The sequence below is a fragment of the Antennarius striatus genome, chromosome 2, assembly GCF_040054535.1.
Source record: "Antennarius striatus isolate MH-2024 chromosome 2, ASM4005453v1, whole genome shotgun sequence".
NCBI classification, from domain to species: domain Eukaryota; kingdom Metazoa; phylum Chordata; class Actinopteri; order Lophiiformes; family Antennariidae; genus Antennarius; species Antennarius striatus.
This window is the reverse complement of record NC_090777.1, coordinates 15835326-15976320: the sequence shown is the minus strand read 5'-3', so window position 1 is coordinate 15976320 and position 140995 is coordinate 15835326. Positions and strand designations below refer to the sequence as shown.

The following is a 140995-nucleotide window of genomic DNA, read 5'->3' as shown; positions in this document are numbered from 1 at the left end:
TGAATATGATACCCATCTTTAACTGTCATAAGAACAAAAACATAACTGTGTAACCTAATAAAGCTTTACAGGCTTTACTGTGAAGTTTAGTCCGATAATACAGGGTCAGACTTCAGGGTAATCATGTCATTTAATAAATGTTCTCATTGGAAAAACACTAAGATTCTTCAGGGCATGTTTTAAATCAAGTTTTAAACAATTATGTGTGTCTGGTATGTTTTATTTCCCCAAAGTCTAGAGATCAAAACTATTTTCAGTAGATCTTATTTCTCCTCAAAAACTGCTGGACAAAATACCCCTCCAATGAAAGAGTGTGAGAAAATCTTTAAAGGGTTCAAGGAAGTACAAGGAAAAGCTGAAGCATCTAAGCTGAGGATGCATGAGAATGATCCCCTGTAGTGAATGATCATGCTTTCACTCGGGAAGCATCGCTGCAGCAAACAGCAAATGAAAGTACTTATGTGAATGTGGACTGGTAATACTGAAACAAATGAAAAGTTGTGGGAAGAATGGCTGCCCCAACAGCAAACTGTTTAAAACTATTCGGCCACAATAGAGGATGTGATAGGAGTCAATGAACAACTGGAACACATCTCCGACCCATCAGATGAGACAACAGGCAGTGAGTTCAATCAGACAAGACAGCTTTGGACATTTATTAATTCATATGGTAGAATGGCATTTGTGACGTAGGATTATCTTGAAACGCACACACACACACACACACACACACACACACACACACACACACACACACACACACACACACACACACACACACACACACACACACAAATCCCACCAGAGAGACTCACAAATAAGATTCCAAGAGCCCTTACACCAGTCCAGTAAAATAACTCTGATCTCACAATGTCAAATCCATACAGTATCTTAATCCAACCCTGACATAAAATGTAAACATTTCAAAGACCACAGTTTTCATCACATGTAAACCGTAGAGAATTCCATTGACAAAATCCCAGGTCTGTGTTTAGAATTCAAAAATGTGGCTTTTTGCACTCTCTAGTGACCACGTGTGGGAACATCATTGTGTAAAATCCATTTTACAGTTGTGCTAAAACGTCAAAGCAATCTGTCCTTTACGACTATTAAGTGCTGCAAAAATAATGCATTTAAGTTACTTTGCATATAGATAAAAAACCCCAAAACACTGCATTGATTCTCTTCTCTCTGAAGAATTGACAGTTAAAATTACAGCTTCCGTGTGTAAGAAACAGCGCAGGGAGTAAATAATGTGGAGAATTTTGAGGCAGAAAATAAAAACTTACTGGAGAATATTTGAGAATAAACTTCAGCTTGTTGAAAGGCTCACCATTGCATTAGTCATGATCCTGAACCTTACTCAGAACAAGGTAGCTTATCATTTCATCTACATTTTAACCTGGTAAAAGATAAAGGAGCTGTAATATTACTGTGTACAGGACTCCTGTCTCCACTCTTTCATTGCACAAAACCTGAAGCTTGTAGGATCCTCACGATCCAGCCTCGTCTCTTGCATCTGTCTCCTCTCTGCTACCTTTAGCCTGTGTTTCCTCTCTGCCTCCCGTCCTCCCCCACCACCTAGTATAGTTAATGCTTGCATTTCTTTCAATTCCTACTAGTTGATGTAGTATTACAGTTCTGGTCGACCACTCTGCCATGACAGGAGACTTGAATTGCTATTCTTTATATTATCATTATTTTGATCTGAACATAGGTACGGTACATTTTGGCAAACATCAAATCCTCAAGTTTACAGGTATGAATTTAGCTGATCTGTGTTAAGGCTCATGTTAACAGGAACGATTCACTTCAGGAAGCCGATGCTGCGTTGAAACAGCAAAACGACATCTGATCTGATACTAACCCTTTAACATCTCAGCTCATTGTAGAAATGTGATCCCAGCCCATCCAGTCCACCTTTTCTCCACAATTATGATTTTTATTACAGTTTTAACCAAACAAACCATCTGTAAGAGGTGTAAAGTACAGTACTGCCATTCTGTGTCATGTACCGAAACCTCACCAGCCTCCCTCCCTCCATCCATCCTCCACATCCATCATCTCTTAGCTGTGTTTCCTCGTCTCTCATTCTGCCATCGCCTCTCTAATTTGTCCCTAACGCCTGATTGGCTGTCACCACCCCTCCCCCCTCCCTCTCTCTGATGGGTACAGGACACCAAACACATGAAAAAAGGGTTCAGGGTCTTTTTCCCTGCAACAGAATGAATTTGGCGCATGATGATCGGCAGCGCAGCGGCCCCGGGTGAGAGGTGAACATCACTTCAGTCCCTCGTCTGTGCTCTTGAACATGAGGATGGCGTTGGAGATTTTGAGGGCGGGTCCCAGCTTGATGCTCATGATCTTCACAATGTCGGACTGGGTCAGCAGCAAGAAGGCCTCCCCGTCAATCATCTGGGGAGGTTTAGATAGCGTTAATGTGACTGGACGTGGAGGCTGATGGTATAACCAAACACCGTGTGTATTTCACTCACTGGTCATTTCTCACACTGAAATGTGTCTTCCACTCAAAATTAAATGAATCTCTCGCAGATGGGAGACACCAGGTGTCTAAACTACAAGCTTTAGTGTAGGACTCCTTTCATCCACTCAGTTCAAGCCTCTGTTAAATTCAGTTCAACAGATGCTGATTAAACTTGGACAAATGTGTCAGTATTCATGAATATACCAGACTAATTCATCTCTGTTCAACTGGTTGAAATGCATTTTAATATTGTCCACACCTGTGGTGATTCAAGAGGTGAATACTGTTTTGGAAAATATTTTATGGCGAAGACAACTAACTATCAGTCTCCTCTTAAACTATATTAATCCATAGAAATTACTCAAAATTCAATTCAGTATGAAATTGGAAACACCAAAAGCAACTACAATTTATGTTTGATCTGCATCTCAAGTTTGTTTGGTGAACCTAGAACAATTTGAGCTCCCATCAGACTCACCATACAAACAATGTTTGTATGGAACGACAAAAAATAAATGAAAAAAAAAAGACAAATAATGGAAAAATCTAAAGAAAATTGAATACATCAAAAGACGCATACATGATGCCCTGCCTGAGACAACCCTCTGTATTTATTCGGGCTTGGGATGGGCACAATAGGACACTGGCTTGTGCCCTCTTGTAGCTACATTAAAAGATGTAAATACACAATATGACCAATATAAACTATCTATAAATTAGTTAGCGGCCCCACAATGCACTGGCTAGACAGCCGGGGTGTACCCCGCCCTTTGCCTTTAGCTAGCTGGGATAGACTCCAGCATAACCCCTGACCCACAAGGCAAGAAAGGGACTGAAGACAGTCGTCTCGTCATCAAGAAATTAGTTGATTGATTAGTTGATATATTTGATTGTTTTGTTATATCTTTGGTATAAGGCGTCCACAATTGAATGCGTTAATATCCAATGTAAGAATAAATTTAATATTTATTTATAGAGGTCTCACCTCTTCTTTGAAGATGCGCGCCTGTTCTTCACAGCCAATCAGATTCTGGACGAACCTGAAGACCTGCATCACAAACACATCAGAGTTTCACCTGCACAAAACCAGGAAAGAGGATACGGTTGTTGAGACCTGCTCACCTCTTCAACGCTCCATGCGGCCACTTGGGTGGCGTGAATGCCCTGAACGCCAGGCAGCAGCTTGCAGTGCTGCTCCCAGCAGAGAGACAGGGTCCTGTCTGACTGACTGCTCAGGGCTGACATGAACAGTGATGGATAAACCCCCTCTGAGGACATGTCTGAGGACAACAATGTGTTTGCAGTCAAACAGGAATGAACATTAAAGGTTGAAACTTCCATCCAAAATTTTTCAACAGATTTTTTGTCCAATCCTGACAAAACAGTTGGAACACTCACTCTGATAGTCTCTTTGCTGGTTTTTCCTGTATTTTGGAGGACGTCCAATCCTAGGGACCAAGAAAAAGTTTAATGTGAGGCACACACACACACACACACACACACACACACACACACACACACACACACACACACACACACACACACACACACACACACACACACACACACACACACACACACACCTGCCACGATAATGGGTCTTCTTATTCCTTTGGCCGAAGAAGAGGTTCCTCTTGCACTCTGAATCTGACAGATCGGCCTTGAGCCTGCCCTGATTACGCTCGGCCAATGGGCAGCCAGATATGCAGTGATGTGCAGTGAATCGACCAGTTACGTGGCCTGAACCGTCACAACCAGGAGTTGGACACTTCCTGTTTGTTTGTAGACAGAACCCCCATTTGTCGAACATGTAATGCAGCAATTTATTTTCAAAATATTGTTTTGGTATAAAACCCTGTTGGGTATTGATCTTAATATTGACCTGTTGTGAAAGCTGTACTTGCTGGTTCTGGGGTGGCTGATGGGTTTGCAGGGAACAGAGGATGGGTAGGTGGACTGGCCTGTGGCAGGAGGCTCCCTAACACCTGTGTGAATGCAAATAAAGGCTTCCTCTTACTGCTACCAATCAAGAGTAGCTTTTGACAGCAGTGCAAACGGAGTGTTGGTTGCTACCGTGTGGCTGCTGTGTTTTGGTATCCTGTGGTGGAACTTTGAGCGGATGACCAGTTGCCTCACACCAGCCTGCTGGGTGAATGTCAGGGTGATCGGAATCCATCCACTCATCATAGACGTGACTCCATCCATCATAATGGACCTGGAGGAGAGAAGGAGATGGAGCAAAAACACAAAACCTAATTGTGTGTGACGGCTTCATCAGCAGCTCTTAATGTCACATGTGGCTGGTAGTGATGAACCTGATGGAGTTTACACGTTTCAAACATCACACATAATAAGAACCTCTAGGTTTGTGTTTAAATGGTCAAGAATGCAAGCACACACACCCGCCCTTTGCGTGCACATGCACACACACACACACACACACACACACACACACACACTTACCTTAATGCGATGCGTGTCGACCTCCTCCACTGTAGCGACTCTGATCAGACCTGGACTTCTCTTGTCCACAGCCTCCAGCTTCATCTGAGGCTGGAAGCTGTGAGCTGCACGCTTCAGACATACAATGAGAGAAAAACATGCAATGTTCATCTAAAGGTAGAAACTTTATAATAATTGTCCACTTTACCTGCGGGAAATTTTATTTCTGGTATTTAATTGTGAGGTATTGTTTTTATTGCACTTTGTAATTTTGAGTCTTTTATTGGAGGTCTGAAGATCAAAATTTATTCACAACAAAGATCCTAATCTGCCGCAAAACTGTTCACGCTGGTTGACATACCAACGCCTTTCCTGTATATCACTTTAAAGATGTCTTTTTCTTATAATTTTGAATAAATTTTGCCACTCAGAACTTAGGATCACACTACATCTTTGCTCTTACAAATATGAATTAAAAAAATAAAAAGAGTGGAACAAAAACAATTCAGAACAAAAGACACAAAACAGCAATAGATAAACCATAGAAAATAATACATGTGAATAATAAAAACAATGAGTAGTTGTGTAAGAAACAGGGAATGAATGTATATACAAAATGATATATATGAATGCATGCCGTGAAGAATAAACAACCCATGAAAATAACAATATAAACAGGTGATAATAGTACTATAGCTCCAGGAGGACTGGAACAGATCCACCGGCTGTGATAATATTCATGACACACACTAGATCAGCCTAGGTCAGACCTAGATCACTAAGTCTGCTTACATACGTACTAAAGATAGAAAACATCTGTATGTTGAGAGCTAACAAAAATTACTCAAAATGAAGAAACCAGTTCACGAATTTAATTGAATGTGTTCATTGCTTTTACTGAGGTGTGGATGATATGAGCATCATCACACTGATCAAGGTGCATCACATCACGTCACAACGTTCCTGGAATGCAGTCAGACAAAATGGATAACGGTAAAAGCTCCAAAGTGTGATGTCAGGAAGTTTGAACGTAAATGCATTTAACTGAGCGAGCAGCAATGCTGAGCCCAACGCGTAGTGTGTGGTGAGGTCATGTGACCACCAAAGGGTTGTGTTTCCAACTGTCTCTTCATTATTGCTTTGGTTTTCCCAGTACACAAACGCAAAAGAACAAAATTCCACAAAACGGAGTGGAATGCAGCCGATAAGCTAAATAGATACGTCTGGGGATCTTCAACCATGACTGAGGTGTGGAAATCCACAAGAATCATTACAGTAGTCCTGAATGACTGTAAAGGTTGTTCTTTGAAATGATTAACAATCAGAGGTTTGTTTAAAGAACACCTACTCAACATTATTAATAGAACCGAGACTCAAGCAAACCCAGATCTTCTTCTTTACTCTGATATACTCGGTATCGTGACTCTGCCTTTGTCACACCATCACTGTTGTGTTCTGCTAGTCCACACCACAGAATATAAATACCACTCCTCAGTTACAAAAGAGCCCATGTGCAATATTTTCTTATCAAACTGTGACTTGAATCCAGAATAGAACATCTATTTTCATTCTTACCACTTTAAAAGCATCAGCGGGCACCGCCTTGGAACCGGTCTCCTCCAGGTACAGAGACCAGGAGAATCGGCCCTGGTCTGGGTAATCTAATGCAGGGGAAACGTCAAGCCACATCAGCTGTGATCTCTGCATGCACTTTTTTGTTTGCATACCACACACGTGGCCTGATATCCCCCTAATTTCAATATGTATATTCCAACTGTCTCTTGGATGAGGGCCGAAACATCTTCAAGAACTTTCTTAACGTCCAGTGGATTGACTTAAAGAGCTTTGGATAACCATGACCTGGATGACTGAGAACCTACACAGATTTCTATATGTATAATTTAAAATTGCATTTATAATTAAAGCTTAAGTACCTCATCATCAGGTCTACAACCAAAACATTACAAATAACCATGATGCTACAAGTGTGCAGGAGTTCTTTTTGCTAATTGTTCTCTAACCCCCAGCCTACACACCTGGCGTAAAGAATTCCCACCAATGTTGTGCAATGTACTGTACATGTTTTATATATACAGACTATATATAATCAGTTTGATCAGAGCGAGAAGCAAAATGACAAGAGGTGTAATCGGTAGAGTGGATTTCAAACCTCATGACCTAAGACTATGAACATGAGAAAGTACATAAATGAATGATTAACACTGAACATAATGGTCACCTTGGGGCGGCGTCAGAGGAAGGTTCCTCTCTTGGCACCATCCAATAGGATGAATGTATGGACTGCTGGAATCACACCTGAACAGTTTCCATGGAAAACAGAAACAACTACATGACACACAGTAAACAGCAGAAGCATAAACAACATGAGAGGTAATAAACAAGTGAGATATCAATGTAAAAAAGGTTTGTCAGTGAAGTTATCCATCTGTGTTTACTGTGGATTTACAAGATGGCCATTTAAAGCTTTATAGTTATTCTGAATCCAGTATCTACATGTATTTATCTATTCATTGTTATGGGTTCATAGCCCCTTTTCTGTCAGGGTTACTATCTGTTTACCCTATTTTTTAAAAGCAGCGAGCATCAGCTCATGTAACACAGTGATGAAAAAAACAAATATTAACAGCAAAATATTATATAAGTATCCTCTCAAATGTCCTCTGTGCCAGGGTTCACACCAGACAATATACCCAACCAGCACTGGCATACATCACCTGTGTTTCTGACACTCACCAGTAGTCATATGTGTCATCCCAGTTGTCAAAATGAACCAGGAAGCGGTTGTCCACCATGTCAGTAACGGTTGCGACACAAATGAGGGAGGGGTTCATACGGTCAACAGCCTCCAGCTTCATTCCTATCTCAAAGCAACACTTCACATCGATCTAAGCAGAAGCAGAAATATTGGAAAGGAGATGACATTCGCACGTCGGGAAGAAGAGACAGAGTTAGCTAATAGATTATGTTCTAGTTACTTCAGAATGAATCCCTGAAGAAAAACAAGTGAGTAGTTTACTGGTGAATTTCAATGTTAATTCTCCACTAAAAAGTGAAAGAATGTTACAGTTTGACTTGAGGAAGTTTAAATCCTCCCACAAAACTCAATCCTTACGATGTCTGCTAAATATTCACATTAAAACAAATGTAGGGCCTGATAGTGGCCAAGTCATGCAGGTTTCATCTATAAATACTTATGACTATAGTCAAAATTTCTCTGTGGCATTTACTGTTTTAAATGTCAATTTATTCTTTATAATGAGTCCTACCCTCCCAGGACTGGCGAAAAGTTCCTTGGAAGCCACTTGTGCTTTAGTCATTCTCAGGTAGTTGGTCCAGGTGAACTCTTCCTCTTTACAGCCTGCAAAGACAGAAACACCCATAGACAACAAAAAGAGTTGAAAGTTTAGGAAAACAGCCTAAAATTGAAGAATTTCTAAAACTGAACTGTTTCTTTTTGCTAAAGTTAGATGAGAATGATGATGTTTCTCGTATTCAATGAAACTACAGCCTGGACATGGTTAGTCTAGCTTAGCATCAAGAATAGAAATAGAGAAACAGATCGGAAAGTAACACATCCTTCCTACCACCTAGCTTGAGCCAGATGAGTTGTTTCCAGTCTTTATAATAAACTAAACTACGTGTTTTCTCACTTTTCCATGAAATTTAAGGTACCGACATGACGGTGGCCTCGTCAGGTTTTCCTCAGCAAGAAATAGGATGAGCAAATGTAAATGTGTGTATTTTTTGTTAATGCCATTTAATTCCCCTTGGACTCTACTTGCCCTTTTGTCTTTCATCGTCTCACCACTGACCTTTGGGAGTGTGCAATTTGTGTCCTGTGCTTTCACACCAGCCTGGAGGGTGGATGTCGGGTGAGTTGGCATTCACCCAGAAATCATGGCAATCAGAGTAACCATCAAAATGGAGCCGCAGTCGGTAACCGCAGACCTGGACGATGATATGATGCATGAGAGAAACAAAAACAGAAGGGAAAAAGCTGAATCCTCCCCCTTGTAAAGTATTTTGTGATTCTACAGAGATCCTTAATCCTAAATTACGAGCAGCGCTATTATGATCCATCAATCGTGTTAACGGGCGTCTGGCTCACCTCAGCCACAGTGAGGACAAAGTACATGGAGGGATGTTGTGGGTCGATGCCCTCAAGCTTCATCCCCTGTTTAAAGCCGTTCTTCACTGATGGAACTCTCTGTGACTGGACACATGATATAAAACATCAAATAATTCAGTGCAGACCACAGAGACTAAAATAAAATGAAGCACAAATGAATGATCCTATTGGGAAATTGGATCAGCACAGCAGAGCAAAATGGCTATTAGAGATAACAGTGTTTTTTATTATCACTCTCATAACACATGTAATGCTGTTTGCTCTATTTCTGCTGGAATAGAATGCCTTTCAAGACAAAGCTGACGCTGCAAATAGGTTTAGACTGTTGGAAAAAAAAAATCCTTGAATTCCACCACCATCATATGCTGGAGTTGAACAGAAATATTAATATCTGCCTGTGGCTCCATGCATCCTTTTCTGCCTGGTAAATTTGCATTTCTCATTTCCTCTCTTGACAATGCAACAATAAGGGGACAGATTATTCCCTGAGCTACTGGCAGAGCTGCAGTGGCGGTAAAAAGAAGTAGTAAAAAAAAAAAAAGGAAATATTGTGTATAATTCTGAAGCTGCGGCCTGAAAATTAAAGTCATGCATACCTCTTGGAAAAGCTTATTGGGTGCAGAGACAGCTTTGCATTCCTCCAGATACTGAGCCCATGTCCATTGCTCTGTCTTGTTGTCTCCAGCTTAACCCAAAAATACAAATGAAGCGTTAGGCTGGTTCACTAAGGTACTATAAACTACAAACAAAAACACAAGCTGAGACTGAAACAGCAGGGAGAGGAGAGGAATTTCTTAGAAGACAGAAAATAAGTTAAAGAAACTAGTGAGACCAAATCCTTCAGCACCTAATATGTAAAAATAACTGCTCCTGTGATTTTAAACCCAAAGTCTGAGTGAGTGAAATGTATTTTAAGCTCAATCAGCATCTATATCTGCCCTTCATGTACAGGTCCTGTCTAGAGAGTAGAATGGAAGTGAAGATGGAAGTGAAGTACTGAGAGGGTGGATCACTCTACCCTGTGATACAGTATGTTATCATAACTGAACCCCACCGTGTGTTTGCATGTCTACATGAGGTGTAAGAAAGAAGAAAATTATGTAGAACACAGCAAACAAATAGGATGAGAAAATAAAAATTGGGACAATTAAAATACCAACAAGAAAAGAAAATGCCACAAAATTTTGGGTCCCACCTCCTCTGATGTGTCTGCCCTCCCCCTTGGAGTCATCCATCTTCTCATCCTAAGACATTTAACACAAATTAAAAACCTCAGATTTCCGTTAAGCAAACACACTTTTTATATATTTTGAAAGGACAGATTCATGTACGTCTTTGAATTAACGAACGCCGCCCCACCGTGCCTTCCATGTCAGAGTCTTCCTCAGAGGGGCTCAGGTATTCCTTCCTCTTCCTCTTCCTCATGGGTTTCAGGTGTTCCGGGCTCAGGGACGAGACTCTTCCTCCTGCTGGCACCTTCTCCACCCCGGCACTCCTCCTGAGGATGAAGCAAGCAGGAACAGTGGTCCTTTTTCTTTTGTGTTTTGCTGACACATGTGTGACTGTAGCAGAGAGGGAGTCTGAGCTGTCACCACCGTACTTGTCAGTGATGGGTTCTCTACGGAGCTCCTCTGTGTAGGTCCTCTGAGCTCGGGGATCATGGTTCTGTTGTCCCGGTCCAACCTGGACTTCAGGTTTGACCGATACAAACCTCTCTGGCTCCAGAGCTGCAGCTCTCACTGAGACGACAGGAGTGGACGCAGCTGAGGAACAGATAGAGTTATCAAAGGAGAGGTGATTATCCTAAATGCTAAAATGTCAACTCTGACAGAGAAATTCCGCTTGACTCAGTGCCTGTGATTGTTCTCTATTTCATTACTTGAATCACTTAGGTTGCTTTTAGTTTATAACAATCGTATTTCTGTTCTATGATGATTATTTTTATTACTATTTCTTTTCATTTTTTTTTGTAGATTATGATTTCTCCAAAGTGACTGCAGTACATAAAATACATATGCTCTGCTATGTCTGATGTCATTATTGCTCATCTCTTCCAACGGGATATTATTAGTAACCATTTTATATGTGGCTCTGAAACACATATGCAGGTTAAACGCTGCATGCGTGCTATAAAACAGTCATTTTTCACATTTTCACACTGTCATACAAAAGTTCCATTGGTGAGATGCATTCATTAATAGTGGAGATGCAAATGTGGCAAACTAAACTGGTGAGATCCTTATTATTTCAGTGTATTGGCCTTGCCTTATCTTGCCTTACAGAAATGGTTTCACAAACAGTGACATTGTGTCTTCCTGTTGTTTGTAACCGTGCCTCTACCTGGCTTGTCTGCTGGAACCCTTTCTGTGTCAGCAGGTCTCTCAGAAGTCCCAGCTGCTGGTTCAGCGGTGCTGCTCGTGGTCCCGGGGGTGATCAGCGTACTCAGAGTTCCCATGTCACTCACACAAAACTAGAACACACACGCACACACGCACACACACACACACACACACACACACACACGCACACACGCACACACACACACACACACACACACGCAGAATCATCTGAGAAGATATGTCTTCGAAATATATCTGTTAATAGATTTTTTTCATGTCTGACAATTATAAATTATGTGGTATTTCTTGTTGTTTCCCGCTCCTCAACTCAACTCATACAATTCAGATTCTTTCAGAGTCTGGAGAAAAACTGAGGACCAGGCAGTTTATTCAGACACTCTTCGGGTTAGTCGGCTCTTTTTTTTAACATGACAAAATATGCATCACCTCTTGTATGTGTTTATGGTCCAGCTTCAGGTTGTTCATTGCTCTTGTATCAAAACACTTTGCTGGTTGAAGTGTGTGATTGAATAAAAAATGTAACTTAATAGTGTCTCTGGTGCTTTCAGTTGTGCAGTTTAAATGCTGATCAATCAGCATACAAGCCCTAAATGCATGGTGTGAGTGTTACCACTGAGAATAAATGATTACTAAAGAGCAACAAAGTTCTTATTGTTCATTTATTAGAGGAAAAGATGAGAAAACAGGTTGCTATTACTGCTGTGTGAATATCAAATCATACTTTACCAATTCAGTTCTACATGGACAAAACAGTATAAATAAATATAAATATAAATAAAAAGACCTTGTGGAAGATGCTAACAAAAATACTGTGTGTTTTACAACACACACATCAGCTCACCTTGAGGTTGCTGCTGGGCAGGATGGCCATCCCCTCTTTCCACTCTAGTACGTGAACGATGCTACAAGCTCCGCCCACCTGTGCGGTCAGAGTGGGCGTGACCGTCTCATTGGCCCTGCCTCCTTTACCCGTGTCTCCAATAGTCACAGCCGGCGCCACCTCGATTGTCTGATGACCTGTGGGAGGAGCCAGAGAGAGAGAGAAGGGTGCATTCAAGGTCATTACCTACGGCCTGAGTGCACGAGTACATTTGAAGTGATTTTTATTTCATTATGTGATGTTATCATCTGTCAGAAAATCAAATATTCCATAAGGTACAAAATGGAACGATGTTGTGTTACCTTCACAGGTCTCTATTTTTAGTCGGTTGGAGTTGGAATCAGAATGCATCAGCTATTACAGATTTCCGACAGAAATGTATTCTAATCAAAGTTCTACCTCTTTAACAGCAGGACTCCAAAATTCAATTATTTAGTTGGGATAATTTCCACTGTTTTATGTAGTTACATAGAAATTCTTCAGAATTTTACAAATAATTGAAAAAAACTCATAGCTATCATGTGTGGTCAAAAAAGAAAGAAAAGAGTGAAAAATGTAATAAACCCATACCTATCTTAATCCACTCAACAATTTAATGGATTTTTCTGTAATACATACTCAATTATTTTGTCAAGTTTAATAAAATTCCATCAAGGAGTTTTTGAGAAATCCAGCTGATGGAAAGATAAACACTAATGCTTTTTACAATCTTAATCAAGTAAAGTCTTCATATCAGGATTTTGTTTTTATTTTAGTAGATTAAGACAAGTAATGAGATTATATTAAATCCAAATATTGACTTAAAATCAAAAGAATGATCTGAAAAGGTGCTGGTGCTTTTCTTCTTCTTCTCCTTTCGGCCCCCTTCAGGGGTCGCCACAGTGAATCAGTTGCCTCCATCTAACCCTGTCTTCTGCATCCTCTTCTCTCACCAACTACCTTCATGTCCTCTTTCACTACATCCATAAACCTCCTCTTTGGTCTTCCTCTAGGCCTCCTGCCTGGCAGTTCAAAACTCAGCATCTTTCTACCAATATATTCACTATCTCTCCTCTGGACATGTCCAAACCATCTCAGTCTGGCCTCTCTGACTTTATCTCCAAAACCTCTAACATGTGCTGTCCCTCTGATGTACTCATTCCTGATCCTATCCTTCCTGGTCACTCCCAGAGAGAACCTCAGCATCTTCATCTCTGCTACCTCCAGCTCTGTCTCCTGTCTTTTCCTCAGGGACACTGTCTCTAGACCAAACAACATCGCTGGTCTCACCACAGTTTTGTACACCTTTCCTTTCATTTTAGCTGAAACTCTTCTATCACACATCACACCTGACACTTTCCTCCACCCGTTCCATCCTGCCTGTACACGCTTCTTCACCTCTTTTCCACACTCTCCATTGCTCTGGACTGCTCACCTTCTTGATCTCTTCTCCCTGTAACCTCACTCTTCCACTTGGGTCCCTCTCATTCACACACATGTACTCTGTCTTACTGCGGCTAACCTTCATTCCTCTCCTTTCCAGGATAAACCTCCACCTCTCTAGCTTCTCCTCCACCTGTTCCCTGCTCTCACCGCAGATCACAATGTCATCTGCAAACATCATAGTCCATGGAGATTCCTGTCTGACCTCGTCTGTCAGCCTGTCCATCACCATAGCGAACAAGAAGGGGCTCAGAGCTGATCCCTGATGCAGTCCCACCTCCATCTTGAACTCCTCTGTCACACCTACAGCACATCTCACCACTAAAAGCCTCACCAAGGTGGAGGCTTTTAGCTCTGCTAAAAAAAATGCAGAGCTGGTTCAACACTCAAAACAGCATTTCATGGACAACATTTTCCAAACCAGCGGCATTAATAAAGATCTCCTTCAGACCATTAGAGACTGCATTGAGCAACAGGAAACAATGGGGGCAGAAGAACAGGACAGACACTCAATGCTCAAACCACAGCCCGTCTGGGGACACACAGGATTATTGAGCGGTGACAGGCTGGGCTGCAAGCTTACAGATAATTCTGACTTTTTTTTAAATTAATCACTAACCACATGTAAAACAACTTCTAAAAGCTAAAGGAGAGATTTACAATTGTGATGATTTATCTGATCAACTGTTCAAAATCTATAGATATTCAGGTTAGCATTTGATACGGAGACAGTGGCCTGAAACATGATTTTAATGAAAAATGATGACTAATTGTTGAAAGGAAATTTAATTTACCATTCCACCTACTGTAGGCTCACCTGGTAAGAGGAAAGCTGTGGTGGTGTGGGGCAGAGGCCGAGCCTTCTTGGTCACACCGTCACTCCCACAGATGAGGACATCCTCGCTGGGGGCCGAGGAAGACGGGTTCAAAGGGGTGCAATCAGATTCTTTGGGTGGAGCCTCCATGTTCACTTTGGCACTCATTAGTGATCCTCTAACTCCACAGTGCTGGAAAGGAAAGAACACGAGGAACAGCATGAAGCTCTCTGGTTAAAAGGACTGAAAACAAATGTTAGTATATGTTGTGGTCTAAAACCTGCCAGTTTGTCCTATCCAAATTTCGGCTGATATGTAAATTAACCTGAATTGACTCCAGTTAATTTACAATGGACGATTTTTGCCCAAATGTATTGAATTTTCCATTCAGCAAACAAACATTAAGCTTAAAGATAATTGAAAACACAACACCGTACAGCTCAGTGTGAAAACGCACTGGTTTTATGAGGCACATCTCTCAAATACTGATCTACTCGTTTTAGCTCAGTTATCAAACCGACCACCACCAATGTTGGACCTTAGCAGCTAATCTACATGAGGCTCACACTTTGAGAAGCAGGCAATGAATGCACCCTATGAAGTATCAGAGTTATGCTGCTCCGCTTCCGTTACAGAATGTTTTCTATTAGTCCTGATATCATTCAATTCAGTTGAAAGGAAAATTATCAAACCACCATTATGTATTATGCTTAATGGCAAAGATTATAATTAGTTATGTGCTGTTTTCTTCCTGTGGCTCTGGAAACGGGAAGCATGTTGAAGGTACGATGGATTTCAACCAGGAAGTCCTAGAAAAGGTGTTGCTCTGTGCATGGAAGCCAAACATTAGGTGTTATTGGACATTCCTAAAGGACAATAACTGCAAGCAGACCTTCAGGTCCATCGAGGTTTGGTTTCAGAAGAAGTCGTGGATCATTCAAGAGTAGCTGTTACAGTTGCCTGACTTTAATTCTATAAGAATTCTGTCCAGGAGGAATATTAGGATTGTTCAGGAATGCTGGGGGAGCAGCTATCTAGCAGCTCACAGCAGCTGAAGGCTCTACAAACGACTGGAGATGCTGTCCCAAAGAGTGGAGTCATTTTGAGACAGCGATAGTTATGTTTCCAAAAAACACTTTTACTGTCTGTTTAAACTGTCCTAGTGTTATTTAGTTATTAGAAACAACCAATAACTAATATATTTTGCCATAAACCAACAACGTACAAGTAAAAGGAAGTGCATCAAGCTGTAAATCCTTCTAATTTCTCTACATGGTGTTTCTTTTCAGGCCTGTCCCAGCTCCAAAAAACATTCCTGAAGATATAAGGCATTGATGAAAATTTACCCTACAGCACAGAATATCAGCTTTCCAAAATAACAGACACCAAAATGAGTTCATAAAGAAATTAGATTTCAGACAACTTACTTTGTAAAAGAAAGAAAATCGGATCTGGATGCATTACATTACAGTACGATCAGATTATTACTTAGACACCAAAAAAAGAATAGATATCCTTTAAGTTCCAGTGTTTAAAAAATTAATAACTGACAAGAGATATAAAATCAAGCCTAAAAGGGAGGACGAGAGTATTAAAAATGATTGTCTGAGCTTGAACTGTATTCCTTGATTCGTATTACTTCAACAATCTTTAAGGATTTAAAATGTTCTACAAACAACACTCAGAAAACGCTTCTGTCTTTTTATAAAGCGACACATGGCAGGCACTGAGCGCAATCTTTAATCGTGATATTATTAATACTACTGTACAGTATATTGTGCCTTACAGCCTCCACACAGGAGAAAATAACACACGATTCAGCAAAATCAAAGACCTTACAGACCTGAATTCACGGTTTATGAGGCTGCATTACCAATATACTAGGGTCACCATAGTAACATAAAAAGTCTTTTCTTTCATTCATGGTACGTTCCTTCCAATTTTCTAAGGACAAAAAAAACTCAGATATAAACGAATCTTGAGTAAAATGAGAAACTAACATCAAACTATTTTCATAGTTCAATGAATTTTCAAACTATGGAGATAAACCCAACTATAAATAAATAAGTTTTAAGAGAGACATTTTACAGAGGAATAAAGACACCTTCCTCCATCAACAACGGTGACCCCATCTGACTTTTTAGCAGCCATCCATTACCTACAATAATAAATGCTGTACATATTCATGCACAAGCTCCCAAATGTAGACATGTACAAACAATAAACATTTCAGGAAAAAAATGGCGGAGGATTGAAATCCATGAGGCCAAAAAAAAAAAAAAAAAAAAATGTGTAAAAGCGGAGTCAGAAATCCTGTGAAAATCTCATTTACTGAAAAATGAGCCCTGTCACCGATTCCGGCGACACCTCCAATGAATGATCAAAAACAGTCTTTGATATTACAGCAAACTCAGCGCGGCTGACTCTATTATTCAAACTAACTCCATTAGAATAATTAAACGCATGCCATTAAACATATATTAAGACGAAAGCTTTGTGGTTCACACAAAACTGTATCGCCAAAACGCTTTATCTGTACAGAAAAAAAAAATAAACACTTTACAGCGAACGTGATTTAAAGATGCTAATCCCTCCTACAGTCGAATCAAGGAGAAAGTGTAACGGACATTAATTCGTGGTTGCAGATCAATTCGGAACTGAAATTTGGCTTACCTACCCCTGATCTCCTGCGGCTCCGGGGCTCCAAGTGCGCATGCGCAGAGTTCCCAGTACAGTCACCGCTCGTGTTATAATGAAACCAGGCGGAACACACTCCACTTCAGTCATGGTCGATGTGGAAATAATGTAATGGACTATCGATTGGAATGAAGAGCGTTCAGCAGAAACTCCATCACTTTACACGTCCGATTTAAAAAAAAATGTCCACAAACCATCGAGGCAGCTCGTTTCCCTCTTAATCAACGAGCATTTATTATATAATTAGGAAGATGTAGGTCATGTCGTTACTGCAGTAAAGGTTTTGGCAATCCTCACACATTGAAACATCACAGGATATGTTAATTAATATCTTTAATGTAGCATATAATTAGAAAAAAAAGACATTTTCTGTTGGATTTCATTCATTTGGAGGGAAAAAGAACGTCACTTTCAAGAATGATGGGGTTGTGAACACATTCATCGTTCACAAAACCACAACCTGACCTTCAAGTAATTTGAAGATGCACTGTAAGAAAGACAAGTCTGAGCTGCAGAAAGGGACTCAGATGCTTGACAAAAACATTTTACCACCAAATTCAATTCGAGAATGAGGAAAAAAAAATCAACACGGAATTTGATGCTTCACAGCTCCGACCAAATTGAAATGCAAGAAAAACGCGTTCCACACATTCGTTACAAAAGATTATAGATCAGTTGCAAACTACAACTAATAAATCATATTGATCGAATGGTCTATGTACAACAGGTTAATATGGGATCATTGCAATGCAAGATGTTCAGACATGAATTATAATGCAAACTTGTGGGGTTTTTTGGGAAAAAAAAAAAATTCTGCAGTAGATGTTCTGTAATCCCTGTTGTGCACTTTGGAATTCTGCAAGGCAAAAATTGACTTTACAGAAGCAACTGAGACTGCAACATATAACAAGAGATCGCTCTAATGCTGTAACCAGGTGCTACTTTCCTCCCACAACCAAGCAGTTTGAGTATTAGACCTGGTAATACTGAACAATGTTTTAGATGGTGGCAGTTCAGAAAACTACAATGCTAATCACCAAATAAAAGCACAAGCTCTGCAGCAAAATGAGATGTTAAAAATAAAGCTCAGCTCTAAACTGATTTTAATGGAAATATAATTGTATCCACAATGAAACTTTTGGGAGTGAGTTCAACCTCCTCGGGTTGCAGATACAAATTAAAACGAGCACTTCTGGTTTCAGAAATAACCAGGGAAACTGGCGATATCTGGAGGACAATGATTTAGAGACCAAGGAAACTCCAGGGTTTTCATCTGTGAATAAAACCAAATCTAAACTTATTTTAAGACAATAGCTTACTTGAAGGAGAAAAGTAGACTAGTTAGGAAGCACAAGCCAGTATGACAACAGGTCAATATGTACAGCACAGTTTGAGCTCAACCAGAGAACCTCCCTCCTCTATCTTCACTAATCCTGAGAAGCTGATCTAGACCGTGAGCGAGACCTTGAACGAGACTTTGAGTGGGAGGCTGAACGTTTCTCCCCGGACTTGGATCTACGATCCTCTTCCTTTGGGGACGGTGAGCGGGAGGCAGATTTGGTAGCGCCCTCCTCATTCCCATTCTGCACTGGTGACGCCGAACGACTGCGGGACTTCTTGTCATCACACATCTCCTTGGATCTGCTTCGGGAATCTCGCTCCGACTTCACCTTAGAACGGCTCTTGGATCGAGACTTCCTGTCAGCCGAACGGGAGGCAGATTTGCGGGAGCGTGAACGAGACTTGGATTTTCGTGATCCAGAGCGAGATCTGCGATTGCGAGAACGTGATTTGCTTTCTCCAGACTTTCTTCCAGATCTGGAGCGGGAATGATCACGTCTCTTGTCGCTGCGGGAACGAGACCTGTAGGGAACATAAAAATGGCACATGCTTTACCCAATGACTTGCATGACAGAACAATTATACACCAGGCTTGATATGAAAATAATTTGGTAAATTAACTACAGCTTTAATTTGCAATAAATTTTAATATATTTTAAGAATTAGGTCTATTCTCACCTGGAGTGGGACCTGGAGTGACTCCTGGAGCTCCTGCGGCTCCTGCTGCGGGAGCGGCGGTGACTACGAGACCTTAGGATCAGAGCGCAAAATCAAAAAACAGGTCCAAGCAGGTCCGTGTCACGTTATTGGCCAGATTAAATTTAAATCTCTTTTTAAACAATAAAAATCTGAGTTATAACCACCTGGATCGACTGCCAGAGTAAGACCTTCTCCTGCGAGGTCGGTCCTCCACAAGACGAATCTTACGTCCATTGATGTCCGTGCCATCCAGCTTGTCTAGAGCCCTCTTCATGTCTGAGTGCGACCGAAATTCAATCACACCCTCATTTGTGCGTTCCTTATGGGCGTCAGCGTAAGTCACCTCTCCCGCCTGACGCATGAAGTCCTGGAAGACAGAAAATACACATAAAACGTGCAGAAAAATTACATTAAAACTATGAAGTATTTAATACGCCAGACATGACAATCTGACAAAAAAAAAGATTTAAAAATCTGGTTTTAACTTGTACCTTTAGGTCCTGCCAACTACAGCGGCTGGACAGGTTTTCCACGACGAGCCGGTACTCTGTGCGGACAGGAGGTCCATATTTATCCCTACCAGTGCGGCTCCGACTGCTGTAACCGCTACCTTTAAAAAGAACACCAAATCAAAAAGTTAGAAACAACTAAAATGGCCAAAACTAGGACCTATTGGCCTGCTCTGTAACATGATCAGAAGGCAAAGATTTGCGAGATAAATGTCCAAGGGGGTATAAATTTATACTTAAAAAGGAGTCCCGTTTGATGCCATTTTCAAAACACAAAGCTTCAGAGAAATGATCTACGAGCCATTGCAAAGGCTCCATTGTTCAGCAGTTTGAAGTCGTTCTCTGCTGCGAAGTACAGCACTGCATCTGTTTCCAGCAATACAATACTAGTCTTACTCCGGTATATCACACTGATGTTGTAGTTGCATAAACAAACAGTGATGTTCTTTCAAGACCTCTGAACCATTTAACATGTGTCAAACTCACAGCCCAGCCAAATCACCAATTTATTTTAAGAGAAAGTAGTTGTAATTTATCCAAATTGAACTTTTCGGGTAAAAATATTGCAGGTCCATGACAGTTTAAACAAATGTCAAATCTGTTTGGCCCACAACATTGTCTGTCTTGAATTTCGGTCCCTTGTGTGATCAAGATCGACACCCCTGCATAACCCAAACAGAAAGGAGGCATCCACACAGATTATGGTCAAGGACACTTTCCTCCCAATTTGAGACAGAACTGTGTAAAGAAACACACCAATCAACTGGTATTTGCTATTTGACCGAGTGACAGTTTGAAATATTGTTTTCCAGTTTTCTCACATTTCTTTTGATTGCAAGTTCTTTACTACAGCCGCTCCAGTCATGTTTGCTGTCAACATAAAAACCAATGGCAATCCTCACCATCACCCCTCGTCTATTGGCAAAAGGATGCTGTCATCATGGCTTCCGGTTAGGTCAGCCAAGGATCAAGGGGGGGGCAAAGGTCACACACACATTGTAAGGTGAAAGCCAAGGCCAAACGGGACAGGCAGTCATCTTAGCCAGTCATCTTTAGCCCCAATGGACTCTCAGCCTCAGCCCGCAACTGGACTCTTTCAAATTGAAACATCAAGGACTTTTGTTAATGTCGAATATAAAAATATACCAATGTTAAAAAGACATTTCACATGAATGAATGTTAGTCCAGCCCTAATGACTAATGTAAAATATAGGTTTAAAGTGATGACTTTCTATTGGATTTTTTTTCTATGGTGCAAATAAATCTGAAAATTCAGACCTTTACATGGTTTACCAAGATAGAAATTACAATCCAAGAGAATTTTGAAATCCATGGGGGAAAAAAACCTGCCTCCATGTATTCTAGCTAAAGCAACATAATAAAATACAGACTGCCATTTAAGGGCTCTGGCTTGCAGGTCGCTCTAACTTTCCAAAAATAAACCAAATCAAGGGTGGCCTATGATTACAATGGATAAGCAACAACCTGCAAGCCAATAACCTGACTGAAACTGAGCTTGACAACTCTTGAGTAAGAAGATATTGTACACACAACGCACTTACATAAAAAAAATATGAATTCCTACACGAGGATTTTGCAGGAACTTCTCCATGTGGCTATGCTACTAAATTAGAAACCTGGATCTATTAAAAAGAGCACTCTCTTATGGCAACTTGGGAGGTTTTAAATGGACTCTGAAGTAAGTGAAAGTGTGGCAACGTAACAAAACGTGGGATGAAAAATTTGTGATAATAAATCTCGTACGTGTGCCTGAACGTGAAATCTAAATTACAACTGTATTCATTAGCGCCAGCATAAAAAAAAAAGTTCTGTGCAGTCCACATCGACACCTCACCCCAGGGGACAGGGGAAGAGAGGGTATCTTGTAATAGACTGCACTTACTGCGCCCACCACCCCAGTAACCCCCACCGTAGCCATCTCGGTCTCGTCGGGGCCCACGGGCATGCTCCACGATCACACGCTCCCCGCACAACTCCTTCCCGTTCAGCTCATAAACGGCATCATCTGCATCACGATTATCCTCGAATTCCACGAATCCATAACTGGGGAAGAAGAAAGAAGCAGAACGTTACTTAAACAACTATTATAAAGTAAATTCATGCTAACTCCAACTATGCTGATCTGTCTTTTTTGAAGGAGCTAACGCCGTTAGCTTGGCCTGCTAGCTCGACGCTGTGGAAAACACAAAGGCGCCATATTGGCCATGCGACATTAGCTACACGAGATTGAGCAAAGTTAAGGGTTGGAAACAAATCTTCATTGCAGCACTATTCAAATGAAAGAGGGGTATCGCATTAACTTTACTGATTGATTTGATGGCAGACAAAACCGTTATTTAAACGTTTTAAACGTTACCCGTGTCAACGTTAACGCCTTTTGCTAACGGTTAGCCTTAAGCCGTCTATGGAACCCTTGCAAACATGCGTTTACATTTTCACAATTAAACTCACCCATTCTTCAAATCGATTTCCATTAACTTCCCATATCCGCTGAAAAATCTCTGAATGTCTTTTTCGCGGACATGATAACTCAGTCGTCCAATATAAACACGAGGCATGACTTCGGACCAACGAATTCTCCACTGTTCCCCACGGACGATAGTTCACCCGACTTCGCTGTACTAGAAGCTGCCTGGTTGTTTCTCAGCGCGAGCGTGACGACATCAAACCAGCCAATCAATGCGAACCTAGAGTAGGCGGGACTTCCGGTTGTGTGTTTCAATTTACAATACGGTATATGCTAGTAGCAAGTCGGCTAACCACTAGCTGACTAAACTTTTGCTGTCCTACATAAAAAAAAATATTCAACTTAAACCAATTTAAGGAGTATCAACACAGTAAATGCTTTTTAAAAATAATTCTGACCCACAGCAAATGGTATAACTGGACCAATTTAACAACAGTCAGTCCTTCTAAATTTAGAATTATGTTAACAGCTAAGTTTTGCTGTGTATTCATGTCTTTGTTCCTTTCATGTATGAGCTCATACTGAGGAGTGACAGGCTGCACAAAGGATGGGAATTCTGGGTTCTCCCTCTAAGGTGAAATTACACAAACAGGACAAATTATTAACTTTTTTGTTCAACAAAAAATTAAATTATTACAAATTATTTTACTTTTCTTTAAAATATATATTATATACAGTGGCTTGTAAAAGTATTCAGCCCCCAAGCCTTTTTGACATTTTGCCACATTTCAGGCTTCAAACTTAAAAGATAACAAACTGAAAATATTTTTCAAGAATCAACAACATGTGAGACACAATCGTGAAGTGGAACCAAATTTATTCACCATTTTATATTGTGTTTAGAATTAAAAAACTGAAAAGTACGATGTGCAAATGTGAGACCAAATGACACACAGATGCACTCTGTCATTGTTGTCATTAAGGTCAACATTGGATCATTCAGAAGTCATCAGGGAACTTCTGGAGTCGGTTAGCTGAGCTGAGAGAACAGGGGGCCAATATTTTTGCACATAGTACTTTTCAGTTTTTTATTTCTAAACACAATATAAAATGTTGAATAAATTTGGTTCCACTTCACGATTGTGTCTCACATGTTGTTGATTCTTGAAAAATATTTTGTTTGTTATCTTTAAGTTTGAAGCCTGAAATGTGGCAAAATGTCCAAAAAAAATTCTTGGGGGGGCTGATTACTTTTGCAAGCCACTATATATATTATATATATACAAACCCCAGTATGTCCGTATGGGGGACTGTTTGTCTTCTATGGTGACCAGCAGCACGGGGGCACCACAGGGGACCGTGCTCTCCCCCCTTCTCTTCACCCTCTACACATCTGACTACAGGGAGTACAGGGCATTGGTGGCTGACTTTGTGGAGTGGTGCCAACAGAACCAGCTCCAGCTCAGCGTCTCCAAGACAAAGGAGATGGGGAGTGAGGTGGAGGTGGCAGGAAACTACAAGTACCTGGGACTGCAGCTACAGCAAACTTGACTAGTCACTGAACTCAGACTGTGTGTACAAGAAGGGGCAGAGCAGGATGTACATCCTGAGGAGGCTGACCTCCTACAACATCTGTCCTGAGCTCCTTCTCATGTTCTATCAGTCCGTAGTTTCCAGTGTGCTGTCATACGCCATTGTGTGTTGGGGTGGCGGGGCCAAGAAAACAGATATGGACCATCTTAACAGACTCATCCGCCGAGCGGGCTCAATGGTGGGGCTGAGCCTGGACTCTGTGGAGACACTTCTTGAGAGCAGGACTGTGTCCAAAGTCAGGGCTATCATGAATAACACCAGCCACCCCCTGTACACCACTTTCTCCCAGCAGAGAAGCACCTTCAGCGGCAGATTGAATGACTACCTGTTAGAGAACAATCTGTTGGAGGATTTTCAGTCAGGTCTTAGAACAAACTACAGTACGGAGACTGCAATGCTAAAAGTCACAAGTGACCTTTTAACAGTGTCAGATAAGGGTCTTCTATCTGTTTTAGTCTTATTAGACCTGAGTGCAGCATTCAATACTGTTGACCATAGCATTCTTTTAAGGATATTGGAAGAGGAAGTTGGGATTAAAAAATCAGCACTTGATTGGTTTAGGTCAAATTTATCCGACCGATTTCAGTTTGTCAATGTCAATAATAAATCTTCAGATCAAGGGACTCTCACCTGTGGAGTACCTCAAGGATCTGTTCTGGGACCGATTCTGTTTAATCTGTGTATGTTACCATTGGGAAATATTATAGGGAAACATAACATTAATTTTCATTGTTATGCTGACAATACTCAATTATATTTATCAATTAAAACAAATCTGATCAGCTAATTAAATTGGAATCCTGCCTCAGGGATATTAAATCCTGGATGCTTCACAATTTCTTAATGTTGAACAGTAACAAAACTGAAGTCATTATTATTGGGCCGAAGCATCTTAGAGATGATTTCTCTAACATTGCAATTCACTTAGATGGCATTGCTCTATCCTCCACCAATGAAGTCAGGAACCTGGGAGTGATTTTTGATCAAGATTCTCATATCAAGTTTGTATCCCGGACAGCCTTCTTTCACTTGCAAAATATTGCTAAAGTTAGAAATTTCTTATCCTTTAAAGACGCAGAGAAAATCATTAATGCCTTTGTTACTTTTAGATTGGATTACCACAATTCCTTATTATCGGGCTGTACTAACTCCTCTATTAGGACTCTACAGTTAGTTCAGAATGCAGCTGCCCGCTTACTGACTCAAACTGGGAGGAGAGAGCACATCTCTCCTGTCCTAGCGTCACTTCATTGGCTCCCGATTAATCATAGAATACAATTCAAACTCCTTGTGATTACATATAAAGCTCTCCACTGTAAGGCTCCATTTTACATTGAAGATCTTATTGAAGTGAATCACCCCCCAGGGCCCTTCGATCAGAGGATGCAGGATTTCTGGTGACCCGTCGGGTTTTTAAGAGTAGAACAGGAGGCAGAAGCTTGAGCTATCTGGCCCCTTTACTCCGGAACGATCTCCCAACCTCGGTCTAAGGGGCAGACACTCTCAGCTTATTTAAGAGTAGACTAAAAACCCTCCTTTTTGATAGAGCCTACCATTGGAAATAACACTCACCCCACTAGATATGCTGCTATAGGCTTAGACTGCTGAGGGTATTTTTCTCCGTCTCTCCCATTAAAGGGAGATACTCTGAAGCTTCTGTCACTTCTCCTTCACTTTATCTTTCTATGGTCTTAGAATTTATTAATACTCCTAGAATTTATTACTACTACTGTCAAATCACACTCTGTCTGCACAATACTGCCGCTGCCTTTGTGCCTCTGTTCCACAGGTGGAGAACGCAGACGGAAGACAGGATACCCAAAGGCCTGGAAATCCTGGCCCCAATTCAGCAACAGCGCTCTATGGGCTGGAAACTCAAACTGGCCTATCTGCCACTCTCTCCGTCTCTTTTACTTGACCTATCTCTTTCCCCAATGTATTTCTATTTCCCAACCAACAGGTCAAGGTGGATGATTGTCCTCCAGAGCCTGGGTCCTGCTCGGAGTTTCTTCCTAAATGAGGGAGTTTTTCCCCGCCACCGTCGCTTAAGCTTGCTCTGGAGGGCATTGTTGGCTTTCTATCTGTAAAGAGCTTTGAAATGTCTTCTGTTATGATTCAGCGCTAAATAAAAGTTGATTGATTGATTGCTGCCACACAGCGCCTCCACAGAGAGGCTGAGGTCCTCCTTCGTGCCCCATGCCATCAGGGGGTACAATCACTCTCTCAGGAGGAGCGGGGGGGAAGTGGCGAGGTCAGCACGCGGTTGAATGAAGGGGAGAGATGGGAGGTCACCCTGTGCTGCAGTGTAGTGGGGCCAGTGTTGTCATGTTGTGATACTGTAATATTGGATAGTGACATGCCTTACGATGTAAACAGGGTGTACCTTACCCACCATGTGGGCCTCCTGCTATTTTGACTTTTGTTATTTAATTTTATACTCTTTATATTTTAGTTTTAATTTAGTCCTGTTAGCGCTGTGTCTGTTAGTGTAGTGTATGTCTTGTGGTATGTCCCGTGGTGTCAGTGTTTTTTCTCCTGGTGTTAATCCGGTATTAATTCATTATGTAGTGCCTGGGTAGTGGATATGTGCAATTTCCTCCGGGATTAATAATCTATCTAATGTAATGATTTAATGTGTAACACCTCTGAAATAGATTAATTTCAGGATATCAAGGGAACTAAAATGAAGAAAAAAAATCTTAGTTTTTGAGATTTACTTTCAAAACTATATGGAATGGATAAATTTGATCCTGGATATATATTTTTTAATGATGAATGCTAAGAAAAATTTGTTGTGCTTTCCAGAAAAATGATCAATTTGGGACCTACATCAGGACAAACAAGTGCTGAACATTGCTTTCATACAGGAAACAAACGTACTGCTGGACAGGAACTTCTGTACTTGACTTCAAACACCATTTTATAACACCATGGTTGGATTTCTATGGGAAATAGATTCATAAATTATTCAAACCAATTTTCTTTAAAAACCAAAATATGCCAACAATGTTGCTGAATGAAGCACAGCAAAGCAGAAATGGAGAGAGAATATTTTATTTTTGTAAAAACCAAGTTTTAAAATGATTTAAGCCAGACCTTCTAATCCACAACATACCCAATATCATGCATCCTTATTCTGGGGTAAATCTCTTGAACCACCCTTGAAAATGTCTTAAAACAGATTAAACAGGTAAAAACCTGCTGGATGAGACTGAACTGAGTAACTATCGAGCAGCTGGTTGCATCAGGATGTCCTTGTTAAACAAATGGCATTAGCTCAGGAAGTCTGCTCTTTTTCATGAAAATTATTTTATTCATTTTGACATCTTTCTCAACAAATTGGAAATGTCCAATAAAAGGCATTGATCATACTTCCAGATGCTTAAGTGAAAAGAAAAAAATACTTAAGAACAATGCAACAAAAGCATTCAAGAATATATACGATCATATCTATGTGTGTCAGAACCTCTGAGTGTCTCCACTGACGAGCTGCTCTCTCCTGAATTAACCTGAAGACGTGGTCGTCTGCTACAAATGAACAAAAAGGTGGTTTGTGTGAATTCTTTTATTAGCTAGAAAAGATAATGTCGGATCGGCAGTTGTGAAACTCATGACCAGAAAGGCCAAATGCACCACTGTCCTTTCAGAGCAGCAGTATGTTCTATTATTTAACAAGTGAATACATGAGCCACATTGCTGTCATCACAGAGGAACATATCTTAACAGGAATTTGGAGACTTGAGAAGAGACAAAATCCTTTCTTCACCACATAATCCTATCTGGTGATTGTTAATAGAGAGAAAAGAATGTGTAAAGATTCAAACCATATTAAATCAGGGTGGTTTTTTTTTTTTCAGTGTTAAAGATTTACAGCAAATTTAAAAAACAAAACAAACCTAGGATGTAGAGGGCTCATCAACCAGACAACAAATGAAATGCATCCAACAGTGTTTGTAGTACACTTCATCTGCTTACAGTGCCTGAACCCCATCTGTGATCGTTAGGTACTCTCTCAATACCTGTTTGGTCTGGCCACCACAACTAAACAACAGCCAAACCCTCAGGCAGTTCCATTCAGAGAGTTCTTTTAGCAAATCAAGGGAGCGTCCACCCCCAGCCTCGGCCCCTCTGAGTAAGGAAAGGGGTGGCCAAGAGAGGAGGGGAAGCTCCGTTTCGGTGGTCTTTAGTTGGCTTTGGCGCGGAGCTGCGCCCTCTTGCCTGTCACAGCCTGGAAGCCGGTCTTGATGCTAGCGACGGAGCAGCGGGAGTGGCACGTTTCACACTGCAGGAAATAGAGGCGAGTGTCCTTCTGCAGGATGGTCTCTGGGGAGCGGCAGGTGTGACACGTCACATATTCCTCTGCAGGGGAGAGAAGACGGTCATCAGTGTTCAGGGGTTCACTTCATACCAGCTTATGTACTTGTTACACAAAGTCTTTCCCATTTCACAGCGGCACAAAGCTTCAACACTGGTTACTATGTCGATCACACGCATCACAGTCAACTCCTGAAGTGACTTTTTTTTATCGGGATTACTTTCAGTTGTTGTCGCTGTCCAGACCTGAATGATGTCTTTTGGATTTAGTTGTGCTGAATGATTGGGGGCTTTATCATATAAAACTTCTGTATATACTAACAGCTCTTTCTTTTACAAATGCAGCTTTTATGAGCAAACTATTCTGCCCTGACTAAAAAATGTTCAGCATAATTTTTCTTGATTTGATCTTAGGAAACGATTTAAATCATTGTACTTAATATGACGTCCACTTCTATCAGAACACGTACATTACATGTAGAAGACCTTTCTGGGTGACGAAGAAGTGACTATCCACACCAGCAGGTGGCAGTAGTCTGTATATAACAGGAACCCTGCGGATCTATAGTATGTGACAAGTGTTTGCCTCCTGTTCTCACATCCCTCCTGCTCACACCGACCACGTCCACTGGTTTGTCAGGTTTCATGAAAATACGTAACTTGTTTCTACTGGATCTACCGCTTCCTCATTTCCATTTCTGTTCTTGTGCAAAGACTCAATATTTACTGAATGGATCATAGTAACATTTACTTTTCATGAAAGCTTCTGAGATAACTTCTTTCCCAATTGGTCTCTGCTGACTCAGCACCCAGTCGGATGTAAAGCTGCTGATTTTCCACTTTCTACAACCACCAGCAGGGCAACACATCCAACACAAACTGTGTCCATGTACATCAGGAAGCGGTCTGCCTGCAGCGTCAGGGCCTTTCACTGATCTGCTGGCTGAGGGCCAACTCAATGCTGGTTTTGACCTGTTAGTCCCCTTGATCAGAGAACACACACATCAAAAGGGGGAAACACACTCCTACAGTACACAGGATGAGGGGAAGAACAAACATGTTTCCTTTCCTCTGTAAATCAGCCTCAATCACAGTATTTTGGGACAACCCTGCCAAGAGGTTGCCATCATTTTTCAGTGGCCAGAAATTGTGAAATCTATATTTTGATAATGTCAGGATGAAGTGAAGCATTTTCTAAATAAAAACTAAGTGCACCGCATTATTATTATTTTTTTTATTAATCAAGGTATGTGTAGGCTCTCAGTTATCCAGGTCATGGTTATCTAAAGCTGTTTAAATCAATCCACTGGACTTAAAGTAGAAACTTTCTTTAAGTCCAGTGGATTGATTTAAACAGCTTCGGACAAGGTATATTTCCAACTTGCATACCCAGATTGCATTTTTTTAGATAGAATGATTGTTTAAATTACATCAAAATAATTACATTATTAAATTATAAGTATATTCATACTTACTGATATATCTTCTCAATACATTTTCTATTTGTTTCTGTTGGAATCTGCCTTTGATCACAAGCTGATTATTTCCGTCTATAGAACCACTGTTAAGAAAAATTAAAAAGCAAAAACACAAATTAAAGACACTAAACACTTTACAGTCATTCGTTTCATATAGTTCTGCAAATTCAAATCTACCTTGTCCCCAGCTCAGCCAACAGGAAAGCGAGGAGATGTTTAGGCTGGCGATGCAACCTGTGATGAAGAGAACAAAAGGTCAGTTTGCAGGTGACCCTGAGGGCGTCAACAGCAGCAGCATATGTGTGTGTGTGTGTGTGTGTGACTCACAGTTTGCAGATGTCTGTGAAGTTGACAAAGGAGGTTTTCTTGGTTCCCACTCGTACCACCTGAGGAGGCTTCATGATAAACTTCTTCTTCTCCCCTGCCACCATGTCTGGGTTCTTCTCTCTCATGATGGTGAAGACTCGGTTCAAGAGCTGAAGACAGAGACGTCACAGTTAAACCAGTTGACAATGTTTACATCAGAATTAGATCTCTGATCTGCACCTCCAATGATCATAAATGCATGACAAATATTTCAACATAAAGAGAGAATAAGGTGACAGAAAGCAATAATTTGTCAAAACAAACCCAAGATTGATCATGTTGATTTTAGTAAAAATCTTTATCCTATCATACAAATTTTAGGACATAACCACAGGAAAAATTCTAAAACCAGATTGTCTTGTCAGGAATGACAGTAATGTCATGAATGAATAATTATACTCCAGTACTGCTAAGACATAAAGAAAACCCCATCTTACCTATAGTTTACTTTTGTAGTTTCATTTAATCAGTCTTTATTCATTTTTTAAACATTTTTATACAATCAAATTCGATGTCTGAATAATATATGGCTGACTTCAAATCACTCATGTCAACCATCTGATGCACCTTTGTTGTGAGAGACCGGGTCCATCTTTGAGGACGGTTCAGCAGTGCAAAAGGTGTTTATTTATTTCCTGATAATTCACCACCCTGCCTGAGATCACACTGACGATAGGATTTGAATGATGTATTTGGTTATTTGCAGCTAAGTTTAACATACTTTGAAAACTGACAAAATAAAAATTAAAAATTGGGACATACTTCACTGATGTTTGAGTACATGTGATCGTATTGCAGCATTTTACAAACTTTAATTTTCCCTTAAGATAGAATAGCTGTGCTTTCTCAAGAAAAATGTGTTGCCTGTTTATATTTGTATGTCTGATAGTAAACAACTATCTTACCTCATCATAGGTATAATCCCTTTCAGAACCAGCCCAGGGTGGTCCCGTAGAGGAACTGAATGAGATTCCATCATTGCTCTTCCCCTCATCATCTTCCACCACTGGAAAAACATCAAACACTATAGTTTAGCACATGCCTTCCTCTAATTGTAACATGAAGAGTCTTCCTCTCACCATCATCCTTCTCCAGCAGCTCTCCTTCATCAAAGTCCACTTTCTTTGATTTTCTCTTTTTGGTCGGAAGCATCAGGTCCAAATTGTCTTCCTCCAGCAACTCTGTTTGCTCTCCTTCAATTTTTAACTCCTGATTTGATCCAATGAGAAGTCAAACAGTGAAGAGATGATGATCAATGAGCTTGTGAATGTGTGTACGTTTGTTGTAAAGCATAAAAAAAACACTACAAATGAGGAGAGCACGAAAGTTGTGAGGTGTGGTCGAGCAGCAACTGACCTTTAATCCCTCCTCAACGTCATTTTCAAAAACCTTCTTGGGCTTTTTCTTCTTTTTCTTTTGGTTGAAGAAGTTCAGGTCATTCAAATCATCAGAGGGTTCTAGAGATGTCAAAGGAAATTAATTTCAGTCTATTGGTTATCAACACATCCATCAATATAAGAAATACGCTTTCAACTCTGACCTTTTTTTCTGCCATCGTCGTCATCGAGTTCCAGCTCTTTCTCTTCTCCCGCCTCTGGTTCCGCCTCCTTCGCTTCAACCTCTTTTGTCTCTTCTCCTCCGACTCCTTCTCCTCCATCCTCATCCAGCATGAAGGGCTTCTTCTTTTTCTTCTTCTTTTTGGTCATGTTGGGATCAAAAATCATCTGAGGTGGGGAAAAAGAAGAGAAGAATAAGTTTTATGAAACTCTGGCTGTTGTAGATGATTAGCAGCTTTATCATCAGTCGTTGAGTTTGACTCCACAGGATGAAGCATGAATCATCGGACTCCCTCAACAGTTACTGCGTCAAAATGATCTAGAGCACAATTCAGTTAAAACAAATCAGAACATCAATCTACATTTAATAATGCTGAGGGCAACAATTCACATTTCTTTCGCATTACGACTTTGTCTAATTTTGAAAGTGAAAACAGAGATAATAACACTTATTTGAAAGCTTTCTGGATTTGGATCGAAAGAACGAGCGCTACTGCTTGGCCAGAAGTTAGCTACTGCTAGTTAGCCACCTAAAGCCCATCGTTTCCAAATAGCAGCTGTGACAGGGCGGATCGACGAGTCACAGAATTCACAGAAAATCTGTCTGATGTCAAACATCGGAGTAAAACGGCGGACAGGATGTTTCCTTCTCCTTCCAGCTAACATAGCCATTGTTAGCTAGGCTGCAGCCATGTGAGAGGCAGTGCGGACAAGGAGGGAAGCGGCAGAGCTCAGGCCCGAAGCCGTTCTCGACCCCGATGTGATCCCATAACTTTACTACTTTAGTCAAACAAGTCCTCACACCAACACAGGAAACACATGGGGTATCTCTACATGACCCACCTCGTCTCCTGACATATTTGCGAGCTGGAAGGGAACGAAAACCTGGATAATTTTTGTCCTTCGGTCAATCCCAGACTGCTGCGCTGATAATGTCTTGCATCAGCGTTGGAACAGCAGTGTGCATGCGTGGTTACGTCACATCACACGTCATTACCTGGCGACGGTGAATTACGAGCAGGGAGCATTCAAGAATAGAATTGTTCTGTTGAAACAGTTGCAAAATACGTAAATTTCAAGCAGTTGCAGATGTAGCCGCAAGAGGGCACCAGTCAGTGTCTTATTGTGACAGTCCCAAGGCCGGATAAATACAGAGGGTTGTGCAAGGAAGGGCATCCGACGTAAAACTTTTGCCAAATCAATATGCAAATCAAATATATGACTTCCATACCGGATCGGTCGAGGCCCTGGTTAACAACGACTGCCATCGGTGCTGTTCACCAACAAGGTGCCTGTGGAAATTGGACTACTGTTGGTTGAAAAAGGAGAGGAGGAAAGTGTGTTCCTGGGAAGAGAGAGAAGGGGAACGCCAAGAGTATAGGACTGAGAGTAGGGATGTTAAATGTTGGAACTATGACAGGAAAAGGTAGAGAGCTAGTTGACATGATGCAGAGAAGGAAGGTAGACATAGAATAGAATAAAATAGAATACAATAGAATAAAAAGCCTTTATTGTCACTATACATAGTAAAAAGAGATTTTGGGCAACTCCTTGCAACGCAATAATTTAACAAAGTAGAAAAAGAGTAAAAAAGAATAAAATACAAGTACAGGCAAAACTCAGTTTCTGACCACAATTCGTTCCAGAAGGCTGTTCGAAAAGTGATTTGTTCGAATTCCAAATACATTTTTCCCATTACAAATAATGTAAATGGTCTTAATCCGTTCCGAGACAATAGAAAACTACCTTTTTTCAACATAATATGTTATTTCATGATGTCATTTATATATCAAATTTTATAGTAATGAAACATATCAAAGACATGTAAAAGAAAGAAGCAAACATGAGAAAGAAAGAAAGAAAGAAAAAAAACATCAACGTAATCAGGTCAGCCTAAGGAATGAGTTACAGTCATCTTTTGGACAGAAGTTTACGGTACCATACCTCGTACCATAGGCAATGGAACGCAAATTAAGTGAAACATTATTGAATACAGTAAACTAAAATAAAAAGCACATTACCATTACGTTTTCTCTCGACTTTTCTCGCCTTTTGTTCTGCTTGTCTGCCAGAAAAAGGCGTTTGTTTCGCGTTCAACTTCCAAATTTTGTTTGACTTCTAAGACAAAAAAATTCTGAATTTTTGGTAGAATTCTGATTTGTTCGATGTCTAAAGCGTTCGAAAATCAAGGTTTGCGTGTACAAGCATATACAATAGTTATGCTTTCGATTATTTGCAAAAATGTATACACATTAAATAACAAGAAGCGCCATACCCAGCACAGCGTTTTGCATGTCCCCAATGAGAAATTGCACAGTTTGTGTGTGTGTGTGTGTGTGTGTGGGGGGTATCAGTGCGTGTTTGAGTTTAGGAATGTAATGGCTTTTGGGAAAAAGCTGTTATGGAATGAATCGTTTTGATGCACCTGTATCGTCTGCCTGAGGGCAGCAGGTCAAACAGGACTGAACTGGGGTGGGAATTGTCCTTGATTAAATTGTTCACTCTGCTGAGGCAGCAGGAGGAATAGATCTCCAACAGGGAGGGCACAGAGCAGCCAATGGTCTTCTCAGCTGCCTTCATGACTCTCTGGAGCCTCTTCCTGTCCGCCATGATGCAGCTGCCGTACCATACTGTGATGCAGTAGGTCAGCAGGCTTTGGACGGATGAGCGGTAGAAGGCCAGCAGCAGGGAGGGGTTCAGGTTGTACTTTTTAAGAAACCTCAGGAGGTGGAGCCGCTGCTGTGCCTTCTAGCAGTGGTGTTGTCAGACCAGGAGATGTCTGAGGAGATGAGGACGCTGAGGAACCGGAAGGTTTGGATCCTCTCCACACACTCACCATTGATGTAGAGTGGGGCTGGGTCACTGTTGAACCTCTTTAAGTCAACGATGATCTCTTTGGTTTTGCTGGTATTCAAAGCCAGGTTATGCTCTGATCACCAGGCTACCTACTTCCGGACCTCCTCTCTGTAGGCTGTCTCGTCACCTCCAGAAATGACACCGACCACTGTGGTGTCGTCAGCAAACTTGACTATCAAGTTAGTGTCGTGGGTCGGGTGGCAGCCGTGGGTGTACAGGCAGTACAAGAGGGTGCGCAGCACGCAGCCCTGTGGGGAGCCAGTGCTCAGTGTCGTCAAACAGCATTGGATGGTGGTGTGTAGGATGACTCTGGTGGTGAGGAAGATGAATAGGACAAAGACAAAGAGAGAGAACAAAATGGTCGAAGCTGAGAAAGGAAGAGTGTTGCATGCCTTTTAGGAAGGAGTTAAGACAGACTCTGGGTGGTCAGGAGGTGCTTCCAGATGACTGGACAACTACAGCTAATGTGATCAGCGAGACAGGTAGAAGAGTACTTGGTGTGTCATCCGGAAGGAAAGTAGATAAGGAGACTCGGTGGTGGAATGAGGAGGTACAGGAGTGTATACAGAGAAAGAGGTTAGCTAAGAAGAAGTGGGAGACTGAGAGGACTAAGGAGGTTTATGGATGTAGTGAAAGAGGACATGAAGGTAGTTGGTGTGAGAGAAGAGAATGCAGAAGACAGGGTTAGAGGCAACTGATTCGCTGTGGCGACCCCTGAAGGGGAAAACCAGAAGGAGAAGAAGAAGAAGAAAAGCACCAGCACCTTTTCAGATCATTCTTTTGATTTTAAGTCAATATTTGGATTTACTATAACCTCATTACTTGTCTTAATCTACTAAAATAAAAACAAAACTATGATTTGAAGACTTTACTTGATTAAGATTGTAAAAAGCATTAGTGTTTGTCTTTCCATCAGCTGGATTTCTCAAAAACTACTTGATGGAATTTTATTAAACTTGACAAAATAATTGAGTATGTATCACAGAAAAATCCATTAAATTGTTGAGTGGATTAAGATAGGTATGGGTTTATTACATTTTTCATTCTTTTCTTTCTTTTTATGACAGTCATCAGTAAGTGAGTCATCTTCAGATAACCACCGCTGTATCTGCCACAGCGGGTCATGGGAGCCTATCTCAGCGGCATAGGGCGTGAGGCGGGGGACACTCCGGGCACGATGCCAGTGCACTGCGGAGCCACACACAAAGACATACAACCATGGAAATTATCCCAACTACATAATTGAATTTTGGAGTCCTGCTGTTAAAGAGGTAGAACCTCGATTACAATACGTTTCTGTCGGAAATCTAAAATACAGGTAGCTGATGCATTCTGATTCCAACTCCAACCGACTAAAAATAGAGACCTGTGAAGGTAACACAACAAATTCTGATTTGTTTTCAGATTTAAATTCAGATTTTAAGTGTGTGGAGTTTCCTATGTTGCATGCTTTGTGCTGTTGTTGGGTCTGCTATCTCCATATTTGACTCACCATAGGGGCCTCCGTAGCAAAGGCCTCGTATCTGCTGAACTGGCCTTAGACTGAAGAGAATTCACCAGCTATTCACAACAGTATTTTAAAAGACTATTTTAACTATTTCTATAATTTTTTGTGGTAATAATAATAATAATAATAATAATAAATTGAAATACAGATATACTGTATATATACACTATATTACCAAAAGTTTTCGCTCACCTGCCTTGACCCATACTATGAACTGATGTGCCATCCCATTCCTAAGCCAGAGTTCTATATGATGTCGGTCCACCTTTTGCAGCTATTACAGCTTCAACTCTTCTGGGAAGACTGTCCGCAAGGTTGAGGAGAGTGTTTATAGGAATTTTTGATCATTCTTCCAAAAGCGCATTGGTGAGGTCACACACTGATGTTGGTCGAGAAGGCCTGGCTCTCAGTCTCTGCTCTAATTCATCCCAAAGGTGTTCTACCGGGTTCAGGTCAGGACTCTGTGCAGGTCAGTCAAGTTCATTCAAACCAGACTCTGTCATCCATGTCTTTATGGACCTTGCTTTGTGCACTGGTGCACAGTCATGTTGGAAGAGGAAGGGGCCTGCTCCAAACTGTTCCCACAAGGTTGGGAGCATGGAATTGTCTAAAATGTTTTGGTATCCTGAAGCATTCAAAGTTCCTTTCACTGGAACTAAGGGGCCAAGCCCAGCTCCTGACAAACAACCCCACACCATAATTCCTCCTCCACCAAATTTCACAGTCGGCACGATGCAGTCCGAAATGTACTGTTCTCCTGCAACCTCCAAACCCAGACTCGTCCATCAGATTGCCAGATGGAAAAGCAAAATTCATCACTTCAGAGAACGCGTCTCCACTGCTCTAGAGGCCAGTGGCGGCGTGCTTTACACCATTGCATCCGATGCTTTGCATTGCACTTGGTGATGTGTGGCTTGACTTGCAGCTGCTCTCTGCGTACTGTACTTGGGCTAATCTGAAGGTCACATGAAGTTTGTAGCTCTGTAGCAATTTACTGTGCAGAAAGTTGGCGACCTCTTTGAACTATGCGCTTCAGCATCCGCTGACCCCTCTCCGTCACTTTACGTGGCCCACCACTTCGTGGCTGAGTTGCTGTTGTTCTCAAACGCTTCCATTTTGTTATAATAGAGCTGACAGTTGACTTTGGAATATTTAAGAAAATTCACGGCTGGATTTGTTGCACAGGTGGCATTCTATGACAGTTCCACGCTGGAATTCACTGAGCTCCTGAGAGCAGCCCATTCTTTCACAAATGTCGTTTCACAGTCTGCATGCCTGAGTGCTTGATTTTACACACCTGTGGCCAGGCCAAGGGATTAGGACACCTGATTCTGATCATTTGAATGGGTGAGCGAATATTTTTGGTAATATAGTGTATATACCTGCCTCTGTTCAATTTTCCTTTAGCGGGGAAGATATAGAATCAGCCACATCACACTCAGAAGATTTGTTGGTCCTCCTGCCCATTCTCAGGAGGGGGCGTTGTCGGACTATAAGGGAGATAATTTCCTCCCCAGGAATCACATACTCTACATGCTGAGGACAGCTGATAGCGAAGGCCCACTCCTCTGTGGAGGGATGGCTGCTCCAGTTACATAGATGACTTCTCTAATCCCTCTCTCAAACCATCTGTCTTCCTGGGCCAAGATGTGTAGACTGTTATCTTCAGATGAATGGCCCTTGTCCTTCAGGTGCAGATGGACCGCCTGTCCTGTCCTGAGACAGTTGATTGCCTATGTTATGCTATCTTCTTGTGAGGTTGTTGTTTTGCCTCCCCAATTTACAAGTTTGGTCAGTTCTCATCACTCTGAACTGCATATTCTACACCACACAGCTTTGTGTCTAGGTGTCTTGTCCTTACAGTGACAAGACACCTAGAACAAGTGTATAATACAGATCTGTTTTTCAGTGATACCTCCAACACTACGGGATGTCAAAGTCTTTCCGTTCGCCTTTCATCTCTTTGTTTTGGGTATTTTGCTGACATCCAGGTGTTTGAAGTGTGTTCTTTTCATGTTATCAACCTATCAATAATTGTGACCTTTACTCAGATATGTTCTTTCTCAAACATGTAATCATTTACTATACAATATATCTGTGATTTAAAGGTTTGTTCGTTGTTAAACCAGTATAATGGAGTCTCACTCATTCAAGTTCTGGGTAATAAAATGTAAATCTCAGATATCAGAGTGGTCAGACCAAATAGCTGTGGTGCTGTTTGTCTTGTGTTGTTCCTGGAATAAACAAATACACTATCTGGGTATCTGACGACTGGAGAGTTGACCTGCTCAACTCTGATGGTAGTGAGACCCTTGACCTGTAGATATTGGTCTATATGGGTGGGTTTCACGCACGCTTCTAGACAGGGGGTCCAGTTCCTGCCAATCTGGCACAGTCCAAGGAAACAAACAAACCCAAAGCTGTTAAACTTGACATTCTCCTTGGTGAACTGGACTTTGCTGTTTGCTGAGGTGGTCTGTGAATATTTCTTCCTGGACTTTGATTTTAACACGGGTGTCATCCACATACCGGAAACAGTGGCTTGGTTCAGATTCCACAATGCACTCTATGCACACTATGCATCTTTCATGTAGAGGTTGACCACTATTGGTGACATTGGAGATTCCATGGCACATCCATGAGTCTGCCTGTAGAATTTCCAAATGTTTTGGAAATAGGTGTTGATAAGACAGAGATCCAGTCAGGTGCAAAAGGGGTCCTGGGCAAGGTTTGTTCTGAGGGATAAGGTGTGATCTTCCATGAGCCATTTCCTAGCTACTTATATGTCTGCGATGAAGGTAGGATCTGGCACCAGCCAAGTAGACTGATAGGTGAAAAAGATAAAAAAAGCCAAGCATATTTTTTAACTTTAATAAATTCCCTTTTTGTGTTCCATACCTATTCATTTCCATACATTTCATTCAGACAAAGTATTATGTTGAAAGCAAATTTAAAGAAGAGTCCATAGCTTCTCATCAGACTCATCACCCTCTTCTTCTCACAGTCCCATTTGGTCTGGTCTTCTGGTCCTGACAGAGTTCTAGTGCATCAACACCACAGCTTTTCTTGGATCATATTCCGATCTGTGAAGAAGCTCCGTCTGAGTCCGGAGCACCGACATGAAGGAGTTCTGACAATGTCTGTGCTCAAGGTCACCGATACACCGAGCATGACTCTGCATCAAACTGACACTGGTCTCTTGGGATTCCCTTATCACCAAACCTCCATAACTCGTAAAACTTCTTCCTTGAAGCAGTGCCTCCTCCTTCATTTTCTTTTTGGTTGCTTCATTTTAAGGTCTCCCCACTCCATTCAGAAACCATCACATACTCCTTAAAACTGTTGTTGACAGGAGCAGACCAGCATTAAGTGATGACAATTCTTCTCAGCCTCTGAGACAACGGCTATCACTCGATTCCAGACTGCTGCCACGTGTGTGTGTTTGTCTACGGGACACAAAGATCCCAAGACGAAGTTTTGTATAACATTGGTAGAAACATTTACCCGCAGTGTTGCAGGTAACCTCAGTGATTTACTCACCAGAGATAATTTTTGCCCATTTGCCCCATTTCAACTGTTTGTCCTTGGTGGGGATGTTACTGTCAGACCCTGGATGCAGGTAAAGCGTGATGTAACATGATCTTAGTGGCACCCAGTGTTGTCCCTCTAATCTTGGTGGTTCAGTCCTGTGAGTTTCTAATATGGTGTGTTGTGCAGCCAACTCATTAGACATTAACGACATGGACCACATCTACAAGGTTTAATATCTGGAACTTACCATCAAAAGATTTTTGGATATTTATATAAAACACTAAAGACCACTGATGAACCTGATACAAAATATTGACAGGAGGTGGAGGATAAAGGGACAACTCTGCACATCTCCCTTGCTCTTAAAAATGGGCACCAGCACACTTCTCCTCCATTCCTCAGGCATCTTCTCACTATCTAAGATCCTGTTGAACAACCCAGTCAGAAACTACTGCCACCTCTCCTAGACACTTCCATACCTCCACAGGTATATCATCAGGACCGAGGGCCTTTCCACTATTCATCCTCTTCAATGCCCTCCTGACTTCACCCCGACTAATCTTCTTGACTTGGGACCTGTGCAATAAGACTGGCTTTTGCCCTCTTGCGGCTACATTCTGACCAGAACATTAGATGTTTCATTGTTAATCTACATCATTCTGATCAGTGTGTGAGAAGTTCACCCAAGCTGCATGTTTTTGGTGGTGTGAGGAAGCCGGAGAACCTTGAGAGAACCCACGCAGAGGGCATATAAATTCCACACAGACAGGAATTGAAACTATAATGTTCTTGCTGTCTGGTAACAGCGCCACCCACTGTGCTAATTCATACAGTATTATTTGTGATCTTGTGATCAAATAACCAAAATACTCTACATGTGGAATTAATCTGAGCTTCTACTAAAACATTTGGCTAAATGTGAAAATTCTTTACTTTAAATTTCTTTTAATTCAATATACCGTAATTGGATTTTCAACATCTGGTTGCACAAATATTTTAACTGAATTTATCACCAGTTCTGCCACTTTAACTTATTTCATAACACAGCAGTTCTAGTTCTAGTTTGTTGGTGATAAAGTGTCACACAAGATTTGTGTTATCACATGACGTAAAAGTTTCTATTACAGTAAAACAATCAAAAACCTTTAATGATTTTGCAAATAATATTCTCATCTGGATAAATAAAACACTGAAATGCAAAAATGCATGTCTGTCTTTCCTTTACATAACTTGAAAAATTAAAAGAAATAACTAAACTCTGAAATGACATTGTTGAACAAAGTACAATCTATGTATTTTTTAACATAACCTCCCTCAACATTTGGTGACAATATGCCATAGCTATTTTTTGCGAGATATAATTTGAAACAAGGAGAAGGCCAGAGCAAGCGTGTTGCAGGTATATTTCTCTTTCTAGCCGTGACTTGTGATTTGTATTGACATTTGCTGTTGTTGCATGCTTCACACAACCTCAACAGAACCTGTTGTGATGACACAAACACAGCATACAAAAGGAGCAGATTTTTGGATATTTACATGAAATATCAAAGACCACTGATGAGCTTGATACAAAATATTGTCAGGAGGTGAGGTATAAAGGGACAAAGTACGCAGCCACAAAATAAGAGAACAGGTTCAGACTCTGGCAAACTTACAGCTTACAGATTCTTCATATAGCTCATGCTCAGCTGTATTTCTATTTGCAATTGCAGCTAACAAAAACAGAAGTCAAACAATTGTTATTTTATCAAGGAGAAAAAAAAATCCAGCAAGTATAGCACTACAAACACAGGAAAATGTGTGTCGAGAACAGATAGTTTTGGAACTAAATGAATCTTTCCTTGCCATCCAAATTAACATCTAATAGGTCATAATTCACACAACCCCATGGAGTGCAGCACGGAGCTCAGAGAACCCGATTCAACATTTATGCGCATACTGAATTAGCCCTGCCCATCACAGGGATTACAAGGGGCAAGTATTGGATTAAAAACATGGTTGAAATCTTAGGTTAAGGAACAGCGATAGAACAAAATGAAAATCCCTCTCACCATTTTTGCTTCCAAGCATTCAGGGATTTCTCGTGTGTGTGTGTGTGTGTGTGTGTGTGTGTGTGTGTCTGTGTCTGTGTGTGTGTGTGTGTGTGTGAAAGGGCCAGGAATTGTAGGCTTTTTGCTTTTTTTAGTGTTACATAAAGTTGACTCTCCCCAGACACACAAAAACACTCATACACAACATTCTAACAGTCCAATATTTGCCCCATTGTTTGATCCGTCTGTCACAGGATGCCTCATCTACATAGCTTCCATCGCCCAGCGCTGCAGGTCTTCCATATCATCATCATCCTCCTCTTTCTTGGCTTTTAGGGGTAAAGGGACAAAAGACAAAAATTTTGAATCTGACATCTCCAGAGTAATAACATTGCAACATCATTACAACTTGTGTCTAGGAAAATAATTATTTGTTATACAGATAAAACTATATATGATTTTGTTATGTTACCCCTTTGAAACAACTAAATTTCATTTAAGCCTCTCAAAGAAAGAAAATTACTAAAAATATCACCCCATCCTTTTAGCTTCAGAGCTCCTGCAGCATCTACTCACAGAATTAAGTCAAAAACTTACCAGGTCTCGCAGGTAATGAAGTTGAAGGCACGTTGGGGAGGGGGACGTTCTCTGATCCCCCAATCTCCAACATGCTTTTATCCAGTTCCTCCTGCTCCAGTTCCTCCAGTTCAGCCAACAGCTCATCCTGAGGAAGATGACCATTAACAATGATGATAGCTATAACCAAACTAAATCATCCATCATCATGTAGATGAGACAATCATAATTGTCTCTACTTTAAAGGAGGAATCATGGCTGACCGAGATGCTGAACATACAACAAACCACTGATTTTAAAAATGAAATACATAAAAAAGTGTCACACACCTCATCAAACTCCTCTCCAATACCAACAGGTCTAGAAATGGCTTCGGAGACTTCCATGGCCAGCTCCTGCTGCTCTGTGATGTCCTGCATGAGGTCGTCCACTTTATCAATGTCCCTGAAACAACAGGTGGCAAAGAAATAAAATACAGCATTATTTACCTGCATGCGCCGGTGAAATAGTAATAAGAGTCGTAAATAAGCCAATCCAGCAGGGTAAAACATACATGTGTTCATGGGCAGCCTTCATGGCCTTTGCAGCATAGCCCATGTTCTTGAGCACTTCAGTGTTGGTGTTGGCATTCTCCAGAGCCTCTCGCTGGTATTCAATGGTGGAAAGAGTTCCATCAATCTGGTCGAGCTGCTTCTCATACCGCTTCTTTCTTTTCAACGCCAGCAGAGCCCCTGAGGAGTAAAAAAGACAACACGAAAGAAATCTGGGTTAATTTAAAAAAGAAAAAATAGAAAGTAAAAATATAATTCAAGTACGGTGAACCAAGGAAAAATTTGTGTACATAAACAGGAAGAAGAGCCTGAATGAGTATGTGGTTTAACAGTTTCAGTGTTAACTGGTGGAATATATAAATAATAACAATAATAATAATAATAATAATAATAATTTACGTTAAATAATAATTTAACATATGTGACTAAGATCAACAAAAAGAACACTACTCTTATACAATTTCCTCTGGGATTAATAATCTATCTATCTATCTATCTATCTATCTATCTATCTATCTATCTATCTATCTATCTATCTATCTATCTGAGAAAATGAAAAACAGAAATGAATCAGCACTGATTATCATATGACCACAACCACTAAGTGGCACCGAAGCTGGGCTGACTCATTCCGAAAACATTTAAGAACTTCAACACTTCACTATCTCTTTTTGAATCTGTAGCAGTGTATGATGATGATTTCATGCTTGTTAAAAAGTTGATAAAACATTTTTTTAGTCTTAAATAGAGGTTAGATCATTCATAAGAACATTAAGATTGTTTTGAAGACATCGAAATGGTTTTGTCAATGTACATCTTTCAGCATTCATATCCTGATTTCTAGCCATTCTTTAATTTGGTATTTATTTGGAGACTACTTGGTGGAAGCTAATGGGAATCGACTAAAGTATATAATAATCTATCTGCCAACTTCACAACCTAGGGGTCTGAAACAGAATTCTGAGCCATTTCAAAATTCACTCAATCTTGTATATTGTCATACACATGAGGTTAGAAGGTCATCCACTGTTAAGACAGAACATCAGTACAATTCTATGAAATCATTTAAATTCACTACGCTGTGTTCTCGTGTGTATGCTCAAGGCTTTGATATCAGCCATTCTCCTTAGTGTAAGGAAGTAAAACATAAATGGCAGCTGGGACCACAGACAGCGCTGGCAGGCCGAGGGCCCATTATTTACCACAAATGCAGAGCAGAAGAGCCTCCCATAGTCTATAGATTTTGCATAAACATTTAGCATTGAGTTCCAGGTTTCTTAAATGATTTGACTTTCTCTTGTAAGATCTGGTTAACAGCGAAAGAGCCCTCAACAGAGTTTTTGATTCACTTCATTCCGTCTGTTCAATAAACCGTGTGGTAATCTGAAACCTGACTTTGTTTTATTCGCTGTCTGGGTGACGAGGTCCGGTGAGTTCTGGTCTTAAAGCCCTGACAGACCCATATCACGTCCTTTCAGCACTTGACCCGTCCAAAGATCAACCCTAGTCCTAACACTCTGAGCCATCTTTATTGCTATCCCTTTGTCGTTTGATATCTAATTTTGTCGCCTGCCACACCTCAACAGAGTTTTTAGTTCCTTTCAGCTAGGGCTCAGTCAGTCGAAAAATAACCACCAAACACGCTATAAATGTCCGTCAGTGACGAGACGGGTGTTATTCCAGTAAACAGAGCGGTAATAAAGACTCACACATGTACAGGACGGTAACATATGTCCCGTGACAGTTCTGGCTATTTCCAGGAAGCAGACACAGCGAGAAGGCCATCGTTCTGACAGCTCGGGAAAGTTAGCCAACTTAGCTAACATGCTAACAGTTAGCCCCGGGTTGTTGACCAGAAAATATGATTAAAAGTAGAAACTGTTTGAAAATAGTCCCTGACAACTTACCTCTTTTGTTTTTCGTGCCGTATTTCTTAGCTGTTTGCAGTTCCTGTTCGATTTTTTTCTCTAGAAAGTCCTGTTTCTTCTGGAGCATTTCCTCCGTCTCACGGAGTTTATGGATAGCCTCTTGTGGGCTTGGTCCTTTTCCTCCTTTCCCCCCTCCAAAAAGCCTGCCAAACACCGACATATCTGTGATTCTACTGCTCGCTAAGTTTGTAAATTATACAAATCTCTGAAAAGCCCAGGATAGTTGCGGTTAGCTACCAGCCCGTCTAAGCTATATCGACTCGTCTCTGACCTGAAACTGGAAGAATTGTTGACGTTTTTTTCTATTTCCTGTAAGGCCCGATGACGTCAGCAGTATGCAAGGAAAGTGGGCGGGGAAATGCCCTTGGTAGAAAGCAGAAACGGGTTCGGTTTTTTATCTTACTATAAAATTGTGGTAAAACATATTGGTACATTTCGACGCTGAACTCAAGGCAAGTGGATAAAATGTGAGAAATACAAAACAAAATGATAAATCATGTTGGTGATAAATCCTGTATATGTTCAGTTCAGTAAAAGCTGAATATATACAGGAATGATTTTTCTTGCATAAATCATCTAAATAATCCAAAAATGTTTCAGTTTTCTGAGTTTCCTAAAAAATGTGAAAGCATTATTTAGCGATTATTTTCAGAATGCGTTGATATGAAGCATTGACTCCAGGAATTTATTCGAAATTTTTTCTCTGGACACTCAGTAGAGACCAAGCAGCCAACCAGCAGCCAAGACATCTAAGCCAAAAGATGTTAATGCCACAACACATTGGTGTTTGTGTGTGTGTGTGTGTGTGTGTGTGTGTGTGTGTGTGTGTGTGTGTGTGTGTGTGTGTGTGTGTGTGTGTGTGTGTGTGTGTGTGTGTGTGTGTGTGTGTGTGTGTGTGTGTTTGTCTGTCCTTCATGTGACTATGCGGTGCACTGGAACCGTACCTGGAGTGTACCCTTGCCTCACGCCCTATGTCTGCTGGGATAGGCTCCAGCAACCCTACAACCTGCGACAGCAGGAGAAGCGCATATTGAAAATGTATGTATGTATGTAAAATTAAATAAAATACTGTGAAACTGTTTCTTCTTGAGAACCATCACCACCCCGAGCTCTCACAAGAACTCTAAATGTACAGCATAGTATTTAAATGCAATACCCTCAGATACGTGCATGTTCTTGCCAGGAACGGAAGACCTTCATTACTAACAATAATGCTATAATGATATATATTACCATTTATTATTAATTTTATTTATTCATTATATATTATTATTAATCATTATTTTTATTTATTTATTATATATTATTATTATTGATGTTATTATTATTATTATTAATAATAATAATATATTATTGATATATAATAATGCGATAATGCTATCATTATCCCATACCCACTTCTCTGACCACCGTAGGTTCCTCTGTGTGTTAGGACGAACATGTCCCTCCAGAATATAATGAAACTTTCCATCCAGCCTACAAGAGTCAACTCAAATCTATCAAAGTAGATTACTGATGGACCGATATATCTAGGAGGGATCAGCCATTTGTATAAAACCCTCATTAACTTAATAATAAAGGGATTTTGTGCACTTTCACTGTGCTCTGATTTCAAAAGACTGAACTGACCAGATTTTTGTTTGCCATCAGCCGTGAAAGCTTGGGAAATAACACACATAACTGAGCCCAGCACCACTATGTTCACAGATGACACACAGATGACCTTGTGATCTGCAGTCAAGTCAGGGAGCAGGTTGAGAAACATTTAGAAAGGTGGCGGCATGCATTGGAGAGGAATGAAGATTAGCTGAAGTAAACCAGAATATTTGTGCATAAATGAGAGGAGTGGAGAAGGAAGAGTGAGGCTACAGGGAGAAGAAAGGCTGACATGGAAAAGAATGAAATGCTGTAGTGGCCCCTACTGTGGCAAGATTTGAGGAAAAGGGAAGACTAAGCATGTGAGGACACTATTGTTCTATGAGGAATTAATACTGTATTATCCTCTGCAATCAATTGCTCTTTTTTATCATACTAGAAAAATAATGAAACTCTGAACAATATTCGGTTTTTTTTACATTGCATAAAAATTTATGTAAATCTAGGCACTATTTGCTTGATTCATTGGTGAAATCCTGATAAAAAGAATCTAATTGCAATTAGTGTGGAGAAAGTAATGATAAACCAAGGCAAATTAACTTTTTAAAGAAAAAGGAAAAGCTACTGGTCATAAAGATTGGGTTCAAAAGAAGCGTAAGTCCCATGGGAAGAGCCAGAAAGTAGCTTTCAAGCAGTGATGGAGAACAAATCAGGTACAAACCAGAACCTTGAAAAGACTTTAATTCTTGCCTCAACTAAAACACATGGAATTTTAATAATAGGACCAATTTAAATAACATAGTAAAATAGTATAGACTATGATGAATACCTATACTACAACAGCAAATTTTTTAAAAAATTAGTTAATTATATCCTAATTATGTTATGGGATGAGGTGAGTAGATCATGTGCCAGCAACAAGATCACTAAATTTTGAAGTTAGTGAAGTTGCCTTGGTTTATCATTATGTTTTGCTTTTTACTTGCTTTAAGAGAACCTGTATGTCTGAGGGTATTAGTGTTTTAAGCAGTTTAATAGGATTGGTGGGCCTTGGTGGAACGGTGGGATTTGTACATCCACTGAAGTTTGGATTAATGGACTTTGGATTATGGATGGGTTTAATTAAAAATCAGCCTCTCCCAGCTCACTTTGGGAGGGAGGTGGGATTCACTCTGAACAAGTCACCAGTCCATCTTAGGGTGAGATAGAGAGACAATAAAATACTGTACACTCACATCCATCCATCCATCCATCCATTTTCACATGGATGAAACAACCAAAATCGACTCGTCTCGTCTAAAGCCATTTCTTGTGCTTAGGTGGCTACGGGCGAAAGGCGAGGGACACTCTGGACAGGTTACCAGTGCATCGCAGAGCTACATGTAAGACAAGAAACTACTGTACTCACGCACACATTCACACCCACGGTCAGTTTAGTCAGCAATGTTTTTAGAAGTGTGAGGAAGCCAGAGAACTTCAAGGGGGTCCACATGCATGCAAAGTCCTCACAGAAGTCCATGTGCTGTCACACAACAGCATTACCAACTGCACCAACTACCTCTGGAGTTGTGAAACCAGTTTGTGAAAATGTGTAAGCCCAACTCAAACAGGTTCACAAACTAGACCTGGAATCTGGCCTAGTTGATTACAGAGAATTTTAAACCTTGAAATACTCAACCAATCCATCCATCCATGCATCCATCGGACATATCAATTCAGCTGGAGGAGGGGAGAACCCTTTACCTACGGCTCTAGCGCCCGCGCTAGGAGCTGGCAAGTGTGTGTATATACACACATATGGTTCATTACGGGAGTTGCAACCGTGTGTAAATGACGTTCAAGGCAAAACACCTGAAGTTTTGCATCGTCACACGGCTTCTCAATACCGTAACTCCTCAAAAGTTTGCTAAAATATTCCAGCACTGATAGGGAGCTGAAAACCTGTGCTCTCTGTCAGTGTTGGAATAATTTAGCATGCTATGATATAATGTAACGTAATATAAAATTGTGTAATGTCTGCTGGCTATGGATGAGAGGCTGGGTACACCCCAGATGAGGCACCAGTTCACTGTGGGGCCACACAAAAGACAAAAAACCATACACACACTGCCACACCATATTATATGTTATACTGTATATTATTTACTAAAAACAAACCAGGTGGTTTGCAGCTGGAATTTCGAGTCTGAGCCTCCTCTATACTTACTACTCAAACTAAGGCACAATACTCAAGATGAGTCAATATTTTTTTTAACATTTTCCTCAATTTCTCACTACAAAGTAAAATGTGTCACTGGCAGGACCTTTTCATAGTTCTGACATAATGAACAGGGGCTGTCAGGAAACTGTTTGAAAGGCTTTGGAAGGCAATCCTTTAGCAAGAGCTGAGCCCAGCAGCAGTCAGGCAGGACCACAGAGAAAATATTGTTTAGGATGAGGTGTCTTATGGAGTTGAATATACAGAGAAAAGTCAGCATTGAAAAAATGCTATTCCTGATGATTAAGGTGATCTTCATTGTAGTTTTGCTCATTAAAGACACAACCAATTCTAACTTGAGGTTTTCATCTCCATTATTTCAATTAACAAACCAATGTATCACCTGGACACTAACATTACAATCTTTGAAATACTGAAATCCAAATTAGAAAAAATCAAACTTTCCACAGAAGCATCAGTTGGGGGTTTATGTATTTTAATTCATTATGATGCTACATGATCCATGATGGTTGTCCAATTCTTTTCTTGCTTGACTATAGTATGTTAATAACTTTACATCTTTTTGTTATGTACATACAAAACAGTATCCAATTACTGTGTGGTACATTGTTACATGGTGTGACTGGATCTTTGCGTGTGTGGTCTGAAGCCCTGATGTCTGTTTCTCTTTAATGTAGTGTGTATTCACAGGTCAGTCCTCCACCCAGACACCCATATTCCCACTTCTCTGCTCCTCGGGTTCCCTCAGGCAACAACAAAAAACTGCCCTGATGATCATATGATAGTCGGGATAATACAGCTGTGTTGTCTGTTAGCTCACAACCACGAGCGCCTAACAGGAAACAAAAAGATAACCGAAGTGAAAGAAACACACAAACTAATAAATCAGGCTGAACGTGGTCCCTTTGGATTTTTTTTTTTTTGCCAATTTTAACTTCAACACACAAAATAATTATAATCAACCCAGATCATTTCATGCAAACTGTAGAGTGGACACTTATTATAGTGCATCTGAATATTATACACAACAGAAGCATCATGGCTACATAAGTAGAAAGAAGCAAACATTTGCTGTTATACACTCGAGGAAGCAAATACAATATTCTGTGGGCAAAATTAAAGGTGGCCAAAAGCACAATTACATATTGAATGTAATCCAGTGATGATGTTTGGGTCAGCTTTGCATAAGATCACTGCATGAAGGGGGAAGGGATTTAAAGCGGTATAACTGAACTACATCACTTAGCAGCTTAGATTCTTAATCTTAATAGATTTTTGCCAAGTTTTATTTTTACAAATGGCCAAAAATTTGATTTATAGTTTTCCTTTCTGCTTGTGTTCTGAACAGCAATTCAGCTGGTCAGAATGTTTAGTCTGATTCTCAACAAAAACTCAAGTTTTCTGTTGCATACAGGAAGTCTGTTCAGATCAGTTTTATTTCCAAACCACCCCTCTCAAACTGTAATTTTATTATTTATGGTGTCCTCCACATAAAAACATCCACACAATCAAATCAGGCCTCCTGCAGAAGACACACACACACACACACACACACGCACACACACACGGCTTCTACTGGCTCAAATTTTTAACTGCATACAATTACAAAGACAATACATGGAAATTTTTTTTAATAAAAGCCTTTCACTGATCAGTTCTGTTCACCTCTGTGAGCAGATTATCAGTAATAATTGGAAGATAGATTTATCAGAGCAGGAACGTTACATCCTTCTTACAGACAACGTGAACGAGGAAGGAAGCTAAGGAATTGATTGAGAATCAATGAAAGACTTTAGACATCTGACCAGCATGAAGACACTTTTACAAGTTGCAAGTTGTGGAAGATCATTTCGGAAGGGGGGATGGACGGAATGAACAGATCAGAAGTAGTGAGTATTTCACAAAAAAAAGTGACAACAATGCTTGCACTCATGGGATTACTTCCTTTTGTTTTCTTTTAACATTAAACTATTTTCCATCCAGACAAACATAATATTGCCAAAAGTGTAAAAAAAAAAAAGAAAAACAACATAAACCCAGAAGACATCACTGTTGCTGACGTTAACAGTGTCCTCCTGAGCACGCCGTCCGTCTGTCACTGTGCTCTGTCTGTCTGTGTCTCTACAGGGCCAGCTTTCCAAAGATGACTCCAATGACAAAGAAGAGAACACAGAGCGCCAGGACTCGGGTGCTCAGGCCTTCATCTCTCATGGACGAGGTCACCATGGTAGATGAGTGAGAAGCAGCCACTGAGGCGACCTTTCTCTTCCGCAGTCCGTCATCATCCTGGCATTAAAAAGAAGGTGGAGTCAGAGAAGCAGGCAGAAGAGCTCAGCACACGAACACTAATCTGCTGTATCTCATCACTGACCCACCATGACCTGTGAATGCACCTCCTATAGCGCCTCCTGGTTATTACACCTACCGGTTTCATTGTATCGTTTGTTCAGTGATATTTTTAGCAGTCTTACCTACAATGCACTTACGCCTGGGTATTTATGTGCCACTGAAATACATAACAAGGCTAATGTTAGCTACATAATTTATCTTTGTGCTGGGCAATGTGGGAAAATCAAGCTTTATGTGACATAAATACACACAGTGAACACATTATCTTACTGGATTTATATACAGTACGCCCTCGCGCATCAACGATTACGACTCCACCTCATCGCGGATTTTGGGTAGGCAGACACGTGATACTGTACGCGCATTCTATTGGCTGATGGCATCCAGAAGTGCGATCAGACACACAAAAGTGCTTTAAACAGTATCAGTGTGTGGGAAAAAGGTGAGACAGACAGAAGGTGGTTTAATATCAGTATGGGGGTCATAAACGTTTAAATTAACGTAAACAATAAGAAATAGATTGCGATCTCAATCGCAAATTCCTCAATCGCGTGTGGTTCCTGGAACGCATTGACGGCAAAGACCGACGGTGCACTGTGTGTGTGTGATAATATATGTATACACACACAAACAAATACACACATATTTGACATATGTGCATTTAGTGGGGAAGAACGACAGGATTGAAACAACACAACCTTTGTTAGTAATCAAACTGTGGGGCTTTTTACAAAGACATCATGCAACAAAACTTCAAGCAAAATTTGCCTCTACACCACCTTTGCATATAGAGAACAACTCAATGACTGATGCTTCAGTGTGTGTGATTTGAAATAGCATGCTGGAGTTCCATATGTGCAGGTGCCATATGAGCAGGGTGTCGGAGTCTAGTATGACGTTTCACATGCACATTGAGCAGTACTTTGTAAATAACAATAAAAATGGCAAAACATAATTTAATCTCCCACTCACACGGTGGAAGATCTCAAACTCTGTTAGGTAAGGCACTCCTGGACTGCGTACTTTCTCCACAATATGTGGACATTTTCAGTTGACTTTCTTGAGTTACCTGCTATCTGCTAAGCTTTGTTATACGACTTTCAGAAATTACAGGCACCGCACAACACAATGTCAAAATGTCACCGCCCTGTCCTGTCACCTCAATAGCTCGCTCCTTTTATGCCGACATCAGTTCTACCCCACGGCTACTAGAAACAACAACCGTCTATCAAACTTTTGTGACATTTATACAGAATTGTGGAGCACAATAACTGAACGGATGGGTCATGTCAAAACAGCTTGTTCAGTGAGTGAACAGGGCCAGCTAGAGCGGTTCTTTCGTGTTTTTTTACTGTCTGTGGATCTGAGAGGACTAATTTCATCTGTGCTGTATGTCATGCATATTTGGTACATTTGACAATAAAGTTGACTATGACTATGAATGTATTGTGCCTTTGCGAGTACACAGGGAGGTTTGGTCAGGGCCCCTGCTTGCAGGACAGTAATGAGAACTCATAAGGATACATTTTCTGCAGTTAGTCTTCCCTACAGTATTAATTCACACTTGAATTTAATGCGGGCTTTAAGAGAAATTTAGTGCTATTGATTACAAAATACAAGGTTGAAAGGAAGAGCAGACAGTTTGTCTTGTTATATTTGTTCCTCTCACCCTGATCTGTTTATTTTCTTCACGTAGTCTCTGCACCTCCATTTGCAGTCGCTTGCACTCTTCCATGATCTTCTTCACCTCTCCGTCATCCAGAGAGGCGCTGGACGACTTGGGCAGCATGGTATGCTCATTCTTAACAGAGGAGGCAGAGGAAGACACAGTTTTGATGCTTTCACTCTCATGCTGTGGAGAGAGTGAGGGCGGAGGAACAAAGTGGGGTGAGAGGAGAGAGGGAGGAAGAACGGGGTAAAGTGATATGGAGAGACGATGTGGAGTGAGATGGAAGTACAAACAAATCATAAGTGAATCAAACCATTTAATGAGTGTGTGATGTTATGCTGATGACTATGGAGACAAAAAATACTGAGGAAGGGGTAACTATGATGAAACATTCCATGTAGATGAATGTGATATGATTCTTTCCAAATGGGCCATTATCACCCTGTATTTATACAAATCTGTTTAATACATGTGCAGCATTTCAAAGTCTGTTCATCTGAAGGGATGTGATTTTTACATTTGCATGACAATCCAGATGAAAGGTAACTAAAGAACTTACGGTTTTGTCATTTTCTAGGGGCATCTCAAATGTACATCTCAACTTCGAATCCATCAGTTCCTCCGGCTTTGCTTCCTTCCACTGTTGATGAGGAAACAAGGGGAACACACACACACATACAATGTAAGCTTGCATTGGGATTCTTAACCATCACATGTTTTAGGCAGACAGATGTCTCCAGTGTTGGACAACAAGAAAAACAATGTGTAAGCCAGGGCTGCTCAATAGGTCAATCGTGATTAGTCGGTCAATCACAACTCCCACTGGGTGATTACCATTTGACAGTAGTTTTGTTAGATTGCATGACAGTAAAAGATGTGTGCTAGCATGACTGACATACAGATGACATCTGACTTTTTCTTGAACTTAGGTCACCGCACATGTGCAGACATTACTAGGCCAGCAACAACAACGTTAGCTGCCGAATTACCTACAATTTTTAGCCCTTCGTTTGAGCTAAAATACTCAATATGAAAATAATCATGGATGTGGCAATGAAGATCCCTTGTTCCATTGGTGCCAGATCTCTACACAGACGGCTGTTCCGTGAACATCTGGAGAAGGTTGACTGCGACCACTGAGTTGTTGCTACACATTGATGTGAGATGGCTCAGGCAAGGGAAGTTCCTGCCAAGATTTCAAGACCTCTGGAGATTAAGGCGTTTTTCCACGTAGCTGGACATGCAGAATACAAGCACCTAAATAATGGTCAGTAGCTGTTAAGTCCAAGTACCTTTCCACCATGACTGATCATTTGGAAGTGTGTTTGAGGCTGGCTGTCAGCAGCTACTGCCCGGACTATTTATCCCTAGCTAATGCCATTTAGTCCAAGTTATCAGAGTGAACCCAGGACATGACAAGAAATTTTCAGTTAACTGTGTTGTACGATATGGCTCACGTTTTTATGCAAGGTACATTAATGAACACTGTACATACTGCATGATCTCAATATATTTATGAATATATGTTTTGCATTTTTGGGCTAGGTGTGCATAAATACACACTACTGTGTGCACTATAACAGTAAAACACATATACAGATATATAACTCCAAACCACATCTGATGCTCTGGTACTCACAACTCCTTCCATGTCGGTCATGTCAAATGGAGCCAGCATGGACTGCACCATGAATTTGTGTTTACTCTTTTCATTGGGATCATATTCAAAAGGCTGCAGCATAACTGTAAACAAAAACAACAAAATGTAGAGTCAGGTATCCAACAGCCACTTTTACATAACAAACAAAAGATCATTAACAGTGGTTAGAATCACGATTAGACCATGACCTGCTTATTCCTAATGGTCACTAGTTGTTCAACATTTTTTTAGCCGGTGATTAATCACTTATCAGTCTCTTAGGGGTTAATATAATAGAGTTACATACTTAAGAGCAGTCACGTTCCTACTGAAGAAAATCCAGTTTGGTTGGTTTTATTTCTATCACAGTCAGGCAGAAACTGAGCTGATTTACTGAAGCAGAAAAAAAAATATCAAGGTATTATAACTGCCTTTCAGGGATTGTGGGTCTTGTTTCACAGATTAATGTGAGAAAATCAAGCACGTAAAAAACTGACACATCATCCTCAGGCCATGTAAGTCAGATCCCAGTCAAATTCTGATGAGCTGACTCAGGTAAATCATTTAGAAGACACAAGGCAGGTAGAGTGTCTGAGTTACACTGGGCAATTACCATGTGTGACACCCCCCCCCCACTGTCAACTGCATAATAAAGATAAAATAATTCCTCATTAGGACATGAGACTAAAACAGCTGTGCAGAATGATAGATAGATACTTTATTAATCCCGGAAATTGCATATATCAGCATATAGAACTTTATTTCAAAGATGCTTTAACATGAAAAAGCCACAGAAAACAATCCAGATAAAAAGGACTGTAGACTTGAAAAATTGCACCAGTCGGACTTTTCTGGCTCAAATTGAGTCACGTGACTTAAGTCTCCCACTTCTAGAGAAACGTGACCTGCCTGCAAAAATTTGAAAAGTGAGAAATCCAGTTGACTTTTACTTTTATGGCCCTATAAAGTATTCCAATTTAATCACATGCCCACTTTCAAGGATTTTCATCATTACTTATTATGGACTCCTCTTCTCATAAAAATTGAATAACAGCAAAATTGTGTACATTTCCAGTTTCATTTTAGTGGTTTTGTTTGATGAAGCTCACAATAAAAGCCTCATTTGCCATCATTATATCCAGAAATATTTATTTTGCTCAGATGGGTTGGTTTTAATTTAGACATACTGTTGAAAAGCAACTGATAAAATCGAATTAAAATACATCTGTGTCAACACCACTCAGCTCTTTTTGACAAGTGGAAAATCTCTGAGGTTTTCATGAATATTTACAGATAAGATAAACATCTTACAAACCAGAGACAACGACGGAGGTTCCAGCATCAATGACGCCACTGTTAGGGCGCACACAGTATCTCCGAGGTGCAGTTGTCTTGACTTTGAAGCACACATTTCTATCTGTGGGGTTGGTGAGCTTCAGAGTGGCAGTGACAACATCTGTAAATGGACCTGAGGACACAGAGAAACAGGGTGTATCTGTTTGTGCACATAGCTGAGACCCCCCTTCTGTTCAAACACAGACCTGAACTTATAAGTTTTGTGTCTGCAAGAATATGTGCAGTGTTTTCAAAGTACAGTCTGACACAACTACTTCACATTAAACATTAAAAGAGCAGAAAGAGCTGTTAAGTGTGCACTTTATTATTCATGACGTACTCCAAGCCAAAAATCTACGTGCTCTACAAAAGTTACTAGATGGGAATAAAAGCTCTAATTTTGTTTTGTTGAATGTGTGACATTTGGTGTTAGAAGCAAACTTATTCAACGCTCATCTTATTGCAATTAGGCTTACTTCAATAACCGAGTATGTTTTTAAGTCAAACACTTAATTGCACAAAGCTGAGCACCATTTGCAGCAATGATCACCTGCAAACATGCTGCATAACCAGACCAGGCCTCTGGCAGTTTTCATGTGGAATTTAAACACTCTCTTCTACAGAAGTTTTCCAATATGTCATGTTTTGGCCTTTATGTGTGGCCACCACCTTCTTAGACTGCCACCAGAGGTTTCTCTAAGACGCAATCAAGAGAATGTGATGGCCTCTCAGAGACGATCCAGGACTACTTCTGAGAGGCAGCCTTGGTGAACTTTGAGGTCTTAAGATCACTGTATTTGATGATTGTCCAATGAGGCCCACGTTTCAAGTTACATGTAGTTTGACAGATGACTTCTTCTAGGGTTTCTGACAGTTGCTGGAATCCATTTGACTACATGAAACAGGTTTACAGTTGCTAAGGATGCAAAGCAGACCAAGAACATCGCAAACCATCAGACATGTCTTACTGCAGTTCTCTTCATCATATTCTTCATTCTTTCTCCTTTAGACATGATGTTGATCCACAGTTCTTACAGTTCACAATTTTGTTGCACTGGTTCACAAAATAGACTCAAGCATACTGTAGCTGACTTCTTGTACTTTTGAGATGGCGGTGGAGTTCAAGTAGGGCCCTTGACAAAATACCACACCCAAACAACACATTTCAGTAACAGAACTGTACAAATGGTCCTTTTTGTGTTAATTACATTTTTATCTTGCTGTTTATTTTATCAATGTTTCTTCAGTTCTCTTGCACTGAAAAAGTAATATTCATGATTGTACATTTATATGAGGCCTATGAAGGTTGGAAAAACGGTCTTAAAACATTTTAGATATCTTGACAGATTGAAAATCTTGGAGACCATAGAGGTAGTAGCATTATGTGCTCCTAATGTTAAATCTGTTGTCATGAGCTATGTTTGACTTAGTTATTGGAAAAGCTGATAAAAATTGTATGTCGCAATAAACCTAATGTACAATGTTGGTTTTACTTGTACAACACCTTCACAAAAGGCACTGAAGAGACCATTTGGTCACATATAATGAATTCAAAATGGAACATTTGACTTTTTTAAACAAATAGGTTTTAGAAACGTGTTGAATCATAATCTCACTGTAATCTTGGGACTAATCGAACCAACTTCACACATTTTGCTGGGTTAGGGTTGCATCCACAACTCTGCAAAAATCAAACTCATTATTGAGTGATCCCATCATCTTGGACGATCATTTGATTCATTTCAGCAGAGATATCACACTCAATTCCAATTATCTCAGTATATATCCCTTATCCCAAAGTGCACATGCTCAGGCTGTATTTCCAGAGCCGTTCACCCTGAAAATAGAAAAGCTGTTCAGGAATTCAGGTCGCACAGTGAGCGCGCAAGATAAAGCTCTTGACTAAAGCCTACTAGCTTACAAAATTGTGAAATAAGAATTAATAAGGCAAACATTAAGCAATGACGACCCTGGTGGTAGAAAATGCTAGAATAGTCACTTTTTTTTGACAGATTGTTAGCAACAGCATCGTCAGGAAGATGGTATATCAATTAGTGTTATGAACCGTGTAACTGTCACAAATGCTATGAAAGAACAAAAGACGAAGCATTGGAAGCAAATTAGTGCATTAACGTGAGCGGACGGGATGGCGGCCTGCCCTGACGCTGCAAAGACAGCAGTTTGCTTCGCTAGAGTCATTAGCTGAGCGCGACCTAGCTAGCTAGTCGGTGCCGTCGCACACATTGTTTTACCTGTAATTTCCATCTGCCTTCAATTTAAATGGGGCGGCTACACTCGACCACATATTAGCAAATGTTGACTGGTGCAGATATCAATACGGCCGCCATGGTTCACTGATTCTTGGTCAGCTACCTAAACATCGGCCCTGCCCAGTGCCTCAGCGTTACCTCTGAATTTCAGTTCGTGTTGTGGCTCTAGCACCAGGACTTGTTCTGCTCTGGCCATGTCCTAGGGCTTCTTCCTGTCGTGACAGCGAGGGCAACAAGGTTTGACTGTAGGCAGCCCGCGGAGGTGAAGCAGTTGGCTCCCGAAGCAACAACCCGTCCACGGTTTCTAAGCGAGAAGCGGATAATGATTAGAAGAGCGGCAGCTCTCTGACCGACTGACTGACTGACTGCCACAGACAGCTGCTACAGGCTAACGTGCTACAGCTAATTCTGCTCACAGCCAAGACCGGAAACCGGAAGCCAAAGTTCGAGTCGCACTACGGTGAAGGCAAGTCTCACTGTACTCTGCCTCTGATTGGCTGGTTTGTAGTGATTGTGTTGGATTGGTTATCTCGAGCCTTAAAGGATGATAATTGGTTAGCCTTTGAGTAAGCATATCAAGGTGAGCCAATTAGAGGCAGAGTGACGCGGAATATGGTGTTATCATAGTAGGATTGGAACATTGGAGGATCAAGGGGAAGGAATGGCGTCATGAGATGGGCGGCGCTGGTGCGGGGTTTCAGACGTTTTCTTGACTGCTATAAAAATAAACGGGATCCAATTTGACGTACACAATTGGAAACTGTCAAAGACAAAAAAAAAATCGAACATAGGAGAAAACTTTCTAACATGACGTGGATAAAATATTTAGTCACCGAGACATTGAACAAGTGCCGATGAACGTTTCAGAGATGCTGACGTCACAGCATTTCCTAAAAAGGCATAACATAAAACTACAGTATCTACCAAGCAGTCACATTGAAACATGGGATTTTGAGCATATTTGAATCATGTATGAAAGTTTTTATCGCCAGTGGCTTGAGAGCTCATTATATATACTTATACAGAATAAGAATACATTGCTGTATGTTATTTTGAAATAGCTTTTAATTCTACTATGACAATCTGAGAAGTGTTAATATTTTTATTCACGGTATTTAAAAAAAAAAGATTATGCATTTCTATTCTACTCTCTTAAAGAGCGTAGATAAGTATTGATCACTTGTGGATGCTCTACTGATAAATCTGTTAACAACATTAAAAACATTTTAGATACTTTATTAATCCCGGAGGAAATTGCATATATCCACTGCTCAGGCATTACATGACTAATAATACTGGATAAACACCAGGAGAAAAAGAAACACTGACATCACAGGACATACCACAAGACATGCACTACACTAACAGACACATGCAGCACTAACAGGACTTATATACTAAACTATAACTAAAATATAAACAGTATAAAATTAAAAATATATATAACAGTATTAAATTAAAATATAAACAGTATAAAATTAAAATATAAACAGTATAAAATTAAAATATAACAGTATAAAATTAAATTAAATTAAATCCATTCAACCCCGTGCTGACCTTGCCACCTCCCCTCCGCTCCTCCTGAGAGTCATTGTACCCCCTGATGGCACGGGGCACGAAGGAGGACCTCAGCCTGTGGAAGCGATGTGTGACAGCAGTCTACCGCTGAAGGTGCTTCTCTGCTGGGAGAAGGTGGTGTGTAGGGGGTGGCTGGTGTTGTTCATGATGGCCTTAATTTTAGACATGGTCCTGCTCTCCAGAAGCGTCTCCACAGAGTCCAGGCTCAGCCCGACCACTGAGCCTGCTCTGCGGATGAGTCTGTTCAGACGGTCCATATCTCTTTTCCTGGCCCCCCCACCCCAACACACAATGGCGTATGACAGCACACTGGAGACTACGGACTGATCGAACATGAGAAGGAGCTTAGGACAGATGTTGAAGGAGGCCAGCCTCCTCAGGAAGTACATCCTGCTCTGCCCCTTCTTGTATACACAGTTCGAGTTGAGTGACCAGTCCAGTCTGCTGTCTAGCTGCAGTCCCAGGTACTTATAGTTTTCTACCACCTCCACCTCACTGCCCTCGATCACTGGCTGTGGAGAGGGAGGTGCCAGCCGGAAATCCAGCACCATCTCCTTTGTCTTGGAGACGTTGAGCTGGAGCTGTTTCTGTTGGCACCATTCTACGAAGTCAGCCACCAATGCCCTGTACCCCCCCTCATCACCCTCCCGGATACATGCCACTATCGCGGGATCATCGGAGTACTTCTGTATGTGGCATGTATCCGAGTTGTGCTTGAAGTCTACCTTTTTTTTTTTTACCTGAGTGATCAATCAGTATCACCACTCAGACTCATTGAACAGCTAAGATTTGATTAGAAACTGGAAAAAACTGGATGTGAATGGGAAAATGAGTGGAGGAGGCTGCGTGACCATGTCTGGTCCAGAATCAACGCAAATTACAGGTTGTAATTTTGGGGAAAAAATAATCCTTCAGTATTCTTTTTCGTGACTGTAATGATGACAGAACAAAAACATAACCAAAAGTGTCCTGATATTTCAAACTTCTCCAATTAACACAATTTAATTGAAGAGGCGGCAGGTGGGGGCGGTAGTGGCTCAGTGGCAAAGCGGGCGGTAGAGCGGGTCGTCCTATGATTTAAGATCGGCGGTTCGATTCCCGCTCCCGCCCCCCCAAAAATACCCGGAGGTGAGCTAACAGTGGGAGGTGTCAGCTCATCTCCGGAGCACTGCCGAGGCACCCTTGAGCAAGGTGCCGTCCCCTTTACAAATTGCTCATTTGAGGCGCACCAAGAAGGAGCTGCCTGCCACTCTACCTCCCCTGCATGCCTACAGGCCCCTTTGTGTGTGTGTGTGATACAGGGGCCTGTACTCACAAATATGTATGCATGCGTTTGTAATCAGTAGCTAGAGTGTGCTTTCTTAATTTCCCTTCGGGGATCAAACCAGTATATAAAATTAAATTAAAAAAAAAAAATTTTACTTCAAGGTATGAATTGAGAAGTGAAATGCAGGATAATGCCAAAGTGACTTTCAACCCAAATTTCAACATTGTTGAACTACAAAACCAGGAACTTGACAATCCGTGGTCGTCCCAATAGCCTGCAAAGAGGAAACGACCAGTAAACGAACAGAAAACTCCATTTCCTCTAATGTGGAAATGAGGGATAAGGTTGCAAAAATGCAGCTTAAATGAGACAGTGTTTACCGTTAGTGTGTTTGGGTGTAAGGACAGACTTATCTGCACCAAAGAAAAAAAACTTTATTTCTTAGAGCTTCTGTTCAGAAAGTAGAGACCCATAATTTGATGTACACATTAAATGAAGACTAGGGCAATGAAATGAGAGATGCTAATACTGTACAGGCCGCCTCTGCTGTGCAAGGCAATGAAGGAGGACCTCCCCTCCCCCCTCAGAGACTAAACTGGAAATCAATCTTTTTTTACATTTTTGACTTTTTAGCAAAAGAAGATTTGTGTAGAAACAAGCCATGTTTTGCATCTATCATCTCTTTAACCCTTGAAAAAATCCTTTGCAGATGGCAAAAAAGAAACCTGAACAAAACTTCAGTTGAAAGGATTTAAGTTATAGCAATATGTACACCAGCAAGTGTACAATTTGTCAAGGTTCATTTGATTCTAATAAAATACTTTCTTAAAACCCATATACATTTCATATATTTATCTTTTGGGGGTATATGGATTCAAAAAGACATTTAAATCAAAAGGAAAGAATGGGTGGACAGGTGAGAGAAATTAAACTACAAAGGCTACAAATGGCTGTCCACCATTCCCAAGAAGAGAGACCACAGAAAAAACAACGAGAGACAGAAGGATAAAGTCAAGAGAGAAGGAAGAATCAAGAGTGATTGAGTCAGGAAGGGATTGGCCAAGCTATACAGCGCAGTATGACACCCACTTTAGCTCATTACACACGTACAGTCGTGATCAAGGCACAGGGAGCTTCTAAAAGTATTTTTCTTCAATAATTGTACAAAATGATACATTTTACAGTTTGTACAAGAATAATAGCTCAGCAGTAAAGACAGACATACAAAGGAGCAAGAGGTCAGGAAAATATGGAGGAATGGCAGAGGTACGAGTAGGCTGTTTGTCTTACGTGAGTAAAAAAAATATTGTCCCATTTGTCGTCATCTTTTATTCAATGATATATTTCTCTTAAAGCAAAACAGTGCAGGTTAAAGTGCAGATGGGGAGGTTGTGAAAAGATGGAGAGGTGAAAAACAGGTGAAAAAAGAAAATGCAGATATAAAGAGCCAAGATGAAGAGCACACAGGGCAGAATGGCACAAAAGTCTACAGACAAAAACAGCTGTGGAGACAGAACAGGGTCAATCATGAGAAGAGTTCTCTTTAACTTATGATACTGTACTCTAGAAGGTTGTCTTTTGCCCTCCGTTTAAGTTCCATAAAAGTTGGCTTTTTTGTTTAAATTCTATATGTCCTCTTCAAGATTTTACTCTACTACCAAAAAGGCAAAGTCAGGTGGCAAACTGGAGAAGTTGAGGGACAGTCAACATCCCTGTCCAACAGTTCCAGACTCGATCAGAGAAACTCAAGTCAGTTCAAGTCAGCGCTGCCTTGTTTGTGGTCTCCAGCCTTCTGGTAGCCTGATCAATCTCAAAACAGCCCCAGAAAATGTAGTCTGTAGTAATGGTGCTCCTCAAAGCCCGACTGCACAATCATTATGTCCATTTAATCTCAAAGCACTATTCCAACGGCTGAACGAGCCTGTTGCTCGTCTGTGTTGGTACGTTTTCGGATTTAAGTTGGTTGTGCAATCCAGTAAAAAGCAGGTGATACGTTTCTGTACAAGCAGATCCCGCAGTTGATTCATGTGTCTGATAGGAAGGATTGGTGTACATGGTTTGAGACCTGAGCACAGTGATATTTGTTTGATACGGTTCAGCTGATCGAGATGTGTATATTCTCTATTTGCAGTAAGTCAACAGTTCTTTCTTTATAAGTTGCACTGAAGTAGAAACTCCCCCAGTTTTCATCTCAACCTTTAAAAACCCTTCTCACTGCAGGTGATGATGTCCAGTCTGGGTCACTTAGGGTTCCAGGAAAAGTGGAGATGATCTGTATGGGGATGATGTGTGATGTTAGAGGTGAGGGTATGACTGGGGATGGAGCTAGGAGTCCGTTTATTCATGAACCCCTCAAGGCCTTCCATCAAAACAGCTCTGCTTCCTGCACGTAGGGAGTTAATAGAGGAAGTTCTGTGTTCAGGGTCTGTCCGTTTTGGCTCCACAAAAAAAAGCTCACACGCTTCTGCAGAGGAAAGGAGTTCAGAGACTCAGGGCCCAGGGTTTTTCATAGTCTGGTATGTTTTTTGGCCTAACACTATTCGTGTTCCATCACAAGAGCTCGTACTGCCGCAGGTGCATTCGCTGGATGATGTCTCGACAGTCGTTGAAGACACTGCGGATGTTTTCTGTGTCGACTGCACAGGTGAAGTGGGGGTAGCAGTAGTGCCTCCCATCGCCGCTCGCTGTGCTGATCCTCTGTGGATGGACAAAGGAGGAAGTGGGAATCCAGTTAATCTTCAATATAAGGCCATTTGCGAAAAGTTGACAACTTTGTAGTTTATTGGTCCGACGATCTAGACACTTTTCGGTGTTTTCTTTTGCTTCCTAACCGATCACAAAATGCTTCTCTCAGAGCAACCCCAGCCCTCCCTGCTGAAAATCATACCCGTCTATAAATGTCATTAGCAACCAGTGAGTTAAATGACGATACATGATATAACATTTATCAATAAGAACAATTCATTGTTGGTTCTTGGTCTTACAGAAAAATTAAAATAATAACAATTTTCAGGCCTATTCATTATATGCTATGTGTCATGAAACACAAAAGTATTTATACGTCTAAACTCCTACCAGGAATTCATCTCTTATGAAGTACTTTGCCCTCGTGACACGTGGATCTTCTCCAAGCTCTGGTGTTGCTGGAAGAGGAGAGAGAGGCTCATGCTGATTTAAAAAAAAAACAATTAAAACACTCAAACATCAAACACATACTGACCAAGACGGACACTGGCTTTTTAATGGACGTATAGATTAGGAATGGAATAATCTTGAAGCAAATTTAACGTGGGGTCAATTAAATTTAAATCTACTGTTTGAGTTCATGTATTTGTCCAGCTCTTTTACAGAAGAAGTTCATTCTATAAAACACTAATGTAAGAGATGTTATGGTGTATCCTTATGAAAGCACAAGGATGTTTCTAAATGCTCTGTAAACCTTTACTGTGACAAGCAGAGCAGACATATTTGACATAGGTGTTGGGAAAACTGGGACATTCAGGAATTTGTCAGGGAGCAGTTTACAGCTGGGACTATTCGAGGCAGTTTGAGGTGTCTGCTCATCATACTTTACAGACAGTAATTAGTATTCTTCATTTCATGAAAACAAGACAAAGTTTTGAAAGGCGATATTTAAACCGATTGTTCATGTTTCTGTGCATGGATTGAGTTTAAAAGCTCACCATCATCAGGTGTAGTGTAGCGAGCAAATTCAGGAAAATACTCCTCAATTTTGGACTTCCCTGCCAGCACCTTCTCTGCCAGCAGGTCCTGTTTATTTAGGAACAAGATGACAGAAATGGTCCGCAGCCACCTGAAGAACAACAAGTGATCAGTGCTTGGAGTTAAACTGAGTAAAAACCTTCTGAACACAAAACATCTGTCCTCCCTGAAACATTTCCTTTGCTGAAACCAGTAATTTTACAGATGATGTCCATTTTGTCTGTGTCCCTTTAGACAATCCACAAACGCATTCTAATTGAGGCAGTGCTCACAATGACTGCTGTGATTTAGATATGCGGCTCAAGATCTTTTGATTTTCAACTATCCTGCAATTGTTATTTGCTCACACACCACAGGAACTTGTAAATAGAACATATGGTCTACATTTGCGTTGGTGCTACCCTGAGCATGTTGTTAGGAAACCCATAAACAAGAAAAATGTTTCCCAGCCTCAATGCTGGGATTTATTAAACACTTCTTACTGGAGCTTTTATTATAACTTAATTTCGATGGACTGACAAAAGACAACATGCCGACAGACACAATCTCTTTACCTGTTGTTCCAGATGTTCTTGAAAAGATTGAGGGCTTCCTGTAAACGGTTGGTCTGATTGTCCTCTCTAATCACCATGTTGTAACTGCTACTGGCTACCACGAAGATGATAGCTGTTACATCTGAGGATGACCGGAGAGTAATGAAAAAAAGCTCAAGTAGCTGAGAGACATAAGAAAGAGGAGCAACTTTTACCATTAAAGCACTGAATCCATTTCCGGCGCTCGTCTCTTTGACCGCCAACATCAAACATACTGAGTAAATCACAGGAGAGACAAGAGTTAACACGTGAAATGCTGCCATCACATGGACAAAGCGTACATCAGATTCCTTAACCTGTTCCACAGAAACATCTAATACTGAAGATATGTACATGTATTTTTGAAGAACTTGCTATACCTATTATTTTCACTGCACCCCCTCCCCCCAAGACACTTCTGTGCTTTAAACCCGTTTTACATCAGCAGAGACAGACAGGAAGCAGAGCGAATGAAGCAGTGATCTGAGGGCACCCTGCTGCCCTGTTCATGGTATTACTCACTGGAAATTAACTTTGTCCACCTGGAATGTCGTCTCAAAGATTCCCGATGTCAGCACTCTGCAACGCAGCAAATCCTGGAAAATGGTCACAGAAAGTTTTCTAAGAAGGTAAAAATGGGTGGCAGGTTTTGAACACTTACATTGTGAATTGAGACCAGGTTTTACATTGTGCACATTCATTTTCAGGCTTCCACAAGACAACATGGATAACACAATAAAGATCTATCTGAGATGATTTTATCAACCTTTCTACTACAGTGCAATTAATTGTAGGTAATATTATCTTTGTGGTGGCAGAGATTGACAAACCTGATCTGTTGGAGTATAGTCGCTTTGCTTTATAATGTCAATTTTGTCCAAAAAGCTGAAGAGAGAAAAAGAAAACTGATGAGAATAATGACTGATGGGATAGTGGTTTCTTCGTCACCATCACATCCTCTCTTTAAAAAACAAACAAACACAAAACACAAATCGGAAGGAAAACAGCTTTCACTCTGAACATGACGAAGCAATTTTTGGCAGCAAGCGTCCTCTTAAAGCACCTACAAAAAAGGTTTTATCAGAAACTTCAGCAGTGATAACACCTGTGAAATACAATTATTTCCTCCTCTTTGGTTCTACAAGGCAATAAAAATCTTTACATCAAAATAAGGTAATTAGAAACCATTTATAAGTTGATCATCATTAGGCTCCTACACTGCATGTATAGTTTCCCTGTATTCTGTCCAATGGTTTCTGAGGACATGTGGGCAGCAGATATCCCATGGTAAACCTGGTTCATGTCAAACAGAAAAATAAAAATAAAAACTAGAACCAATGCAGTCACACACTGCAACATCCCACGATACCCTTGAATTCAAAATTTTACCCTGACCTACTTGCATAGGTCAAAGATCAAAGCTAGTGCTCTGACCCATGGAGACAGAATGAAAGCAAAAGGGCATCTGTCTGATTACAAAGCAGATTTCAAAAATAACTTCCCAGCACCCTTGCCTCCAGCATGGTAACCATGGAGACCTAACCACAGGCACTATTAATAGTCTGTCCGCTCCAAATCCAATGTGGCAGAAGTCGCTCCAGACAGACAGATGGAGAAAAGGAAGACGAGTCAGAAAAGGGAAAGGCTATGTTTGTGCGAATGGGGAGGGACAGCAAAATGGGCCGTACCATTTCAACCACTTTGGAGAAAAGTAGGACGACCTCTATTCCTCACTTAAAAACACCCCACTACGTGTGACACACACACACACACACAGTGACAGAAATTTGAATGAAGTCATCACGTGTCTGGCTTTTCAGTGGTAATATTTAATGTGTTTGATTGGAATGGTGAAATTAAAAATTACATATACACCATACATAAAGGAAAGTACTTCAACCTAAACTGTGTAAATTGATGTATTTTTGATAGTTAATTATTAAAGTAGGAGCAGCCCTATGTTGGTGATGAACTTAGGTATATGTAATAGAAAGAAGTGAAAAAATAAAGTTTCCAATCTTTCAATTACTTATTTGGTCCAAGAAACAGTCTGAAACACAAAGAATATGAAGAAAACCAACAAAACCAACAGTGCTTCATAATTTGCTAAACCAAGGACTTATTAATTTATATTTGCTTAAGTAACCAATTGCTGCAGCTCTCCGTATTGACTGATCATGTAATAATCATTTAGTAGTTACTAAGGAGAGTAAAATTTCATAATGATGGCTCAACTGAAAATCTGAATATCTAACTTGGAAAAGTAGAGAAAAATAACGAGTGAGACTAAGTCGCTACTGAACTGCAAGTCACTAGGCTGAAGTTATTTAGATGTTCACCTCATTTCAACCCTGCTGAACCATGTCCTCAGGGAAACCCTCTGATTCTCCTTGTGTGTGTTTTTTTTTAAAAATCACAGGGTATAATCCAGATCACTTAGAGGAAATGACCCTAAAGTGCCTGATTTTATGGATCTGAAGACACATGTGAAAGCCAGACAATCCCCAAGAGTGGAAAACATCTGTGTCGTCAATAATTCAGCCTCTCACTTGGTCAATAGTCAGGCCACAAGTGGTCGAGTCTCCACACATGAAACTGAACTAGGGTGGCTAATCTGTTGCTTCCTGGCCTGCTAGTGCTCCAAAATCACAGAACCACTGTGATGCCCTGTGCCCATGTGATCTCGCCTGCCCTAGTTATCTCTGCGTGAAACAAACCAAACAAAAAATGTCAAGGGAAAAATAGTACAAAGTGTTGGTACGAGGATTTATCCCTTTTTTGAGAATATACCCACTCCCTGAACATCTACCTGCCAACTAGAACATAAAGTTTAGAAATTGTGGGAGCTCCTGGGCTCACTTTTTGTTTTAGTGTGGATGGAATGTGATGGAATTTAAATAACTGCACTGGCAGATGGTTACTTACTATTGTGCACAGTCGATTAGCTGGTACTCATTGGATCTCTCATAGCACGCTCTGACCCCTTCATCCTGCCACAGTGTCTTTGTATGCTCGTAAAATTCCTGAGAAGGAAGGACAACAGGAAAACATGAATGACACCAGTAGGAAACTGTAACAGAAGACTGGATTGGTCCACCAATAACCCGGACTTAAGCAAAAAGAAACTCCAGCTCATAGTGATGTTTCAACTAAAAACTTCTGCCACCTTTACCTGATTAAATACATGTTTAAAGACCTAGTTCCTACAAACCAGAGAACTTCTGTATTATTTGCTGAAAGGGTTTGGTGTCTGAGGGCACTGCTGCTTCTGTTGACACCACGTGCAATGAACGTTGTGTGTGGGCAACATCTGAGTCCATGTCTGCAAATGTAAATAGTGACAGAGAGAAAAGCTTGGGCAGAATAAGGGGACTTACTCTGATGCAGAGAGGCAGCACAGATTAACCACTTCAGTCTTTCATATTGGCTTGTAAGAACATTCAAACTGTACATTTTGGTTTCAACACGTTGGATCCAGGTGGACCACAGCCAGTTGCTGCCACATGTCAGCATAACCCAGCTCAAGACCACACAATTTATTACACTCATCTTAAGATATTGTGAAGTTAATTGTTTAAAAAAATAAAATTAGGAGTTGATGTTAAAATGCTTTACAATGTCAAATACAGAAATAAACGAAATCCAAATCAAATTTGAATGTTGGTTAATACACCAGTTAAGAAAGGGGGTTAAAAGACAGATGATTACTTCAATTGTTCATAGCAACTAACATAATGAGACCAAGTTCAAATTGAATCCATGGAAATCCAAGACATACAATAAAACGTGCTTGGTTTGAGTTACTCTGGTCAGTTTGCATAGACAGTAGTCACTACACTGAAATATTGTGTTTTAACATCTATAGTTACTACTACAGCAGGATTACTCAAAGTAATGAAATGTTTAGAAGCTAACACGACGTTGATCTTGAGTAACCATCACATTACTTAGGCATTACACATTCATCACATCATAAAGATCAGTTTCCTATCAGCAGTGGAAGAGACATTCGAATGAGCATCGTGTGATGTAGTTAAAGATGTTCGAAGCAAAGATATAAGCACTCCTTAAAAAAAACGTAAAAGTTATGATAGTAGAAATGTTCAGCCGCCTTGTCTCAAGCCTCCAATTTCTCCATAAACACAATAGTGTTCGAATCAATCCACATTTCTACCTGCAGTCTAACATATTTTAAGTTTGACAATGCACACAGTTCGGTGAGCGTGTGTCAAGCCTCAGCAAGCAGATTTACATCAAGTACATGTGTCTGCATGCATATAAAACTTATTTTTGCCAGCCAGAAGCTGCACCAGACTTTTTAATCTTTTCATCTATAAGTTGTAACGATGGTGAGTGGGACATCTGGAGATTTTAGTAACCTTATGCTGGCCATTAGCTGGATGTGGTTGGCTGGACTAGACTGGAGCTTTTACCGATGAACTGCATGCAAGATGGTCAAGCATCCTTTTTGGGACTAGCTTCTCAATGACGTTTTTCAAGGGGGAGGGCTGGGGGACAGTCTGGTGGAGTTTGTCAGTGAAAATCGGGCTTCTAATCATGGAATTTACAATCTTGACAACTGATCCAGTTACGGAACAGGATGGCGAATCAGAGGAAGGAGAAGTTGTGGCAGCTTATAATGCAACAAAGTTTGTGTATGTCAGCGTTCACCCGCAAGCTCTGAGTGAAGCATCCTGCAATCGGTTAAGAACAGAAAGAAAACACCGATAAATGTCCGGCGCTTCGGAGAAAGTCCACCAAAGGAGATCAATTACTGCAAAGTGCTGGCAGCCAATGAGTTAACCGCCTGAGCTTCAGGCGGCGTGTCCCGCTGGAGAACATTTAGTGTCATCAACTCAACAACAAAGAAATCCTTTCACGTTACGTTGGGAACAGCTCATTATTTATGAAAAGAAAGGCAGTGGTTCAAAAAAGTAGAGGCACTTCAAGCCGTTTTTGTAACTGTCAAATGACTGGCTTTAGTTTTTTAAATTTTGGCAAAGAAGAGGCACATAAAACTATTATGTAATGATTTTAAACCATTATGAATTTGATGTGTTTCGTCAGAGATAACCTGATGAATGATGTGACAGAACACAAGTATTTTTGAAGGACAGGAGCACACGCGTTGATGGAGCTGATCAACGTGAGCTTGATAACACATGTTGTAAACGTCAGTTGTAAATTACTTGTTGAATAAATTACTTATTAATTATAGTGTGTGTAGTCACCGTGTCCTCCCAGGTGGATGTCAATAAACTGAGACTTCAACTTCCATGTTCATTCTCTTGGCTCGGGCAATTAGTTCATGGGACTGCCCCACTGAGAGCATTTAGCTCACACTCGCATTCCCCCTGATATTATTACTAAACCTCAGTGCTGTCAAGGGATTATCACCTAGAATGCTGGGAGTTTTACCTGCCATCATCTAATGATAGCAGGTAATGAGATCCAAACAGCTGAGCCTACTGCCTGTGCATTATACCTGCCACAGTTCAACAAAGGTGTCAGAAAAGGGGAGCAACATGATTTTTTTTTTATCATAGCAGATGATAAAGATTTTAAATTTAAGTTTGCTTTTGAGCCCATGTGGAAACAAACCCACAAAGAAAACACCTAAATCTGCTACCTCTCTGCAAATGTGCACAGATGTCTACTCAAAAATGAAGCCCGTGGTAGTTCTACTTCACAATGAAATCAAGGGACTGATGGTGAAGCTACAGTAAGGTGAAGCTCCTGTTATGAAGGTCTGTGTTTGCCGTGTCAGATATTGAACTACTCACAGGTGGAAATTCGGAGTCCTTCTGGAGGACAAGGTTGAGGATGTATTCAATCCGGTACCGGTTCTCTGGGCGTGCCAGCTGCACTGGTGGTGTCAAGGTGCTCATTGCTGTTACTATGGTCTGTCACAAACACACAAAAGAAACAGATATAAAATGCAGATGATGGCGGAAAAAAAGAAAACAGCTAAGGCTGTTCTTGTGTTTTCATTTACTACAGATACAAATGTCATAGCCAGTCACCTCGATGGCCTCTTTAATGTTATTCTTGATATCCTGGATTTTCTGCTTCTTCTCTCTGAAACAGACACACAAGTTCAGTGGCAGAACGTCTTCAGACAACAGGAAACCAGCCACCATAAACGACGTGCTCTTCTTATGAACACAGAGGGTTTTAGTCAGCAGGTATTGTTCTAGCAAAGTTAAAACAAGTATTTGGGGGGGGGGGGTGTCACATGGTATATTTTCAATATAAAAAGGGGAAAAGACCTTCGCTGGCACAAGGAGAATAATTAAGTCTGTCTGCTATGAAGTATAAACGTAATGACATATGAACTCTGCCTGACAAATATTTCAGAAAGCCAGAAGCATCTCTCTCACCTTGAGCCGTTTATAACAGTATTGTGTTTACCCTAGTTCCATTTCAGAAACAAGGGAAAAGATGGGCCTGTTTCTGTGCCATATGATCCATACCAAAGTGACAAAACTTCATTTTCCTTAAATAAATGCCATTTACTGCTGACACTTCCTCAGCAGACTGACATGGAATGGGGATTGAAAAATCAAACATTTGAGGTGGAGCAATTACACTGTGTTTGAGAAATGCATGTAGACATAAATATAATTTGGGTAACACTGAGAAATGGCGAGGGGGCCAGAGGAGGAAGAGTAAGACAGTTCACTGGGTTAAGGGACAGCTTAAGAAGGCTGTTTTGACATTTTCAACGTCATTAAAATCACATGGCTTAGTGTGTGTGTGTGTGTTCACAGGGAGCAGACATGATGCAATATGTTACAGTGATGGCATCTAGACATATACTGCGGTTAATGCAAATATCTTGCAGAAATCACAATCACAATAGTTAGAGCTTTAACTGAGCTGCTAACCACCAATAACCTACAGGGATGAGGTAAAGACTGTTCAGACTAGCAGCAAAAATCAGATTTGTTGCCCATCCAGATTGAAAGCGGATGGCTCGTTTGTAGTGTAAATAGTCACACAACACGCAAGTCCCCTTTTTGCAAGACGGATTGAAACCCATTTCGGAAGGTAGTTTCACGTCTTATTTGGACAGAAGGGTCTCAGTCCGAACAGCTCCACACACACCAATCGGATTTGACTGTCAGCTGACGTGCATTACGGAGCGTGGACGGCACCTCTATGGCAACCTGTCAGATCGGTCAATAATGTGGCCCAGTCTGAACAAAGCAAGATCCTATTTGAACACGTGCTAAAAACAGTGTGGACAGTCGGCCCTAAAAACAGATATGAAAGGAAATATGATTGGAATTCGATTTACCTGCAGTCTGAACGCAGCCTAAGTATTGATTAAGAAAAACAGATGAATAATTCGTTCACATCAGCGATAACAGCCAAGGTCAGTCAGTCATCAGTCATCTTCAGATTACCACCGCTATATCTGCTGCAGCGGGTCACAGGGAGCCGGAGCCTATCTCGGCGGGATAGGGCGTGAGGCGGGGGACACTCCGGGCACGACGCCAGTGCAACGCGGAGCCACACAAAAAGACATACAACCATGCACACACACACTCATTCCTACGGGCAATTTGGAACGGCCTGAAGCGCATGCTTTTGGAGGTGGGAGGAAGCCGGAGAACCCGGAGAGAACCCACGCAGACACAGGGAGAGCATACGAACTCTGCACAGAGCGCTAACAAGTGCACCACCGTGCAGTGGAGACTGGGGGAGCTTACAGTCCGAAATTAGTACGTTTACGTCTTGTTTCAGGGTCCAGGATTATTAAACCATATTACTATACTTGGAATGTGGTGACCCACAGACACCGGTTATTTGTTTTGGTTTCACCCTGATGTTTAGAGGCAATCCATCCTTAGACAGTTTTTAGTGATAGCCAGAAGGTAACAATAAATTTCAATAAATGCATGGAAGCAAAGATGCATCCACACCCATCACAACCAACAGGCCAATACATGCAAAGTCCCACAGACTGAGGAACTTTAGAATAAGAATCAAAAAGAGCAGTAAAAATACACATACGAGACCCGACAAAAAAATGTCAAAAACGTTATCTAAAATCTAAATCCACTCCTGAAGAAGCAACTGGTGAGCCGACAGGTATCAGCACACATGTCAGTTTCATCCAGCAAACACTTAGTTTAGTGTTTACTCACAAACAACTAATCTGCTCACCTATATTATCTCTTATCTCCTCGCAGGAATATGTCTAATAAGGGAACGCACATGCAAACATCTCTTGCATCTATTCTGCTGGCATTATTCATGTTTTATAGTCATCAAAAGAAATGGAGATTGAATGTGGTACTGAATGAGCCCACAGCTGCTCTTGAACGGTGCCGTATTAACAAACTTATGGGGAAAACAATTGAACAACTTCACATGAATTTAACAAAAACCCCAAACCAAACAAACCTCAAGCTTCAAATACACAGGATATCTCCCTGTTAATTTAACGTTTTACAAAGTATGAAGTTAAATTTTTTATAAATAGTAAAAGATGGCCTCTCCAGTCCATGAGAGATGTGCACAAAAATTTGTTAAAACATCAGGGGCCCTTTTACTTTTGTTTAGAGCTAAAACATAGACTCTGGCAAGTCATTTTAAATAGAGAGCTGGTGTTCTGAGAGTTACAGGTGTATTATATGTACATTTATGACAGATCGATAAAAGACCTCAGTCGCCTTTTACGTCACCTGCCTTAGATTCATTCATGTTTTGATGTTTTTAGGGGCTCATCACCAAAAACGTTGGGCGCTTCAATCGATTCAAAGTATGACAAATGTGGACAAAACAAAGAGAAAACTGGATAAATCCCCATGTCCCCCACAGGTTCACAGATCCACACTGTGTTGCTTTCACTCTTCCAAGAGATGTATCACTAAGCCCCCTGATCGTAACCATATATGTTGAAGTTGAAACTTTACAAATGTAACAGCTCCAAAGCGGAACACGTGTGTTGACGGGGAAATCCGTTATGGATGGACACATCCATTTACATACACACAAAGAACATTCATGGACATTCACACAGCAGCTTTAGACACAGGCCTAATGTGATGTCCAATATATGGAATAGATCAACACAAGGATATCATAATGTAAAAAAAAAAGATTACCTTCTGTTAGATGATGGTTGATCTTGTCTGCTAATGTAACTTCTAAACTTCACAACCTTCTTATGTTTGAAAATTTTGTCTTCTTTTCTACTATCAAATTGGTCATGTTTCACCTCTGTTCTCTGGACTGATTAATAGACTCCCAAGCTCTGGTAGAGCAACCACACGAGCCTCAGCAAGTGGCAACTGTATTGTTCCCAGATGTAACAACTCATTCGGACAGTCTGCCTTCTCAGTAAAGGGAGCAAACCTGTGGAACTCTTTGCCCACAGTTCTAAAGCTAGAGACAGATGGTGGTGTGCTCTACAGTGGGCTCAAACTATGGTCAAAATCAAATCAACTGTGCTCACATGTATAGCCTCTGACTGGTTACTAAATTATGTTTACTTTTGTACTCAAACGCTGCTCTAAATATTAACAGAATGTATTTTATCATTTGTACGTGATTGGGTGTTTCTTATTAACTATAGTGGTACTGTTTTTCTATTTGTATTCTCTTTTTTAGAAAAGTCTCCAATGGACAAGTGGTAAAAATTAGCACTGGTGCTAACACACTGCAAACTGACGCATCTACAAGTCGTGCAACTGTGCAATGTGTTTGTTATGTCCATGTCAAATAAATAAACAAACATAATTGGTGCTATTGACCAAGCACTAATATGAAAACATTTCAGTTGAGCTTCTCCTTTGAGCTGCTACTGGCTGCTTTCTAAGCCCATCCTGCCTTTCACCTAACATCGACATAGACGCTCCATTACTGCATCCGTCATCAGAGCCAGTTTCTTCGGAAAAACACTACCAAAAATGAAATTACGCAATTCACACTCAAACTGGATTTATCAAAGGAACATGATAATTACATCCAATTCACAAGGTGTAAATAAGACGCTGAACATAAACTGGATTTGTGTCAGCAGTTTGCACATATTGGTGATGACATGTCTCTCAGATAAATACGGGCAGTAATGAACTGTGTTGCTAATGCACTGTACCAGCATCATGTGTTGCGGTGATATTTCACGGGTCATACTGTGAAGTGAGGTATCATGAAACCTGCTGAAGGCTACCAGACTGTTTGACATGTTCATCGATTTAAAGATCTCCCAGTCACATGAAAAATAAATCTCCTGTCTGTAAGGTCTGACAGGAGGCTGGGGTAGAGCACAGGAGATGCGACACAAGTATTTTGTACAGCTAACATCATACATACTCTGCGTTGAAGCCATTGACATGTAGGATCCTCATCTGCTTCACTATAGTACTCTTTCCTGACTCCCCGGCACCTGAAAGTCAAAAAAGCAAAAATTAGGCATCCGTCAATGTGTGAAACAAAACATGCATACACAGGGAGGAAACAGACTATAGACATTTGTATGAATGAAAGAGCTCCAAAATACTCTCAATTAGAACTTTCATCAAATGTTTTGGCTATACTTATTTGGATCAACTGCAGTGGTAATAAAGGACAGTCATCCATGGTCGTGGCTGCGGGAATAAACTAGATTATTCCACTAGATACTGTGATTCCAATCACAAGACGACATTTTTAGACGAGCTGACCCCTCCTTCAATAGAAAGTTAAAATACAAAGAGCATGCGTTACAGCATTGACATTTGACATGGTTGTGATTGTTTTGAAGGTTTTTAAGCATTTACAAAGTTATACTAGTTTGGTTCAACATGTTTGTATCCTCAATATCTGCTTTAATTCCATCATGACTGATTTTGTGTCGACTTGCCCAGCGCTTGCCCTCCGATCTTTGTAGCATCCCACACATCGCCTGATGGGATAGAAATGCCCCAACAGCTCACGAAATAAATGAAACTAAAGAGTGGAGTGCAATCTGAATACTTTTGAGCACAAGCTCATAGAGTAGCCATTAGAGAAAGCACCAAAAACTCAACAAATTGGCCCTTGAGCCTTTGACCAATTCTTAGTCTTTTTTAAAATACATTTTCAAGTTATGTTTCCTGATTTTTACATTATTGTGTCTGAATGAGTTTGTGATGAGTCTGCAAAAGAAAACAAACCTTTAAGACTCCTGGTGATCGGTGATCCATTCAATTGTGTAAATATTACCTATGTTTGTCAGTGTCCCACTGCAACTTTCAAAACTAGTGAACAGAGCTACAATTAAAAATGTATTGAGCAGAATACAAGTTGGGCGAGTTTGACAACAGACAACAGCAAAACATGAGATCTGAATGTAACATCAAATGAGTGGTCAAAAGAAGTGCAAATTGTAGACAAAGCTGTAAAAAATATTCTTGGAGCACATCGTGCTGTGTCATCCATGTATTCCCCTCACATTGACTTTCTTCAGCTGTCCCTCCCACACAACTAAAACAAAAACACCAAAATATTAAAAGCCAAATTATACTCAGTGTGGCTCCGTGGCGCACTGGCGTGCCCGGAGTGTCCCCCTCCTCACACCCTATGCCAGCTGGGATAGGCTCCAGCTCCCCGTGACCCGCTGCGGCGGATACAGCGGCAGAAAATTAATGATAGAATGTTGTTTCAATTGCTGGGTAAGTCAAAAAGTTAATGCACAAATAAGCTACATTCTACCATGGTTGCCGTTCTGAAACCAACCTATCCCCGATGACAAACTTTCTGAATAACCAAATATGACTAAATGAAACATGTATATGCCAGATCAAAGCTACTGAAGCTGCACTGACCTGTGCAGTAAGTCAATGAACAGTTGTCACTTATTTAAATATTAATTATATCTGTATTAAACATTTACTGAATCTGAAAAACAAAACTGCAGCAGTAACTTAGAGTTGTTGACACAGTACTGTACCTCCAATATAGAAGTTTCTATTGACACAGCAATAGAATTGTATTTTTGATCAAAATGTTCAATTCAGTTATGGGTCATCATTGTTGTGAAGCTAAGGTAAAGTTGAATAAATATTTGGTTAGATTACATCAGAATAAAATGGGCTAATAACTGTGGCAGCTAAATGCTATTCCAATTCAAGTCCTGCTAATTTTTGCGGGTTCTGAAGGTGTGATTTGAATATAATCATCAAATACAGGATAATGAAACATAAAATGGAAGAAGTTACAAGTCACAATTTAAATGACGTCTGCATCAGGTTCAGGTAGTTTATCTGTTAAATGTTAACTTGGAACTTAAAGGCTGATCACCAAGCTGACGTAACTTTTTTTTGGCTTAATGTGGCAGAAATTAGATGTTTTTAGATTAGATGTGTGAACACTGATCGTTTCAAATAACCAACTTTCATGTGGTTCTCTAAAGATTCGACCCATATCCACTCCATGCAGCGTGACTTATGCAATTATTTTGCATGTATGGATATGCTGAGAATTTGACTGGAAGCTCGATCAAACGCAACAACCAGGGAGGAGCGAGATCAGAAACGAATCTTCCTCAGCTGTTCCCACCCTGCTTGTGAACAGCTGACCAAGTGTTTGCTATCGTCCAGTGCAGCATGTCATGTATGCATTCACTGCTAGCATGTCCTTTTTGTTTGGATACAATGAGGTCTCACAAACATGTTTTTTGTTGTTGATCATGCAGATGAGTCATGCTAAAAACCCGCACCAATGTGATCATGCCTGCCACATTGGAGGCCAGACATTCACATTAGAGCTGGAGACTGGTCCCGTGCATTTATGAATGTGTGAAAGCAAATCTGATGAGAGGAAAACAAGGAATTGCACAAAGAGGCTTGTTGTCTGAATTTGGCCAAAATAGCTTCTGTGCCAACCGCATGTTTTGTGCCATCACTGCTTTTGAAAGTGTTAGCCTACAAAATAATTAAACTGCCAACATGCGCCACCAACTCAGTAATGCTTCAGTTCAGATATCTATTTAATCAAAAATTGTAGGTCTCATGACACCAGTGTAGGTCCCGTGGCACCAAAGTAGATCTCGTGGTGCTATTGTTTGTCTCTTTGCGCTAGTGTAGGCCTCTTGGCGCTGGGGCAGAGCCTGGTGGCACAGGTGCAGAAGTTGGTAGCACAGGTGCAGATCCCGCTGCATGGGTACAGAATTAAGCAGCTCACAATTTTAATGAGTAAAATAAACCCAATGATCAACACTTTCACTCTAAAAGTTTTGCTTGGTAAACAGGCCAGTGTGTCAGTTGCACTATCTGAAGAGAAATTAATAACATTCATGTTGAACAAATTCCCTCAAGTATGTAGAATCACAAATGAGTAAATTCAGTTCTGCAATAAAGTTAAACATGAGGAATATATAACAAAGGCAGCCATCTTTGCGGAAGATATATTTTGATTTTCATATGGGGCCTGCAATTGTGTTACTAGACATGACAAGATCATTTTTTACAAAAGATCATTTTTGAAGGAGAGGTAATTGCAAATGAGCATACAAGGAGGGCACAAAGAACCACATGGTGGGGAGAAGTTATACACTTATTTCTTATGTAATGTAGAGACCCAACCCACTTCCAGTTCATTCTGTTTAGTCTTATCCAGATTAATTTCTCCACTCACGATGCATTGTTTTGACAAGGTTTGTACTATACACCCTCAAAAAAGTATGTCAATATTGTTAATTCACCCAAATGTGGAAACCCACACTTCAGGTTAGCACAAGAACTCCATGTGGTTGCAAACTTCTCCACCAGAATAGGGATAACCTGCATTAAAGTCATGCATACATGAAATTTAACTAAAAAGAAACCAGGTTTGATGAACAAAGAGTAAGAACCCCGGCAACAGCTCAACTACTTTTACTCTGTTGATATGGACCTTGCTACAGCATGCTGTGGTTTTGGTAGACTGTACATTTGACAGTGTCACACAGAAAAGCCAGCACAGTGTTGCATTTTTAGCCTCATGCAAAAGGCAAAGTCACACTGTTGACAATGTTTCCCAAAACAACATACCAGAAGGTTATGCAGGGGAGGAAGCAGAGCCCCCACTGAGCACACTGAAGACGTCTGTGAAGTAGCATGAACACCATAAAAACAACTCACCTAAAAGTAGTAGTCTGTGTGTTGCTCTGTAAATCTGTTTGTCTTTCTGGAGCTGCTTCTCGATCTTTTTGTTTGCTTCTCTTTGAGCCTTCTCCTCATTTCTCTGGTCTTCGGATTTGCTGTTACCCAAACAACCCATCTTCCCGCAGGAAAAAAAAAAGGGGGGGATCCAGGGGAGGGACGAGGAGGTACAAGAGCAAGTGGAGGTGGCGTGGGTAGGAAAAAAATTGACTAAACAAGACTAGATCCCTCGTTTGACATGTGGATGTGGAGGCAGTGTCACCCACATTGAAACAGAAGTGGTCTCAGTGGAAACTATCCGTCCACAAGGCGAGAGGACAGGCAGGAACCAGCTGCTGACACCGAGGCCGCTCCGGCTTTTCCTCCTTCACATTCAGTCTCTTTTCTTTCTCTCCTCCAGTCAACTGCGTAACAAAACAAAACAAAAAAAACACCACTAATCCACAACGTCCGTTAAGACACCAAAAACTGGGGTTTCACCTCAAACGGAGGTAGAACAAACAGCCTACTTTGCATCTCCAAAAGCCCGGGACTCGCGTCTCACTGCTGCCCGTGACAAGTAGCCGAACTCGGCGTGTCCGAAAACCTCCTCCGTGCTGCGGCGCGGCTCTTTTCCACGTCTCCTTTCATGATAAACATTTCCATAGGTGCACACTTACACTCTAATTAGCGCTCTCCCAGACGGCTGTCTTTGAGGGACGGGCAATTAGGACCAGAGGAAGGGAATATTTACACCCGAACGAAGAGCATGTGTGATATTCTCATCGCTTCCGTCGTCATCCGGCTGCATCTAATCAGTCTGAAACAGCTCCAAACTCACTGCGGCTGTGCTTTCGGTTGGTTCTCCCTCCACCTCCAGCTGCAGCTCGACCCGATACCCCCCGGTTCGTCCTCCTGATTTGTGAAGGCTGTTTCTTGCGGTGTTTTATCCTCCAAAGGGGCCTTCTCTCTTTCTGCCCCTCGCTTTGGTTACTGAAATGTGTTATCAGCCCTCACATCACAGCCGAGCCACCAAAACTGCGCACCGATAGACTTTTATTTAATTCCTGGTTCGTTTCTGATGAATCCCTTCGAGACAAAACAGAAATAAATCACAAAAAAGAAAAAAAAAAATAATAAAAAGGAGAACGTGACCGAGATATGGAAATCCCTCGAAACGTATCCACGTTTCTTGCAGGTGAAAAAGCAACCCCTGCTGTCAGGCTCCGTTCTTATAGCCTACATAGGGCCTACATGACATGACACACTCGCACATAGAAACATACTTGTATTTAAATTCTTCTTGACGCCGTTGTGGGTAAATAGGCTACAGGCTTTAGACAACATGTGCAATTACATTCACAAAAAATAGGACGCGGGTAGTTGTGGTCGCATATTCCCACCGTGTAGGCCGCTCCCCTCCTGGCTGCTGCTCGTGGAAGGTGAAAGGCAGGAATAAAAACCGATTCCTGGACGCTTTTATTTTCTCCCTCGCGTTATTTGTCTCTCTGAAATTAGTAGCCTACATTGAGGAGATAGACAGCCCTAAAGAGAGACGGGGTGGGGCCACACGGCGCTCATTGAACCCTGGGAAGGAAGCGGCGAAAGAGGAGGAGAGGCCGCTTCGCCTGGTCACGTGGCACACGAGCGCTGCTACGTCATCGGCGCGACTCCGAGGAGAGAACGGCGCCGTCTTCAAAGACAGCCGTCACAGGTGGAGGGAGGGGAAGAGCCGCACATAAACCCTTACATAGGCGTGTGGATGTTAGTGTCCTCACGTCATGGTAACGTTTGTATCCGAAACACCATGACGTCACTAGATTAAGGTTTACGGGCTAAATAAATAACTGTAAATGATGAAATAAGTGGATTACTTTACCGATTAATGTCATTTGTTAAACGCTAGGTGGCAGCAGCTCTCTAACGCTGACCTAAAGGGTAAAAGACAGACCCAAGCAGTAGAAAGTAAAACATTTTCAACATTCTTAGGCATTCCAGGACATGGAAACGACAATATGTGATTCAAAATATTTTCTAGGTTAACTGAGGGAAAAACGTCAACTATAAAATTTGGGTCCAAGAGCACAGATTCTCAGAAAATTAACTTTTTGTACTAATGTTATATGATTTATTTATCATTATGAGAAAAAAAAAAGAAATTTGATTGAATTCTGTCCATAAGATATTTTAAATGTGTATAGACAATTCCCTCTATCACTGGTGAAATTCAAGAAACTGACACAAAAATTGCCAAAGTTGAAATAAACCTTAAATGTTGAAGTAAGCAAATTTTAAAAACCAAACATAAGATGCTCAACTTTGGGATTAAGATTGTAAAAATGCTCCCTCATAGATAATGAGACATTTCAAGCAGTTCCATTCTCAGATTCAAACAAGCATCTCTTCCTCCGGATCTCAGTAAGGACAGAGGCCTGTCCTTGAATTCATAATGACTAACGAAAACACAGCTATGATGCTATTGTACCTAATGGAGTTTCAAATTTTTTTCTACATCCTTTGCATTCTTAGGGTTTCATTTTTGTGTCTGCAGACTGATTGAATGGTTTCTCCATTTTTTACTGTAAATGTACATATGTTGTCAGCACAACATGAAGCTGCAGTAATGTATATAATCATATCCAAATGTTTAATAAATTATTCTGAAATGCTTACAGCAATAGATCAAGGTTGATTCAACACTCTTTAAAACAAAGGCGTTAACTATTTTTAAGAACTCAACTTTTATCATTGGGCTACTTAAAGTGTAAAAAAAAACACATTTAGTGAAACATGCATGTATTTCCTCTTTCACACAAGGTCAGCAGAAGTGATCATCTATTTGTCATTTATCTCACCCACACCTACGCCCGTTTCTGATCTTAAAAATAAACTGGTATGGTCCGTAGGAGTTCTCTTTATCTGTCGAGCACTTTTTAATTGCACTGTCATGAATTGTCAGCAGCTGACTCAGCACTCATCATCTTCCTCATCAGTTTAGATTGACTAAGTAATGAGTACTAATTGACTGATTGAAAAGTAATTGCTTTTGTTTTTTTCTCATTGAGTCAGAAGATTTAACCCACAAAGGACAATCATCTGTGATAAACTACAGACTGGCTTATGCAGTCCTTTGATTTGATTAAATGTAAAATAATAATTTGATATTACTGACGCTGAAGATTTTGTGAAATTGTTGTAAAAATAACAGGTGCTGCCGCTCTTCTCGGTTGTGACTTTCCTTATTATTTCAACCTGTATGCATTGCATTAACTGGTCTGCTATCATTAAATGCTGGGGTGATGAGTGCGGCTCCAAGGAATAACAGGTTTTAGTTATGTTTGCTTTATTATCTGTTTGCTTTATAAACTGTAAGAAAACTGTAAAAAACAAAACAAAAAAAACATGAAACTAAATAAATTTGATTTAAAAAGTAATAAATTCTCAAATGAAGATGAACTAAGTGGGTCAGTTTGTGCAATGAACAGATTTATTTTGGTCCAGGCTGATCTTGCTGTCAATTGATTAACAAATCACTGAACTAACTATTGATACTTGTTATTGTAAACATTTACACAGAATTATTGCTGTACTTTCTGTAAAAACCTTAGATTGTAGAAATTTATAACCACAACTGTCAACATTTACACAGCACATAATTAACTAAATAACACTCTAAAGTGTCAGAATGTTCCTTGATTAAAACTTAAGCAGCAGAAAAACATTAACTCTAGCAAGGATGCAGTACCCCGAAGGTTCATATGGTAACCTTTTCACGAGTGATTTATGCACTGACAAAACTTTTAAAAGCAGAAGCATTGAAGATTTCAGGCTACTGCTGAGAAATTTTACGAAACATTACATCTGATACACAGCATCCCCGCTTTAACTGGGTGTTAATTATCAGGACAGAGTGATGTTTAAATATCTGGATGTAAAACAGGTTTTAACTGATTTTTCTAACTCAATCCTGTGACAGGTCTGCCTCATACAGACCTACTGTCACTGTTTTGTTACTGCTGTTAGTTTGCAACTTCAAGGTTTTACTTTAGACTGTAAAGAAAAAAAGTGCTTTGGCAAAATCTTGATGACAGGAGAAAGGTGCTGTTTTTATTCTCTTATATTTTCGGAGTAGAGGTCAATGTTTTTGCTCGTCTTTGCATTGACCAGCCTCTGTAATCACACAAGCTCTTAATGGCCTCACAGCCATGAATATTAGATACACTTCCCTTCACCCCACAGGGCAAATGTGATGAGCCAGCCTGAAGCGGCTGTGCAGAGACAAATACAGTGCTGTGTGTACATCTGTCTGGGCTTGAGAAACAACAAAAGGTCAACATACAATATAAATAAATGCAACAATAGCAGCATGCACAGATATGTGTATTATGATGTCAAAGGACTTAAAGCTCAAACCCAGCCATAGCTGTCATCATTTTGAATAAAAAGTCAGTGTGTTTTTTGTTACCCTGGTTTAAAGTATAAATGGAAACGTGTTCTTCACTTATATAATGACAGCAGCAATATTGCTGAGTGAGGTTTGCCTCAATGCGAGCATAGTAAGAGAGATGCCTGGATTCAGCCCATTATGTCTGAGATTTAAAAGAGAGAGAGAAACAGAAGGAGGGTGTGACAGACACAAGCGAGCAGTGGAGGGAGTCATCGTCCTCACTCAATTTTAAAGGAAGATTCTGGAATCCTGCAAATTTTCGTCACAACACTACTCATCACTGGACTGGCAACATCTCTGTTTTTTTAAAGTCTGAGTGTGTTGTACTCAAAGACATTTTCCTGCTTTGCATTGCAGGATGCTTTGACCAAGGCTGCATGCGTTTTTCTGAGAAATGTATGAGCAGGTTGGGGTTTACCTTCAAGCTGCTAAGACATTTCATCATTCGTGTGGACGTCTCAAGGCTGGTTCGATCTGAGTGAGCAGTGTGGGTGTCTCTGACACAGAGAAGTTGACATGGCGGGGGACCTTATGGTTGGGATGCTCTATAACTTAATGCTGCCACTACTGCTGCTGACAGGTGAGCTGAAGTTTAATTATTTTGATATGCAGTTTTACTGATAATGTATGCTGATGGAGTCTCTGATGCAGTTTTAGATCTCAAGTCAGAGTTGAGATCAGATTAAGACTGATGGTATGGAGTAGATACAATGTACAGTAAATGGACAAGAATTGAAAAGAAAAAAGCAATTTGTATGTCACTTTTTGTTCACAGCAAGTTTTAATAAACAGCCAGAATATAAGGATAATGAAAATAAATCCAACATTCAAATTATGGAAGGAAACACAAACTGTGTTTTTGTGCATCATTTTTTCATCTTCAGACAGTCTTGTGTCGCATTAGACAGGAGCAACATCTGAAGGCCAGTCTGTAATCTATCTATCTATCTATCTATCTATCTATCTATCTATCTATCTATCTATCTATCTATCTATCTATCTATCTATCTATCTATCTATCTATCTATCTATCTATCTATCTATCTATCTATCTATCTATCTATCTATCTATCTATCTATCTATCTATCTATCTATCTATCTATCTATCTATCTATCTATCTATCTATCTATCTTGATCATAGATAGTAGAAGTTTTTTTTGTTTGAATGTTTTGGAGGAATTTATTGCAGTGTGGATGTTTCTATTGTTGCAGATTGCTCCTCTTCTGCTGTACAGTATTATGCTGTATGTGAATTTCCCAGTTTGGGATAATTAATGTACATCTAATCTAATCTGATCTGATCTGATCTGATCTAATCTAATCTAATCTAATCTAATCTAATCTAATCTAATCTAATCTAATCTAATCTAATCTAATCTAATCTAATCTAATCTAATCTAATCTAATCTAATCTAATCTACTGTATAAATGCACAACACAGTATACAGTATGTGATTAACGATGCATCCTCCTGAGGTGCATTCATATATTGTCATACTTGAGTTAATACTTTGTACAAAACAGTTTGTGCTGCTAGTTCACATCTGAGATGGTTCCTGCTGACAACGGTAACACTCTATCTGCTAGAATTAAAGTTGTGTGTTTACACCTACAGTATGTGTGTGTTAAGTGATGTAAAACTGAGGATTAATGTCACCAATTAAAAAGTTTGATAATTTGATATTACATTAAATAGCCCGGTGCAAAAAGAATATCAGACCATTAAGTTTTCTATTCCTGCTGTGATGTCGTTACAATACATGCAGCACCTTCCCCTCTCTTCCAGCATTTACTATAAGAACAGCAAACAGCTGCTGCAAAAGTTTCAAAATTCATTAAAGTTAGATTGAATTCCAGGATATGTTTAACTTATAAGGCATGTAGAATTTGGACTTTGATCCACTGGTGTAGTCATAGAATTACTGATGTCAAAACTCAGGACATTAAGCTCAATATAAAGAAGACACAGATTCAATAGGTCCTACTGAATGAATCAAGCTACGTCAGGTAAATAAACACTAAAAAATAGAGAGGATACAGTTAGTCCGTATTTCAAATATTCCTTGTCATTAAGTATAGAAGTTTGTTATAAATTGCTTTAATTCCATTAACCATTCATTTATATTTAATTATACATAATTTAAAATGAAGAATTCTGCACCTGCAGAGGGTAGCTGTTTTAGAGTTGATATTTTTATTTGACATGTTTATGATATATAGAATACATTTCAATAGGAAACATTTATTCATAACATTTATGACCAAATTAATTAAGACACTAAACATATAAACCATGTTTTTTGTTCTCTTATGTGTTTCAGCTTCTCTGATCCGCTTCAATGGGCTGTCAGTGGTGTATTTCTTGTTTCTGCTCGCCTTGCCGATGATGCCAAACCCCAGTCTGGTCACCTTGAAAGGTTAGATATCCAGTGACAAATTTTATTTTCCAGGTTTCTTCTATTGAGAATGTCGCCCAAAAAAGAGGAAAAAGCCTTGATATAATCTTCTGTACCTGCTAGGCTTGAAATTTATATTATACTTGAAGATTCAGCTAAATGAATCTGGAATTTAATATGTATAGAATAAAATATGATTAATCAATATAATTCTCAATGAATAATAATAATAATAGTTGAATGAATAGAGACAAATGGTTACTACTCGGGGAAAAAAAGCTTTAAATTTTAGTTGAATTTGTAAATCAAAAGCATGTCTTGTGTTTGACATTCAAGGTTGTGCATTTGTAGAAACTGAGAAAAAGTAAAGGTAAAAAATATTTGTTTCACTACCTAGAATTTTGGTAATGCCTTTTTTTTTGGTATGTAGATATGAAAATATGAGAATAAAAGAGGATACATACAATGCAATATAAAAACAGAATGAGAATGAGATTTTTAAGAAGACGGTTTAACTTCTTGTGGTTAAACAATTAAACAGACGATGTTCAATCATGTTAATTTAGGAAAAATCTATAAAATGACAATTTCTATTGATGAAAATAACTGTCAATTCATTATTGTCAGTCTAAATTTACTTTATTTACTTTGAAGTGACGGTTTTTATTTGCTATCCATTGTTGCCACTCACTTGACAGTTTTGATACATTGCTAGTAAGTTACCCACAACATTTGGTATGGTGAGAGTAAATTGAGATTTAAATTTTTTTGTCCAAGTGGGACATGAGAGAAAAAAGGCAGACGAGGGAAAAGCAAGAGATATTATCCTGAGTAGGCCAAAAGTGTGCGTGTGTATGTTTGTGCACTTTCCGTGCATTGATCACTGCTTTCTGTTGAATTAAAGTATCTGTACCCCTCCCTAAAAGTACTTTGTAAAGGGGATGTGGTTGGAATGGTTAGATCAATTATGTATAGCCTGGTAATTACAGTTAGGAATTAAAATGTGTCATCTCAGCATTTTGACAGCATTTTTCTCTTTCTTTCACTTTACAACTCACTAGCTAAAAACAGTTGGCCTTCCAGTCAAGCTCTGAAAGCCCCACATATCTCACAGTTTGCCTCTAATATGATCCTGCCCTCCTTGGGCTAAGTGGTCAAGTGTGTATGCACATCCTGTGTGCATTTGTTCAGGTTTTTGTCTGCCCACTTTCACTGGGGAGAGTGTGTTGGACTGCGAGCATGTGCCTCACTTATTAGGGAGCATAGATGTTTAAGTGAAACAAAGCTTTTAGTAAAAATCCTGAACATCACCAGTAAATTTCCTGGCTCAGCTAATATTGTACTATGTCAGCAGTTTATATCTGTGGATGTCCATCCTTTGGATTACAAACATCAAACTCTGGACTGAAATTATGAAGAAGTGTTTGTTTGTAGAGTTAACCGTTGAATTATTTTGAAAATGGTCACATGATTTGTTCTTGTGAACACACAGTGATTCTGGAGAAGGTGGTGGATTATTGTTTTTTCTAATTCCCAAATTGTCCACTAAACACCAACTCAAAGTTTTGGTGTTTCTCAATTAGATGATTTCATAAACCAAGCATAAGCTTGAATGTTATGTTACTGTGTTAAAAGCACAGTTTAAATGTGACAATCCTGGATTGTGTTGGAAAATCTTCCATGACCAAATGGGTGTTCTGATTATATCTTAGTATCTCAGAGCCAGCATCAGACTTACTGAATCAGCTTAAGGAATGTCTTAGCTTGTTCAGACTTTCATACTTTAATAACATGGAGCAATGTTCAGTAAGTTACAGTCAGATCTCAGCACAATTCATTCAGTTCAGTTCATTTTTTTTCTTTCCAGACATGTTATTACAACATATTTCACCTTCATCAGTGTTGAAACATCATCAGCAACATCCGAGAAAAAAAAAAGGGTTAACGGGAAGAAGCCATTGGCTTGTAAGATTCCTGTCCCCTAAATTATCAACAAAAAATCTCTCTCATTAGAATATGTAATCAACAAACTCAGACATTAAATGTCTTCAACCAGCTCATACATTGAATTTTGACAGATGTTCATACTCTTATCCACTTCCAGATATTAGCCTTTTACCCTAGAGTATAACCATGTTTACATTCTTTCTAGGAACACAAGGTTTGTTAACATCATGGATAGTCAAAACAAGAAGTTGACCTTGCCAGTGTTCTTCACAAGAATATAATGATCATATTAACCTCTTTCAGCAGATAGTGTTTATACAAGAATTAACCAGTTTGTTGCAGACACTTCAACAGTTTCACGTGGTATTATATTGTCAAAAGATATCAACATGCTGTTTAAAGTCTCAAGTTAATGTTATCCCATGTTATCAAAAATACATGTTTTTGATTTTTTGTTGGTTTGTTATTTTTGTTTTTTTGTTCATCAATCCATGTTTCTGACATCAATGATGTTGATTTTTTCGACTGTTCCATGAAATACTTGACGTGTCCAAAATTGTAGAGCTCCCAATATTGAAGTGACTCTGTTGTACTGATCTTTGGTGTAGTAACAATTCTTGTCCGTCTTTATTGCTCATATTTCACCAACTCCTCTACACTACTGATCACCATTGTTTTCATCTGGTCTGGAGAAAGCTCCTTTGTTCTGATGAAGATCCTGCAGGTGTTGGTCCAGGTGTTGTCGATCAGCCCATTCTTCTTCAGTTGTTGAGCTTTTTTAGCGATATTAGCATTCTTTTTAGTGAGATTCTCATTAATATAGACGTTTTTTCCTTTCAGTTTGAAGCCTTGTTTCAGAAGAGCTATCTTGTGTTTACGATTGTTGAATTTTATCAGCACTGCAGGTGGTCTCCTACCTCCAGATGGTAATGGGTAACATGTCTCAATCTGGTCTGGATCTATAGTTATCTCCAGGTCTCTCAGTTGAGAACTCACTTGTTGCTCTAGAGATTCAATGTCAGTGCTAGCCATAGCAATTCTGTAATTCCTTGGCTTGATTTTGATTCCAGTGATGATCACATCATTTATACCAATGCTTTGTTCCAAGTCATCCATTCTTTGTTGTCCCTGTTCCAAGACAACAATTTTTCGGTCTTTTTCATCCATGTCTTTCTGCATTTTCTTCATTTTGTCCTTCATTTCTTCCAAGGCATCTAGCACCGGTTTTAGCTTTTCTTCCAACTTTTAACAAAGTCACTCCCTAACTTATCAAAGTTGCTCTTTAACTCACTCTTTAATTATTTCATAGAGACCATCTGGTCTTTAGAATCCTCGGATTTTCCTTTTGGTTTCTTCTTTTTGCAGAGAATAAGTGAGAGTGTCTGTCTGGGTATGAGTTAGAGAGATAGCAACAACAGGATGTGAAGGATATGAATTCAGAGAATAAAGAGTTGCATCTCTGGCTATTTAAGACTTTGAGTATATCTAGTGTTATTCAGGCTAAAGGGAGATAAGACAAATGATTTGAATAGAGATCGAAACAGCTGTGAAAATGGGTAGATAAAATTTGTTACTTAGTTCAACTTTTTTAATTTTTATGTGCATTTAATTCTGATCTGAATGTATTGTCTTTTCACATAATCATTAAAATAAATACGTAAACTATGAGTAAACACCAGCTTCAGCTATTGTGAAGACATATTTTGCTCATGTTGAAGAGTTTGTTAACTTTTGTTTCTGTTTATTTCTTTTCCATTTTACTGCTGTATTAAGGCAAAACGGGTAAGTTCCTTCGAGGGATCATCTACACGAGCCTGACCCTCCTGACCCTGCAGTGCTTCATGCAGATCCCCTTTGCCTTTATCCCTGTTCACGGTAAGAAACAACCATGTGGCTCAGGATAGCACAGTGTTTTTGCCAAATGAAAAATTACAAATCTCCATGAATGTTAACAAAGGATGCTGACATTTCTCCCTTACCATGTAAAATATGTAAAAATGTACATGTTGTTATTTTAACAGTTAGCGGCCACTGGGACGTCGTCCTCTACCATCTGGGCATTGTAAGGTATGTGAGCACACGTCACATTTACTGAACTCGCGGTCTCATGGTCAAAACATGTAATGTCACATTTCTCGATTTTTTTTACAGCAGATCATAATTGTAGTTTAGCACACATAAGGGTAAAATAGAATAGCTGGTTATTTTAACATTTATTTACTGTAAAAAGATTTTAGGGTCCCGCTCTGTGCAGAGTTTGCACGTTCTTTCCGGGTTCTCTGGCTTCCTCCCACCTCCAAAAACATGCACTTCAGGTGAATTGATGATACCAAATTGCCTGTAGGTGTGAGTGTGTGCCTAAGTGTTAGTCTGTTGATGTGTGGCTCCACGATGCACTGGTATCGTGCCCAAAGTGTGCCCTGCCTCACACCCTCAGTGAGCTGGGACACCCAAACCGTGTTTGACTCCCTCTTCTATCTGGCCCTATCCAGACAGTTTCCTCCTGTTCCTTTCCCTCTTCTCTCTCTCTTGAAGAATTCCAAACCAAATTTAAATGAGTATAGATGCAGATGATATGAACTGATGATACGACTTTACATCCCTGATTTTTCCAATCATCCTGCAGACTAACTGAAACCTACTTGTCTACTACTATTTTTTGGAACAAACAGTGAACAAAGGAGATCAAATGTTTGGTCATGTTTGGTGTTTCCAGATTCTCCTCCGTTGACCTTGGAAACACTGTTCGTCTCCTGGTCCCAGACGTAGGCCTGCTTTTCTCTTCCATCTTTATAGTGAGGCTGTGCAAAAAGATACTGCGTGCTATGCCCCAAGTCAACCTACATGAAAATGGAATTCAGCCGCCTGTTTCTGAGGTAAGAGCAGCACTCATAACCTGCTGTCACATTCTGTGAAGAATCCGGTGTGATGGGATTATTTCATTGGTCCAGCAGGAAGTGGAAAGCTCTGAAACAGAGACTGAGGAGAGCGACACAGAGTGCTCGTCCTATGACAGCTCAGACGATACCACGCTACCGGCTCAGACGGGACCGCCCCAGTTTGTTCTGAAGCTGATCATGTTTGCAGCTGGACTGAAGCTGCTGCTGACAGCCATCATGAACACAGCAGCCAAAGTGGTGGTGACTCTACTACTGGGGTTGGCAGGTACGACAGTTTAGCTGCTACCAGCACACAGGTGTGTGTAGCTGTAGAACATTTGTGTAGTACTGAACACTTATTTATCTTTATATTATCTTGGCTGTGTGTCTTACAGGCATTATACTGCCCTCCCTCACCTCGGGTGTGTATTTTGGGATGTTCCTTGGCCTGGTTTGGTGGTGGGTATTCGGCCGCTCCATCAGCATGCTGCTCTTCAGCTCCTTATGTGTGATGATGGCCCTCTTCAGTGGTGGACACCTGCTGGCTCTCTACCTGTACCAGCTGCCTTTGTCCCAGCAACTGGTCCCACCAGACGACGTGTACGCCAGGTACAGAAATGGTCAACAAGACGCACACAGTAGATTCATGTAGAACTGTCACTCAACATGAACAATTTTCATGGTGGTTTCAGTGTCAAATCTCACCCAACACCCTCACCCAATAAAATGAGTGGCTTCTGTATTATTCACAGGATGTAAACAAAAACAATAAATTCCATTATTTCAAACTCAGTACGTATATTTTCACAGAATTAAGCATCAAGTTAATCAATGTCCACTCTACACTGGACTAAAAATGAACTGTACAAGGTTTTAGGTTGTTCAATAGTTCTTATTTTATTCAAATTTTCAATATGTATAAAGTAACTCACAGTAATAATACATGTTCAATTTGGTCACGTTGTGCTGCCAAGTCCTATTTATTCCTCTGGTTACTTGAACTACCTGTAAAACACCAGATGACAGAAGAAAATTGGCTTACCAGCTCGTTTTGCTCTGTTGTTTACTAGAATGCATTTTTGTCTTCACCTTTTTCTAATAACTTCATTAAAACACCTGGTTTCTTTCACACTCTTGAAAAAATTTCCTACAACAAAACCAGATTAATGCTCGTTCCTTTTGCTCCCACTGTGTCTCCTTTCATTCTACTCCTCCATCTTCATCCTGCATGTCTTCCTGTTTCCTGTGTTCCAGGTTGTTTGGTATGACAGGAGTGATCAGAACCAACAGTTCAGACATACACAGTCTTGGTCTGCACCCACATGTCAGCTGGCCCGATTTTATCAACCCTTTGGTTCTGCTGCTGCTCTATTACACACTGGTGGCTCTGCTGCACAAATGGGTCCTGATCACCGATGAGGTTTGTGTTCATTTGTGCATCAAAGGAATTGTGCTCTGAGTTGAATATTAAATATTTCTCGAATCTCCCACTGAATTCTGGAGACTTTGAAAGTCTTAAGACTAGCAGCTCCCCTGCTGCTGCCACTGGTACTCCGTGCTAATCTGTCACTGTGACTTCTACTGCTACTGCTGCTGAGGCTATTGCACAGTATTACTGCTGATCAACTGCTTCTACATTAGGTTCACGTGCATTCAGAGCGTATAAACCCTGATGACGGACTTTTAGTATTGTGTTCCTCAGGATGATGATCGACACAAGACTGAGAGTCAAGCAGAAACTCCAGAGTCTCCTCCAAGCTTCTCCAGGGTAATCTACATATCAGGGGATAAACAGGAGGTAACTGACAAACAAGGATATGTTCCTCCTTAACTTCATTCTCATAGTATATTGTTGATGCATTACGTCAATGATAACTATAATGGCTATCTAGAAAACAGACTTCATAGATTTAACAAACTTTCACCTCATGCAGGATTCTCAAATTGATTGGAATCAATCTGTTCTCTCTATTCTCAGCTGTTAAGCAGCAGGGATGATGAAATCTATTTACATGATGAGGTAAGTCATTTAGTGAATGTTAGGAACAGAAAGCTGTTTCCTGTATGGCAGTCAGGTGGTTACAGTCAGCATACTGTGAGTTTGAATCCTAATCTGCTCCCTTTTGTATGGATTTAATGTCTTTGTGTGGGTTCTCTCTGGACACTCCAACTTCCTCCCATAGTCAAAACACATTATATTCACTGTGGGTGAGCTGGTGGCTCTAAATTGGCCGTAGGTGTGAATGTGACGATAAATGGTTAATTGTGTTTGGATGTGTTGACTTTTGTTTAAAGATAGACCTATCTCGAGCATCCCCCACCGCTTCTCATGTTAGCATGGTCAGACTCCAGCTTCCTGCTATCCTCGGATGGGACATGTGCAAAACAGTTAAAAGTTACAGTATGATGTAATGTGCTCTTGTCCCTTAGCCGCCGATCTTAATGAGAGACAACTCATGGCACGAGCTGGGATCTCTGTTGGGAGGAGCGGGTTACACAAACTGCTACCCTCCACCGCTGTATGACGACAAAGACTCCCCATCATGTGGTAATCATGTTTCCTATATCTCTGTTAGACACCTCAGCAACAACCGCTTCCATTTCCATCATACAGATTGACTGTATGAGCAGTCGTCTGAAAACCTCAGCAACATGCTCATCGAGTCGTTATGTCAGACTTTACTGTAGTCTGATTGCTGCCCTCCTCCTTGACCTTGAGACAGAACGTGAGGAAGAAATTATGGAATGTGAAGAGAACACAAGGACTTCGACCGAGGCCTCGCCGTCACCCGAGCCGTCAGGCCCAAGCGGTCTGGTCGTCTTCGGCCGGATGGTGCAGAAACACAGTTATGTCAGCGCCCTCATCATCATGATGGTAAAGTGTTCTACTGCACAACTTCTACTACTACACTGAAGCATGAAAGTTTGGAGTTTGTACATCGAGCACTTCAATAATTATGAATGTCGGCAGAAAAGAACAATTATTTCAGTTCAATAATGTCACAGACACACCTCAGATAAAACAATATATGTGAAATAAAGAAGAATCAGATGTGAGCTGCAGCGATACAAGACATTTAAATGAAAGGTAAACACTTAGAAGTATTGAACAACAAACACAAGATGGATACTCGATATTTAAAAAAATCAGCAATCCAGTCCTTCACATGACTACAGACACGTTTATTCAGTACACATGTTACACTCATCCAATGATGACAACGTTTCCTGCAGGTGCCAGTGATTTTATTAACAGCCACAAAGTTTGTTATACATCCTCAGTGTTATGTCATTCCTTTGTATTTTCTCCCTATCAGAACTTCTCGTACGTATCCCTCGCTAGGTCCGACATTACAGTATTTTCCACATAAGGCACACTGGATTATAAGGTGCACCTTCAATGAGTGGCCTATTTCTTTAAAAAAAATTCATACATAAAGTGCAGTGGATTATAAAGCACACTGGATTATAAATCGCATCTGAGAAGTCATCTTCGATGAATGGTATATTTTAAAACTTTTTTCATATATAAGGCACATTGTATTATAAGAAATTGAGAAAACTAAAGGCTTTTAGATGCGCCTTATAGTGCAGAAAACACTAATTAACTCTTTCCCCGTCTCCGCGCGCTCACACTCGCAACTACTTCCTGACTCACCGGAAGTCAGCGCCGTCCGTCCCTCTCACTGCTAGTGCGACATCTGCTGACGAAAATGGGAAAATGTTAATTGATATACTTTTTATATCAATTAACAATTTTCAGTTAACTAATAAACTCTTTTGTGAACAATGCGAGGTGTCATTTTCAACGCAACTGAACATCCAGGAACATATTAACTGTTACTTTGTTTCTTATTTATTTGACTTCTAATTGAAATCCAGGAAAACAGCACAGGTTAAATATAATGATTAACAAATAATTCTACTTTCAATAAGCTGCATGGGCTCCACTGTGATGCTGTGTGATTAACACATGTATGCTTCAGGTGTGGAGCATCACCTACAACAACTGGCTGACCTTTGCCCTTCTGGTGTGGTCCTGCATAATCTGGATGATGAGGGACAGACGCCGCTACGCCATGTGGTCCGCCCTGTTCCTAGCGATCTATGGTACCGTCCTGGTGGTGCTAGGGTTCGTGAGCGGCCTCCGCCTCAGCCGGGCCGAGCTCTACCCCGGCCTCCCCCCGGCTGTCATCGTGGACTTTGACCTGAACAGCTACCACCCGGCGCCCTGCGTCCATCTGGGAGCAAAGGTAGGAGGCCGACACGACCTAATGTGATCCGTCTGTGGTGGTGTACTGCAGATCTGATTTCATAGTTGCCCCTTCTTGCCATGAGGAAACAAATTAACAAACAACATATGGCCTGCTGAGGAGCATGTACCAATATTTGTTTAAATTAATTATTGCGTACTATGTTTCATATGGTGCAGCATAGAACTTTGTGAGTCGACTATGTTTGCTCTCTTGTTATCTGTGTGTTGTAGGTCTTCTACAGCTTCAGCTTTTGGTTGATGTTTCGCCAACAAATAAAGGAGAGAAAAGAAGAGCAAGCTCTGAAGACGCAATCTTTAGACGATGTCAAAGTCGTGCAAGGTAATTTATTTTCAGGGTTTTTTTTTTAATGAAGAAGAATCTGCTGTGCTATGCAGTCATATTTATTTTGGATAAATGTGTGTATACTTGTGAACTCATGAAAGTAATCCTGACCAACATTTCATGAAAAGCTAAAAATGTCTCCCTGTTCTATTCCCTTATCCTTCTGTTCATGTTTTCCTCCAAATCAGAGGAGGAAAGTCAGCCATCGCCTCTTGTTGCCATGTCGATCTCAGGGGTGAAAGGAGTTTTGGTGAAATATTGGATCCTCTTCTGCTGCTCCATGTTTTTTGTCATCAGCTTCTCTGGAGAGGTAACACTACAACTTCTACAGAGTAAAGATTAGAGCATTTGTATTTTTGACCTTAATGGAAACTGAATGACTGGAATATTTTTGCTAGGAATTCAGAAAGAAATTCCATATAGATACCATGTAAATCTGTTAGTAGTTCTTTTTCCACAATCATAACTGAAATAAATGTGAATTATGCAATCAGTCATATTGTACACTTCACACAAAATGCTTAAGCCTACCAGAGAGTCCGCATTCCACGGTAGATTAGAACACCGATGAAATATCATACCTAATAAAACAGCTGCATTACTGAAAATGGATTACATGATTGTATAGAAAGTATATGAAACCATAACTGTGTCTGTTTCATTCTGGAATTTTGTGTGTCTTTTTGAGTACTAAAATGACTACACATGCACGTTTTGGAAACTACAAAAATGAGGTTTTAATTTAATCAGCATTATTTTTTATTCTAAAGAAAATAAAATTTAAACACCTATTTCACTTCGTTAGGTCGTCGTCTACAAGATCCTCTACATTGTCCTCTTCCTTTTCTGTGTTGTCCTCTACCAGGTTGGTGATTCCTACTGGAGGTCGTAAGCCTTGTTTTGACTGTTGTTATACGTGTATTTTCTGACTTTTTCCTACAAATTCCACATAGCAGAGTGAATGAGAAACTAAACATTCAGGTGGTACTGGTCAGTAAGTACAGAGGAAATCTGCATAAGTGGATAGGCTGTGCAGCACACAGGGCCACCGTAGCTGTAGGCCCATCTCTCACTGTAATGGGTTTTACTCCAAAATTATCATTAGTGAATCATTCAGCGGTTGTTTGTGCATTAAAACGTTCAATATGGATCCAGCTCGTCCATACAACTTTAGAGTTAAATGTATTGATCATGATTCATAAACACACACACACACACACACACACACACACACACACACACACACACACACACACACACACACACACACACACACACACACACACACACACACACACAGAGTCATTTTTTGCCACTATTTTCCTGTTATTCCGCCAGCTTGTGTTTCTGCTGACCTTTCAGAAGTCCGGTAGGCACTTACAGGAAGGCCTAATGGCTGTGGAGGTGATGTAAGACAAGACAGCAGCATCCACCTCTGTTCAGACAGCATCAGCAGCATCTTGGTGTCTTACAGACTGGAGTGTGTTGTGAAAGGAATATATTCAGACAGGGTTTCAGCCACACTGAGTGTAATACTATAATAAGTTTATAGCCAGAGGTGATCTTATATCTGCAGCTTCAGACAAATCCTGTTTCCTGTCCCCTAGACTCGTTACGACATGTGGCGTCGACTCTTGAAGACGTTCTGGGCGGTGGTGGTCGGTTACTCTATGGTGGTGCTGATCACCATTTACATGTACCAGTTCAGAAGTGTGTCAGGGCTCTTCAGACAAATTATGGGCATGTCGGAAGAAGAGTGAGTCTCTGTTCCATTTTCAGTTGTAGAGGGAATTTGTTTAAATTTGGCCCAAATGTCTATATTTCACTTTGGATCAGATGCTTCCAGGATAAGGATGTGTGGGACATCATTCATTCAGAATTGCAATATCAATATTAATTTTAGAGTTTAATGTGAGAGAGTATTACATTTTGCAAAAAATGCATGTAATGGATTTCATTAAATTTAAGTCTTAGTGTGAGCATATACATTATATTAAGTCTGGATGAACATCAATGTGAAGTGTAACTTTGTTGAGGCAACCAGGAAATACACTTAGCCTGTTTTCAAGAGACTAAGAGATTTCCTGAGAACTGCAAAGTAGACTTGAGGTGATTTTGTTGGTTCAACTTTACATGTGTATGACTTCTCAGTCTCCGTGACCTGGGTTTGGAACGGTACGACACCGTGGAGCTGTTTGCACGTATCCTGCTTCCCGCTGCATTCCTTTTGGCTTGTATCCTCCAGCTGCACTACTTCAACTCAGACTTCCTGACCCTCACTGACCTGGAAAACGTACCTGTCAGACAGACGTCCAGGTGAGACACAACAGTGTGTGTAGAGAAAGAATATCAGTTAACTAGTACTTCGGATGCTGTAGATAAATGGCTGTTTTGGTAGTTGTTTTTTCTTACTGCTGACTTTGCAGGGTTTTTTTTTTTAAATCTGTGTGTGTGTGTCTGTGTGTGTGTGTGTGTGTGTGTGTGTATATATGTGTGTGTGTGTGTGTGTGTGTGTGTGTATGTATGTATATATATTTAAGTGATACGTTAGGCTGGAGTTGCTTCGGTGCTATAAAAATTCTCTTTTACAAAAGGTACAAATCACTGCGTTTTTGTTGTCTCTTTGTACTTTTTATAAATAAACTTTCTGCCCAAAGGTCCGAGTGGGCTTGCCTCGCTCTCCTGTGTCGCATCCAACTCTGTTGTCAGTCGTCAGTCACTCTGCTTTTGACTAGTGGCAGAGATACGAAGTGACGTGCCGCTGCAGCCTACGTGTCCCTCAATGGGCCAAATTTAAAATGCTTGCGCATTGACTTGCCACTCATGATTATTTGCGTTTATTTTTATAGCGTGTTAATCCATCCATCCATCCATCTTCCACCGCTTATCCGGAATCGGGTCACGGGGGCAGCAGCTTCAACAGGGAGCCCCAAACTTCCCTTTCCCCGGCCAAATCCACCAGCTCTGACTGGGGGATCCCGAGGCGTTCCCAGGCCAGTGTTGAGATATAATCCCTCCACCTGGTCCTGGGTCTGCCCTGAGGTCTCCTCCCAGCCGGATGTGCCAGAAACACCTCCCTAGGGAGGCGCCCCGGAGGCATCCACACCAGATGCCCAAACCACCTCCACTGACTCCTTTCCACGCGAAGGAGCAGCGGCTCTACTCTGAGCCCCTCGTGAACAGCAGTGTTTCTCACCTTATCTCTAAGGGAGACTCCAGCTATCCGCCTGAGAAAGCCCATTTCAGCCGCTTGTATCCGCGATCTCATTCTTTCGGTCATGACCCATCGCTCATAACCATAGGTGAGGGTAGGAAGGAAGATTGAACGGTAGATGGAGAGCTTCGCCTCTCGGCTTAGCTCCCTCTTTGTGGCAACAATGCGGTAAAGCGACTGCAATACCGCTCCTGCTGCCCCAATTCTCACGCTCCATTGTTCCCTCACTCGTGAACAGGACCCCAAGATACTTAAACTCCTTCACTTGTGGAAGGACCTCATTCCCCACTTGGAGAAGGCAGTCCACCGGTTTCCTGCTGAGGACCATGGCCTCAGATTTGGAGGTGCTGATCCTCATCCCAGCCGCTTCACACTCGGCTGCAAACCGGACCAGTGAGTGCTGCAGTTCACAGGCCGATGACTCAAACAGGACCACATCATCTGCAAAAAGCAGCAATACAATCCTCAGGCCACCAGACTGTAACCCCTCCTCACCACGACTACGCCTCGATATCCTGTCCATGAAAATCACTAACAGAACTGGTGATAAAGCGCAGCCCTGGCGAAGGCCAACAGCTACTCGGAACAAGTCAGACTTACTGCTGAGAACCTGAACACAGCTATCGTTTGGCGTACAGGGATTGGATGGCCCTGCCATACTCATGCAGTATAGCATTAATTTGCAGCGTAATTAATTAATCTAATTAACGCTTTAAAGTGACAACCCCAATGTGTGTGTGTGTGTGTGTATGTATACAGTATATACAGTATATACAGTATATACAGTGTATATATATATATATTTATATACATGCCCTGGGGCAGACTGACGGAGGCGTCTACAGCGCAGAATCACTGCGTTTTTGTTGATGGTCCCGTCTTTGTTCTTTTTATAAATAAACTTTCCACCCAAAGGTCCGACTGGACTTGCCTCGCTCTCCTGTGTCGTGTCCAACTCTGTTGTCGTCACTCTGCTTTTGACTAGTGGCGGAGGTACGAAGTGACGTCACTGCAGCCTACGGGTCCCTCAATGGGCCAAATTTAAAATGCTTGCGCATTGACTTGCCACTCACGATTAATTGAGTTAATTTTTATAGTGACAGCACTAATAAATGTATATGTGTGTGTGTGTGTGTGTGTGTGTGTGTGTGTGTGTATATATATATATACAGAGAGAGAGAGAGAGAGAGAGAGAGAGAGAGAGAGAGAGAGAGAGAGATGGATTGATTGATATTCTGCTTTTCATATATTTTATATATTATATTTATATATTCTGAACAATCTGAATGTCTGTTTGCCTAATCTATCTTTTCCCACCTAGAGAGGAAGAGCTCAAGGGTTCAGTCACTTTGATATCTGACACGTAAGAGCTGCATTATTCCCTCATAAGTGCTTTGCCGCGCTCACATTTCAATACTTTGTGTATCAAATAGCTATAGTAACTCGTAGACACGTTCAGTGTTTGAATAAGAACAAAACAGCCGTATTTGTTTGAAATCAATGAGGTCTATAATTTTGTTCCCCTTCAAATTGGATATTTGAATCTCATAAGGAGAGTCATGACTCTTGTCAGTTAGAGTAATATAACTATCTGTAATACCTTAAAATAGATTGTAATTCTAAGATATTGCTCTGCTTCTCAGAATTAAAGAGAACATTGAAAAGTTCCAGAAAAGGTAAGGCTGCAGTTCATCTCTTGATTATTGTTTAGTCTAACAAAACAGAATTTTAAGGCCATTAAATAGAGATTATTTGCAATCAAAATTAAATTTGTATGTGTGTGTATTTTGGGTTGAGGTACGAAGAAAAATAATTCCATCATACTAACATGATGGATCTTTAACATGAACTCCCAGTCTATACACCCTATATTTTGTCTTTGTAAGTGTTGAAGTTGTTGTATAAACTTTTGATTTGTTTCCTGTTATCTGTCAGGCTTGTTAAGGAGCAAATGAGACATGGCAAAAGTCAGGAGACTTTGAGCAGCATTGGACTACAAAGCACCTCCGACAGAGGACTTGATGAGCAGGAGGAGAGGATAGGAGAAGGTGAGTGTAGTTTCAGACCAAAACTGGCTCCTCAGATTCCCTCTGTTATGTCAACAAGGATGGGACAATTTTTTGTTAAAGAATGACTGTTTATTAACAATTTTATTTTTCATAATTTGACACCCAACAGAGTAACTTCAGTCCTGGGTTTATGCACTGAGTTTCTGTTTTTCAACTTCACAGTATTTTTCCCTGGAAGTTTAAGCTGTCAGTTAATGGATGTATTTAATTTAAACAGCTCAAACTTAGTCGTTTAATTCAAACTTGATTTAAATTGTCAGTTGTTCTTAGTGAGTCACAAATACTGTACAGCTGTACAATTTAATCATTGATGATTGTCCTGTTACTAATCAGTTGACTTAGCCGTAATTTTATTCATTCCATCATGGATGGATGAATTGATGGATGAATTGATGGATGGATTGATGGATGGATGGATGGATTAACTAAACCTTTTATTTAACCAAGAAATCCCTTCAGATTAAACCTTGAGATTAAATCTCTCGGACATTTGAGGTCTCAGAAAAGAGTTCATCCATCCATCCATCCATCCATCCATCCATCCATCCATCCATCCATCCATCCATCCATCCATCCATCCATCCATCCATCCATCCATCCATCCATCCATCCATTCATTCATTCATTCATTCATTCATTCATTCATTCATTCATCCTCTTGAAGATTAGGTGATCATTTTGAGCTGCTTATCAGAATCTTTGTAATAGGTCACGTTTAAGTCCATCCCTGGTGACTATGGATGAGAGGCGGGGTACAGCCTGGAGAAAGATGTCAATTCATTGCACACCCACATAGAAAGAAAAAAAAAACTCAAGCTGACACTCATACCTACCAACAATTTTCTTCTCTCAGAGTCTGTCCACAGCAGCAGTGAGAACAAGTGGATTGTCATTGTGGACCGGGCGAGCCTGCTGCTCATTCAGGCTCTGTCAGGAGTTCATCAGATGCAGCAGCAGATCTGGAGGGTGCTGGAGATTCACAGCCTCAAGCTGGTGTCCTCTGGCATCATCTGGGTGTCACTGCAAGAGGTGGGATGGATCTATCCGTGTGTCTCTGTGTGTATGCACATAGTATATATATACAATTTCCTATAATTTCCTATACAATTTCCTCCGGGATTAATACATTATCTATCTATCTATCTATCTATCTATCTATCTATCTATCTATCTATCTATCTATCTATCTATCTATCTATCTATCTATCTATCTATCTATCTATCTATCTATCTATCTATCTATCTATCTATCTATCTATCTATCTATCTATCTATCTATCTATCTATCTATCTATCTATCTATCTATCTATCTATCTATCTATCTATCTATCTATCTATCTATCTATCTATCTATCTATCTATCTAGTATTCCATAAGTGTAGTAAAAACACATCTGCTTGTCTTTCTTTTTAATCCTCAGTTTCTCTCTGCAATTTGAATCATCTGATTTTTCAGGTGTCTCTGATGAACTTGCTCTTCCTGGTTCTATGGGTGTTTGCTCTCCCGTTCCCAAGGTTACGACCTTTGGCATCCAGCATCTCCGCCGTATGGGCCTGCGTCATGGTGGTGTTCAAGATGTTTTATCAGCTCACACTCATCAAACCACTTGAGTACTCTTCAAACTGCACAGCAGTGAGTTTTAAAACCAAGAACGTACAAACTAGTACAAACTAGTTCACCAGTCAGCAGGTTTTAACTCTCCTGTAGTTGCTGCATTGGAGGAAGCATATGGTAGACACATTGTTAGATACAAGCTTTGCTTTGCAGTGATGTATATTTATTGTCTGTATGTCAGGGCCTGGTGTCTTCCAACCGCTCAGCTCTGGATGAGGTTTTTAAGAGGTCTGTTCTCTACGTTGAGCCGGTAGACCCCGTGTTCTGGTGTGGAGCAGTCCGTAAATGTGAGGGGAGGATCCTCCCCTGTCTCAAGGTAAAGTCTGTTTACTGTACATTGTTCATCAATCACACCCATCTATCTATCTGTGTATAAAATAAGGCACTCTCAACCAGAGTCAGTGTAATTCACTCAGCTTTTCACATGCCGTAGTTTAAAGTGTAATCTTTTAGATTGATTATTATAACCAGAGTGAATAGCTTCATGTTATGAAGCTTAATGAGATGATAAATATCTGAAATAGAGACCAGATTGGTTTGATTTAACGGGTAAACATAAGGTTCATTCAGGAATGTGAATTCGTACTTGTCGTTGCTTGGTGTGTGTTTGGTCCTTAGAACCATCTGATGGTGCTGGGCCTGCTGGTGTTCGAGGCCACCGTCCATCGGCACCAGCACTACTTCCGTCTCCACAATGACTTGAAGGCCCCGCCTTTCAGCATCATTTTCCAGGGCATCACAAGACAGCACCTGGATAATGGCATCATTCCCTGCATGAAGTACTACATCAACTTCTTCTTCTACAAATTTGGACTGGAGGTACTGGGCCATTTGGGAGTGTGTATATTTGTTGAAGAGGGTTTTGAACTGTTCAACGTATCTGACATTAACTTTTTGGGATTCTTTCACTTTCTCTTAGGCCAGTTTAGTTGTGGCGGTCAATGTGATTGGTCAGAGGATGGATTTCTATGCCCTGCTTCACTCCTGTGCATTAATGGCCGTCCTCTCTCGGCGACGTCGGAAGGCTATTGGGGAGGTGTGGCCAAAATACTGCTGCTTCACTGCAGGCCTCATGGTGCTGCAGTACCTGCTCTGCATCGGCATCCCACCCGCCTTCTGTGTTGGTACAGAACTTCTAATCATTGGTGATATCAAATAAACTGCAGATAAATTTTTAGATATTTTTTTTGATCAATTTCCTTCGTGAGTTAACATTGAAATGAGAAAATCCATTTTAGAGGGACGGCTTGATAAATGACTTACCAAAATATAAATAACCAATAGAATGGCTGCCATCCAAAGTACTGTATTAATTTTTCAAATGATTATCTTCTTGATCAGTCATTTAATGTATATGTTACAATGTAGAATGTATAAATATGCAAATTGACAGAATAAAATCTTCTTTTCCTTTCAGCTTTCCCTTTCAGGGGTCACCACAGCGAATCAGTTGCCTCCAGAATAAAATGATAGTCGTAATTTGTGAAATTCAAATATATTTAGATTACTGCATGACATTCAGATAAATATAAAATTCTGATAACTGAGACGCTAAAGCTGGCAAAAGTTTATAAAGCTGGAACAATTGCATTAATTGATTTAAAAAAAATTCAGATAATCAAATTTCATAGGTCAGAAATGTCCCTCCTACAAATGCACAGCAGTATAAATCACTTAATTTTGTTTTTTCATCAGATTATCCCTGGAGAACTGCAGCTCGACCCTTGACCTCTAACGTCATTAAGTGGTTTTACATGCCTGATTTTGCCATGAAACCCAATCCTTTATTCATTTTCTGTGAGTTTGTCTTCACTCTCTACAGTTGTGACTGTTCTGTCTCGTGTCAGCTGTTGACGGTTCTCTCTCTCTCCTGCTCCCTGCAGACGATCACCTCCTGCTGCTCTGCTCCTCTCTGCAGTGGCAGGTGTTCGAGGAGGAGAACCGAGCAGCAGTGCGACTGCTGGCTGGTGACAATGTTGAAATCAGCCGCAGTCTGGATCCTTGTTCCTTCAACCAGTTCATACCTGTCAATAATTTCCTTCACTGCAGGTCAGAAATTCAAGGTCGTTTTGGTCTCAGTTTGGTGCATTTTACTTTTATGATCTCAAACAAATGAGATCTGCACAGTCGTCGATGGTCTTTGATTTATTATCTCCCCTCCTTTCACATGACTTATAGAATCTATGGATCTGAGATAAGGACAGGAAATAACCTGAACATAGTTCAGTTAGTTATTAGTTCACCACAAAAATAATAAATACAACACTAAATTTGAGAAGAAAATGTCTCAATACCAGTGAAATTATCTGTTCATGCTGAGATAATTTTACATCTTAAAAAACTTTGGTTCTAGTCTAGAAATAAGGAGGCAGAGAAAAAACAGTAAAAAACCTTTAAAATAAGTTGTTATAAATTTAGACTCTTGGAATTGGAAGAACAGTTTGTGGTGTTAACAACTTCCTGCTGTGTAGGATTAACTGCAGATGGAGGATTAGGAGTCCATCACACTGGTTTGTGGTCTTTTTAGGAGCATTAAAGGGTTGTTTTAGATCATTAATTCATGCGTGTTGTCAAACTCAGGAAAGCTGTTCTGGTAAAATGAAACTGCTGTCTAAGCACTAATGGGTATCTCTTAAGTCCATGAAAGACCGATGCCTCTGATTATTGGATTTATTTCGGGCCCGGCTGCCAAACACCCAGCTTTGTTATGCTGCTGTAATTTAAATATACAGTATTTTCTCTATGGGGAATTTGATATCAGTTATCATAGATGAACAGCAGCTTTATCAATGGCTGATCAAGTTGGAAGTTGAAACTGTGATTTTAACAAAACATTTGATAGGCTTTTTTTAAGAAATGGGATATTGCATCTTGAAATTCGCTTTCTGAAATCCATAAGCATGATACGACTTTTTAAGATGAAGCCACAGATGATGCCATGATGACGTGCATCTTAATGGATTCACGTCAAGACTTTGAAGAGGCCACTCCAAAGCCTTTGTGTTGTTTGTCTTCAGCTGCTCAGAGGTGGACTTGCTGGTCTGTTTTGGATCATTATCCTGCTACAGAACACAAGTCATTTCAGCTTTAGGTTCACAAACAGATGGCCAGACATTCTCCTTCAGGATTTTTTGGTAGACAGCAGAATTCACCGTTTATTTATCACAGCCAGCCTTCCAGGTCCTGAAGCAGCACAACGTTAGTCAGTATAGTTACGAAATACTTTATTTAAAATGACACAACATTTTCCCTTGGATCCAGTTTATATGAAAAGCAAAGTTAAGTTGACCACAAAAATGTTCAGTACAGTTCTGAATACTTCGCAGTTCCTCAGCAGGTGTGTGCTTGATCTTCTGGTCCTCAGGAGCTATCTGGACATGGTGAAGGTGTTTGTTTTCAGCTATTTCTTCTGGCTGGTTCTGTGCCTCATCTTCATCACCGGCACCACGCGAATCAGCATCTTCTGCATGGGATACCTTGTGGCCTGTTTCTACTTCATGTTGTTTGGAGGCAGCGTTTTGATGCAGCCGGTCAGATACATCCTGCGACTGTGGGACTGGCTCATTGGATATACCTGCTTTGTGATCACCATGAAAAACCTGCTGTCTGTGAGTTATTATGCAGGAAAATATCATTTAAAATAAATGAATTTAGTGAATTTATTAACCTTTGTTGGGCTTCATGCCTTTAATTCTGTTTTTTTCCTATTAATTCTGTGTGTTTTATGATCAGCTGGGCTCTTGTGCCCATCTGGACAGCCTGATAAAGAACAGCTGCTGGTTGATTCAGGCGTTCAGTATGTTCTGCACCATCAAAGGCTACGACATCCGTAAGTTTCTGGAACAGTTGAATGTGAATCTTCACCTCAGTTAACTCTTGTGTTTGTGAGGAACTTAGAAAGTTTTTCACTAAAATTAAAAAATATGGAAATAGTGTTTGAAATGTATATTGTTGTTTCTTTGTTTTGTTTTACACAAATGTTGTCACCAACGTTTGGAAGTTTGGGACCATTACCGTCTCTCTGTATTCATTCATTTATCTTCTTGAAAACAATACGGTCAAAATTGTTTCATCTTCACTCGCTTATCCACCTTGCGGTTCGTGGGTCTGGAGCCCATCCCAGCTGGCTACAGACGAGAGGTGGGGTACACCCCAATGGGACTCCACCTCATCACAGGGCTACACAAAGGACAAATAACCATTCACACTCACACCTAAGAACACTTTGTCGTGACCAGTTCACCTAAGCTGCATGTTTTCGGGTGTAGAGAACACAAGCAGAGGAGAATTATAAACTCTGCGCTCCCACTCTATAATTTGTTTGACAAAAAAAATTAGGATTCTACTTAACAATATAATACAATTTAATAAAGTCATTTGATTCACGTAATTCATAACTAATTTATTGTCAACATAATTTTCCTTTATTAATGTACATTAGTTTTTATGTTGCATGTAAAGTACAGAGTGCTTTTATTATGTATTTGTTTTTCTTTTGTAGTTATACGTTCTTTGAAAAGTTTAGTTGACTCAGGTTAAAGGAGATAATAAAGGACATAATAATCATAATATTCTGAAAATGTTGCTTGTGACTCCTTGTTGTTTACGTCTGATCTAGAGAAAGTCACATATTCATTTGGTATTGATATTAAAAAAAGACGCTCAGTGTTTCTGTGGACTAAAACATCTTTATACAACACAATACAAACATATTTGTGACTTAGCTGCTCCTGACGATGAGTGTGAGCTGCCGGCAAGCGAAGCCGGTATCGTCTGGGATGCCATCTGTTTCACTGTCCTCCTGGCGCAGAGGAGAGTCTTCCTCAGCTACTACTTCCTCTATGTGGTGTCTGACCTCAGGTCCTCGAAGATCTTGGCCTCCAGGTAATAGAAATATTTAAACCAGTTTGATTTTGTCATAGTCGTCCAATAATTTAACAAGAGATCCTAAACAAATAAAAGTACAAACAGCCATGATAAAATGTAAAAAAAAAAAAGCTACTGGTTAAAGTTATGTTGTCTCCGTATATCTATCTTCCTCTCAAAGGGGCGCTGAACTGTTTGAAGCCAAAGTGAAAAAGCTAATAGCAGCCAGGCTGGAGATGGAGCAGAAATCTGTGGAGACACTGAAGAAACAGTAAGCCGTAGATGTAGAGCCAGTTTATAAATATATCTGACTGCAGCTGAGTGGCTGAATTAATGAATCCAAATTCCAACAGGCTCGGACTAATGTTCACATTTATGTTTCCTGAGTAGTGAGTTCACTTGTATTCCCACCTTCTCTCTGTAGGATGGAGAAAATCAAGTCAAAACAAAGGAGTCGGCCTGCAGCAGCTAAACCGAATACACCTGACCAAGAGCAGATTATACCTGGTAACTCGAGTGAATCAGTGTTTTTGTTTTCTATTCTGCTTTTACTCTTTATAAATAACAAACAATTCAGGTCCAATTAGTTATTTAAAAGACAAATAACTAGTCTTTCTGCATGTAGTTTTTCTACTGTGAGATCTATTCTTGAAAATATGTTTTTAATCTATTGGGAGATCAGCAAATATAGAGAATAACCACAAAGACTGACATTTATTTTCCAGCTGATGAGAAGGCAAAGAAAGACGGAGGAAAATGGTGGAAGCCTTGGGCGTCTCAGCCTGGAGGTGAGCAGAAACAGCACACAACCAACATAATAAATGCTTGATCAGCATTCCACTTTTTTGCTCAATAGTTCATCAGAACAGATGGTGGTGTAGTTTTGCTCTCCTGCTCTGCAGTGGAAAACAACTGCGGCTACCACTTGTTTGAGAGCGACAGCGAGGAAGAAGAAGAAGAAGTTGTAGAGAAGAAGGAAGAGGAGGTACCCACGAAGAAGAAATCTGCTTTCCAGGTAAAACCTAATAAAAAAGAATTTTTGGAAGAAAAAAATGTAGGACAACTGAGAATGGAAGATGTAGGTTAATGCTTAACTTTCAAAGAACACACTCCCCCTTTAAAGTAACTCTGACTGAGCAATCCCCCCATATTATAGCATCAGTTGATGTGTATCTGATCTCAGTTAGCATACAACGCCTGGGTCACAAGCTCTAAGAGGGCTCTGAAGGATCTGAAGAAGGAGAAGAAAAAAATAAAGAAAGAGGAGACAAAGAGAGCAAAGAGAGAGCTTCAAAGACAGCAGGGTGAGTGGTTGTTCACTGGTCTGAATTATGTGTTGTTGTGTCTCTTTAAATCACTCTGGGAGCACGTAAATCAGCATTAATCGTAGCAGTCCTTACAGAGAAGTCATTCAATAGAATATTTGTTCCAGGCATTGACAGAACAGATTCTAGTGAGGATGAACTGAACGACAGCACCATCATGGAGGAGGGAGAAGAGGAAAAAGGTAAGTATGCCTCAGTCACTACATTACAAATACAAGTGAAGTTCTGAGAGACAGTGAGAGAATGATAGCTTCTGTTTGCTTTTGCTGTGTGAGCAGCAGTGACAACTGGACTCACTGTCACATACCAGACATCCTCACTTGTATGCTTGTCTTCCTCTGACAGAAAACATTCTGCAGCGCTTTCTCAACAGCTTGAAGTTCTTCGTCGTGTTTGTTCAAGCTCTGGTTGATGATGTGACCAAGGCTCTGAACAATTTCTGTAAAGACAACTTGGACATTTCTAAGGTTCTTCGATTTGAGCGAGCGTTACTCAGCCAGCAGCAGAAGAAGGTGAGAGGGAAGGGAGGTCCATCTGTTCTAGGTTGCAGCTCGTGTCAGCTAATATGTAGAACATCAGTAATCTCAGGCTTGTGTCCTCTTGCTTCAGTCTGACACCCGAGTTTATGTAATCAGTTTTTACATCCCGCTTCAAAGCGGTGATGTATTGTAATTGTCAGTGTTCGTCCGTTTGTTCGTCTGTCCGTTAGTACGTCCATCAAATATCTTCGCCTGAGTGACTATGTTATTTCCCCTTGCGGGGATTAATAAAGTATTCTTCTTGTTCTACTTCTTCTTGTTCTTCTTGTACTTCTTCAACTGTTGCAGATAGATAGATAGATAGATAGATAGATAGATAGATAGATAGATAGATAGATAGATAGATAGATAGATAGATAGATAGATAGATAGATAGATAGATAGATAGATAGATAGATAGATAGATAGATAGATAGACAGAGACAGACAGACAGACAGACAGACAGACAGACAGACAGACAGACAGACAGACAGACAGACAGACAGACAGACAGATGAGAAAACTAGATGAAGGTCAAATTTCAACTTACGTAGGCTCAGGAACTGGATAAGATAGAAAGACGAGGGAGAAAGCAAGTGTGACTAAGACCATAGATCAAAGCTAGGGCTTTCATCTACCTATCCACTAGCTCACTAGCTTTGATCTACGGTCAAAGCTAGTGCATAGCTTTGACCTACCCCAAAAGCTTTGACCCTGACCTACCCTTAATTAAAGTAGGTCAGGATAAGTCATGGAATGTTGCATTCTCTGACTGTCTTGTTTATATACGTGATCATATGTACAAACATAAACTTTTGGACAAGTAAATGCAGCGTTTATCATTCAGCAATAAGAGGTTGAGAGGAGCACTCAGTCTCACATCTCTCTTGTTTAAAAATAGAGATTACTTGATAATCTACTGGTATTTAATGTTGTAGATCATAGCAAGCAACTTTAAATCTGTGCTGCTGTGTCAATGTTTTCATCCCAATATTTGAAAAAAAAATTAAACAATCAAATTTCAGAGAACAAATTGAGCATATAAAACTTAGCATTTCTATTCCATCTGACTAAATATTTATTTGAAACATTTTGACCCTTTAATTTTTGATTTTATTACACAGCCTTAAAATTCTTCACAGAAGTGAGTTATGTAGAGCAAACACTTACTTATTTTTTTGTTTTTGTTTTAGCAAACTCAAAACTTAACATCACTTAACAGCCAGATGTGGGAAATGTTCTATTTTGCATCAACTCACTCTAACTAATGGACTTTCAGTAATTCAGTGAGGAAGTCAGTATTCCTGCTAGAATTGACTTTACAACTTTTACTGTACTATTAGTTTCATTTTGGATATATCTTGAGACATTTTGACTTGTTGAAAGATGAAGACAACCGGGAGAATTAATGACACTGATAATGGCCGCATTCCATTTAGATAATCTGATTCCAGGGTTTTCACGTGGTGGCATGACACCCATTCTTTTCTGGCTTTCCCATGATGAACAATGTGTTACTCTGAGACAAAAATCCAAGTTGTAATAATAATAATAAGCAAGGTGGTTCCGGGTTTGCCTCCCGCTCTGCTAAGTTTGCATGTTCTCCGTGTGAATGCGTGGGTTCTCTCCAGGTTCTCCGGCTTCCTCCCACCTCCAAAAACATGTCCTTCAGGTTAATTGGCCGGTCCAAATTGTCCGTAGGTGTGAGTGTTTGGCATGCGTGGTTGTCTGCATCCCTGTGTGGCTCCTCGGTGCACTGGCGTCGCTTTTCCCTTGCCTAACCCCCTAAGCCAGCTGGGATAGGTTCCAGCTCCCAGCGACCCACGACAGCGGATGATGCGGTAACGAAAAATGAATGAATGAATGAATGAATAAATAAAAATATATTTGATGCATTTAATGCATTTTTCATCTACAAAATTCAAAAGTGAAAGATGGAAGAAATAAACAACTTTACAAGAGTGAGCTAACAATCACAAGATGTGTCTCAGTTCAGGACATGCATGTGTGACATGCGTGAACAGTTTCATGACCGTGGATGTGGGGTTTCTCTCTGACCCTGCAGGGCAAAGAGGTGAGCCAGGAGAGCGTCAAGCACTTTTATGAAAACTGGATGTCCCGTCAGAACACGCTTTCATCGCAAGATAACTTGGACGAGGCTCTTCCTACACCCTCCTCTCCTCTCGCTGTACCATCCTCTCTCCATGCCTATGCCAGACTGAAGAGTCAAGCCTCCAAACTGTCCTGGGGCAGCAGTGTTTCTAGGTGGTTTACTTCATGTCTTCCTTCATGTTGGGACATGAATAGTTTGACATCTTAACTTATAGACCTTGTTTGCTCTCTCCTCCTTACTTCAGCTGCATGACAGACGAGACGTTGCTCATGTCCCGACAGCCGACCCAGGAGGAGCTGGAGGAGCCTCCTGTAGTGCTCCCTGCTGCCGGCCAGCTCAGACGGAGGCTTGTGAGATCAGTGAACATCGACCTGTCATCCGCAGAGCAAGAGGAACTTTCACCAAGGTGAGATAGATGCTTAGGACAAACTACAATAGAAAAAAATTCCCACAGAGATTTGCTTTTGAAAATTTTCAGACCTTTTTACATGTCATGTGGATTTTTAGGACTCTCGATGTAAAATCTTAAATTCTTCTTCTCTAAAAAGCTGTGAAGATGGTGAGACTCATCAGGAGGACCATGCACAGGAAGAGGGTGAGGAAGAGGAGGAGGAGGAGGATAGGGAGAGTGAGAGAGGAGAAGACGTGGAAGAGGAAAAGGAGCAACAAGAGAGTGATTATGAGGTGGAAAGAGAAGAGCTGAACGATAAATCAGAATGTGGTGATTACCCAGAATGCACTTCATTGAGCCTCAGGGAGAGTGATGGAAAGAAAAGCGTTGACCTCCCAGAAACTCCCAGACCTCTGAGTCAGGAGACGAGGAACCTCACCGCCAGTGAGCTGCTGCTGAACAAGTCAGTGGACACAACGACTCAGAACACTTTGTTTTAACATCTATGATTAATACTTTCATCTATGATTCTCTTCTTCCTCTTTCCTCTTCTTCCTCCTTCTTTCATTCTATAGCATGTTTGAAAATGAGGAGATCGAAGAGTCCGATAAGTTTTTCACGACATTGCCCAGGCCTCTGAAGCTGGTATTTGCCCTCTATCACACCATGGTGTCCAAGTCAGAGATGCTGTGCTACTTTGTCATCATACTGAACCACATCGTGTCAGCGTCGTTCCTGTCCCTCATCCTGCCCATCCTCATCTTCCTCTGGGCCATGCTGTCTGTACCTCGGCCAAGCAAACGGTTTTGGATGACCGCTATAATTTACACTGAGGTAAGTTATTACGTCCCTCTTCAAAGCGGTGATGTATTGTAATTGTCAGTGTTCATGTGTTTGTCCGTTCGTCGGTCCGTCTGTTCGTTTGTTCTTTAGTCCACCAAATACCTTTGCAACCGTTGCAGATAGAAGGATGAAACAAAAAGCACATTACTCAGGCGGCAAAGGGGATGAAAAAGAGATGTTGACCTCGACCTTGAGAAAACTAGGTGAAGGTCAAATTTCAACTTCTGCACACTCAGGGACCGGATAAGATAGAAAGATTAATTAGCAGGCCAGTGTGATTAAGACCATAGATCAAAGCTAGAGCTTTGATCTACCTATCCATTAGTTTTGATCTATGGTCAAAACCATTGCATAACTTTGACTTACCCTGAAGCTTTGACCCTGACCTACCCTTAAAGTGGGTCAGGGTAAGTCGAGGGATGTTGCAGTCTCTGTTTTAGCATTAACATGTTTAACACAACCTCTTGAGTAGAAAATTAATTTTGGAATAAAAAACAAGTTGTTGCGGAACCCTTGCTCAAGTGCACCTCGGCAGTGTTCAGGAAGTGAACTGGCAAAACTGGGTCTTGAACCGACCACCGTCCAGTCCCCAGCCCATGACCGGGTGGACGGAACTGCTGCTGCCCCCCCTAATATAATTTCCCCAGTAGGATAATAAAGTTTCTTTCTCTCTTCCTAATCCTAATCTCGTGTGTTTTTTACAGCTGAATGTAGTGGTGAAGTACTTCTTCCAGTTTGGTTTCTTCCCCTGGACCACCACTGCCTACAGAGGCATCAACGCTGATCGGCCCTTTGCTCTGCCCAACATTATCGGGGTAGAGAAGAAAGATGGCTACGTTTTGTTTGACCTCATTCAGCTGCTCGCTCTGTTCTTCCACCGGTCTATTCTCAAGGTACACATGAAAAAATTTACCTGCTCATTAGCACACCAGGAGCCACCAGCACGCTGCCGTGCAGCTAGGTTTGCATGTTAACATTCTGTTTGTGTCCATGGCTGCACAGTGTCACGGACTGTGGGACAGTAAGGAGGTCGAGATGCCTGACTTTTTCAAAAAGATGAAGCGGAAGGTGGAGAAGAAGAAGATGGCAGGAGGAGATAAAGTGAGCAGCAGAGAGAGGCTTCAGCGTCGGCTGAAGCTGCTTCCTCTTCATGCCTCCACCACCTCATTATTCCGTAGACGGAAGGCGGGCGAGTCGGCGGACTGTATTGGTTAGTATTCAGATGGAACTTGAAATGTGATTATATATAATATATGGAACTAATCTACTTTTCTTGTTTTTCTGATTGCAAGTTATTGCAAGTATATTAATCAGTATTTATGCCTGACGTTTTTTTTTGTTAAATCTTTTTACAGGAGAGTTGAAGCCCAAGAAGCAGCACCGCAAGAAGATGAAGCGACAACAAAACAAGGCTCCACTGACCAAGAGGCAGCGGCTCAGGCAGCAGATCAGAGAGAGGATGCTACAAATCAAAGCTGCCATCATAGAAGTGTAAGTTGTTGTGTTGTGCACAACAGCTATTGCCTTTACAAATATTTTGTTCTTAGCATTTTGACTGAGGGAAAGAGCCCTCATTTAAGAAACACTGTAAACAGGTATTTGTTTGGGAGAATGAAAGGATCATCCCTCCTCTGGTTTTTACATATCTAGCCTGGGGGGAGGGGGCTGTCAATAATTAAAAATAAGAATTAACAGGCAGGCTGTGGCAGAGTTTTCTTACAGAAATCCAATAGTTGATATATCTGGTTCTAACTTTCAGCCTGATCCAAATTGTCAGTAGTCTCGACGTTCACAAACATCCCCACGCACACAAGTACATTGTGTGTTCAATTCCTGTTCAGAATTTCACAGAGATTTGGATAGAAGGACAAAACGCTGCAGGTGACGGGCTAACAGGAAAAAAGAGAAAAACACATGAAGTCCAACTTCAGAGCAAACCATTCACTTAGTCTGATATTTACTGAGTTATTTTGACATGATATGAAATCTTAATCTAGGTTATTAGGATTAGGACTTAATTAGGATAAATCCTCTTACCATGTTTGCATGATCGACTTTTATCAATGGTCCTAAAGTCTATTTAGGCCATCTTCATCATCTTCATCTTCCACATAGAGGCCTAGACAGAAAATTTAATATTTCACGTCTTAAGTTTGTAAGTAATATGAATGTTCAGCTGGTTGGAATTTAGGCTCATATGACCGACTATTAACCGAAAAAACAATTAGGGGCGTTGATTGCTTATTTTTTCATGATAGAAAAAAGTAATCCCCCCTCCGTTTTGTGACGAATAGTACACTGTGTGTGTGTGTGTGTGTGTGTGTGTGTGTGTGTGTGTGTGTGTGTGTGTGTGTGTGTGTGTGTGTGTGTGTGTGTGTGTGTGTCTGTGTGTCTGTGTGTCTGTGTGTTTGTGTCTGTGTGTGTGTGTGTGTGTGTGTCTGTGTGTTCACATACTCTGTATTTAAAAGTAAAGATCTGACAGCTCAATCTCTTGACTGAGACTGAAAAGATTGAAACCATCTGGTTTTTATCCAGTCCAATGTCTTTATTGTGATTTCAAGAATAAAAGTCCTGTCATTTTTTTCAGTTCGCTGCTAAGTCACTAAGATTTAATTAAATTCTTTAAGATTTTCAACATATATGACATGTTTATGTATTTTGTTACAAAATCAAAAGTACAGACAGATGAGGTTAGACAGGAATCTCCATGGACTGTGATGTTTGCAGATGACATTGTGATCTGTAGTGAGAGCAGGGAACAGGTGGAGGAGAAGCTAGAGAGGTGGAGGTTTGTCCTGGAAAGGAGAGGAATGAAGGTTAGCCGCAGTAAGACGGAGTACATGTGTGTGAATGAGAGGGACCCAAGTGGAAGAGTGAGGTTACAGGGAGAAGAGCTCAAGAAGGTGGAGGATTTTAAGTACTTAGGGTCAACAGTCCAGAGCAATGAAGAGTGTGGAAAAGAGGTGAAGAAGCGTGTACAGGCAGGATGGAACGGGTGGAGGAAAGTGTCAGGTGTGATGTGTGATAGAAGAGTTTCAGCTAAAATGAAAGGAAAGGTGTACAAAACTGTGGTGAGACCAGCGATGTTGTTTGGTCTAGAGACAGTGTCACTGAGGAAAAGACAGGAGACAGAGCTGGAGGTAGCAGAGATGAAGATGCTGAGGTTCTCTCTGGGAGTGACCAGGAAGGATAGGATCAGGAATGAGTACATCAGAGGGACAGCGCATGTTAGAGGTTTTGGAGATAAAGTCAGAGAGGCCAGACTGAGATGGTTTGGACATGTCCAGAGGAGAGATAGTGAATATATTGGTAGAAGGATGCTGAGTTTTGAACTGCCAGGCAGGAGGCCTAGAGGAAGACCAAAGAGGAGTTTATGGATGTAGTGAAAGAGGACATGAAGGTAGTTGGTGTGAGACAACAGGATGCAGAAGACAGGGTTAGATGGAGGCAATTGATTCACTGTGGCGACCCCTGAAGGGAAAAGCCGAAAAGAAAAGAAGAAGTTACAAAATCAAAATGAGAGATATGACAGATTTTGGAAAGGGAGGTGGGGAACAACACCATACAAACATCACCATCACTGAATCATCTCATCGTCTTAAAATAGGTCACAAAACAATGAAAAAAAAATATTGTAACCCTACATTCAGCTGTGAATGTACATAAATTATAGGGGTTTAGTGGTGCGTCATATAACTATAAAGTTAACACCAGGACTCTGATAATTTGATTTAACACATCTTATAAGTCTCATTTTTGTTCATAGGTTCTACCAAACGAAGCTTCATCACAGTGGTGCAGACAACAGACAAACCTCATGGCATATTAATTGTTATAGATTTTTTGAAATGCTTAGAAAGTGTATTCTGACATGTTTTATTTTTTCTGCAGGGCCCTTCACATTTTCCTACCCATAAGGCAGTTTTTCTATGACATCATCCACCCAGAGTACAGTCCTGTTTGTGACGTCTATGCCCTCATGTTTCTCATTGATGTCGTCAACTTTATTGTCACTATCTACGGATACTGGGCTTTTGGGGTGAGACTACCTCTGATCAAACTGTTGCAGTGTGATGTGTTCTGTGAGACACGATCAGGCTGACTTCTGTCTCTCTGTAGAAATACTCTGCGGTGACTGATATCACAGAGTCCCTGTCAGAAGACCAGGTTCCAGAGGCCTTCCTGGTGATGCTACTCATTCAGTTTGGCACCATGATAGTGGACCGCGCTCTATACTTGAAGAAGTCCTTGCTGGGAAAGTGTGTCTTCCAGGTGGTGCTGGTGTTTGGCATACACTTCTGGATGTTCTTCATCCTCCCTGGGGTCACAGAAAGGTCATCAACTAACTAGACTTATTATGGTTCTGATTAACGTTTTTTTCCAAAAACATTATTTTAACAATCTCATCAAAACTCCATCTCTAAATCTAGTTTTTCCAATATCTCCACCCATCATTTTGTGGTCCACAGGAGATTCAACAGGAACCCTGTTGCTCAGCTCTGGTATTTTGTGAAGTGTGTCTACTTCGGCCTCTCTGCCTACCAGATAAAGTGTGGTTACCCAAACCGCATCCTGGGCAACTTCCTCACCAAGAACTTTAACTACCTGAACCTCTTCCTCTTTCAAGGGTAAGACATGGCATGGTTAATGAATTAAAGAATTCACAAATGTCCCGCATAAAGTTGTCGTAACTTAATTGAATGGGACTTTGTACACTAACAACACTGTGGAGTCCAAAAAACATAGTTATTACTTAATATTATTGATTATCAAAGATGTTAATAAAACACCAAACGTCAAACATGTTATGTTGGCTACATTTATGTAAAACATCAAGCATGTTATGTAAATAACAAACATGTTACAAAAATATACAACATGTTACGAAAACTACAAGCATGTTATGAAAACATGTTATCAATGAATAATAGTCATAATTGTAATGTTTTTCCTCATTTCTTCTTCTTCAGGTTTCGTTTAGTTCCGTTCTTAACGGAGTTGAGGGCAGTGATGGACTGGGTTTGGACCGACACCACTCTGTCCCTCTCCAATTGGATTTGTGTTGAAGACATCTATGCTAACATATTCATACTCAAGTGTTGGAGGGAGTCTGAGAAAGTAATTGAATGCATCTTTTTCATCATCCTGCACATATTAGTTAGTACACAGAATGAGAAAGCCACATTAAGAAAGCAATTATCTACTCAGACATTTTGCATTTGCATGGATGATTCTTAATTTTCATTTTCTTTCAAAACCTTCTTACATTATTCATCCAAGTTCTTGCTCACTCTCTTATCAACAGATAATTTATGAATTACTACTTTGATGTGAGGTTCATTATTTTATTCTTATTAACTGTGAATATATGAAAGTAAAATTTATTCTTGTAAATAGAATAAATTTGGGGCAGCAGTGGCTCAGTGGTAGAGCCCACGGTGGAGCGGGTTGTCCTATGATTCAAGATTGGCGGTTCGATTCCCCTCTCCTGCCCAAAAACTCCCGGAGTGTGAGCTGACAGTGGGAGGTGTCAGTTCACCTCCGGAGCACTACCGCGGCACCCTTGAGCAAGGCACCATCCCCCTTATAAGCTGCTCATTTGGGTGCTCCACAAAGGGGCTGCCCGCCACTTTACCTCCCTTTGCATGCTTACAGGCCCTATGTGTGTGTGTGCATGTGCTACAGGGGCCTGTTCTCACTAATATGTAGGCATGTGTTTGAACCACTAACTAGAGTGTGCATTCTTAATTTCCATTTGGGGATCAAATCAGTATATAAACTTTTTAAAAAAATTAAAGCTATTAAAATTGTCAACTTTTATTTAAGACTGATGGTCAGACAAGCAGCTGGGCTTTTTGTAAGCAAATAAATTAATGAGATCTGCCCAGTAGAGTGAATAATGATGAGAACTACATCAATACTGCTGTGATTTTTCAGAAATACCCCCATCCCCCGGGACAGAAGAAGAACAAGGTGGTGAAATATGGCATGGGAGGGTTCCTCATCTTCGCTCTCATCAGTATCATCTGGTTCCCACTCCTCTTCATGTCACTCATCCAGTCAGCAGCCGGAGTGATCAATCAGCCGCTGGATGTCTCCTTCCAGCTCAGCATTGCGGGATATGAGGTTAGGAGATAAATAATCAAACAATAAGGGATCATTAATGACTACTTCTTAAATAATATCACCTACTCCCAGCAGCAGGAATCATACTTACCTTATGTCGTCGTTGACCCATTCATGGACAGCGTGCAGAAGCTGAAACCTCTGTAACAACTTAAATCTGCTGACAAGCTGTCAGAATTTTATGTTATTCAATCCTCTGCTTTCCTGTACACATCCAAAAGTCCAGGTTCATACAGTGAAATTGTTTGGAGTAAAGACACATTCACCTAATAAAGCCTGAGGAATGCAGGTGTAAGAAAATGTTGAATTAGTGGCAGGTGTATGAAAATATGGATGATGTCAGAGCTTGATGTGACTTGAACATAGGAAGCATAGGTGTCATCCTCTGCAGACAATGAATGTCTGCACAAAATTTTTGTGGCAGTTCATAATGTGCTAGTTAATTTAATTTTTCAATCTGAACCAGATGTCGGATCTGTATGGTCAACACTTTATGTTTACTTCTAATTCTGCAACTCAGGTTTTAGATGAGGTTGTTTAATGTTCATTCCACTGCTGAGTGTGTGTGGTTGTGTTTCCATAGCCTCTGTTCACCATGAGTGCCCAGGAGCAGAATTTGTTTCTCTACACACAAAGTGGATTCAATCGACTCACCAAAATGTATGCGACCCATCTGGTAGGTAGATTTTAGTGGACATTTAGACATTTATTGGAGTCACACAGACAAAGTAAACCACCACTCCTCTTTCTCACTCTTTCCCAGGGTGCTATGCAGTTCCTAATGAACTATGAGGTAGACGACATTGTTGTTGCTAAGATAAAGAGTGATTCCAGTCTGCTGTGGAGCATCAGCCCAGCGAGTCGAGAGGCCATGATTCTGGAGCTCAGCAACTCTTCCCACATATACATGACGTTACGCTGGACGCTGCTTAGGTCCGTGTGTTTATCCGTTTATGTTTTGTGTTTGTGAGTGTGAGTCCTAAACGCTCCTCTCTTTCCTCTCCCAGAAATGCTTCCATATCATTAAATGCAAAGACTGTGGGAGAGCACACAGTCAAGTATGAGGACGAGGCCTTGAGGGAGGGGATAGTCCACATGCTCAAAGGCAACAGCAGCAAACCCATGTAAGTCAACACAACACAAGCAGCTGGTGTTCACTCCTTGATAGCACGTTAATGCTATAGAGCAACTGGATTAGCCCAACTAATTTAAAAGTAAAAATAAATACTGTAGTATCACATGACATGAGTTGACATAATGTCAACTCATGTTGACATTGTTTATTTCAGCAGAAAATGTGTTATTTTGTCCTGTAGAATCATTAATTCTCTGCTACCGAAGTACATCAGGGGTTCGAAAGGACCAGAGTCCAAAATGGCAACCAGGATGAAAGTAGGTCAGTTACTATTTATTATACATTGGCCATACTATGTTGCGTGTGTGTGTGTGTGTGTGTGTGTGTGTGTGTGTGTGTGTGTACATTCAAACAATGTCTAAAAGGCTGTTTTTGTTATGCATTAACCAATTGAACTGAACCAACTGATCAACACTGATCTTTTGTGAAAAAATATAACCCAAGCACATCTTTCTCAGACAACCCGGACCGCCCAAACCTGGCTTTCTTCAGACCAATGTCGATCAAACTTCAACAAGTCAAAGGGTCGCGGGAAGGACAGACTGGCCAGTGGTGGGTGGTGGAGGAGTGTCCCCCAGGTCCCTCCTCATCTGACCAAAACTGCAAGAGCATAGAAATAGTGGTGTTCAATGATAAAGTCAGCCCCTCCAGCCTAGGTTTCCTGGCTGGACATGGGTAGGTAGCAAGACGCCTCACCTGCACTTTGTTTTGTATAGTGAAGTGATGATTCATCCCCCCCCCCCTCTCTTTCCCACAGAATTGTGGGCCTGTACATGTCAGTCGTGCTGGTCATAGGAAAGTTCGTCAGAGAGTTCTTCAATGGGATTTCCAGGTCCATCATGTTTGAGGAGCTGCCTTGTGTGGACCGCGTCCTCAAGCTTTGCTCGGACATTTTTGTGGTCCGGGAGACGGGAGAGATGGAGCTGGAGGAGACACTGTTTGAAAAGCTGATCTTCCTCTACCGATCACCAGAGACCATGATCAAGATGACCAGAGAGAAGAAAAACAGCTAGGGTTTGGAGGAATGCTGTCTGTGTGCACAGGATGTTGCGAGTGAACCGCTGTCACCACAGCGAACTGTAACCACTTCAAATGGATGTGTCGGAGCAACTTAAATTTGATTTGGTAGACATTTAAATTGTATTTTAGTGGAATTGAAGTTGAGTTTTTGGTAGATAGAGCTGCAGAGAGAGAATGACTAATGCTTCAGGTGCAATCACAAAGCCTGCTTGAAGTGTTTTTGAGCAACATTTTGTATTTCTTCTACTCTCAGCCTTCTTGACAATTCAGAAATGTTTTACAATCTGAATTACCATTACATATGATCAAACTGAAAACACTTTTCCTGAGTAGATTATAGACTTTTCTGACATTTATTCTATGCAAAATTATTTGTTCCAAGGGCTAAATATAAGCAACAATAAATCTAGACATTTAGAATAAACTAAATCCAAACATCAACTTGTTTGAACTCCCTGACAGTAATTTGCCATTGTTTGATCTTTTTAGCCACTGGGCAGTGCATGTCTTTGTAATTAGTTTAGGTTCAAGTTTTTACTTGATATCGTACTCCTCTGATGTAGGGCGCAAATGGGAAATAAACTTCAAATTGTTTACATACTCATGGATCAACACACACATACCTCTGTCAGTACTAGGTTTATGTAGGACTATGTAGACTACTGCTCCAACTTATTTATAACAAAATAAAAATGGTTACAAACAATGCTGAAGCGTCTCATTCTGAATTGTTGTGAATCTGATTTTCACCCAAAATGCAAACATGCAAGGAAATACATTACATTTCAGAAAACCACCTTTAATATGATTTTAATTACAAAGAAAAGACAAAAAGCATTTCATCCATGTTCCCAGTCTCCTGCAAGTCGTCTTGGTGTCAATCATCTTTTTTTCTCCAGTGTGTAGGATGGCACCCCACCGCTTGAGGAAAAACAACTACATTTTCAATTCATATCCTAAAAGAAAAGACAGCAGAGGGACAGAAGCATTACTAGACTAGAAAAAAGAGGATAAGACATTTAAAATACAGGAGGAAATGAAAACATTTACAAAATAAAATGTTGACAATAAAAACCATAAAACACATGCTCCAAACTACTGGAATAAATCAACATTTAGAAAACCCAGACTGCCAGTTATGTAACTCTGTACTGAGGATTGAGTGACCTTAACAGAATGCTCATTCATTCACCTTCTGAACAATTTATCCGCCATAGGGGTCACGGGAAGCTGGAGCCTATCCCAGCTCTCTTAAGGCGTGAGGCGGGGCAAACTCCGGGATCAATAACTAATAATATTAATAGTCAGGTGATTGTTGAGTATTAGTTTAAGAGCTATGAAAAGTCATGGCGACTTTTGGTCCACATCCACCAGTCTTTGATCATTCAGTAAATTGAAGATATAGAAGTTAGAAGGACCATGAAAGCAGCTAATCATACAACCAGAGCTGATTTTTGCACAACTTTAGCTCTGAAATCAACCTTATGTTGGCCTTTATCCGTTTTACAATGTAAAATGTTTACATGTTTAACCGTGACCCTGTCGTGTAGATACACTGAATGCACAACAGCCCTGGTGCTGAGCTGCCTCCCTCTTCAAATACACAGACTCACACAATCATGCATACTGGACAAGTATTTGAGCGTATGTGGTCTTCGGTCATCGTTATTTTAATATTTGATGAACTTACATGCGGCCGGTTTGGGTTTGAGGACTTTGACGTTGGCTTCTGCGGCTTTCAGAGCTTCGGCTTTGAACTGCGGCTTCAACGCAGCCCGCACTGCGTTAGCGCAGACAGAGGAGAAGCGGATGTAGCTGCGAAGAGAACAAGCTACATGTTAGCCGCATGACTAAGAGTAAAGAGTAGTGGAGTAAAGACAAAAGCGGCTGTGTATTTGCTGAATATTTATTTATTCGTTGTACATACAGAATGAGTCACATTTAGAAGGTTACTCGCAGGTGAGGCTAAGCTAATGCTAAGTGATGAATGTAAGCTATGTCAAGTAAGCAGCTGAATGACTATGAGACTACATCAACTGTAGAACAACAATGACTTTAACAAATATATAGCTCTATTAACAAATCCTTTCTAAACAAATTCTTAACTCAGAACAAAGCATTCACTTTCATATTTATATTTTACCTCAGGCCTGCCTGTCTCCAGTATGCGACCATCTTGCTTGGGATTTCAAGGGCAGGTCGGATATGTGCGTGATGACGTCATTTGACCTACGGAGGTCATTCCTTCATCCAATGAGAACAGTGTTTGGTCACGATTGACAGCTCTGACGACACGCCTCCTCCATAGCTCGTTGTGTTTGAGTTTAATCTCCTCAGAATCGGGAGCGGCAGTCCATTGAAATGGGCTGTTTTAATAAAAAATGTCAGGAATAACTTAAAAAGCATGGCCTGGTTTGGAAGTCAATTATAATAGAGTTTATGGTGCGGAAGTCAGACTGTAGTGCTTGTTTCAGCCAGCAGGGGCTGCGCTTCCATTTAAGGTGTCTCCTTCAAGCCTCCGGTCCTTCCTGCATCGGTCAGGCTGTCGTAAGTCGCCGGCTTCTGAGCCCCGACAGAACTTCCAAATAAAATGAAGATCTGGGCGTCAGAGCACACTTTCAAGTGAGTGTTTTTATTCCAAGATACTGTTTTGTGAAGAAATGACTGTCAAGCAACTGGTTTCCTTTCATTAAATAATGTTTAATGGTTTTCTGCAAGAGGCACACTTGCTAGCTTCGTTAGCGGCTAAGTTTGTACGTAAGTAAGATAATAGTCGCCCACGGCTCCTAAACACAAATGTGTATTACCGATACTGGACAACGTTTAGTAGACGTGAGTTCTGTTTATCAATTTGAGCATATTTATATTTAAATATTTTAAGCGTGTTGCAATAGTTGAAGTTAGCTTAGTTAAACTGGCTTATACAGTTTTACTGTTAGCCTTACCGGCTTATACAGTTTTGTTGTCATGTTGGCGGTAGTTGCTGTCCACAAGGGTGATATCCATGAGTAAGGTCTTATTCACAGAGGTAAGTTCCGCTAACAAGTTTTACGTTATGCTCCCTATTACATAATGTTCTTATCGTTAGACGAGAGATCCTGTTATTAAATATTAAACCATGTTTTATTTTCTGTGCATGCCGATCAAAGATTGAAGTTTAGTTTATTATAAACTGATGATGTCAATATTGAACACTAGAATAAGAATATAAACTTTATACTGTATTCTATTCTAGTGTTCAATATTGACATCATCAGATTCAAACAAAAAAAATTAGGGATTGTAACCTTTCAAGATTGCTCAAGTCACATCATTTTTTTCACGATTTTTAAAAAATATCCTTATGAAACCAGTCATGATTATTTTTCCAACATATTTAGCCCATTTCTACAGTGGCCTTTGTGATTACAGTACTTGAGTTTCAGCATGTTGTCACATGTTGGTGGGTGGTTGTTACACAACACTATGTAGAAACCGATAAGGGAAGTAATGTCATCACATTAATTATAATAAAAGTCTAAGCCAACTTTGATTTTTTTAATATGCACCAAAATGTCAGACTATTGAGCGTCTTGGGAGTAAGGGTTTGAAATGTTGATGTTTTTAACAGCCATCCTTGGGATACAGTGACTAAGGCAGCCATGCAGAAATACCCAAACCCAATGAACCCCAGTGTGTTAGGAGTGGACGTTCTGCAGAGACACGTGGACACACAGGGGCGGTTACACAGCACCAGATTACTGAGCACAGAGTGGGGGCTTCCTGCCATCGCCAAGTCTGTAAGTGAGATAAATCTTAAAAACAATACTACTTTATCATTTTGTTTTGATTTTATGCAGTTGAGATGAAGGGCTTTGCCTGCAAAGTAGATGATGGTAGACAGTGACAAAAAGCCGCAGTCGAGACGAACATTCATCAGGTTCCATGTGTACAGGAATTTACATCAAGTGTGATCTGATTCTGTTAAATGAAATTATATCGAGTTAACATAATTATTGTTAATCGAGTATTACTATCCAATTGTGTTATTGAGTGGTAGTTAAAAAAATTGATGATATTAATATTGTAAAGAAGAACTATCATAGATTGTCTAAGGTTCATGAGAAGAACATGTAATCTAATTTTCATCTATTTAGGCTTTGATAGTTAAAGTCAAAGTCCATCACACTACGGTTTGTCTGTGACAGCAAGCATATAATAGTGTAGTCCACTGTGTCTGGCTCCGAAAGAACATCGAATGCTTGAGTTTATTGATGGTGATGTTGTTTTGCCATTAGAGTAGGTTGGTATCATGTCAGACAGAACTCAGACTGAAGTGTCTACACAGTCCATGATGATCTCAAATCTCAAATAGGCCAAAACAGACCCCATGTCAGAAGCTTTTATTTTTTTCAAAAAAGCCAAAAAAAATTGTTTGACCTTTTTTTTTTTTTTTTTAGATCATTGGGGCAACGAGAACGTGCACTTATGTTCAGGAGCATTCAGTTGTGGACCCCAAAGAGAAGACATTTGAGCTAAAGTCGACAAATGTAAGTACTGTATCCCTAACACAGATCAATTCTTTGTATACTCCAGATGAGAACCTGTTTGGTTTAACTGAGATGGGAAGTGAGATTTACTCTTATAATAGTAAGCTGAAGAATTTACTCAAAGTCATGTGATTGATCACAGGAAGTTAGTTGTCATTTCTTCATTGAGACTTTTTTCTCCTTCTTTACCTTTCGGCTTTTCACTTCAGGGGTCTCCACAGCGAATCAATTACCTCCATCTAACCCTGTATTCTGTATCCTCTTCTCTCACACCAACTACCTTCATGTCCTCTTTCACTACATCCATAAACCTCCTCTTTGGTCTGCTTACACAGAATAGAAAATTGTGGGCATCCTTGGTGCTTACAGAGTATAAAAAAAGAAAATGGACAATATAGAGTATCTTCAAAAAAAATCTTCCTTGTATTTTCCACATCCAGATCTCCTTCACTAACCTGGTATCTGTTGACGAGAAGCTGACATACAAGCCACACCCGCAGGATCCTGACAAGTAAATGACCGTTTTTCTCTAAAATATAAAATGTCTCTTATTTTTTAATAATTTATTATTATTGCATGTTTGTTGGCTAAACAGTCTGTGGTTTTAATCAAAGTATTCTAAAATTAATCCAAAACCAGATGTTGCCTCTTGCTTGACCTTCTATTTGTGGTTGTGTGTTCAGGACCGTACTGACACAGGAGGCTCTGATCAGTGTGAAAGGCATCAGTCTGAGCAGCTACCTCGAAAGTCTCATGGCAGGAACCATCTCTGCCAACGCTGGCAAGGTGATGCAGCTTTTAAAGTCTCCCAGTAACCCTAAATGTCTTCAGTTAGACTACATGTTTTCCACACGTTTTGTAACACTTTCTGTCCGTCTAAGGGTCGAGAAGCGATGGAGTGGGTCATCAGACGATTGAACACTGAGATCGAGGAGTTGGCGGCGACAGCTCGGGGAACCATTCTTACTCCCATGGCAGCAGCAGTGGCTGACAAATAATCCTTCTCCAGCTGCCCCACTCACCGTCATGAACCAGTAGACCAGTAGGCTGCCAGCACAGCCTGATGACCACAGCTCCATCCTTTGGTCCCTCATGTTTGTTTGTGACGCCACATGAACTCAGTTGGTGCCTCCTCAGAAGTCTACTCAGACGACCTTCGTTCTTGCTGTGGGAGGGCACTGCTGAGCTGATGAAGGCTTAAGAAACCACAGGGTTGGGTTTGACTGCACTTGAAGCTCACAAGATGTTGTCTTGTGACGTTAAACCTCTTAAAACAAAAAAGTCACATTGTGCCTACACGTCACCTCATAAGAAGAATCTTTAGTGTTTTCCCCTCATTCCATGCTTGTCGTCTCGTAAATGTTCAGTTATTTCCAAATTCCTTAGCAAATCTAGTACTGTCTGTAGTCCCTGCGTCTTTTTCTAGCTTTGTACCACAGAACTGACCAAACATAAACCACATTAAAACAAAATCACCCCAATATAAAGTAGCTAATAATAATTTTTGGCATTAAAAGGAAAGTTAATGCTGCATTTATTCACTGCTGTCCTATTATGTCAGATACTGACACTGAAAGTCTGCTTTTGTTGGGTCACAGTTTGGTCCTGTTCTGGTACAAATGTCCTGTTAATGTTTTCTCTCACTTATAATACTGTCCAGTATTACTTTATGACTGCCCGTACTTGAATGTTTAACTTATTTTCAATATGCACTGAGATTCACATGTAGTGGAAGTACAAAGCTGCAAAATGAAATTATGAGCAATGATCAACATGTTTGCAGTCATCTGTTTAAAGTGCTAAACATTCATCGGTGTTGTAGGACCCCGAAAGGGTGCGTTCAGGATCACTGAGCATGTCAACACTCTGTTCTTCATAGATGGTGTGATTCATGTGTGTATTACTGAACACTGACAAACGTTTTCTTACTTGTTTGATTTTTCAAAGCAGTTAACCTGTAGTGTTTTCATACATGTTCTTTGTTCCAGCGTTAACAGATTTTCAGGTTCTACATTATTGAGCGTCATCAGTTTCCGTTTTTGCTTCTTTCATTGATGCAACATTAAGATGAAGGCAACACAACTTAGCTTTGTTTCTCGGAAGAACAGTTCTAACAATCTAAGTTTACATCAAATGGGTTTGTGTTATGATTATGACAGTTTTTGTGTTACAGTACATCTGAAAATGAAGGTCAGCCACTCTACTTTAAATTGATGCTCCTCACGTCTCGCTCCATGTTCACAGTCTGTGTAGTCGAGTACCAACAGTACTTACTCCCCATTCGTCTAAAATTTCTCATAATTAGGTACAGGATCATTCTGTCCAATCTCCTTTCATGTGTTAATTGTGTTTGTATTTTTTTCTTCTATGGGGAACATTTTAGGAACAGTGGCTGTAAATAGGCATATTTATATTTTGATGGTCTCGTATTCCAAGAATGTGAACATTTAAAAGCTAAAAAGTGCGCTTGAATATTTGGAAATAAAGAGTTATAATTGTTTCATGAAATTGAAGTGGGTTTTTCAAATGTCTTGTAGATTTCACCTCCAGTAGTTACTTTTACCTCCATATGTTTAGCTTCAGTTAAAAAGGTTGTACAGTAGTTTGATCCTGACTCCAGTTTTGCCACCCTGCGATTTATATACTGTATACTGTAGTATGGAGTGTGAGGAGGTGCAGTGCCCTCTGGTGGTAATGTAAAGAATGCAGCGATATACAGAGTGCTGTGATTGCTTTAATTTTCACCATTGAAATCTTATGAAAAAGAAACATTAGGCCCATAACAACCCTACATATGGTGATATAAATACCAATTTAGCCATTTTTTTATGAGTAGATATCTAAAATTTGTAAAACAAAGTTACTGACAACCCCTTTCCTTAGCTACTGTTTTGTAGTAATGAGCCAGACTTCACACAATATTCAAAAAAGTTTTTGCGTGAGCCATTACTACATATTCACCCAAGAAGCATTTATAATACTGCAGATGTAGGCGTGAGATATAGAGACTGTTGATTTGTAAAGAAAGGTTTATTGTGGCCCTGAGAAAAAAGCACAGGCACTTTCATCATGTGGTGCCACATAAGGTCTGGTGTCTTTGTCATTTGAAGTCTTATGTCAGCAATATCTGAGCATCTGTAGAAATGGCTATAAATCCCTGTTAGGAATGAAGACAGTAATTAGACGGATGACATTTATGCTCAAATGTGTGTCCTTGTAATAAAACTGACCTCATACAGCTCCAGGACTGTGTTGACCAGCTCTGCTTGTTTCATTCGGGGTAAATCCACACCGTTACCCAGCCTCTCTGAAATAGAAAAGTTGCTGTTAAAGAAAAGCAGAATGTCCTGCAGACACATTATTTTCCATCTATATCATTGTGAAATTTCCTCAATATTTTACGATTATGTTATGAAGGAAATGCAGAATATGCCCCTCTAGACTGTTCTAGTTTACTATGATGGATATAATGAACATGTTTATAGTCAACCTTATAAGCCTTTGATGATCTTTATTTAAAAATACAAGTGACTGGAGTGGATATAAATGAATGTGTGGAAGCAAGTGATATTTAACCTCACGTGTTGAGGGTGGACATTTATTGATTTTAACAGGACACTGGTTAATGACTGACATGACAGTCAGGAAGTCAGCGCTGAGCACAAACAGACTTACCGTTCAGTTCCATCATGGCGACCACTGATCCCATCCTCACAAGTCTTTCAAGAGCATCTGTCTGCAAAAAGCGCAATGTGACCTGTGACTAGCATAAAATCTTTTGGGGCTCTTTCCTATACTATATGTTTGCAGTGCTAAAAGTAGTATCGCTGCTGGTTCAACCACCTTTTTTAGTAGCTTGAACAGCTTTCCAGCAGCATAACACTTGCGTTGATGAAGTTATGCAGCGACTTGAACGCAAGCTCCATTTCCATTCAATTAAAATCATTGCTGACCAGAAGGAGTCCAATTGAATTGAGTTGAATTAACTTAAGTTTAGACAAGTTGTCAGTTCAACAGAAGATAAATATCCACACCTTCCGCCCATTTAGAGTAACTCATACTATGCTGTTGGTGGTGGGAGGAATCCAGGAATCCAGAGGGAACCCTTACAAACACAGACAGAACGTGAACATGCTCCACAGACATGTCTCAGGTCCCTTAATAATCAATGCCTGCCAATGAGTTTGACAAACAGCATTATTGATCTCTAAGATAACGCGGACATGTATTTTGTCATGTCATTTGTCATTTGTCGTGCTACAGCACTTTGGTCGACTGCGGTTGTGGTAAAGTGCTCAACAAATAAAGTTTGGATTGGATTGGATTGGATGTTAAAGATTGTCTCTTTGCTTTTCTCAGCTTCAATGTAATGAATATTTATTTAATGGGAAAAAAATGTAGTTTAGTACGTTATTTTTCATGTACCTTAAAGCTTCCCACTTCACTCGATGCCAGCGTCAATGTAAGACTGAAAGTAAAGTTTAATTAATTTAAGTTTGACTTGATAGGCTTTGGGTCAGATGTGTGCTTTAAAACAAGATGATCCTGACCTGCTCATTCCCACAGAGCCCTTCAGTTTCCCATCAGTAATCCACGCTTTACTGCTGAATTCTGAGTTCTGAAAGAAAGAGGCCTGAATTACGTCTGCAGCCAGTGATTGTATTTATTTAAACTCATCTGTATTTAACATTTCATCAGTTAATGTTTTGGTCTATGATAGAATTTTACATATAAACACTAAATGTAATTCTATATTTGATATTGCATACTTTTACTTTAATAATTAATCAATATTGAAAATAGTTCTATGATTAATTAATTTTCAGCAAATGTAGAAACGTTTAAGAGCAAGTCCTACTCCTGGATCACCTACAAGATGTGATTGTACCTAAGTATCCACTAGAGCTTGTTTGATGCACTGCTGGCTTACACTATTAGGTATTCATGATGGGTTTATACAGTATATTCACCAGCCAAAAACTAAAAGTACTCACAACATTGAGTGTGAACAGTGGGATCTTGGTACCATTTGGTTGGATGGCAAAAGCCTTGATGGCACCCAAGACACCCAGACTAACTGCAGCAGGATGAAATAAAAACAGAGGAAACTCTCTGGCATAAACCTGCAGATTCATCATCAGACCTGGAAACATCTTGGGGAGCTGCAGAGAGAAAGGAAGTAGATGGAGGATGTGCAATTCTAGGATATTTCTATAACAAAGAGCTGTTTTCTTGAACAGAGCAAGGAGGAAAACAGGATAGGCTCCGTCAAACCTCAACCGAAGAGGAGAGTGCCAGCTAAAATGTTGCATTTATTTCTAATCACCTGCATTTAGATTCTTTCACCTTGAAAAACAGACACCAGTGACTTGGATCATTCCTTTTGTCATAAGAAAAGCAGCTTCTGCATTTCCTGTTTAGCTATTTTCAGCTGTTCAGATGACACTTCCTAAAATTCAGTCACCTGTTTCCATCTCTGACTGCAGCCTCTGGTGTACATTTCATGCAATCATGCCTGTAACCATTTGAGTTCAGAAGCTGGTTCCATCCATCTGTAGTAATTTATCCATCAGTTCAATCTTAATGGGCACAAATGGTTTCATTTCTTGTAATGGTCTAATGTAGGTTTAAAAAAAAAAAATCATGAATCCATACTTTAATCTAGATTGATTTCAAAGTTTAATTTGAACTTGTCTGCCATGTGTCCGACCCTCCCACAACAATTCATGAAAACCTATCCAGTAGTTTTTGGGTTAACCTGCTAAATGTAAATGAGACAGAAAAACAGAATTTTTGACTTAATCCTAATTTCCATGAATCGCCGAGATTATATCTCCAAAAAAACATGATCCTTTTTAAATCACATACATCCTTATAATGCATAGATTACAGGTAAACCTACCTGAGGAACCAAATGCCCCATATAGCTAGTATTTAAGCGCACAGGGATGTATGGAGGTATCTGAGAGGGAAACAACAATGATTAACCACAGATGTGATTTAGGGCAGTAAAAAATTACAGCTCACAAAAATAAACAGGAGAGCTTTTACTTGCCATGCTATCATTGACGAGGACTTGAAACAACCCAGATGAGTAGTATCCATATGAAGCAGAGTTCAAAGTGTATTCAGACAGGCTGACTGACAGCATGTAGTCCGGCTGCTGAGGAACAGCGAATGGCTGGGCCTCAAAGGGGGGGTCTTTGTGAGTTCTGGTGCTGTAGAACTCTCCCTATAAATAAAGGTGAGAAAATAATCGATCAAAAGCTGTTCAAGATTTTGTGTTCATCTGTCTTATCATATAATTTGATTTGAATTCAGGAATTTTGTCCAACTGCATGAACATTTGGGGTTTTTTTGTCCATAAACCCTGTGATGGATGACTATGAAGGTGGTTTGGGGGTTAATCATACATCAAGTATGTAACTGTCAGAATTTGGAATGGGTAAATTTCACAATGCATTTTTTTAACTGGAATTTGGATAAGGATTAAAATTAATTAAAAGGACTGTTTAGGAATGTGCTAAATTCTTCTTGTGTTTTTTTTTTTCAAAGAAGTGACATTTTTGTTCAAAGAAATGAAAGAGATGAGGTGTCCAGTTGTCAGGGAAAATGAAACCATTCAAGAAAGTACTTTTACATGTTTTGCTTACCTTAAAACCCAAATTCAGACTTGAAGTATTGACATCAGGTAAGTCAGTGAGAGGGAGCTCAAGAGTAACATATTGATCCACATCAAACGAAACTAACCAGAATAGAAATAATGGGTCAACTCACTAATCTCTTTATTAGAATTTTGACTGATGTTTTACTTTTGACTAAACCTGAAGACACTTTTGACTTCTGTAACTGATTTCAATTGTACAATTTTATTTTATTTCAGGGCCTCTCAGAAGAGTGCTTCAGTACCGTTCATGGCCTCCAGGTGGTGCTCCATGTTCATAATGAATTCCTTCACTCCAGAGCAGATCTGTGGTGAAAACAGTTCTTAATCTGAAATTCATATAGAATAGATCGAGCCTCCACGTGTATGTGTATCAAAAATAGAGAGAAACACTCACTCTACCCTCTATTTCACTCCTGATTTGCTCTTTGTAATGGTTCACAGCATGTTGGAAGATCCAAGCACTGACAAATGAAAATACAGGGCTTATATCCGTCGGGACTTCATCCTTTCCCCCCTTGTTTCTAATTTACCTGATTCCTCCGTTGACCTGTAAGTCCACATCTCCAACATTAGCGTCACAGATGACACAGGTGATGGACAAATGTCCATCAGCATCTTTCCCCAACTTCAACACAGAGGTCACACCCACACCAAACACAGCAATGTTGAATGATCCTGTGCTCTCTCTAGACACGCAGGGAACAGACAAAGTCAGGCCAGGTTGGTGGACATATTCAGAGAACCTTCTGCAGTAAGGGATGCCTGCACTAAAGAACAATTAAGATGCACTGGATGTTGATCACAGAACGTTCTTGTTGGAAATAATAAATCTCTCATCGCTCATTGATTTGCAATCATTAAACTACTAGTTTAAACTGACTCTGTTTAATTTGGGATAACAATTCCATTTTAAATGTATTGATGTGCCAAAAAACAATGACGTTTCACATATAAGAGAGAATGAATTATAGACAAAATAGTAATGGAGACTCTTCCTTTAATACATAAATGACGTCAGACAAGCAAACGTCACAGCAGCAGTAGTGAACTTGGGAACCTTGAAGAAATAAGTTCTTTGATGTTGTGATAACATCTTGCCCGGTACGTCACTAAATATTCCTTGTTTATTTTGTTTTTCCACTCTTTCTACTTGTTTTAACGTAACGTTAACTTTATTTTGAGATGTAAACTGCTGAGGCAGATTTGTTGCATTTTAGTAAGTAAGTAAGTTTTTGCTTTGGGTTCTGGATTAAGTTTAAATTAAGTGGTCAACATGAAGCAGTAATTGCTTCATGTTGGTTAATTAATCGTCTTTCTTTCATTCAGAGTAAAGCTAAAAATCATTAACCCCATTTCTACTCTGATAACTTTTCTGCAGTCCCTGTTATGGAAGCTAACTGTTGGAAGATCAAACCAGAAATGAGTATTGTTGGAGAGTGGGAGGCTTTTTCCACGCAAGATACTGTCTTTGTGCTTCTTGTTGACAGGTGGGGAACAATTATCAAAGTCAGGAAATCCAAAGGCTTTGGAATTCCGACTCCACTTCAGCAACTACAGCACAATTTGGACTGGAAATTCTGATCTATATGCCACTCTCTCCCTCTCTGTGTCTCTCTCTTTTCCTTGCCGTGTCTCTATCCCCAGTATATTTCCTTTCCCACCCAACCGGTCAAGGCGGGCAGTCTGGGTCCTGCCCAGAGTTTCTTCCTCAATGAGGGAGTTTTATCCTTCCACTGTTGCTTATACTTGCTCTGGAGGGTTTTGTTGGGTTTTGTTGGGTTTCACTGTGACAAACCTATTTGGTATAGGCTCCTCTCTCTCCCACTAAAGAGGTTCTTTTGTGTGTGTTTTTTTACTGCCAGTGGGTCTGAGAGGATTGTAATTTCATCTGTGCTGTATGTCATATATGGTACATTTGACAATAAAGTTGACTGACTTTGAGTTTGTACTTGTGTAGAAATAAGTGAAGACTCACATTAATAAATATTGTGACATCCATGAGCCGGTCATTGCAACGCTGAGGCCGGAGATGGATGTCTTAAATCCTGTGACGTTCTGATCAAACTCAACAGACGGCTCTGGAAAGTCACACTTTGTTATGGTGGTGCTGGAGGACGCCAGGAGAGAGAAGACCAAAGTAAGAGTGAAGATCTGAGTTCTGGGAAGAACTCTGAACGAACTAAATCAAAAGTATGGTCAGCAGCAGTCATTACCCTGAAGCATTACTATGTTAGCATGTAGCGCTACCTGACAAATTACCCTGTTAGCATGTAGTGGTGCTATCCTGACACATTACCCTGTTAGCATGTAGTGCTAGCCTGAAACATGACCCTGTTAGCGTGTAGTGTTACCCTGATACCTTACCCTGTTAGCATGTAGTGCTACTCTGACACACTACCCTGTTAGCATGTAGTGCTATCCTGACACATTACCCTGTTAATGTGTCAGGATGGCACCCTGACACGTTACCCTGTTAGCGTGTAGTGCTACTCTGACACATTACCATGTTAGCATGTAGTGCTACTCTGACACATTACTTTGTTAGCATGTAGTGCTATCCTGACACATTACCCTGTTAGCATGTAGTGTTACCCTAACACATTACCATATTAGCATGTAGTGCTACCCTAACACATTACCATGTTAGCATGTAGTGCTACTCTGACACATTACCCTGTTAGCATGTAGTGCTACTCTGACACATTACCCTGTTAGCATGTAGTGCTATCCTAAAACATTACCCTGTTAGCGTGTGGTGCTATCCTGACACTTACCCTGTTAGCATGTAGTGCTACCCTAACACATTACCATGTTAGCATGTAGTGCTACTCTGACACATTACCCTGTTAGCGTGTAGTGCTATCCTGACTCATTACCCTATTAGCATGTAGTGCTATCCTGACACATTACCCTGTTAGCATGCAGTGCTATCCTGACACATTACCCCTTTAGGATTTAGTGCTATCCTGACTCATTACCCTGTTAGCATGCAGTGCTATCCTGACTCATTACCCTGTTAGCATGCAGTGCTATCCTGACACATTACCCTGTTAGCATGCAGTGCTATCCTGACACATTACCCTGTTAGTGTGTAGTCCAAGGTGCCAAAGATGCTGATGGGAATTTCACCACTGATGTCAGGGAGGGTGATTAGCCCCAACTTATCTTGAACCCAACCTGCTCCTACATGCTTTCCTGAACAGCACATATAAAGTTTTATCACTTGAAATCATTAAGTCATTATTTCTACTTTAAAAAGGATAAAAGTGTATAAATTACACCATCACACATGACCTCACCGTACTGAAGTCCTTTATCAGTCAGAATGAATCGTACAGCAGGATTTTCTCCACAGGTACAAAAGAGGAAAATGAGCAGGGTTATCAAAGATGGAAGCATTTTTCTCCCCGGCAGCCTGCTGTGTGCTGAAATATCAAGTTCAGGAATCAAACACTTTAGTCACAAAAAACATGATCAATGATATCATTGGCTTACCTGAAGCACTGCAGAACTGAGTGTATGTGCCGTGAAAGTCAGCTTTTGAACACATCTGTCTTCACAGAACACAGCCTGTGTACATTGAGAAGTGAAACTGATATCTAATATCATGAGACCTACTACTGTTTTTAGCAGAGTAAACGGGAACTATGGTTGCTAAACCATTAAAGTAAACGTTCATACACTTGAATTTGAATAGATATCTAATAGTTATTTTTAAAAAATAAGGTAAGAAAGTGAAGTCTCCTGTTTGTTAATTCTTTTGCAACTTCAGTTAACAGCAGCTTTAATATGTTCTGTGATCTGTCAGCCAGACTCAGCTTTACAGTGGTACAGTATCTGTTCTGTTGCTTCTCTCATATTTACATATCTTATCAGGTTTCAACTCCTGTAACCTGTTCTTCAGGCCTCTGCAACATTAAAGTAAATACTGAAAATTTCAGATTGACTGTAGATCAGCTGAGACACAATATTAAACCCCATGCTAAGAGAAAAGTTTGGAAAGTTTCTGTTATTTCAAGAAAGAAGGACTGCAGGAGCAGAAAGGAAAGACAATGCATCATCATTGACTTCTCAGTCATCCCTGCCTACATTTCAAAGAAACGTTACAATCACCAGCCACAAAATATTTGATTTATTTGTCTCTTAATTCAACAAATACTCTTTGTCTCACACACCAAGATTAGTTCCTTTAAATAACGATTAACACGTTTAATAGGAAGAGAATATTATCAGACAGACATTTTTCATAAACAAGATTACGAACAACTTGCTTGCACTTTGAATTCACTTCATCCAGAATGACACGTGAAATACCAAGAAAACAAATGAACCAACGAGAACTACTGGTAGCATAGGACTGAAAATAAAACACAAAAACAAAACAAAAAAAACTCTTTCACCATTTGGCCTACACAGAAGTAAGTCATGGATTATTTATTCAAAGAACGATGGGTGTCTTGGTTTATTTTTTTCGGAAGTGGGATTACCGATATATCTACAAACATAATCACTGCATCATTTTCACATATTTCATTCCCCAGATATGAACACGTATACACTCACAGTTATACCCATGGCAGACAATTTCACTGGATCTTCAACAACTTTGTATGAAGACTGATATCTGGACAGGCTCAACACCCACATATTTTTTCACCTCCTTCCATTCGGAGGTTGCCTTTTCTGTCCAGTTCATGAAAAGTGTTCTTGAATGAGTAAACTACTTGACACTATGATTGTAGAGTTAATTATTGCACATTATCACGAAGGCAAAATAAAAAGATGTACATTTCACACAAATAATCCTCCTCATGAGCTTAGATGTCAAAAGGTTTACACGATGCATCAATAAGGTCTGTGTTGTGACAACCGGTGACATTTTAGGACATCGTCCTTCAGCAAAGGTCATCTCTGACGATCTCAGTCTTGGATATTGTACTTGAACGCCTCTATGAGCCCTTCAATTGAATGGATGAAGCCAGATATGGCGCATATGCCTCCAATAACAAAAATGGCAACGTCGAAGAAGACGTGGTGCCATTGGAGATTCCTCCACTGGAGTTTAAGGTGGAAGAGGCTTGGCAAGAGGAAACACAGACCAGCACCGGTGAGGCTCCCAGTTAAACCCATAAGTAGTGCAAAATGTGGGACAAAGACAGCCATAAGCAGGGTGAAAACTACAAGTCCAATTCGAAGAGCCAGACCCCACGATTTCAATTGTCCTCCAGGGCCGTAGCAGTTAGGGAAGAGTGCTCTCCCGCCATCCTGAAACAATGATTTCTCCAAAACCTCAACTGCAGCAAAGAACGGCAGTGGGTAAGAAAGCAATGCTTTGGCGACGAGGAAGATGTTCACCACAGCCCTGATGGTATACGGCAGGTTATCTGTGATGACCTCTTTGGTAGCATCTGCCCATGTCAAGTAGGCCACCAAGGCGAAGAGCCCCTTGAGGACGCAGGCTGCAATGTGAGACCACTCCATCATGCAGTGGAACTCACTGGGCCTCTGCATGTTACCCTCCAGGGAGGGGAGGAAGATCTGGGACGTGTAGCTGAAAACGATGATGCCAATTGAGATTGGGAATTTCTTGACATCAATATAAAACTTGACCTTCTCCCACGCCCACTCACGCGCCCTAGAGAGGCAATAGGCAATCACCAGAACATTGATGACGAAGTGTGCCAGGGTGCAGAGCAAGCTGAACTTGGACACGGCCTTGAGGTTCTTCAGGAATGCGCAGGGCAGGAGTGCGATCGTGGCCACCACAGACCAGGCTTTCTGGGAGACGGGGAAGCCCGGGAAACTGTTGTACATCAGGTTCCCGCTGACCACGACGTAAAGGATGCACGTCATGACTAATTCAATGATCTGAGCCACGTTCACCACGTGGCCGCCCAGAGATGGGAAGCGGGGTGCGCAGCAGGCGTTGGCGATGTCAACATAGGAGTCCCTGACGCGCACTTTGATGCCATCCTCGTTGTCCTCGTACAGACACGCAATGAGGATTTTGCCGGTGTAACAGCAAACCACAGCCGCGAAGATAATGAGGAAGAGACCGAGGTATCCGCCATGGAGAATGGCGTACGGCAAGCCGAGGACGAACATGCCCTGCGGACAGAGAAGCGCAGTTGAGTGGTAATGGACGAGGCCCACATCGCAATGACAGGCCGAGCAGCACAGGCATGCAACCAATGTCTCACGCAGCTCATGTCCGGAATAAGACTCAAGAAATAAAATTATAATACGTTTTGCATTTTTCTTTCTTATATTTTTCTTAGCTGACTCATTTCAACATCACTCATACAAGCAGGAATTAATTTCTAATTTGCTTCGCTCGTGAAAAAAAAAAAAGATATTTCACTTGTATATGCTGTAGGTTGAATTAACACTTGAATTAAGGCGTTACACACACAAAAGAATTGTAATTGGTTGGATTTTTATTTTAATTTGATTTAAACGCCGATAAGAACTGAGGTGCAGGACAATCAAAATCCAGCAGGCCCTGCCTGCAGCCCCACTGATAAAGAGATTTGAATAAATACATATAGGAACAGTCGGTTACCATGAAATCACTCATATTCTGACAATTTATTTATACAATCTTTAATACAATCAAAAACTCCACATCATCTTAGCGCCATTATTTAATGCAGCGTTTTTAGTCTGACTCTCATCTTTGTTTTCACCTATAAATGTGAAAATCTTCAAGGTGACATTTTGCAGGCCTAATCTTAATCTAAAACAGCACATTCAGGATGGATGTAATCCCACAATACCTGAATAGCATTGGTGACGTTCCAGCCAGCTTCCCACGTCGTGATTTTGGGCTTGTCCTCCTCCAGGGACCCTCCTGTCTTGAGGGTGGAGGGCCTCCGACCGGTGCCGTCCCTCTGGTAGTGGCTGTCCCCGTCCATTTCCCCCTCTCCGTTCATGTGCCTCCCGTCCTCCTCTCCCTGGAGGACATCCATTTGCATCCCTTGCCTGTAGTCATAATCCAAGTCGTCGCACTCTGCAAAGCCCAAACCCTCCTCGTCCGTGGCGGCCTGGAAGCCCAGCCGGGCGAACACCCCGCTGACCTTGGCCTGGGATTTGTTGGACACCGTGTGGGCCGCGTTGGTCAGCTTGTTGGTCAGCTTGTGTCGGATGAGGTGAGCCATCTTTATCCAAAAAATATGTCGTTCTAGCAGAAAGAATTCTTACCGTGGAAAAGCGAGAAAGCTCTTTGACTAACACTGTAAAGTCATCCCTGTTGAAGGTTCGACGTCGTCAGGAAGTCAGCGATTGAAAGACGTTTTACCGAGAAAATCCACAGCCGCTTTTCATGGTTTTCTCATCCATATTACTGTCCCTAAAACAGACGTCCACGGCAACGAAGAAACACTTCATTGGTCGTCAAGATGTCAATTCAGGATTTTCTTCCGAACGTTTTTATCAATTGGTGGTCCTGATGGGAGACGAGAGCGAGCCGTGGAATGTGAGTGCGTTACGCAGAGTGGGGGGGGGGGGGGGCGTAGAAAGAGAAAGAGGGGGGTGGCTGCGGTGGGGAAAAACGGAGAGGGGGGGGGGCACGTGTCTTCATACAGTATAATGAGTGTAAAAGAGCGCGCACAAAACTGTCAAGAAAGATCCGTGCGCGTGTACGCACGCAAACACACACACACACACACACACACACACACACACACACACACACACAGCCCACCAAGACGCAGAGATCCGGACGTGGACAGGCGGAGGCCTGTCGCTGATCGAAGGCCGATTTGCGCGCTGATCAATAACAATCCGACAATCCCGTTTATTCATTTTACAGGAATGAAAGCGAGTTAATTTCTGACATCGCATTTGCCTCAGTGAATTGTTACGATATATAAAAACAATTTAAGCGATATTTAAATGAGCCTCTCAGGTTTTCAGATTAAAGATTGACATTTTTTTCAAATTATTACGTCGGATTTTTAAAAAATTTCCTGTGTGGGAGTCGCTTCTCTGAATTTAAACTGTCACGATTATTTTTAAAATGTGTGAACGGTAGCATGCAGCTTCACATTTATGCTCTTAAATCAATAGTTTACGAGTAAATTAATTTGAATTGAAGGAACTACAATATATTTCAAATTATGCATCAGGGCCTTCACATATATTTCTATTATTTCAGAGAAATTATAAATACATGTAACCCACATTATACGTCAAAGAGTCTTATTCGATTAATAGAAGTATTTTTCACATTTTCTGATGGTACAGTTGAACCATGTTTGTGATTGTTTTTCTCCTGAACCCGTTCGTCTACAGACGCGTCTCCAGCCCGTTAGACAGCTTGAGTCCAGATGCGTGTTCAGCGGACTGTGCGGGGACGCAACTCGTTGTTGATATGATGAACGTCCCGCAGCTGGCCTGCTGCGGAGCACCAGCAGCTCCACGGACAACACAGAGGTACGCGTCCGGCTCCTAAACCTAAAATGATTTCGTACAGAATGAAATAATTAAACATTCAACACACTGAAGTTTATTTGATGGCTGTTTTTATTCTGATCCTTCACTTGGTTTTATTTTCAAAGACATCGGTGGGTTTCTTCTGCCACCCCTCTAATCTTCGGGATTAAGAAACTCGTTTTCACCTCCATAATCTCACATGACACGGTTGAGCAGAACTGTCATCAATTTTTTTTTCTCCTTTTTGCAGGAATGTATCGCACTGTGGAAAAAAGACGTCAAATTTGACGTCAAAAAATATATATATCGAGCGTTCTGGTAAGTAAAGAAAAAGTATCTGATGCAAATTATTGAGATTATTTTAGGCGGATTTAAATTCTGATGAACCAAATTAAAAATAAATAAGTAGCAGGATATAATTTAGTAGCAGAATTAACGGACGAGAGGTCTAAATTTAGAAACCAAGGAAAGGACGGAGAAATATTTTTCAGGCTTGACTTGCGCTGCCTCGCCAGCTGCTATTTGCGTTCAGGAAAATAAAGTGTTTATTATTGAGCGTGTGTCATCCGTTTCTCGGGGAATGTGTGTGTGTGTGTGTGTGTGTGTGTGTGTGTGTGTGTGTGTGTGTGTGTGTGTGTGTGTGTGTGTGTGTGTGTGTGTGTGTGTGTGTGTGTGTGTGTGTGTGTGTCTGTGTCTGTGTGTGTGTGTGTGTGTGTGTGTGTGTGTGCAGGGCAGTGAGGAAAGTGTGTTTGTATGCAGGGCAGTGAGGAAATAGGGAGAGTCCTTGAGGCATCTCTCCTTCCCCCCACTACGCACGACATGGGACAGAGAATCGGCTGTAAATGTCAGACACACACACACGCACACACACACAAAATCCAAGCAAGTCAAATTCATGCTTCCATACACTACATCTACACAAAATAAACTGATTTAATCAGTTGAAAATGTGAAAGGGAGGCCATGCGGTATAAAAATAAAACAACCTCTGGTTTTGCACGTGAGAAATAAAGAAACATTATTTGAGAAATGTATTGA

At 40.5% G+C, this 140995-nt stretch overlaps 11 protein-coding genes across 20 annotated transcripts; 2 read left to right on the top strand and 9 right to left on the bottom strand.

Moving 5' to 3' along the window:
• Positions 1-780: 780 nt before the first annotated feature.
• On the bottom strand, positions 781-14722 carry l3mbtl1 (L3MBTL histone methyl-lysine binding protein 1). Of its 2 annotated transcripts, XM_068335801.1 has the most exons (21): positions 14557-14722; positions 12279-12454; positions 11418-11547; positions 10678-10840; positions 10437-10575; positions 10273-10321; positions 9674-9762; positions 9057-9161; positions 8761-8896; positions 8215-8306; positions 7682-7833; positions 7167-7243; positions 6503-6588; positions 4949-5059; positions 4559-4700; positions 4368-4470; positions 4069-4257; positions 3884-3933; positions 3608-3765; positions 3471-3533; positions 781-2415 (listed from the first exon to the last, which is right to left on the bottom strand). In XM_068335801.1, the coding sequence occupies exons 1-21, from the start codon at positions 14720-14722 to the stop codon at positions 2281-2283; spliced, it is 2511 nt and encodes an 836-aa protein (XP_068191902.1). In that variant the 3' UTR covers positions 781-2280. The 2 variants fall into 2 exon arrangements, with proteins under 2 accessions (XP_068191902.1, XP_068191893.1); XM_068335792.1 differs by having other exon boundaries at positions 10437-10840.
• Positions 14723-17502: 2780 nt separating this feature from the next.
• LOC137613909 (serine/arginine-rich splicing factor 6-like) lies at positions 17503-22449 on the bottom strand. 2 transcript variants are annotated; one of them, XM_068343387.1, is made up of 6 exons: positions 22273-22449; positions 21704-21864; positions 19783-19901; positions 19456-19658; positions 19271-19342; positions 17503-19114 (listed from the first exon to the last, which is right to left on the bottom strand). In XM_068343387.1, the coding sequence occupies exons 1-6, from the start codon at positions 22377-22379 to the stop codon at positions 18679-18681; spliced, it is 1098 nt and encodes a 365-aa protein (XP_068199488.1). In that variant the 5' UTR covers positions 22380-22449; the 3' UTR covers positions 17503-18678. The 2 variants fall into 2 exon arrangements, with proteins under 2 accessions (XP_068199488.1, XP_068199497.1); XM_068343396.1 differs by having other exon boundaries at positions 17504-19114; positions 21731-21864.
• A 4410-nt stretch (positions 22450-26859) lies between these two features.
• eif2s2 (eukaryotic translation initiation factor 2, subunit 2 beta) lies at positions 26860-32518 on the bottom strand. The gene is made up of 9 exons (XM_068330818.1): positions 32379-32518; positions 31520-31703; positions 31336-31436; positions 31059-31188; positions 30885-30985; positions 29941-30089; positions 29791-29847; positions 29611-29696; positions 26860-28180 (listed from the first exon to the last, which is right to left on the bottom strand). Exons 1-9 carry the CDS (start codon positions 32391-32393, stop codon positions 28005-28007), a joined length of 999 nt encoding a protein of 332 aa, XP_068186919.1. The 5' UTR covers positions 32394-32518; the 3' UTR covers positions 26860-28004.
• An 8040-nt stretch (positions 32519-40558) lies between these two features.
• Positions 40559-44826, bottom strand: chmp4ba (charged multivesicular body protein 4Ba). The gene is made up of 5 exons (XM_068341602.1): positions 44494-44826; positions 42589-42766; positions 42365-42479; positions 42057-42183; positions 40559-41788 (listed from the first exon to the last, which is right to left on the bottom strand). Exons 1-5 carry the CDS (start codon positions 44672-44674, stop codon positions 41724-41726), a joined length of 666 nt encoding a protein of 221 aa, XP_068197703.1. The 5' UTR covers positions 44675-44826; the 3' UTR covers positions 40559-41723.
• Positions 44827-49746: 4920 nt separating this feature from the next.
• LOC137612538 (vesicle-associated membrane protein-associated protein B/C-like) lies at positions 49747-58007 on the bottom strand. Of its 2 annotated transcripts, none has more exons than XM_068341112.1 (6): positions 57729-58007; positions 55301-55453; positions 53986-54089; positions 52906-52986; positions 52347-52529; positions 49747-50614 (listed from the first exon to the last, which is right to left on the bottom strand). In XM_068341112.1, the coding sequence occupies exons 1-6, from the start codon at positions 57784-57786 to the stop codon at positions 50450-50452; spliced, it is 744 nt and encodes a 247-aa protein (XP_068197213.1). In that variant the 5' UTR covers positions 57787-58007; the 3' UTR covers positions 49747-50449. The 2 variants fall into 2 exon arrangements, with proteins under 2 accessions (XP_068197213.1, XP_068197222.1); XM_068341121.1 differs by having other exon boundaries at positions 52347-52478.
• Positions 58008-60833: 2826 nt separating this feature from the next.
• gnas (GNAS complex locus) lies at positions 60834-80431 on the bottom strand. Of its 7 annotated transcripts, none has more exons than XM_068331342.1 (13): positions 79111-80430; positions 78824-78962; positions 75057-75129; positions 70754-70808; positions 70514-70633; positions 67656-67753; positions 65561-65615; positions 65253-65326; positions 64907-64965; positions 64713-64833; positions 64119-64249; positions 63511-63578; positions 60834-63132 (listed from the first exon to the last, which is right to left on the bottom strand). In XM_068331342.1, exons 2-13 carry the CDS (start codon positions 78960-78962, stop codon positions 62986-62988), a joined length of 1140 nt encoding a protein of 379 aa, XP_068187443.1. In that variant the 5' UTR covers positions 79111-80430; the 3' UTR covers positions 60834-62985. The 7 variants fall into 7 exon arrangements, 6 of the variants coding, with proteins under 6 accessions (XP_068187443.1, XP_068187429.1, XP_068187434.1 ...); XM_068331328.1 differs by having other exon boundaries at positions 78824-79248; positions 79354-80430; XM_068331333.1 differs by having other exon boundaries at positions 78824-79912; positions 80110-80430.
• Positions 80432-83786: 3355 nt separating this feature from the next.
• On the top strand, positions 83787-120321 carry si:dkey-11f4.7 (piezo-type mechanosensitive ion channel component 2). Its single transcript, XM_068323978.1, has 56 exons — positions 83787-83850; positions 85594-85689; positions 89389-89490; positions 89637-89682; positions 90332-90491; positions 90570-90780; positions 90890-91103; positions 91749-91920; positions 92197-92292; positions 92473-92514; positions 92925-93042; positions 93218-93369; positions 94481-94747; positions 94981-95089; positions 95281-95402; positions 95898-95957; positions 96700-96848; positions 97244-97408; positions 99628-99669; positions 99950-99982; positions 100242-100354; positions 101229-101404; positions 101832-102008; positions 102172-102306; positions 102609-102809; positions 102910-103114; positions 103686-103787; positions 103874-104039; positions 105355-105598; positions 105723-105819; positions 106715-106874; positions 107038-107127; positions 107281-107372; positions 107582-107644; positions 107759-107871; positions 108040-108160; positions 108289-108363; positions 108527-108693; positions 110766-110965; positions 111058-111219; positions 111362-111667; positions 111780-112038; positions 112752-112940; positions 113050-113257; positions 113406-113538; positions 115939-116086; positions 116167-116381; positions 116517-116675; positions 117018-117165; positions 117985-118173; positions 118757-118849; positions 118937-119106; positions 119181-119297; positions 119490-119569; positions 119767-119983; positions 120066-120321. Exons 1-56 carry the CDS (start codon positions 83787-83789, stop codon positions 120319-120321), a joined length of 8166 nt encoding a protein of 2721 aa, XP_068180079.1.
• Positions 120322-121106: 785 nt separating this feature from the next.
• Positions 121107-122592, bottom strand: atp5f1e (ATP synthase F1 subunit epsilon). The gene is made up of 3 exons (XM_068341274.1): positions 122472-122592; positions 122019-122143; positions 121107-121284 (listed from the first exon to the last, which is right to left on the bottom strand). Coding segments are annotated over exons 1-3 (159 nt in total). The 5' UTR covers positions 122504-122592; the 3' UTR covers positions 121107-121282.
• A 193-nt stretch (positions 122593-122785) lies between these two features.
• On the top strand, positions 122786-127435 carry LOC137612799 (PRELI domain containing protein 3B-like). Its single transcript, XM_068341515.1, has 6 exons — positions 122786-122950; positions 123939-124107; positions 124768-124857; positions 125298-125368; positions 125541-125643; positions 125739-127435. Exons 1-6 carry the CDS (start codon positions 122919-122921, stop codon positions 125853-125855), a joined length of 582 nt encoding a protein of 193 aa, XP_068197616.1. The 5' UTR covers positions 122786-122918; the 3' UTR covers positions 125856-127435.
• Positions 127436-127573: 138 nt separating this feature from the next.
• bpifcl (BPI fold containing family C, like) lies at positions 127574-135102 on the bottom strand. The gene is made up of 16 exons (XM_068341503.1): positions 135020-135102; positions 134824-134949; positions 134605-134719; positions 133500-133631; positions 132055-132210; positions 131919-131985; positions 131767-131827; positions 131511-131602; positions 130913-131089; positions 130760-130819; positions 129852-130019; positions 129408-129475; positions 129283-129325; positions 128533-128593; positions 128088-128164; positions 127574-128014 (listed from the first exon to the last, which is right to left on the bottom strand). Exons 1-16 carry the CDS (start codon positions 135072-135074, stop codon positions 127970-127972), a joined length of 1503 nt encoding a protein of 500 aa, XP_068197604.1. The 5' UTR covers positions 135075-135102; the 3' UTR covers positions 127574-127969.
• Positions 135103-135758: 656 nt separating this feature from the next.
• Positions 135759-138688, bottom strand: LOC137613450 (vesicular inhibitory amino acid transporter-like). Its single transcript, XM_068342687.1, has 2 exons — positions 138301-138688; positions 135759-137632 (listed from the first exon to the last, which is right to left on the bottom strand). Exons 1-2 carry the CDS (start codon positions 138679-138681, stop codon positions 136445-136447), a joined length of 1569 nt encoding a protein of 522 aa, XP_068198788.1. The 5' UTR covers positions 138682-138688; the 3' UTR covers positions 135759-136444.
• Between the last annotated feature and the right edge of the window lie 2307 nt (positions 138689-140995).

Bases quoted from the DNA above. Each gene is read 5' to 3' on its own strand.
- LOC137612538 (XM_068341112.1), bottom strand. From the start codon at position 57,786: ATGGCCAGAGCAGAACAAGTCCTGGTGCTAGAGCCACAACACGAACTG. The intron at 55,454-57,728 runs GTAACGCTGAGG...CTGTGTCCTCAG, and splicing joins ACACGAACTGAAATTCAGAG to GTCCATTTACAGATGTTGTC. The intron at 52,987-53,985 runs GTGAGTACCAGA...CCTCATCAACAG, and splicing joins TGACCGACATGGAAGGAGTT to TGGAAGGAAGCAAAGCCGGA.
- atp5f1e (XM_068341274.1), bottom strand. From the start codon at position 122,503: ATGGTCGCATACTGGAGACAGGCAGGCCTGAG. The intron at 122,144-122,471 runs GTAAAATATAAA...TTCTCTTCGCAG, and splicing joins TGGAGACAGGCAGGCCTGAG to CTACATCCGCTTCTCCTCTG.
- gnas (XM_068331309.1), bottom strand. From the start codon at position 78,962: ATGGGTTGTTTGGGTAACAGCAAATCCGAAGACCAGAGAAATGAGGAG. The intron at 64,834-64,906 runs GTAAAAGTTGCT...GGTCATCCTCAG, and splicing joins ATGGATTCAGTGCTTTAATG to ATGTAACAGCTATCATCTTC. The intron at 64,250-64,712 runs GTAAAGAGATTG...GTTGTTCTTCAG, and splicing joins AAGAACATCTGGAACAACAG to GTGGCTGCGGACCATTTCTG.
- LOC137612799 (XM_068341515.1), top strand. From the start codon at position 122,919: ATGAAGATCTGGGCGTCAGAGCACACTTTCAA. The intron at 125,369-125,540 runs GTAAATGACCGT...TTGTGTGTTCAG, and splicing joins CACCCGCAGGATCCTGACAA to GACCGTACTGACACAGGAGG. The intron at 125,644-125,738 runs GTGATGCAGCTT...TGTCCGTCTAAG, and splicing joins TCTCTGCCAACGCTGGCAAG to GGTCGAGAAGCGATGGAGTG.
- bpifcl (XM_068341503.1), bottom strand. From the start codon at position 135,074: ATGTGTTCAAAAGCTGACTTTCACGGCACATACACTCAGTTCTGCAGT. The intron at 130,820-130,912 runs GCAAGTAAAAGC...TTTCCCTCTCAG, and splicing joins TCCTCGTCAATGATAGCATG to ATACCTCCATACATCCCTGT. The intron at 130,020-130,759 runs GTAGGTTTACCT...TTCTCTCTGCAG, and splicing joins TGGGGCATTTGGTTCCTCAG to CTCCCCAAGATGTTTCCAGG.
- chmp4ba (XM_068341602.1), bottom strand. From the start codon at position 44,674: ATGTCGGTGTTTGGCAGGCTTTTTGGAGGGGGGAAAGGAGGAAAAGGA. The intron at 42,184-42,364 runs GTGTGTGACACT...CATCTTCCTCAG, and splicing joins TTGGAGAGGAGTTTGATGAG to GATGAGCTGTTGGCTGAACT. The intron at 41,789-42,056 runs GTAAGTTTTTGA...TACCCCTAAAAG, and splicing joins TTCATTACCTGCGAGACCTG to CCAAGAAAGAGGAGGATGAT.
- LOC137613450 (XM_068342687.1), bottom strand. From the start codon at position 138,681: ATGGCTCACCTCATCCGACACAAGCTGACCAACAAGCTGACCAACGCG. The intron at 137,633-138,300 runs GTATTGTGGGAT...CTCTGTCCGCAG, and splicing joins ACGTCACCAATGCTATTCAG to GGCATGTTCGTCCTCGGCTT.
- l3mbtl1 (XM_068335792.1), bottom strand. From the start codon at position 14,722: ATGAGTGCCAAAGTGAACATGGAGGCTCCACCCAAAGAATCTGATTGC. The intron at 8,897-9,056 runs GTGAGCCAGACG...ATCATCGTCCAG, and splicing joins TTGTCCTCACTGTGGCTGAG to GTCTGCGGTTACCGACTGCG. The intron at 7,834-8,214 runs GTAGGACTCATT...GCTTCTGCTTAG, and splicing joins TTTTCGCCAGTCCTGGGAGG to ATCGATGTGAAGTGTTGCTT.
- si:dkey-11f4.7 (XM_068323978.1), top strand. From the start codon at position 83,787: ATGGCGGGGGACCTTATGGTTGGGATGCTCTATAACTTAATGCTGCCA. The intron at 95,403-95,897 runs GTAACACTACAA...TCACTTCGTTAG, and splicing joins TCATCAGCTTCTCTGGAGAG to GTCGTCGTCTACAAGATCCT. The intron at 103,788-103,873 runs GTGAGTTTGTCT...TGCTCCCTGCAG, and splicing joins CAATCCTTTATTCATTTTCT to ACGATCACCTCCTGCTGCTC.
- LOC137613909 (XM_068343387.1), bottom strand. From the start codon at position 22,379: ATGCCTCGTGTTTATATTGGACGACTGAGTTATCATGTCCGCGAAAAA. The intron at 19,902-21,703 runs GTAAGTGCAGTC...TTCTTTTTAAAG, and splicing joins TTACTGGGGTGGTGGGCGCA to GTAGCGGTTACAGCAGTCGG. The intron at 19,343-19,455 runs GTGGTTATAACT...TCTGATCCTAAG, and splicing joins TACTCTGGCAGTCGATCCAG to GTCTCGTAGTCACCGCCGCT.
- eif2s2 (XM_068330818.1), bottom strand. The intron at 29,848-29,940 runs GTGAGTCACACA...TCTTCATCACAG, and splicing joins TTCACAGACATCTGCAAACT to GTTGCATCGCCAGCCTAAAC. The intron at 29,697-29,790 runs GTAGATTTGAAT...TTTTCTTAACAG, and splicing joins TTGGCTGAGCTGGGGACAAG to TGGTTCTATAGACGGAAATA.